Source organism: Microchirus variegatus (genome assembly GCF_963457635.1).
Source record: "Microchirus variegatus genome assembly, chromosome: 19".
Lineage (NCBI taxonomy): Eukaryota > Metazoa > Chordata > Actinopteri > Pleuronectiformes > Soleidae > Microchirus > Microchirus variegatus.
In genome coordinates this window covers 18,220,576-18,362,496 of record NC_139820.1, presented here as the reverse complement: position 1 = coordinate 18,362,496, position 141,921 = coordinate 18,220,576, and the positions used below count along the sequence as shown (strand labels likewise).

Sequence of the window (141,921 nt, the reverse complement as noted above, 5' to 3'; positions counted from 1 at the left end):
TTCAAATTTCTATGTGTTTTCTCCCAACTCCACGACTCTCGAGCCATATCAAGCTTGTTTTCCTAACAAGGGAACATTAAACTCATATACGTAGCATATGTATCTCCACATCATCTCATTTTCTCTTCTCCGCTTCACAGCTCTTTCCTTTGCGCTCACGTCCACTCATCTGCAGTTCATTTTCTCATTTAGTTTAATAAAACCACAAGTTATTCTGTTGATGAGCAGCTCTGGGCCATTTCTAGTAAACGCTGTGAGGCTGAACGCCACTGAAAGTCGACTCCAAGCACTCCAAAAAACAACAACAACATAAACGACAACAAGGCTGGGTAAACGACAAGTTAAAAGGAAATGGGAAAAATAGGTGACAGGTGATCCTGGAAGAAAATAAAAGCAAAATAAGATACCATGGCTGGGATCAAAAGCTGAAAAGAGTGTAACCAGTAGGTAAGACAAAAAAAATAAAATAATAATAATAATAATAAACATATAAAGTATGGTATAAACAATAATAAAGTGTGATTTCAGTTATATAAGGGTGTAGCAGTCAACTATTTAATAATCTGGGTTTCAAGAAAAATAATTAAAATGTATTTAATATGTATTTACCTAACTAACTACTAATCTAATTTCATACATTTATACTTTTTTATGCAAGACAATCGGTTCATTCGTGTCACCCTCTGTTATAGATGGATTGATAACTTTATTCAACCCATTGTAGGATGGATTTATGTCTTTATTTTATGATCTATTAAAATTGATTCATTAATTATGTCAACATAAACAACAGCGTCAGCGACCACACAACAGGACACTGACAAAAATGTACTATTTTAAAAGGTTTTTAATCACTTTCATGAAGCCCTTCTACTGTAAAAGAAGGTTTGTCATTTAGTAAATAAATAATACTTCCATTCAAAGATTAACCAGCGGAGAAATGAAAGCAGGGACATTACCTGTGAATTTATGGGTGCCATCAAGTGTCTCCACCCACATAGAAATACATCTATTTTAAAATATTCAGGTATTTTACAGGATATGCTCTTCCTGTTTACCAGGCATTCCACATGGAGCAGTGCTGCACCTGCACCTGCACATGTTTTTGTTCAAAAACACAGACCCAGGATGTTTCTTACAATGTGGTTATTTATTAAAATGAGACTCATGTTTGAGAGTCTAAGTCTGACTTCCTCTGGTTACTGTGAGTGTCCCTCCTCCTGCTCACTCTCTGTTTGGCTTTTCCTGAGAAAGAAGAGAAGAGAAGATGGTATTAATGACTAAAATTGCCTATATTTTAACTCATTTATCTTATAATGTAGTCTCTCTTTATCCAAAGGGAGGATGAATATGAATCATTACCTTTAGAAAGCAGCGTTTCTGTCCCCTGTGACGTCTCAGGATCGTCTGGTTGAGCGTCATCTGACTTCTTGTAAAAATACTGTTGATCAGGAGGTCCAAACCGCTGTACACAACACAAACAAACACACTGTCACCACACACACACCCCTTTTCCTGCTACTATTAGGATATTTTGTGCATATCAGCATTGTCTTTCGTTCATTTGGACAAAATAACTAAGTCCTTGTCCTTAATCGTAACCAGTTAACGCCAACAAAACACACAGACACACACATATAAGGCAACTGCACCTTGTCAGGCCACATGAAACTGATAAAGAGAATGATGGGAAGTCCAACAGTGAAGACATAGATACCCCACAGCCAGGGACGCTGGATGGTGGCTATCAGGAGGCTTTCTATAATACCTGGCTGTAGTAGACACATAGAAAAAGTTATGACATTATACTATGTATGTTAAAGTACTGTATGTATACTTTAACATACCTAAACAGCAACAATATACATATACAGGGTTTCATTTGATATTCTATTCTGTGTTTGAATGATTATTATGGACTAACCCTTTGTGTGGTTTACAAATGCAGGGCCGGCCCAAGCCTCCATAGGGTCCTAGGCAAAATTTGATTTGGGGCCCTCTGTTATTGCCAATAAATAAAAATGATTATTGATCAGTCACACACTAATATACTAAAGGTATTCTACTAATTCTACTCTGTCACCAATACCAATAGATTTGTAAAACTAAATGTGAAAACTTTTTGTTTGACACCAGATTTGCAAACTTACAGAAAAATCTTTCAATTAATATTTGGCAAAATCAGCAACTCCCCCTACTGGTGACACAGGGAATCAATACATAAAATCAAACGGTTTATAAATAAAATCAGAGCCGTTTTTTGCTATATGCGGACTATGCAGCTGCATAGGGCCCCACAGCCACCAGGGGGCCCCCAAACTACAAGTTCAGACTCATATTTTATTATATTTTTGAGAATTAAAAGTACCTGTCTTTATTTGCATGTATTGGATGCATTCATTACGCATATATTTGCAAAGCATGTAAGTGTTTGTGGGGTAATCAGAAAAAGTTAGGAATCTCTACCTCGAGTTTGAAAAAATAAGGGCCCCCAAATAGTATCTCGCATAGGGCCCCCAAACAGCTAGAAACGGCACTGAATAAAATATCACGATATTAAGGTCTGAAAATCTAAACATGTGCACAATCCTGTAATACAAAGATTTTACTCTAATATGTAAAAAACACGGAATTAAATAAAATAGACAAATAAATATCAAACAAATACTTAAATAATAATGTAAATCAACAGAGGCTCCTGGAACAAGGTAATAAAGCTTTGGTAAAAATGGGGAGAAAAATTCTAAATAAACTACAGCAATCCAAACTTTTATTTTTTTTAGTTAATTGCTCTTGGGGGCACTCTATTGGTCACGGGGCCCTAAGCAGCGGCTTAGTTCGCTTATGCCTTGGGCCGGCCCTGTACAAATGTATACATTACATGTTAAATGTGTTGGTCGTCATTAAAGATTTTACAATGTTTCCATCAAACCTCTGACCTGTGCTGCAGCAGACACCGGTGTTATACTTCCTGTCAGAGTCACACACAGCAGGACAAAGCTGGTCGTCATCTCTGAAACAGACACTAACACATGCACATGCAGACGTTACACAACTGTGCACGCTCACAGCCGAACACTAAACCTGTCCACACACTCAGAAGACATCAGTGGTAATAATAGAGTGAGACATGTAACCAGATAGGGACAAAGACATGAAAGACAAAAGGACAAAGAGAGAGAGGAGAGGAAATAAGTGACAGTGTTTCAAGAGGGAAAAGAAACATATACAGAACACAGAGAAGAAGAAAAGAAGAAGAGTGGAACACAAGCCTCAGAGAAACTTTGTGTTTGTACCTTTTTATGCACTCTCTCCACGAGATCCTTCGAATTCACTTCCTGAAGTCAAAAGCATGCACTGCTGGACTTTGCTCTCAAGCCTCTTGCTGACAAGCTGCAGAAACTGCAGCGAGCACAGCACATTATAGCTGAGTAGCTGCATCACTGCCAGTTATGAAGCTGAAGTCTTTAAAACACTCGTCTTAGAATGGTCGTAGTATTTAATAGTGTTTTAGGAGAAGGAACTGTTCATAAACAACACAGTTATGTAAGAGAGACACAGCTGGACAGAAAACCTGGTTGTAATCATGCGTCCTCTTGCTCACACCAGAAATAAACAAATATCCTTTTCTACATTCTCCTCATTCTTTTATACAGGTTTATGCATTACAGACTGAACCTTTTAGGAATTAATCTTTTCTGAGAAGCCTGATTATTATTTGAATTTTTTTTTTTTTTTTTTTTTGCAGTTTTTAAGACATCCTTCACAAACATCACAGTGCAGATATGAGGAACATAATAAAGAATACGATAATTAAAACAAAATTAAAGGAATACATTCAACAAGTGAGATGATACCGAAAACCTAAAATACATAATAAATAATATACAACAAAAGAATTGTACCAACATGTCTCATATGCAAATGTAAACAACTTCAAAAGAGATCCATGTTGGATTCAGAATACATAATAAACAATAATAAAGAGGTCAGAGAAAGTCAACAGAAAAGCAAAAACACTCACTGGCCACTTTATTAGGTACACCTGTAAAGTGATAGTCACAAATATCTAATCAGCCAATCACATGGCAGCAAGTAGCCAGTAGCACAAAGGGGTCACAACTGCAACTTTAATAGACGTCATGTGTGCCTAATAAAGTGGCTGGTAAGTGTATAAAAACACACAAAGCAATTATAAAACACAAAAAACACTACTGATCGCTGCATACATCAGTACTTTAGTCATGAAAGCTGCAATATAAGAGGCAGACTTCAGTGTGTCAGCTTTGAAATATTATACATTACATAGGACAGGACACTATGAGGCGCTGATTGTAAAGTTGCGCATGCTAAAATAAACAGCAACTTTTTGTTTATTTACAATAAAATTAAGTAAACACGTTTTTTGTTTATTTACTTCTCTTGTGAAAATATAATTTCAATGTATAATCTGAATAAAAAATTTAAATGATAAATATTAAATATAAATGTTAAATTTTAAATATAAATATAAATATAAATATAAATATAAATATAAATATAAATATAAATGTTAAATATAAATGCTAAATATAAATTTAATATAAATGCTAAATCTAAATATAAATGTTAAATCTAAATCTAAATGTTAAATATAAATGCTAAATCTAAATCTAAATGTTAAATCTAAATCTAAATGTTAAATATAAATGCTAAATCTAAATCTAAATGTTTCGTTTGAAACTAAATGTTTAGCTAATATGCAAATTCACACTGCCAGTAACCGGATGTACCAAAATAAAAGCTCGAGGCGGTCAGGCTGTGCTTATAAAATCAAATAACAAATTAAAACCACCTTAGCTGGGGACATAAACTTGAACATACTATCGTGATAATAATTACCTAAAATAACAAAGCTCCTTGAGCTTTTATTTTGGTACATCCGGTTACCGGCAGTGTGAATTTGCATATTAGCTAAATATTTAGTTTCAAATGAAACATATAGATTTAGATTTAGATTTAGCATTTATATTTAACATTTATACTAAAATTTATATTTAGCATTTATATTTATATTTAACATTATATTTAATATTTAACATTTAGATTTCTTTATTCAGATTAAACATTGAAATTAAATTTTCAGAAGAGAAGTAAATATCACAAAATTCACAAATATTTCTGTAAATCTGGTCAAAACTAACATAAAAAAATTTCACATGTTTTTTATACATGTTTTTTTTGGTAAATGTTTTTTATTTTAGCATGCGCAGATTTACAATCGGCGCCTCATAGGACACACGTTTGTGGTGTTTTGTTTTGTTTTCCAAATTCTATGGATGATTAACAATAGCTCTGACAGGATTTGATGTTTCCATATATACTATACTATGTATATTCATGGCTGGAGTTGCTTCCCTCAGAGGCGGATGTTGATTTCACTGCGCACACCTTCACCACCAGAGGTGCTATCGTTGCCATCTGACAGGAAGCCGCTGCCTGTGGCGACTGCGCTGATGTTGTGTTCGAGGGCAGTCACGCGCTGTTTCATTCGCAGCTGGGAAGAGTTGAACTCACTCTGAAGACGGGCCAGACATGTCTGAAAAGAAGATGATGATGATGATGATGATGATGACATCATCAATATAGCAACAACTGTGTGCAGCATGGTAACAGCAGCAACAGACAGAGCTGTTTCTAGGTTATCTGGGGGCAAAGAGGGACAATGGGGGCCTTCTTTGAACATCACGAGCCCACACAGTTTAGAGTGTAACCCCTGACAAACATAAGCTGTGTTTCCACCAAGTGGAATGGTTTGGTACAGCATGCTATGTATTTGTTTGTATTGCCATAAGAAATAGTACCAAACATTTAGATTCTTTAGCACCCGTCCCATGGGGTACCACCCATAGACATAAATACGTAGACAGATGGTTATGAAATTTTTTTACATAAAATGATTTCTATTGATTTAAATACTAATAATGCCCCCCCTCACACACACTACACGACACGCCTACTCAACACTGATTGGGTCGCAGAAGAATCTATTGTGGAAATGTCTCTGCTGCTGGTGAAGATTTACATTTATGGCTGAGCATCTCTCCCTTCGCATTCCTCCAATAGACAAAGACTCTACCTTCAGACAGTGCTTTCACACCTCTTTGTCTACTGTAGACATCGGGGAGCTGGCTCCCTGCTGGTGTTGCAGGAAGGTGCAGGCTAGACACAATACACAATTATATTCTGTACTGGGTGGGTATCGGTGTTGGGCAAATGTAGCTCTGAGACAGAGAAATTGAATGTTACATTACAAATCCTTTCTCCTCCTCCCACCAAATCTGCCAACAACATTTGCCTCCCTCTTGACCATTTCACCCACAACATCAGAGTCATCAGAAACAGCCAATTTAATTCTGAAAATTACATCAATAACATCTTTTATCAGCTCTGGACCTTAGGCAGTTGCCTAAAGAAGTATGGGCAGTGAACTGCTTGGACTGACCTGTAAACGATCCAAACTGGTTTCCATTCTATCCACTTTCTCCTCCAGGTCCTCCCCAGCAGACACACTCACTTCCTCCAGAAGCCCCTCCTTCTTCAGGACGTCCCGTCCCCTCTGTTCCAGCTGGGCCCTGGCATGTGGGAACTCTTGCAGCGCCTCCATGAGATCTTGTTTAGAAAGGCAGAACAAGTCGGAGTATCCCAGACTCCGAATATTAGCTGTTCGCCTGTTGCCCATCTTGCTGCCGCTGATGTTCAGGATGCTGATTTCACCGAAGCAGCTCCCTGAAGTGAGGACGGCAAACTGTGTGACTCCATCCTCCCCCACCACGGCTAGGCGGCCATCTTTAATAATATACATCTCCTTACCCACATCTCCCTTAAGAAAAAAAGAGAGAATATTAAATATAAAAATATGGCTGCTACTTTTTATCACCGTTAAAATCCTTTGATGCATCATTGTATATTATACAATGATACACTCCGATCTAGTGGCGGTGCCGTCACTTTAAGGGTAATGCAATCGTCATGCATTGTGGGAAATGTAGTTTATGGTCAATGCACGCCTAAAAGCAGCATAGACCTATTTAACACAGATTTTTACACTCGCGGCCCACATAAAATGACGTGGCGGGCCACATCTGGCCCCCGGACCTTGAGTTTGACACATGTGGTCTAGGGGATGCTTACCATATACTACCTTTCTGTCTACTACACAACTAGTCATATATAAAGTCACAAAAAAATAAAATAAGAGGTAATTGTAGCACTGCTGGTTCTGGCAGTTTTCTTGTAAAAGACTGAGAAAAAGCATAAACCACATTCTATAATATTTGAAACCTTTTTTTCAGTGATATGTGCTGTCTAATTACTTTGAAGTAAAAGTACCACAGTGGCTGCATGTCCCAAGACAAATGTATGTATCACAAGTAATACTGACCTTTCTACAAATGTAGTCGCCAGGACTGAAAACCTGAGGTCGCAGTTTTAACACCAACTCTACCAGGAGGCTGGCCTCACAGTCCTGGAAAATACGCACCTGTACACACAAATACACACAAATACACACAAGCACAACGAACCACACATAAGAAATGTGATTATGAGGAAACTCTCTGGTCATTTCTGGTGCTGAAGCTTGGATGGATGGATGGATGGATCCCACTGACCAAGTGTCGTTACCTTCTTCAGTGTGTCCAGGTGAACATTAATGGCGATCTCTGCCCGCAGTTTATTTGGCAGACTCCTCAGCACTTCCTGTTCATCTATTGTCTTCTGATTGGTCCACAGGTAGTCAAACCAGTGAATGACGCGTTGCTCGAGCACTTTGCTGACGTGCCTGAAGTGCATGTAGTGTTTCAGTGCATCGACGCGGCCCTGAAAGGCTGTTCTCGTGGCGTTCATGTTGGAGATCATGGATCCGACGTTACCCACAATGGAGGCAAAAATCAGGACACCAACCTGGAACAGGAATGAGTGGAAACTGTATAATGCAGCCTGAAAACAACCAGATGAACATTCTAGACAGGAAACTACCAACACAATTGCTATGGACGTACCAAAAAATCAAATATCAAGAACATATATTCCTCATCTCGAACTGGAGGTGGAGTCTCTCCAATAGTGGTCAGTGTGAGGGTGGACCAGTACAGACAGTATACGTAACTCCTGGTCAGGGAGCCAAACTCTGGGTCAGAGGCATTAGGGTAAACCCAAGAATCAGAGCCCAGACCCAGGACTTTAGAGAAGCTGTAGTATCCACAGGCATTCCAGTGGATTATCACCAGAATGTACAGCACCAGTTTACAGATACGGAAAGCATTGGGGTAGCCTGTCCGCGTTTCTGTGCGCTCAAAGCACTCAAAGAGACGCGGCAGACGCAGCAGGCGGTTGAAGCGAAGAAGAGGAGTGTAGCTGACCCCGACGGTCAGGTACAGCAGGTCGGTGGGGAGGATGGAGCAGAGGTCGAATTTACACTGTGTGGTTCGAACGTAGGTTTCTCTCAGGCGTCGCACGTCTTTCACCATCAAGCCCTGGTCCAAGAAACCTTCACATACAACGAAATATAGGAATCTGTCACAAACAGGAGGTCATTCCGGGTTCCTTCTCACATGTTAATGAATTTAAAATGCAGTCTTAGTATTTTTCTGTACCTGTGTGGAGACGAACAGCTATATCCAGGATATAGACTCCATCACAGACGTAGTCCAGCACCAGCCACACTAACACGCTCTTCATCTGAAGCTCATCAAAACAGGCCCTACAAACACAGATGAAGAATTTATCTCTATCACCAAAGGCCTTTAAAGGACCAACATGAGGAAAAATGATATCGTTATTGTTAAGTAAATAACTGGCAGATGTGTGTGCTCCATCCAGCAGAGACAGTATGTTCAATTGATGTGATTCTGTCTTGTTTTTTTTTCCATTTCTTTTCCTTTTTTTGCATGGGTTCCCTCAGATTCCATCTTCCTCCCTCTGTACAAAGACTGAACTCATGATCATGAGTGACTCATGTCATGGCTTCTAAAAGTTCCTCCAATAAATGGCTTACTTCGATGTGCATATATTGTACTTCTGCCTTCGGCAATTAGCAAATACGACAAATGGTAAATCCACATCTTTGAACACGGCACGGCACGGCACGACTCGGCATAGCACAGTTAAGTTGCGTTTCCACTAGCATAGAACCTGGTACTTTTTTTTAGTACCTGATCTGGTGAGGTTGCAAGCGAGCTGTGACGATACTATGCGTACTACTCATACTTTCCACATTTGCAAGTACGTAGAGGTCCTAAAATGCCAGTTCTGTTCTGGATAAAAAGCCAAAACTTTGACTTTTTCTCCTAAATACAGGGCCTTAGAACAGAACCACAGCCATGAACGGAAATGTCTTTGGAACACAGAAAGCATGGATGGGCTTCTTAAGGTTACTGACCTGACAACTAACAAGGTCCAGTTATAAAACACTGCAGCACCAATCACCATCAGCCAGTAGTAGTATGCATCATCAGACGGGGATAAGACCACAGTACTGCACTTGTTTCTCCTGACGGACAGGGACAGGAAGACAGAAGGACAGTTAGAGCAGTGTTTCCCAACCCCGGTCCTCAGGGAACTCTAACCCTGCCATGTTTTACATGTGACCCTGCTCCAAAAACACCTGATTTAAATAACCCTCATCATCAAGCTCTGCACAGGCCTAATAACCAACGTTTGTCAATTTTTCAAATCATTTAATGTTTCAACTTTTGTTAAAAAAAAAAAAATAATAATAATAATAATAATGTTTCATGTGAATCAGGTGTGTTGGAGCAGGGTAACATGTAAAACATGGCAGGACAGTGTTCCCTGAGGACCGGGTTGGGAAACCCTGAGTTAGAAGACATTTCAAAGACTTTTTGCGTTTTTGTTTCCTTACGGGCGTGCGGCACGTCTGACTTCGTTATCTGTGTCAGAGCCGGGGCGGCTGTGGCTAAATCTGCTGGGTGGAGCCTGTAACTCCATGTGGGCAGGGCCTCTGAAACGCTCCAAGAAAGAATCAGGTCGCTCCGTCTCTTCAGCTAAACTCTTCTGCGCCCATTCTCTCAGTGTCATCACCATGCTAACTATCCTATAAAGTACGTAGATGGACAAAAACGTTTAAACATATTACACTCATATTATACTTCTGGATATAATTAAAAAGGTTTTGATACTTCAGAATAAATGGGCAGCGGTCATACCTGGAGAGAGCACCTCGCCCACGAAAAGAATTCTGGGAATTGATGTCTCTCCTGTCGATGGCGGCCATTCTCTGTAGTTCTGAGGAAGTGTCATCGCACATCGACTGTACTCTACAGACAAATACAGAAAATAATTCACTGATTATCATGTAAGGAAAACTATAATCATTTACAGATTCTTTATCAGGTTAAGTTCGCTTTGTTATCAGTTTGATGCTAACTTTGTGTATCTGGTGTTGTATCATTAGTATACGTTGATTTATTTATGTACTTTCACTGCTAGATTACAACAACAACAGTACAGGCAAAATATTTGCATTAAAAAAAAATATTTTGCAGACTGCAAATCATGTTTATGTTTTGAAATCATGTTTTGGCATGTGGCGCCACCTACTGCCATCTACCAATCACTGCAGTCAGTAGAGTCTCAGCTGCCGAGCAACCAGGGGTTGCCAGAATAGCAGAAAACGAAACCTAAAAGACCTCGGTATTTTTTAATTTGAATGTTGTAACCGTTTTTGGCCACATTCTTACATATGGCACCTTTAAAACCAGAAAAGCACTTGGAGAGTGCAGACCTCCTCCAAGGCAGCTCATACATCTTTGTCCTTGATGATAACAGGCTGTTTGAGCCACAGTGGTGTAGTGGTTAGTGGACCTGTCCAGGGTGTGTGTGTGTGTGTGTGTGTGTGTGTGTGTGTGTGTGTGTGTGTGTGTGTGTGTGTGTGTGTGTGTGTGTGTGTGTGTGTGTGTGTGTGTGTGTGTGTGTGTGTGTGTACCTGCTGAGTGTGCTGTCAGCTCGGTCACTCTCCTCCTCGGTCCATGTTTTCACAGAGAGCCTGTGTGAGTCTTGCACTGGTCCTGTCATACTACACACACACACACACACATAAAACACACTATCACCACAAAGACAAAACACACAAACCCAAGCTTCCAATTCAACACACACAGTATCTAATACACACTTGTTCATACGCACAATAAAAAGCCTCAACCACCTTGCACTAAGTCACTGACCAGACACACATGTGATGACAGAGCCACAGTGACAGGAGGAAGCTCATCCTGTATCAAGCATCACCACGGAAACCAGATGTCATGGCAACGTTAATGAGAACAGATCATATGAGGGAGACACAGAATGATAGACATGACAGACAACAGACCTGATGCGGCACTTCAGGTCATTAATCCACCAGCTCACCTCATACTGTATCTTTGGTTCACTTGCATCCCATCCATTTTCTCTCCGTTTCTACCTGGCGTCCATCACGATATTCAAATCCACAAGATATTAATCGTGGAGGGGAAACGGACGCTCACATGAAGGCGACTGAGCGTGAACAAATGTGAGAGATGAAAGCAATGATCACATGGTTCTGGACAAAACATGGTTTAAATTGCAAATGATGTGTGCGTGTGTTCCTTTTCATCAACAAGCTCATCTGAATTCAAGAGCCTCGTTTGAAGTGCTCGCTGAACTCCAAGTGTGTCTTAGTGGGCGAAAAGTGTTGTCACATGCACACCTGCACATTTATGCATTCATCTTGGGCAAGCGAGAGTTCGGTAGCAAGGGTACACATACAATCTAAATCCCATTTTCACAACACAAACACACACACTGAGCCTAAAAGGTCAAGAATATTGACATTAGGCCAACATTAAACCATGGAAATGCATGTGTTCTGGCCTCTCTGCCTCTCGGGGAGCCACAGCGGATAATCCACATATTTGCAACCCTCCCATTAAGCAGCATAACGAGACCCTGCTGCCCTTCAGACCCCAGCCCTTGACCATGCGGGGACTTGAACTGGCAACCCTTTGCTCACAAGGTCTCTTATTCCGCTTGGTAAGATGATGTCCAAGCTCTCCCTTATCTGCACATATTTTGCTCAGTTTTTGTCCCCAGGTCACATTTACTTGCTGACCCCTTCCATAGAGGAGAAAGAACAAAGAAAAAAATGTATGGAAAAAATGCTTTTATTAAACATCGATAGTCTTTAGATTGTACACACTGTACGTTGTATTGCTTGCATGTAAAGGAATTGTATGCGTTTTGCCATCAGCAGTAAAAAGGTATATTTAACAAATTCATATGCATGTATTCAACTGCAACATTTAAACAAACAGTAACATTTTGTAATTACCTCATGTTTAAATCATGAATGTTGCATTACCAACAGCTGTATGATATGATTTCCCTGAGATTCATCTCTTATTTTGACGAAAGAGATGAAGGGATCGAGGTCTTGTGCAAACTAAATTTTCTAAGAATTCTTACTCAGACTTAAGAAATATACTAGAAAAAAAATGGTATTATTCAGTGGAGACCAAAGACCAATCAATGCTCACACTATGAAAGAGCTGGCATTTTATAAGATACACATGACACATGAGATTTGATGTAAACATGCATAATGTGAGAACATGAATAAAGTAAACATGAATGTAAGAGGTAAAACTAAAGGAAATCACTTGATTTTATTTAATCCTTTGCTTTAAACAAAGCGCAGAGGTGTTACGTGTTCATAGTCTTTAAATGTGCTTTATTATCCAGTTTGATTCTTTTATATTCATATCTAATATTGTTTGTGTTTGTTTTGGTATAATATCCATGTTATGGCAGTTGAAGGCAGGATAGATTAATACAGTAGATCTTTTATTTTGGCTTTACAGTTCCCTTCACCCATGTGTCATCCAGTCAAACGTATGGGTCCGTCTGCCCTTTAAACCTTCTCCATGCCTCTTCCCATCAGGCAGGCGAAGATAGTCATCACCATTTTAGGGTTGACCTCCACCAAGTCGTCAGGCAGGGCGAAGACCTTCGCTCCAATCTTCCTCGCGTTGGAAATGGCATACCTGTGGCATGAAAGGCTCCGTTAGCATGACTGTGGTAACAAGGCTGTGATTGTCTGATGACGGACACGATGTTTCTACTGTGGATGGTAGATGTAAATGTTTAAGCCCACATCAAATCTACTGCTGTTTTCACTCTAACTTGTAAATATTTCATTACTGAATGGAGCAGCAGTCTCAAGCTTGGCCGCCCAAAACAGCTTCAAGTCATAGTTAAAGGAATATTTATTGCAAATACTAATTTGCATTTAACTTTGTATTACTAGAATAGGAGAAGTATTTTTGAAAAATTGTTACGTGCCCACCAGTGACACTTGGTCACTTAGTCCGAGGCTTGAAACTAGCTGTGTGGAATTAATTCCGCACTTCATAGACCCACCTGTAGGGGGAACGGGACCATATTCCCAGAAATTATATCATCTTTGCTAACAGGACCAAGTGTCACTGCTGGGCACGTAACAAAAAAAAAAAATTCTCAATTCAGGGGATAGTGAGGTTGGGAAGCACTACCATTCTAGTAATACAAAGCTAAATGCAACAACCAGCACTATCATAACCTCAGAGGTAGGTCATTACTTGGCATTGTCTAGTTTGTCTTCGTCTGTCAGGTTTCCTGTTTTGACCAGTTCATAGTTCACACTGCCTGGCTGGATGGCATCAATCAGGTCCAGAACTGGCAGACTGGTACCAATTGCTGAGTCCTAAACAGAGGGATACACACACAACTTCAGTGATTTTGTCTTAGCCCTGTGGTAGTACAAACATTTTTTAAAAAGCAGAACTGAAACTGACCTTAAAACTTTTAATAGTTGATGTCTTGTCACCCTCCTTCAATTTCTGGTTGACCCAGCAAACTATCAATTCATCTCCTGCCACTTCTCCATCTCCAAGGTCTTCAAGGACATTTAAAGTGTACCTGCAAATAAATATACACAGTATAATACTGTATTATAGTCACTTTAATGTTCAGCTGTTTGTTTACAGGGATACCTTTTCAGCAAATGACATGGCAACAACACAATGCATTCAAGCGTGGAGACATGGTTATTATGGCATCGTAATCCAGAACTACCACATTACTCTCATACACTAACAACAAAAACACAGTGGTAAGTGAGAGATGGGGACCACAGCACCTTTGACACAAAATTCCAGCTGAATTATGCCATCACACAAACAATGCCACACTGCTGACATACATTATCAGAATATTATCGTAAAGAGAGGAGGTGCAGGCACTATTCACACACACAACTACACTACATAAAGTGTCTACAGAGGAAATTGTGTTCATCAAATGAAAACTGTGAACATTTCATTGGGGACCAATTTGAATGTATTATTAACTTGTGCTCCATGACATTTCTGACACAGAAAAACTAATAAAAGCTGATAATCCTCCCCTGCACAGCAGCACCCTCTGGTGGGGCTGTGGAAATGCACTCAGCCTTCATTTTCACTTGTTTATTTTCTCCATGGCTTCACATGTTAGAAGTGATGTGACGTTCTAAGGGCCATTAGAAGATAAAACGAACTCTGTGCACACAAGCACATTACTTTCTTTGAAGCCGTGTGCCAGACTTGGATGAGGGAGATGCAGCCCAGACACGCATCCATTGCAACACGGCTGTGTCACAACAAGATGGTACATCTCTCTTTTAGCATTTTATCTATAAAAATTTACATTTATCTTTCTTAAAATGTATTTATTTATTTTTAAATCATCTTGCTTTGTCTTTTATTATCTTGTTACGGTTGGTATGGTCTATTTTTGTCATACTTTTCTTTTCTTTCAAACACTGTGATAAATTGTTTGCACGAAAAGTGCTTCACAAATAAATGAGTCAAGTTAAGTTAATTGATAGTTTATGTTAACTATTCATCCATTGTCCATCGTTTATCCTCCACAAGAGGGTTGTGAAGCAGCTGCAGCCAATCCCAACTGACACAGGGCAAAAGGACGAGTACATCCTGAACAGGTCACCAGTCTATCACAGGTGACCGGTCCACTGTACAGCGACAAACCATTCACTCACACTGACGGTCAATTTAGAGTGTTCTATTAACCTCTGATGTTTTTTGGATTGTGGGAGGAAACCAGAGAACCCAACACAAACGTGGAAGAACATGCAAACTCCACACAGAAAGGCCCTCATTCGGACCAAGGCGTGAACCTCAGTCTTTTTGCCAGAGGGCAACCGTGTTGGCCAAGACCCCACTGTGTGGCCCATGTTAAATATCCTTGAAACAAATCCAAGTTTGACAACCGAGTCCATTACCTCCTCATCAGCTGCCAGACCAGAGCCAGAACCAGAGTGGAAACTCCATTGTAGAGGTCGACTCCTCCAATTCCCACCAGGGAAAAACCTGCCTTCTTCCCCAGATCCACGGCATAGTTACAGTTTTCTATCTGTTGAACATACACACAAATCTTTGAGAGTAGAACATTTTAAGTACACCGACTTTCTCATTTGTTGGAAACCTGTTGTTGAAAGGAGTTTGGAAGGTTGTTTTTACCTTCTTAATACTCCCTCCACCAATTCTGTACGGGGGGCGGTTGACTCTGTCCCAGTTCACTGGCACCATAATCTTCTCATATAGCTGGATGATCACGAGAGCATCCTGCAGATCACTGTATGAACATGCAAATCAACAGAGGTGTCAACATACTTATGCCTTGTCGCCACGACATGGTCCCAGCTCACCTCGACTCTACACGGTTTGGTTGTTCGGTTGTGTCCATTACTATAGTACCTCCTCAAACTGGTGACTTGTAAAGCAGTCGTTTTCAGTGTAACTAAATCAATACAATCAGTTAATTAAAATGCGTGTTCAGTAATTCCTCCAGGATCGGAGCACAGACTCCGTCTGACACAGTCACTGAATACAGCGGCAGGGTTTGTGATGCAGCTCGCTGGTCGCTAAATACACCAGACTGAGATTTTAGACATTTCCATGGTAATTGTTGGAGATTATCCCACGTTGTCAGGATTGTCAAGTCTTTTTAACTGACCTACAGTTTGGCATTTTTCGGCTTGATTCTCGTGTCGGACGTCTTGCTCATGCCTCTTCCTGTGACCGATTGGTCAGTAATCAGTCAGTCAGTGAAATCTATGTTTTAATGCAATAGACGGTAAAATGAAAAGTCACTATGGATATAAAGATACTGACCTGTAGAACCAGTTAATATGTGGACTGACTCCAAGAGAGTTCATCCAGTTCTTAAATGTTTTCTCCTCTCTGGTCTCACCTTTAGGGAGACAAAATGAAACGCATACAGGACAAGGAGGTTTTGACAGAGCTACAGTAAGTTCTCTGGACATGGTAAAGGTCTGTATGACAAAGATTATTCATCCTTACTTACTCGTCAAAAACAGTTCTTGGTCGTCTGGTTTGGTGAGAGCTGGGTGTTTGCTGAAGAGTGTGGCTACAAAGGCCAGGTTGAGCTTTGGATTACCGCACACAACATCTTTAGCCGTCACAAACTGTCGGCACCCGAGTTTGTCGGCCTGTTTGAGCATACACTCTGCTCTCACCCCGAGATCCCGCTCCTGCAAACACACACAGGCAGAGGAGCACATGTTTGTATTTTGTCATGGTAAACAGGAATCATAATCACAGAATGTGTATGCGTCAATTGCGCCTCAAACAAATGTGTGGAACTAACAGGAATTTGCTTTAGCGTGTTATTTTTAAGGTTAATTTGGCCAGGCCAACTACTAATATCACTGCTTTGCTTACTTTAATGTGCATGTACAGTACATGTCAGTCTTAACACTAAGGAGAGTATTATCATGGCTGTAGTCCACACACATGTTATACAAGTATTAATGAGGCCATGTTTTGCCACCACATCCTTGAGCCATTTCGTATGGTCACCCAAAACTAAGAAGTTCAATTTATAGTCCACAGAGTACAGCTCATGAACTATTATGTAAAATACTTGTGGGAGAAAGAGGAATATGAGAAAACCTTGTCCAACAGGAAGAATAGGAAGCAGGAAGAGGGTCAACAGGAAGTCAGCTTATTCAATCAGCCACTGATAGCCATATGCATTGTACTGCATGGACGTGTGCTTTTTCGGGTTTAGAATTTTGGGATTAGTAAATATTGTTTAATTCACTGACTAAACCACAACATAAAACAGGAAACTAACTAAGAGTTTCCTGTCCTTTACGTCATGGGTTATTTCATCCAATCTAGATTTACTTCCCGTCGTTTCTGGTTTCCCTCCTCATGATCGTCTGCCCTGCCACGTCAGACTGCAGGCAGCACTTGTTGCCAGACTTTTAAAACTGTCCAGACTCTTAAAACCAATCTGGGTAGATAAACATTATCATATTTGTTTTCTTGCAGTCTGTATAAGGCCTTAAATTCCATACTTGCAGTGTTTGTTGTCAGATTGTGTACTTTCTTTCCATGGTCTTCATCAAGGTATTTCTTGTGTAGTCTTTTCATTAAAAGACCTCTATTATTGGCCATTGGCGCTGCATTTGGGTCCTTTTTCAGTTTATACATGCCACTTGCCCAAAATCAGTACTGTACCTATTACGCATATGTAAGCGTCTTTTTTATATTTATATATATATATATATATATATATATATAATTGCTTCTTGAACTTACATATAGACCGGACATATCGACATCAACCCGAGGAACATCCTCTTCAGAACCGTCTGGGGCGATCTGCTGCAGCAGGTGGAAATATGCAGTCGAGTCCTTCACAGAAAGACACACAAACAAACACCAGGGAATTTAAAGAGAGGCAGCAAACTCAATGGTAAGTCGCTTTGGATAAAAGCATCTGCTGAATGACACATAGTGTAAAAGCAAACTGCTCTTAAAACAAAAATGTTCTCTCCTGTGGATGGAGTGTACAAGCATTGTGTGGTTTATTTTTAATATTAATAATACAACAGTGCACAGAGCAGTATATGGTTTGAATGTTACCGGGACGTGGTTTCTTACTTTAATATCTCCAGAGAAGTTTGATATGCTCATGTTAACTTTGGCTAGATGGAAATTGGCCCAGCGCAGCAACAGCTCCTCAGGACTGAGCTTCATCAGGTCCTCCAGAGTCTCCCCTTCCTTTAGCAATGCTGCAATAGCTGTACACACAAAGACAAGCATGACTTACTGGCAAAAATAAATAAATAGCCTGGAAGATATATATATATATATATATATGCAGTTACAATTTTATGTGCTCGGTTTCCTTTAAGTTGTCATGCTTCCTGCTTTATCCTAGCACTACTCTCTTCTCTCTCTCTCAGTCTGTCTGTACACTTTATTACAGTGGAATCAGCTGTGAAGGTGTCGGGTGCAAAGCTGCCAGCCTTCTCCAATCAACTCTGATATTTAAATCAGCCCACAACTCCACCAAGCGGCATATTGTAGGTTCAGCTACCCACTTAAGGTGCATTCACACCAGGCCTTCTTAACCAAACTTGCTTGGAAAGTCTTTTTTTTGGTGAGGTGTAAATGCGTTACCAAACTCTGATGTGCACCAAAGAAGCAAACTAACCTAAAATCATAGGTCTCCATTCGTTTCAAGTGAACCAAATGCAGGAAGCGGACTACAACGCAAGGCACTGTAGTTACAATGCAGGGCATTGTGGGTAAACGCAACCAAAACATGCATGCATGTAGAATGATAGCTGGAAGAAATGGCTGAGCCCATTGATGCAGCATATGTATATATATGCAGCTCTACAAAAGTTGCCCTGCATTAACCAATAGATGATGTTTTCTTCTTCTTCCTTGTTTGTCTTCTCCTTCAGTAATGTTACCCAAAAGGTTCAGTTCATTTCACTAAAGCGATGTGTGAAAGCAAACTCGAACCGACTGAATGTTGAAACTGCCAATTGAAGCGAGACTCACCTTGGCGTCCCCCTGGTAAATCCTCTGGCTCACGGTTCTGTCCTTGCACTTTCCCCTTGCAAATGTGTGTATAATTTAATACATTTATTTGTATGGATAATTCCCTGCCTCAGTGTTCTGTGTTTGCATTTGGGTTCAAATTCTGTTTTGTGTAATATAAGTGGAACAGTTCAGCTTGGCATAGTATAGTCAGTATTCAGTCAACTGGATATCCGTATGTATTTGTACCTTCATTTCGGCTCAGCTCTATATCAGCAAACAATCCGATCCTGATAATCTGCCACAGCAGCCCAAGCACCAGGTGGGGTTTTCCCTCCTTGAGATCTTGAGCTCCGATGTTGACAACCTGGCAGCCGATGGCCGATGCTGAATTCAAAGCCAAGTTCAGATTCTCCTGTAAAGGAGAAACATTTCAGGAGGAATCAGAGCAGTTACACTTACTATATTTCATGATATATCTTTTGAGTTCCTGATATTTATTGTTTAACCCATTGAAGCCGGGAAAGCATTGCCGCACTTCTACCATTGACGCCGGGAGAGCGGCTGCGCATTTTATTCTACCAGACGCCGGTAAAGCGGATATGTCAATCTTCGGGGGTATAAGGGTTCCTCGCGATAATTGTTTTGAAATGACTTCTCACAAACATGGAGGACTTTGACAGCGGAGAGATTTCTTAAGGCAGTGATTTTGAGGAGTTTCGTCTTCGATGACGTCATCGCTGATAACTTCGAACGCGCTGAACAAATTGACCGGGATTTATGGTTAAGACATAATTATGTTTGAAGACGACGAGGTCGGCGATAACGACGATAAATAACCCCGTAATCGACAGAGTGTTTATTACCGTGCACCAGGGGTGACAGTGGATTTACCTGCAGATGCCACAGCGCTGTAAGCATCATCACCGTCACATGTGAAGCAGACTGTTACAGTCATTACATGCTGTTTCTTGTTCTTCACACTCCATCAGGACTAAATCAAGTTGATATTACTTTATTTTCTTACTGTTTTTTAATTGAAAATAGTTATTCACTTTAATTTTACATTTTTGTATCTAAATAAACTAAATTTCACAGGAAAGCCACAGGTGTGAGCTCTCAAATACTTTTTGAATTGTGTTCCTATATCTGCTACAGAGGCTGAGAAATCAGTCATTTAGTCGGCATTGAAGCTCAGGTTTTAGAGACATTTTTTCCAGGCGCTTCAGGCCTTAATGGGTTAAGCAAACAGTTAAACAGCTAACCAACCTGTGTGGTGAATTGGTTTAATCTCCTTTTAGCGATGGTTCGCTCATCAATGGTGTCAGGAACAGAGAGGTTGATGAGTTTACTGCAACAACAGGTGGGAAAAATGAGATCAGAGAACATTTAAGATGTAAAGTGTGTAATAATTAGTGGTGAGACAACGGATTTGAACAAACTGCAGACTCCTACTCTCATATCTCCCTTTCAATAGAGTGTTGAATGATTGATGGTGGCTTTCACACATCAGAAAGGAGCTAAAAACTCTCCACTCTCTCACGCACTCGGCTGTTTCCTCTTTGTTTGCACAGTGAGCCTTTGTTTCAATATGTAAAATGCACATGCATTCAAGCTGCTGTAGGGACATGCAAAAGGTCAGCCTCCATAAATTAAGCACCTTTAATATAAAAGGCTTATAAAAATACACAAAAGGCTTATTGTGAGGCTAAAACTAAAACATTTCAATTTTAAAGTAATTACACTTTCATTTTCTGCCAATAAACCCTCCTAAACGCTACACACCGGACCTTTAAGTTATGGACACTAGTTCATAATAATTACATGGTTAGTGAGCAGTATGTTAAAAAACAGAGAGTCAAGTGGTTTATTGTGAGAAGTTTTGTGTTAAATGTTCAGGGTTTACCAGAGCAAGATGCCGTCTGCCATTGCCTTGAACAGAGCTGTAGTGTTTGGGTCAATGGGCAAAACCTGTGCACAGTCTGGGTCCTTCTCCAAAGAAGAGTTGATATAGTTGGCAAAGGCAAAGCGTTCCTCCTCTGAAATACAGTCAAGTGTCACTTTGCTTGCACTGAAAACATTGAACCCTGATACAGCACTATGGCTCACTGATGAGACAAATTATTCAGCTCGACTGACCAGAGATCGAGTGCTGAGTTCCTTCACTAGAGATTGTGCTGGTGCCTCCAATGGCTACAATTCCCTGTTTCTTGTTGAGAAGGTTCTTGAAAGTGTGGGCCAAACGATCCTCTGACATTTTGGTAAAAATCTGTATGTGTGCACACAAAACACACACAAACACAAACTGAGTTGATCTAAGACTTTCCTGTCCTTTTCATTCACTCATTCATTTCACCTTACAAAAGCAAGAACTATCAGTGACATTAGTAATTGTAATTAGTAAAACACTTGATGTTTTCCTACCTCTAAAAACTCTGAAAATGTGATGTCACCACTTTGGTCCAGGTCCAAGGTCTTAATCATGTCTCTGATCTTGAAGCCAGGCACTGAACATCCCAGCGCGGTGAAGACGGCACTGATTTCAGAGCTGGTGATGTGTCCATTTCCATCCGCATCTACACAGGTGAGACAGGAAGAAGGAGGAAGAAGAGCACAGTTACTGCATTTGGTGATACTTTACAACGGCATGAAGATTTTGTTAGTTTGTCGATTTTATTATTTTTTTTTTTTAAGTCTGCTTCTCATATTTACATTTATCACTGTCTGCTTACTCACTCATCATCAGGAGCACTATTAAGAGTATGAAATGTGATGAAGTGTGACACAAATGTGAAATTATCACACATAGGTGAAGGATACTTCTGTCTGTGATATTGTCTGTAAATGGCTTTTTTTAGATTTTCAAATGGTACTTAAAATAGATGGTTGTGTACTTCATGAGGCACAGAGTTACAGAGAATCAATTCTGCTTCACTGTACATCAACAATTACTGTGTGTCCTCTTCCAGGTGGGTGGAAACCACACCGCAGAAGACCTCACCTGGTCCATCAACACGGCAGCAGTGGTTGAAAAAGCCTAGCAGTGACTACACATTCTAAGAGTGCTGCACAGGCATGATCGGAGGAAGCTGCTCGTAGCTTTTTGCAGGTCCATCACTGAGATTGTGCTGGCATACTGCATCATGGTGTGGTATGCTGGCTGCAAAATCATCATCAAATTTCATCATAACAGCCCAGATCATCATGGGCTGCACCCTGCCCTTCCTGGATGACGTTGGTAGTTGCTGGTGTCTTAGCAGAGCCCATAAAATCATTTCAGACCCCTCACACACTGGACAGTGCCTGTTAAACCTCATAACCCTCCATGTGCACCATGTGCAACGCCCAGTATGGGTCTTTTTTAATACTTGTTTTCATGCGTATTTTTACTTGCATATCTTATGTATTCATTTACTTTTACAATGCACTGATGTGGGGAAGCTCCTCAAATCTTCTTATACACTGGCTGCACCGTGACAATAAAGGCTTTTTCTGTTCCATTTTGTATCATACTTTTCTTTTTTTTTTTTTTTTTTTAATGATGTTTTTTTCTTTACCACTTTATCTTCCACATAAGGCTTGTGGGGAGCTGGAGCCAATCCCAGCTGACATAGGGTGATAGGTGGGAAACGCCCTAGAACGGTGACCAGTCCATCACAAGGCAAAAACACAGGTCTCATTCGGACCACATCGCGAACCAGGGTCTTTTTAGTGCAAGGTAACAGTAACACATCTCTTAGCCATCCACATATTGTTTTTATGATTTTCAAATTTGACTGATTTTCCTCCGAGTGTAAATTTCAAATGACAAACGTGTACGCTTTTCAAACGACAAAGGCATTATCCTATGACTTTGAAAAAGTATAACATATGGCTGATATAGTACAAAATCATGTATGTTTTCATATGATTATGCGTTTCATGTGTGAGATGAGGAGTCAGTCAGTGAGATATGAAACTACACTGGGGGAGATGGTTAGCTCAGCTTAGCACAGTGGTCAGCAAGCTGTACCTAGCCTGCCAGCATTAATATCCACCTCAGTAAATGAATTCACACTCAGATTTTTGAAATTTTCTTCACAAAAATGACAAAATCATGCAGAATTCAGAGCTTTTGTTCGGTTAGTAGAAGAAACTGCCTGTTGAAGATGATGATTTAGCCCAGCATTTACTGGCTTAGAAAAATATTGGCCGTACGCCAAATTTACTTGCCCACCCCTGGCTTAGCGCAATCTTCAATTTCTTTATTGTGTTTTTTCTCCCTGCATATTCTGTTTTCTTGAATTCCTGTTTTGTGTGTGTGTGCACGTCTTGTTTCATTTCATTGCATTCAACCAGTTGTTTTTCGTTTGTTTAATACCAACACTTGTGTTCAGAAAGCTTCATTTCTACTTTTGCCACAGTAATTACCTGTCACTCCTTAATTAGTTTCACTGGTGCTCAGTATCCCCTCAACTCACAGTAATTAGTTGCCAATCAGCCTTCACTCCCTACCAGATCCTGTTGTCACTAACCTGCAAACCTTACCACCATTTCCTTCATGTTTTAGATATGTTTACTTTTGTGTATGTGATCAATAATGCAAGACACATTGTAACTCACCATAGGTATTGAACATTTCTCTGACCTCCGCCAGCTCCTCATCGCTGAGTGTTTTTGACATGATGACACCTGTTAGAGTAGCACATCAGCAGAGAGAAGAATGCTGCATTAGCAACTGAAATCATTCACATACAGTACAAACGACAGGAGCAGGGCACATGCTTTGCTTCTGAGTGAAAGCTAAAGAAACCAGGTATTGTGGCATTAAAACGTTGTCGACAGTGAATCATTAACTGATCAACAAAGACACATTTCATACATCTGAGCTGAGGCATTCATAGAATTGCTAAACCTAAACCTTTTTAATATTGACTTAGATATTACAATACTTATATTGTTATTGATTTATTGACCAGCCCTAAACAGCAGATGGTGTGATTAGCTGCTGTAATTAAATTTAATTAAGACAAAATATCGTTGACATTACTGTTAGTCAGTGTTACTCATATAAAAAAAGCATATCACACATTTGTTAAAACAAAGTGTATTTGTGTAGATTCACCCTGGTCATCAGGACAAAGTCATAGGAAAGAAGTCTTAAAGAGGACTTTTGTTTAAACAGTAGGGCTGATTTGACTGCTCTAATGATTAAACATAGCACACAGATTCTATTAGCTTGGTCCTGTGAGTTATGATTGTTTGAGGGATTCAGTTTGCCTTAGTCTGTCTACTGCAGCGCTCAAACAGTGAACTCATCCAACAAATGAGACAGCAGCTTGATCTATTGTACAAGGAGCCACTTAACATTACAGCGGCATCGACCCGGATGCCTTTGCTTTAATATGAGTGTGCAGTGGAGAACTGTATATTTCCCTTTTACACAGAATGCATGTGCATGTAAAACAGACGCATGGTCTACTTAAGCTTGTTTAAACATGTAATTGTGCACCTGCAGGTTAATATCTGCAGTAACTAAAACATGTACATCATTTATCAAATCTTTTATCCATTATCAATATATGTAACTAACTACATTGGCATGTTTACAGTTAAGAGACAGTTAGAAGCTTCTCTTATTGTATTCAGCTGCATCTGTCTACCTGCTTGTCCCATAGACTGTACAAAGAGGACATGGTCTTCTTTTCTGCAAAGTGAGGCCAACCTGGAACTAATAATATCCTGAATAGCCACCAGGGGGCAACTCTGCCAATTGCAACAACAACTCAAGTTTGAATATAAGTCAATGGTAAAATTAGTCTAGTCTAGTAACCTGTTAAATGTCCCAATCCCACTTAGAGAAAAACAGATGATAAATGAGTTGACCTCAGTGTGATTGACCGCTGGTATCATCCAATAGGAGCCTGCAGGTGACACGAGTGAATGTCCAGGTGCTACATGTCAACATACAGGTAATACTGGTCAAATCACAGATCTAGGAGGCACATTTTTATGAGTGACATGGCTAACTGTTGCCAATTAGTTTGTCTGATAGTTTTTCCAAATTCATCCATCGTCAACCACTTTATCCTCCACATGAAGGTCACAGGGATGCTAATATCAGCTGACATGGGGTGAAAGGTGGGACACAGCTTGGACAGGTCACCAGTCCATCACAGGGCCAACACGCAGAAAAAGAGTCAATCACACATTCACAACATGTCGAGGAAACCTGCGAAAACCCTCCTACACACACACACACTACTGTGGCCCATTTACAATTTCATTTTCCAATTTCAAGAAGCTGAAAAGTCCAAAATATCCAGATTACCGGAGACATTCTGTATGAGAAAATGATTTAATAATGTACAATAGATCAAACAAACTGAGCCTTTACCATGGTCAAACTGTCTAGTCGAATAACAAGTGTGAATATACCAGCTTTAGCACACAGAAGTCTTCGATAATAATACATCTGATTCGATCTTAGGCTGTGACAGCACTTTCAGCAGCAAGACACAGTGCAACACTTCCTCTGTCAAGGTATTATAGAAAACATTAGTCCAGACATACCGGCCCACTAATGATGATAGTGAGATCAGCCAGTTCTGGATATGAGTCATCCAGAGACACAAAGCTTTCTGCTGCAGCTCGTACTAGACCATATGACATCTTAATGAACTACAATCACAGACAATCAGGGCAGGTCTCAGAAGCAAATCCTATTCAAATAAACAAAGTGTTTTTAAGCTGCAGATGTCAGTGGCAACGAATACTGTATGGCAAAATAAATCATGTCCTTTCCCAGATACCAGAACAGAAAGAACTACACATTTTTGTATTTAAACATGAATTTAAGAAATGGTTTGATAACATCCATCTTCTATTTTTCAGTTCAAAAAATTATAATTTTCAGAATTGTTTATTATTTTTTTGTAACTGCTGCTCTTTTTTTCCCCAAAGATCACAGTTCATTCCAATTTAGTCAGTCTGCCATCGCTTTGTGATCTCAATCATTCAAGTGTGCTGCGATCATGTTACAGTGCTGCCAAATAAACAAATAAGCTTTCAGCCCAAACATGCACACGAAAGTAGCTGCTGAGTCAGACTGACAGCTGACAAACAAACAAACAAACAACACTCTGGGTCAACAACGTCTCCACATGGTTTGTTTCAGGACCTGCGACGAAAACAACACCAGCAGTCGTATTGTATGCTGTAGTAGTGTATGCTGTTGTTTATGTGTTTGTAAAAAGTCTTATTGTTTCTGATAATTTGTGTTCCCAGAAAAAAATCTACTAATAAAATATCAATCAAAGGAAAACACTGATTTACTGGAACAGTATCACTGACTAGGAGGCAGTGTGTGTGTGTCTATGTACATGTATGTGTGAGGTCCAAAAAACACCTATCTTTATGAGGACATTTGACCTTGTGGCCCCATAACTTAAAGGGTTTTTCAGGGTTAAGGTCTGGTTTTAGGGTTACAATTTGGTACTCAGTTGTGATGGTTAATGTTAAGGTAAGGGACTGGAGAATGCATTACATCTATGATGTGTCCTCAATAAGATATAAGAAACAAGCCTGAGTGTGATGAACATGAAAGATTCATTTATCTTGGCATTCCCGGCATTATGAAGCTCACATGAGGAGTGTGTTAATAACCTTCAAGTATCTACAGGAGTTCCTCCCTCACCCACTCAGAGAGCAAGAAAGAATGACAATGCAGTTTACATCATACCATTCTTCCTGACACAAAGCTGAGAAGCACCTTGCCTACAGATAGCGATCCCAACTTACTTTTAATGACTATAGTTTCACTCAATGTATGAATGTCTGTGAAAATAATAATTACACATGTTGTTGAAGTATACATGTCTGTAAACATAATAGTTTAGCAAAGTCCATGAGTCTGTTGGTAAATAGATCTTATAAACTAGGATGTGCTGAAAATCCACCTTCATCATATCAACAGATAGAATTATTTTTGTTTTGTTTATTAAGTTATTTTCTCCCAATATAGCAGCCTAGCACACAATTTTAAACATGAATTCCAACAATTCAGTTGGGAGATATTTTTGTTAAGAGTAGCAGAATTTATTAATAACTTCTTTTTGTTTTCTCCAGTAAAACCGTTTTGTTGGAATATAAATGCATTTCTTTTGCATTCTAAGTCCGCACAAGCTGCTCTGCATTACCTTAATTGTTTAATTATCACCAGTCTATCGTCAACAATGTTGGCATATCGCACGTTTTTAAATGTCCTTTTAGGACACACTCGCTAGCATACACAACATTTTTTAAATGCCATCATGCTACATTTACAATGTTGAACTTAACATTTGACTAATTCTAACAATTAAGGAAGAAAACTCGGCTCCGGGCCTCAAATATCTCACCTACTGCTCCGCAGGAACACAAAAAGCTTCCTGAAGACAAGCGAGGGAAAAGGAAAACGCCCTGGAATCCCACACAGCTCCCTCCTCTTACCTGAAGACCGAGCGCCGGTAAAGTTCTCAACAGCCTCCCGGAGAGAAGTGCCCTCACTCCGCCTCTCTCTGCTCCTCTGTCCCGTTTTCATCACATGACACCGCCCGCCAGAGAAGACCTGCTCCGCCCCTCCGCGCCACCTCTCTTCCGTGACAAGCCTCCCTCTACTTTCCTCCTTCTGCAGTCAGGTCTGTCCACTCCTCATAAATGAAGAAATAAAGAAGTAAAATAAAAATTAATCAATGTTTTTTGACGTTTGGCATTGAACAAACATGTATTATTATTATTATTAGCATTATTTTTTATTTATTTTTAAATTAAAGACACTTCAAAAATGTTATGCTAACTACTCTCGCTAATTACAAAAATATTCCCAGCAGCCATTTTGATTTTTTTTGAGTCATTCATCATTTATGTCATTATTTTTGAAACAAATACTTTTGTCCTGCTGTCTAAAGATACAACATGACTTTTTATTGTTTGAAATGTGCACTTCTAGAACACACAGGGCAATTTTACATGTGACGAAGCACTGGGGAAAAGTGTATGTGTTGAGTAAAATAGGAGTTGAAACCAGATTACTGATTAGTTTGTTTTGTTTTGCAACCAAGAACAACATGTACAGTGATGTAGATTTTCATGTGTGTAATCAACTCTGTGAACAAGAATATCAGTATCAGACTCATCACTCACACCTTCCTTCATTGAGGAAGTTCCTTTTGGCTGTGTTATGTGTCATTTACACACTTCAGCTGCAGTGACTCTACCAGTTTATTAATGACTTATCTAATGTTTACAAATACAAACATTTGCACTCACATTCAGATCAACCTGTATCTGCTTTTCTTTGGACTGTGAGAGACAGTTCTACCACTTTAGATGTAACATGACAATTCATTCGGCAAACACCAACCAGTCTGTACATGCAAGAATTCCTCCTCTCCTCCGTGTTCCTCCTCTACTTCCTCATCATCTCATACCTTTCTCTACCACCCCCTCCTTAAGCTATCTCTCTTTCTCAAACCTGATGTAGAGGTTGTGACACTCGTCATTAGATTGCACAGCATAAACCACATTGCTGTTTCTGTCTAGGTGATGCAGGGTATACTTTATTTGGTATAGCACTTTTTATAACAGATATTCCAAGGCGTCTTGTCTGCTAACGTTGTTCATCTGTTGCTGTAGTGTGGAACACAACAGTTATTGGTTAAAGGTGCATTATGTAATAAATCATAAAATCCTCCTTATATGTCACAGAGACTCAGGAATAATGTTCATATAACAAACTGAACTCACCAACAACAACAGTACAGACAAAATATTTGCATTAAAAAATATGTTTTGCAGACTGCAAATCATGTTTATGTTTTGAAATCATGTTTTGGCGTCATGTGGCGCCACCTACCGCCGTCTACCAATCATTGCAGTCAGTAGAGTCTCAGCTGCCGAGCGACCACGGGTTGCCAGTTACGTCAAAAACGAAACCTAAAATACCTCTGTATTTTGAATTTGAATGTAGTAACCGTTTTTGGCCACATTCTTACATATTGCACCTTTAATATAATTTTTGTTAACTTCCTCCTATGAGAACTTGACCATCGTCATCTGCTTCTTTTATTTTTTCACAAGGAAACTCCTAAAACAGAGGGGTCAAAGTCCACAAAACGAAAAGCAAATTATCAATTTGGTATACACATTTTATAATAAAATGTTGGTAACCCAAAAGGCTGAAGTCACAACAAACTCTCCAGCATCACAAGTTACACACTGTGAAACAGGCAATTGACAGCAAATTTGTCAAATGTGGAAATACAATCACCCTGACATAGGGCACATGATAACCCAAACCTGAAGTCATGATCGGAAGACCTGCTTACATGAACACTGACTGGAATGATGATCAGCATAAACCGCCTTTCTTTATCGGAATGACATTTCTTTCTGAATGGGCCGTATCGGCCTAGAATATAGCATTTTTATTCGGATCTGGCTTTTATCTGAATAATATTCACATAGCCCACATTTAGAAAGGGTTTTGACTCACGAAGCTTCACTAACGTTAAACATGGCGACATGTCCTGGAATGTTGCAGTGCATGTTGGAAAACATTTTCCAGAAGCCAAATCAGTGGGTGTCACTCCCACAAGTTAGCAAACAAAACAATGAATGCTAGGTAATACACTTGGTGATATATCTGCTCCTGGTCTCTCTCTTCTGTCTCTTCTTCACCTCACTCTTGTCCTTCCTCTCCCCCTTGCTGTCCCTCCACCTCTGCTCTATCCTCAATGTTTTCCTTTCACCCCAACCTGCCGTGGCAGATGCTGCACATCTTTGAGTCTGATTCTGTCAGAGATGTGATGCCTTGCGCTTGTTCATTGAGTCAACTGTTGGGTTTCTCTTCTCTATATAATAATGTAAAGTTTTTTGTGTGTATGTATGTTTGAATTGAATTGAATCATTTGTGTCCAGGTAAATCTAGGTAACGAAGAGCATAGGGTTCACTACACACAGATGTGCTTATTATACTATAGAACAATGTGACCTTACTGGTCCTGCATCTTCACATCAGTCATGAAACAGGAGACCTCAAAAGGTTGAAACCTGGAGTAGTGAGTTCCTGTGCCACAGCTTTAACAAACAGGAAATGAAAATTAATTAAAATGAACTAACATGACATGACATCAGTGCATTTACCCTGCAGGTAAAAACAACCTTTAACTACATGAAAAAACCACATCAGTGTTTGCATGCCTGGTGTATTAATATAATTATGATTATATTTAATTTTCGGGAAAATATAATTATAAAGTTATAAGATCATTAAATGACTAGTGGAATGTGAGAAATGTGAGAAACTCAGAGCAGCTGATAACGACAGTGACACAAAGACCTTGGATTTTCCCCGCTGTCCAAATGGAGCTGCAGGCTGACAACTGGCTTACATGTTAACACTGATAGTATCAATGTATACAAGCCAAACTATTTAAGTTGGTCAATTCACTATTGTTGTTTGCTGGTCTGCGTCACAGTAAAGTTTTTGTGAGAGAGACATTGATAGGAAGAGGTGGAGAGAGACACAAAGATAAAAAACAGAGGACAGAGTATTGTGCTGCTCTGGCAGGATGCAGGCAATGTTTTCAACACACAAACACAACAGCATCTGTGTGTGTTGCATCACTTTGAATGTTATAGAAGAGTGTGTTTCCGCATGTTTGTTGGTGGTGTGTGTGTTTTTCCAAGTTAATGTTAGATAACCACCAGCACAAGACTGCTTTGGATTACAGAGGTAACACGTCATGAACAAGATAGCGTCCATCCATTGTCGACTGCTTTACCACATGAAGGTCGCGGGCTGCTGGTGCTAATCCCAGCTGACATAGGGTGCAAGGCTGGACAGGTCGCCAGTCCATCGCAGCGCCAACATATAGAAACAAACAACAATTCACACCGCTGGTAAGTTTAGACTGTCTCATTAATTAACCTGTGGGAGGAAACTTGGAGAAACCCCCCCACACACACTGTCCAGGTGGTACGTTCTTGTTATGGTCAAAGAGATAATAAAGAAGATGTTAAATAAGGATGAGTACACTCTAAACTGCCTGCAGGTGTGACTGTGCACGTGATTGGTTGATTGTCTCTATGTGATCCTGTGATGGACTGCTGACCTGTCCAGGATGTGCCTTGGCCTTTTCCATGTGTCAGCTGGGATTGGCACCAGCAGCCCCGCGACCCTCATGCGTAGGATAAAGTGGGAGACAATGGATGGACAAATGAGGGCAATTCTCTGTAAGAAATTCACGGCACTGAAATGGAATCCAACACAAAGTTAGCTTCCACCTTACAGCATGTAAGGGCTGCTGTAGAAACAGGGATTTCTCCATAAAGCAACCTTAAAACACACATAAAGGCTTAATTCTACATTTATGAAAACAAAAGAATTTTCATTTTAAAGAGCTTAAGCACTTCTCTTAACATATTGAGGGTTCTAGGTGGGAAAATGCAGGTCCCATGTGGTTTTCAGTCCCGACATGGAAAGCCCATGTGGGCAAACACGGGGGGCGGCACCATTGAAACAATGGACAAACCCATATTGTCAGCCTGAATATAAACCTCATGGGAGCCAAATGGACATGCTGGCTGGGTTTCATAATGAAGTAATGTTCTTGAAACTCAGGGGAAGGATGAGTTAGGGATCATTAACTGATTCGAGGAGTCAGGAGTCATTTAAAAAAAAAAAAGATCCAGTGACTGATCCAAATTCCACTAAAGTACTTGTGTTGTTTAAAATCGGATTGCATTTGTGAAATTTGGAAATACGTCACAGTTCAATGTTTGCTCGGCTTGTTTTTATAAACAAAAAGAAAAAAAATGTGTGACTTCTGCACAATTATTGCAACTTTATATCACTACTAAAAAAATGAATGAATCCTAACTTTGACTCAAAATAAAAGCCCAAATTTGTGCCTCACGCGGCACAGATCTGTCTAGAATATAAACAGAATATAATACAAATCATAATTTCTAGCAATGTTTTTATAATGGTAATAATAAGACATTATTAAATGTATCACATGCAACATTAAATTACATATATAAGCTTGTCTGGTGTTTTAATTACAGTTGCCCATTTTATTATTTACTCAATTTTATTTTTATTGATTTATTTTGCATCATACATGTGTTTTTATTGTGAAGTTTACATCATCCCTTATCAAAAACAAGCACTGATAATATGTGAAATATCATGATGAATATCTTAATTGCGGTATCATGATGGAATATTGTGTTGTCATTTTTAGATCATATTTCCCACCCGTTATTTAAAGTTGCATTATGTAATAAATCTAAAGCAACTGGCCATAAAATCCTCCTAATATGTCACAGAGACTCAGGAATAATGTTCATATAACAAACTGAACTCACCAACAACAGTACAGACAAAATATTTGCATTAAAAAATCTTTTGCAGACTGCAAATCATGTTTATGTTTTGAAATCATGTTTTGGCGTCATGTGGCGCCACCTACCGCCGTCTACCAATCATTGTAGATTCTCAGCTGCCGAGCAACCACAGGTTGCCAGTTACCTCAGAAAACGAAACCTAAAAGACCTCGGTATTTTGAATTTGAGTGTAGTAACCGTTTTTGGCCACATTCTTACATATGGCACCTTTAACCACTAGACTGGCCCCTTCATGACCAGACTAGATGCTCATTGGCCCTCAGGTCATTTGAGTTTTACACCCCTGCTCTGTTCCACATGACTTCACCCTATATTTCTCATTTGTGTAACATTAGATGTGTTTTACTGCCTCAGCCACAGAGTGATATTCAAGAAGCTGATGGGTGAATTCCTGCACCAAACCTCAACCCAGGTTTACTGACTGAGCAAAGTGACTAAACTGCTTCTAAACTCCTTCATAAGCAGCATGATGAGTTGGTGGTTAGTGAGGCCAAAGATGTTTCTGCTTCATCAGAGTTGTACGTGTCAGCTCTGTGTATCACAACAGAAAATGTGCAGAGACTGTGGATTTTAAGCGTAATTACAGACTGAAAGTTTCAGTTTGGAATGAAATAATTGTGTATTTCCAGACCCGGGGCCAGTATGAGTGGAGGTCTTTGTTCTAACAGCAGTTCTGGATATGATTGTGTGTAATATAACAGGATTCATCTTGAGCTGTTACCTCTTGTGTCCTCTCTAGTTTCATTAAAGCCTCTCTGCTCCTTCCTTCCTCATAATTATCTTCTTCCTTCACCCTCCACATCTTTCTCTCCTTACAGGAAGTGAGGGAAAAAAAGACTTTGTTTTTGAGTATAAAACCACGGCAAAATCCAGTTCATTTCAAACGTGCAACTGTTTTACATGTTCCATGACATTGTGTGTTCGTGTTAATCCGTGGCCTCCTCTCCTCGACAGTGGATGTTGCAGAAAGGAGTGAAAGACAGGAATGCTGGTGACCAGCCACATCCTCCGCTGTTTTCACTGCTATCTTGCTGAACCCAAACTATTTTGTGATTTTTGTGTGTTGGCGTTTCATGCACACGCAGAAGAAACTCCCCCACTGTGGTCTGTAACTTTACACTCGTGGCCTAATCCCACGGTCACTTGGGCTGACTGTGATTGTTGCTACTACAAAACATACGTTTGAGTATTAGAACCAAATAAAGATGAATGGATGCATGTGTGTGTGTGTGTGTTGTGGTCTGGAGCAGGTTTGAAAGGTGACACTGGTGTGTGTTATTCAGTGTGTAAAAGAGAGTTGGGTGACACTGATGTGTTTGAGTGGACATAGAATACAGCTGTGTATGAAAAGTGAGTCAACTGAAGAACAACACACTCTCTTCCTCAAACCACACCCATCTCAGACTCTCCCTCCGCCCCTCCTCACTCACTTTGGCACATTTGTCCTTATTTGGTTGTGCTGCCAGCTCACAAGATGATTGGTTGAGAAGGGGGGGGTAAATTTAGCAGTAGATAGGTACACACCTGTGCAGGCTTGCACACACACTCACACCCACAATTGTTCTGGGCATCTCCGATGTCTGCACAGAGGCGCACGGACAGGCATACCAGGCAAATGCTTGGGCCCCTGAAGAAAAGCCCCCCCATCGAGGATTGATCACTGACCAACATGTGCATCCTATACTGACCTGCAAGTGGCAGTAATGATCTCCTCACGAGCAGCACTTTGAGTTCCATCTCTGTCCTGTGGAGTGCCGCAGAGCTCAATTCTCGGGGCCTCTACTGTTTCTTTTTAATCATTTTAATCCTATTCCTATGAGTAGGCAAAGTGTGAAATAAGACGACTCATTCGTGTTTTTGTGATTCGCCTCAGTCTAAGCACAGGAGATAAAACACGCGATGTTGACTTACGCGCTCATTGTGACGTCACAATGATACATTCCTGGAATTGTTGTCTCGCGGAGCTCCGATTTTGTTTAAAAAATGTGAGAGTGCACACGAGTGCAATAGCATCAGGAAGAGTCCGCAAAGTGTTCTATTCTTGGCTCCACAGTGCAGCACAGAGTTCTACACAAACCTCCAGCTGGAGCCTCAGTGACACTGACGCAGTTTCCTGTGTCTCATTTGCATTTAAAGAGACAGGCATTTAAAACAGAGCGTTCTGAACAGGGCTGTTTGGGCAGGGTGTCACAGACATGTTCAATAGGATACCAGGGAACTAGTTTAACTTGTAGAAATAGGGTATACTTTAACAAAAGCCTTAAAATGGACAAACAGATCAGCTGTGTTGTAAAGAAGAGGGGTTTTTTTTTACAAGTGAGGCAGTTAGCGAAAATAAAACCCATTTCTGTGTGGCAGAATTTTGAGAGAGTGATTCATGTATTCATCACAACTCACCTTGGTTAACTGCAAGGCTCTGTATCAGGGGTTCTCAAAGTTGTGATACCTGAGGGCCAATTTAGAAACCCTACATTGGACTGAGGGCCGCCAAAGGAAAAAAAAGGAAAAAAACCAGAAAGAAATCCCATTTGTAATCATTTTAGTGACCAGATTTACAGTTTACACTTATTGGTCTGTATCCAGTAATGTCCAATAAACATTTAACAAGCTTAGTACCTCCTGGATTAAAACTATCAACTGTAATTTATTGCGGGCCGCCAGAAATGTTTCTGCGGGCCGCCATTGGCCCCCGGGCCGCACTTTGAGAACCAATGCTCTGTATGCTGGGGTTAGCCAGGTTTCAGTTGATCCTGAATGCTGCTGCTCGTGTTATTGTACAGCACTTTGGGCAACTGTTGACTCAATGAAACGATTCATGTTAAAAAAAAACTAATGTGCATGACATTTGATAAGCACTGGTTCCCTTTTATGAGGGCTTAGGGTGTACAGGTGGTGAGGGTGGAGATGGATGGTGAAGGGCCCCAATTAGCTTTGCCTGGGGCCCCCAAGAGTCTAGGATTACCTCTGTTGTCTGCACACACTCATAAAACATATACTGTACACAAATGATACCAGTAACTCATTATTATATATCTACTATGTGATGTATTATGTGAATACTGCCAAAACACTGGAATAAACCAAAAATAACTTTATTACAGTGATTCCCAAAGTGTGGGCCGTGGCCTCCCAGTGGGTGGGTCGTGCAAGGTCAAAAATAAAGGTTTTTTTCACATGAAAAAAATAATATATATAGGAATTATTGATCCTCGTCTCGTGCGTTGATCAGAGTCATGATTTAGGTTTTGGATTTTCATATTTCCAAGTGGGTTTGGGAATGGCTGGTTTAGTTTTTTTGGGGGGGGGGGGGACGCAATCAAGCAGACACCTGAGGCACCATCTTGTCTGAACATGCAGCCCATAAAACTGTGCAGAAACACACTCTCAGTGCATACCTGCATTTGCTCACACAACACTATCTTTATATCTAAAGATGGTGAAAGGTCCACAGCAGCATTCCAGACCCTTAACTCAGTCTCCCATGCATTTGGTCAGTTATCACAGAGAGAAATGTCACATTTCCCTCTTGGCCTCTCATAGTTCATGGTCATGGATTCACGGAGAATGCTAATCACTGTCACACTTCATATTTTCCTCCGGAGGATGCTGTAGTTACTGATCTTCTTTAATTTGCTGTGATAAACTCAGGTTTCTGTATCACATGATCTATAAAAGTCATCTGATGCATGTATTTCTTGAGAAGACTCAGAATGCATTCATACTGCATGGTGCAAGTGAACCAATTCTGATCTTTCCTCCCACGTGGCACAAATCACACATATAATCCATGACAGTTCAAGCAGGAAAAAAAACCTGGAGTCAAATATGTCAGATCAGATTCAGGCCTCATTCATATGTGGAAATAAATCAGACACGAGTCAAATATGTGCATTTGCATCTACAATCAAGTGGACACATCCGATATCCCACTATCAATGTCACTTGCACGTCCTTCACCCTTAGAACACAGAGCATTTTGGCTGCTTTTTTCCATACTATGTTTAAACATATAGGAATGTGCAATTTCCAGTGTCTTACATCCTTTTTCTCAGCAAAGCCTAGGCCATCTGATAACAAAAATAAAATATAACACCTACATAAACACATCTGAGTGAAAAGTACTCCAAAAGTTATAAATAGGATTGAATTTGTGAAATCTGGAAAGACATCACAGTTTAAAGTTCACTTTAAGAACAAAAATAAAAGAAAAAACTGTCTATTTTGGGACTTCTGCACAATTATTGCTACTTTATATCACTACTAAAAATGTGATATAAAATGAATCATTACTTTGACTCAAAAAACACATTTTGTAAAGCCTGAATGTGTTACCTATAAACTCACACCCCCAGGATGTCCATATAAGGAGTTGTGTATTATTCTCACAGCAATTTAGCATGGGTGCACCTGTGGCACAGAATTGTGCCGCGTGAGCACTAAGGGTTACAAATAAGACGGTGGTGAATGACATAAATACATGTGTCCACTATCTATGATCACATGACTCTCCCTCAACTGTTAGAATGGAGGATGAAGGCTCAAGCCTGTGGACATATTCAGGTCAGTTGCTATGTCCACTCTGTGGATTGTGTTGATTTGGAGGTTTGTTCACATCATGATTATTTTTCTGAAATATGGCTGAATTCTTTTTTGAAAATTGCTGTTCCTAGATCCCTATATCCTACAGTATAACTTATTATTATTGTGGCTACAGATGTTAAACTAGATGATAAAAGAAGATTTGTGGCTCTATTTCTGGGCCAGGCAACAATTATTACTTCAACACAGTATTTCTAGCATTAAGTTGTTGAAATGCATTTCGTATACAGATTTATTTTTAATTGCTCTGGTGTCTGATCAGTGCCTGTATTTGCATAGCACTGTAATTTCATTAGGTTTCATAATCAATATCAGGAAGTAAAAATGGTATCAGAACATCTCATTAGGAACAAAAGGAGAGGAGCAGTGACCCCGAGCTGACTCAAAGACATTATTTATAAATGTCACATTTTGTTTATTACACAGATACAGAGAGAAATGCAGTTTATGGATTCATCAGATTATCAGTGGATTTTAGGTTCATTTACAAGTGATATTGGTGTCAAAGTTGTCTCCTTCAGTCAAATGATTCTGTAGACTCCAGTTCAGATACAACAGCTCTGGACGAGGCAGAGAAACAAGACACATGTCACTAAAAACAGACACAAGTTACTCAGTCACAAGTTCGGACAAACGGGACACAACTCAGAGGAAGTAATAATACCTACCTTTAAACACACAAGCTTCCTGTTGCAATAATGAAAACAACATAACGTGCATCTCACCTTTGCTCCTTGGTCAGTTTGAAGTCTGCCAGTGTTTGTTTTGCCAGCTCTGCTGTTGCAGGCAGACAGAAGGCTGCAGACAGCTGAACCAGGTCCACAGCTGTCTGAGCGGAACCGCTGCTGTGACACACTGACAGGAAGTTCTTCATCAGCTCGTCACTGCGGAATGACACAGCAGGAAACACACGCTCAACTCAGAAACATGTTTGTGTTATGGCTGCAGTATGTAACTTTTGTTTTTGTGATTCTGATGTTTCTGAACAGCACCATCAGTACTATCAGACCTGCCTAAGGGAACGTTTGTTTGTATACAGCAGCAGCGCGGGACGAGTGAAGAAGCATTTACTGCATCGAAGCTTTTTGAGCAGTAGGATTTTGTGGCCGTTTCTTTATGTTTTAGTCCAACAACCTTTTTTTTTGTCATTCTGAAAAAGTTCAGGAAATGTCTTCATCCACACCAAACTCTAACCTGTGACTCTGAATGCTGTAGCACTATATGCCAGGCCTGTACATGAGACAGCCCCTGGCATTAAACAAATCACTTCCTGTGTGCAGTGCAGGAATGCTGTCAGGTGACAAAAAACAAAGTCAATACAATACCACTATTCTGGGAATCATTCGTGGGAAGTGATAGATTTAATCAGCAGAGTGTGAACTCATTTGATAATTATTTGAATGTGACACAGATATTTGGTCATATTTAAAAGATACGCACGGCAGCTTTATCTTAGTCCATTGTGCTGCTGCAGGTGTTATGGAAACATGGTTAGTCTCTTTCACATGCATTATTATCAACGTTTTCCTGTTTATATGTAAAATGATGTGATTCGTAAAAATAAACTATGTTTCCAAATAAACACAGTGTTCTCTATTTAGCCTGCCTTTGTGTTGAGCACTACGGTTTACAATGATGTCTAGAAAGTTGTTAAAGCTCACATAGAGTGGTCCTGTTGCACATAAATGTTAGTTATGGAGGTCTTCTTACATATATTAACTTTTTTTTATAGTCAAAAACCTCCTAGTTGCTGTAAACGAGTCGATTGAAATCCTCTTTTCTGACGCTGTTCGTCAGCCGCGATGTTTCAGAGTGAACTCTGACCCCCAGAAGACAGAGTCTTGTGATTGGCCAGTACTATTCAGCACACCAGCTCTCAGAAGCTCCCCCTTCTGGAACGGTGGATAGACTGCTACTAATTATCAAAACATTGTTTTAACAGTGTTTAAAAATAGCTTCGTCCCGACTCCCGGCCGCAGTCCCTTTTATGACTTTGACCCGGAGTCAGACCCAGAGTCAGAAGACACTGTCGCTCGTGAAACACCTCCACAACGGACGTTATTCTTCTTCTGCAGTTCAATGTACGCAACCGGATGTGCCCAGACTAGTGCCCGGATCAGGACGATCGGCTGTTCAGGAGAACCGCTGTTTACGTAACTATTACGGGATTTTCAGAGATCTCGCTGAGCCCCGAGATAAAAATAAACAGCGTTCTCAGCAGTGGCCGAAACATCAGGGCTTCATACACAAGGTAATGATACACACCAAAAAAAACAGCATTAATAGGAACTTCCGGTCGAGTTCCGCTTTAAGAAGGTAAGCTGTTACTCCAACAATAGTAATAAATTCTCCTTTAAAAAACTACACAAACTTCAGGGAAGACTCCATGTACGGGTGTACTTTAAGTGTTTCTGAGTGAGTAGAGGTTTTTAAATTCATGTATCTGCTCTGTTGTATAATTTCACACTCTACGTACACTCAATGTACATCTACTGGTACAGGGGTCAATGTCTGACATCACCAGTGTGACTCTGAAAGCAGTGAGTCAGAAACACAAATTGGTCACTGGACTCTACATTTAGTCATACAGATGACTAAATGTAGAGTTTCACTTGCTGAAATTTGCTTTGTGTGTGGTAGTTATTTGAGTGGAGACTCACGGTGGAACTCTGTTGTTGGATTTAAAGATCTGCAGCATCTCCCTGCAAAGAGAACGACAGAGGAAAGATGTTTGACTCTACAAATAATAGTTTTTATAGAGAAAAACAGTTATACTCTCTCTCTCTCACCAGGCCTGTTTGGTCTTGTTGGCTCTCAGCAGCAGGGAGGTGATGTGTGTGAGGGAGCTGGCGTTCCACTGCAGACTGGCCCTCCCTCTGTCATCGTCATACACACCCTTTATATCGAGAGCACACTCTGCAAAACTCTCCTGAACCTGCAGCCACAGAGGTTGAAAATAAAAACCACAGACGGTTGTCTGCTTCACAGCAGAGGACCATGATCACACAGAGTGCTCCTCTCACTGACCTCAGGGCTGTGCTCCTCTCTGGCCATGAGTGTGAGCACCTCCTCCACCACCTGTGGCCTCTTATCATGACCAAGAGATCTGATGTCTGCAAACAAATGGAATAATATCACGATGATCAGACTTGATGAGCTGTCACGATTCACACAGTTTAAACCACACATTCATATATGACATTACATTCCCAAAACTTCCACTCACCTTTCCATATTTGGGGCAGCAAATCTAGGCGATTGTCTGCGTCCAACGCCTGCAGCAGGCCTTTACAAGCTTGAAAGCTTGGGTAGTATACCTACAAGATGGTAATTAGAGGCAATAACATATAAAAACTGGCAGGCACCCTGGAATACAATCATACACCTGAAGATGAGACGCTGTGATTTACTGACCGAGGGAACAAGCCGTTTGTACCACTTCAAGATGACATCAATGTGCTCCATCAAACACAACAGACTGAAGAAGCGACCGCTGTGGAGGAGAGAGGAGGAAAGACCAGTTCAGTTAGTGAGGAGTGTGATTGTGATGTTGTGCGTTCATTCATAATGTACTTGTGATCAAGATCATGCCTTAAAACAGTGGTTCTCAAACTTCTTATACCACCTGAGAAAATAGTGAGCTCTCAAAGTAACTTTAACTTTATTACCAATGTTAAAATACAGACAATATTGATTTCAGGGCACCCCTAATTACAGGGACATATTATAGAGACAAACAACCATCCACTATGGTCACACCTATGGTCAAATTAGAGTCCATACAGTACATGTGAAAGCTCTTTGCTGCCACCAAGAGGTATGTAGACTTACTAATAAATACCCCGTAGGTAGGGATCTCCCAGCAACTTCCAGTTATCACCCACTTCTGCAAGACGCTGTACTTTATAACCCAGCTCCATGTCTTTAGTGTCCAGACACTGTGGTGACAAAGATGGGAAACAGAGAAAAACAGGACAAGTCAATGACTTAGAAGATTTACTTAAATACTGAATAAAAATAAAATACAATAAAACAAATGTGTGAGTGCTCTTCATTGTCAGAGCTTAACTCTGCAGAAACATACAGGACATAAATACAAGACCAAAATGATAACTATACTTACTATTTTCATTGCAAAACAGAAGAATTGAGCTAGAAAAAATAAAGAGATCAAATCAGTCATGAAAACCACCGTACTAATGGATACATTTTACTGATGTGTTCAGTTAGATTAGATAAGACTTTATTGATCCCACACTGGGGAAAAGCACATGCTGCAGTAGTTAAAGGACAGAGAATAAAACGGAACACAATAGAATACACTTGAAAAAAAATTGTAGTGCAGGGAAATTCGTTCCACAATGGGTGAATACCATATCTAATACCCTGCCCTGCTGGTATATACAGTATATACACTTAGAATCCCTCAAACAGAGGCAAAGTAAGAACATCCACAAGAACAAATAGATAGCTTGGATATGCAGCACTTCTATTCTCTGGATTTCTGGATGCTGCAGCAGAGCCACATAAATTCAGCAGAATTCAGCATGAGCGGGAGAGGAAGTAGGAGAAATTAAACTTTTCAGAATAAAACACCCCGTGTTGACACCACATATTTACTACGTCACAGAAAGAATCCTTGCAAGCCCAGCATGCTCCTGTTTATTCGGTCGGTAGAAATAATGTGCCGTTTGTTGTGTTTATAACATTTACAGTGTATTTCTGTGCGAGAAGAAACCCCCCCCAATAAAAAAAAAACCTGGCAGTAAGTGCAGCACGTTCATTCTGCAACCAGTATATTTACCTGACAACCATAAATACTATTCAAGACGGCTGTATGAATGAACTACGCAGAGCAGTCTGCCTTCACATCATCGATTCATACATTACTCATTTATGTGCGGTGGCTTTTATCACTTATCAGCGTGAAAAATGTCATGCATGGCGTGTGAACTCATTGAAATGCGCCTCACGCTGAATGTGTTTTCGATTGCCGTCACTCGATCATTACGCCCCCTGTGGTGCTCAGTCACCCCTCCTTCCCCTCCCAACTCACTGATAACTCCCTGTCCACTTTTTGTAGGTTTTCAAGATCAGGCATTGGGCAGAGTTGGCCTCAGACCAGGGGGTTTAGTTACTCTTTAAAAAAAAAAAAAAGGAATACAAAAATCCTTACCATCTTCAGGGTCCCGACATGTGAAACTTGTTCCATTAATTTCTGACAAGATATCCTGTAGGATGTCAGTGGGAGGCTGACCAGAGGAGCCTGGAAAGACAGAAAACATCAATTTCAACATGCAAACCACAGCACCAGAGACTGCAATTGTAATATTGTCATAATGTGATGTCACGTCGATCTCACCTGATCTGTTAAAGAGTACCAGGATGTGTTCAAAGGAGGCCAGGCTGGGAGCTGAAAACACATGTGCACACATGAAGGAAAAAAAACTACCCTTGACGTGAGCATTTTCTTTACAGACTTTGGTGAAAAGAGTGAGCAATTTACAATGCAAAAGAATCTTCAGTTTCTGGTTAGAGCAGGCTGTCTAATGACAAGATAAGCAGTAAACACATGCCCCCCCCAGAGCTTTCACTTTAATGATTACCTATTCCCAAAGCCATCATCTCATTTAGAGTATGCAGAGCTTTTGTTCTGCCCAAAGAGCCACACAGTCTCAGAGACTTCAGGACACAGTTGAAGGTCAACAGGTCGGGCTGAACTTTCTGTTCGTTCATCTGCTTCAGTAAATCCTGAACACACAAACACACACACACATTGTTTTTTTAAGTTCAGGATGTCAAATTAACTCATTGGTTATTCAAGAAAATAATCCACAGATGAATCAATTATGAAAATAATTGTTAGTTGCATAAATTACGAAATAAATCATAATGCAACATCTACAGAATATGTTGAAGGGTTTTACCTCGAACAGGTTCCATCGCTCGCTGAATTTTTCTCGGACACGAGGAGCTGCTAAAATCAGTGCGTTGAAGACGTGGACATCAGCTGGAGACAGAGTGTTGGGATTCATTTTCAGAAGCTTTCAATGAACACATTTTTAGCAACAACAATTCTGAAAATCCATTCAGAATTCTTCAACACGAAGCCCCACCCCTCTAAAGTTCCTGGTAATCTGAAAAGTCTGACTTTCCCTGGGTAATATTGGTGGAAATGTGCCAAGGTTTTTCAAAATCTCGGGTAAATGAGAAAAGGTCCTATGGTTGAAAAGGGCCTGTAGTCAATTTTCTACAGTTTTCCAGAAAAAAGAAACACATGAAGCTGACATTTACCTGTCTGAAACATTGTTTATATCATATCAGCTAATCACACATTTTTACATTTGCTGTTAAAGCTGCAGTGTGTAACTTAAGCAGGTGTTAATACGTCTATGTAATATTGTCTATTTGTTTTTGTTTTTTTCACACCGTGCTGAAAAAAGGCTCAGTCAAGCAATACAAAATCAGACCTGACTGAGGGAATGTTGGTGTGCACATAGCACAACATTTCTTCTCTTTTTAATTTACCTCTGAAACGTTTTGCTGTCTTGCTTTACAGGCACAATGTTGCACTTCCAAATATTGCCAGGTGACACGACATTTAAACACAGCTATATCGAGAAAGACAGAGCTACACACTTAAATGAAATGCTGATGAATTAAAACAAATCAATCTGTCTTTATTTGGTCATGATATGCCATTTTGACCACTTTTAAATGTTTAGATTCAGATGATCTGCATGTGAAGAGTGGTCACATATTTAAACTGTACATGTAGACGACAGGTGTGATTCACTACTTTCTTTAACTCACCAGTCAACCTTTGGTTAAGTAAGTCAGTGTACATGCTGAAGGCCTTGGCGTGGGCTCCATGCTGGAGAAACAGAGATACAAATGTGTAATTCATTCAAGTTATTACCATTTGCTGACTTATAACTAGAGTAATTGAAATGGAGTGTACAGAATGTGCCCATACCTTCACCATGCCTCTGATTAGAGCAGAGTAACAGCGAGTGTCTCTCTCTGGCAGCACATTAAAGATTCTCTCTGCACTGTTGTTGTCCTCCCAGGTGCACTTGGGAGAGTCTAAATACTCACGGAGGTTAACTTTCCTCTTGTTTCTGCCTTCTACTGCCTCCTGAAAAACACACAGGGATACAGGTAAACACAATTATTATGAACCAATATCAGTCTTCGATGGTGTGTGAGAGATTGTAGCTGTATGTATATCTTAGTGTATATCTTGGATGTATATCACTGCTGATTTTCACAATTAAAAAAGTAGGTGGTTTTAGGGTTAGATATGGGTTAAGGTTATTGTTCGGGTTAGGAATTTAGTTGTGGAGGTAAAGATGAGGCTAAGGGTCTAGGGAAAGTGTGACATCAATGTCCGCACTAAGAATGCTTTAAATAATTTCAGTGTGTATTTGTATTTGTTACCTCTTCACAGTGTATTAAAAATAATATTTAACTTGCTGCAGCAAAATCCCAAATTGAAGCTTATTGCATGTTGACACTCTGTTGACATTATCCTGAGATTTGGATCAGAAACTACTCACCGCATCATCTGCCTCTGCGTCCCCCTCCTGGACAGGGTTTTTGTCACAGTAAAGACAGATTAGATCTAACAGGTCATGCGTTGTTTTCATGGAAACTGTTGTGCCTGGAAGAAATAGAAGAAGTTATAGAAATAAAAAACTTAGTAGATCCACTAGTTTATAGTAACATTAAAGGGAGACCACATACAGTGTGTGTGTGTGTGTGTGTGTAAAGCCTGCCCCACACTCGAGTACAATTGGCCAGATTTCTGTCCTGCCCTGGCCCTTCTGACAATCCTTCTACATTCTAATTTAACAGATTATCTGGCCAAATTATCCTGTAGTGTGAGGGGATTTAATGTCATTGGATGCACCAGAGTCTTCCTGATTTCAATTGAGGCACGAGCAGAACGCTGCAATAACCAATGAAAGTGGAAAGTGGAAAGTCTATTCTTCTCAGCCATGACTTCATCCACCGTTTGTGTTTATCAGCACAAGACATCACACGTGCAACAGCTATTAACTGACAATGCTGACGGTCCACCATGTCTGTTCAGATTCTGTTCATATTTCTGTGAGATCCCAAATCACTGGAGGGTCTCACCCAGACACAGTATATAAAAGTGGACGAAGCGACATGCATGTAGCAATTAGCCACCAGGGGGCGAGAAAACTGGTCAGAAAAAGTCAGGGAGGAGATTCCAGGGATTGATTTAAAACGATTAAAAAGTCTGTGGTACTGCATCCTGTGCTTTCTCAGGATTAAAACATGGAAAATCGGTCACACTCGGTCATTGTGTCTGATGACGTTTTTAAAATCTTCTAAGATTTGAAAATCCTCTAGTGTGGGCTTAAGAGAAAGTGAGAGAGAGAGAGAGAGAGAGAGTGTTTGTGTGTGTTTGTGTGCTCTCACCAGCTTGCAGTAGCTGGTCATACATGTCAACAGCAGCTTTGACTCTCCTCAGGTTGATTCGTTCCTTCAGACCCTCCTCGCTCGCCTCCTCAATAAGCGGGGACACGGTCTCTGGCATCAGACACTACACACAAGCATGAGAGAAACAGTTAGTGATGTCATGATAAAAACATTTATTATGAAGCACTCTCATAAGCCATCACTGCACTCCAGGGGTGCTCCACGTGCTCATCAACGTGCTTGCATGATCGTTGCTACTTTGACACACGCACATTCGTCTCATAGTAAAACACATTAGATCAACAGCAGCGGCCACAATGAACACATGCATGCACGCACACGACACGCTCTCTTTCACAAACACAAAGTCTACACACTGGCGATGCATACGAGGATTTTACTGTCAATTATGCAACCCTAACGCAAAAAGGCTGCGATGAAGGAAAGAAAAAAAGGAAAAACAAAATCCACAACCCAACACCACAGCCTGGATGGAACAGCATACCGTAACGCCTAGAAGTTTATAGGTAAACAATAACGTAGCCTACCAACTCAACAGCAACTTCACTCATTAATGAGTCAAAACCTGATATTGATTATTCTGTCAATGATCACAACTGGCTTTAATGAGACAAATGTAGGTTAAATCAAAAGTGTTACTAACTACACACACCAGGAAAGAAATTATAATCACCACCAAAACTACAGCAAAAATGCTTGAATAAAAGCAAATCATGGACCAAATCTACAATTCAAAACCATCCCGACACATCCTTTAAAACATAATACCACAGTCGGCTATAACACATATTTAATTTCTTGTCTTTTAGGTAGTTTATCTGGCATCACAATGCAATGCGTTGATAGTTAGTGGTCATTAACAAATCAATAACAAGAGAAGGCTGGCACACGTGTGTGCTCCCACGGAATCTGCGCCTATGCTCGTCAGTTACATCACTTTTTGAAAGCTAGTCCTCTGTCCTCATTCACAACATACATGACCCTTCTCTGCAGTCTTCCTCTGATCCTTCAGTCTGGCAGCTCCATCTTCAACATCCTCTGTCCAATATAATCACTGTCCCTCCTCTGCACATGACCAAACTGGATCAACCTTGACTCTCTTACCTTATCTCCAAACCTGAGCTGTCCCTCAAATAAGCTAATTTTCTAATCCTGTCCACCCTGGTTAATCTTAATGAAAATATAAGCATCTTAAGATCTGCCACGTCCAGCTCCGCCTCCTGTCTTTTAGACAGCACTACTGTCCCCAGGCCATACATCATAACAGGTCTCACTACTGTCTTGTAGACCTTCTTTTTCACTATACTTCTGTCACACATCACCCCTGACACTTTTCTTCACTTCCCTTGTCCACTGTCCATTGCTTTGGATGGTTGACCACATCCAAAGCAAGTGCACCAACCCCTCCCCCTAGCAAATAGGCAGTGGCCATACTCAGTGGCAAAGAAAACTGGCAAAAACCACCTTATCATGGTTTAAATGTATGTATACAATGATGGTGTGGAAGTCAGGTGTTTTCTTCTATTTGGCCTCCAATATTTAATCTCATCACTTTAGACGCCTGCATTCACTAAAGGTAGAGCACAGGCTTTCTTACTGGTATATGTGGCTGAGCAAAGTCTTCAGTGAAGAACTTGGGGTTGCTGTTGATAAAGAATTTGGCTGCCGTACTGCCAGACTCCTGAGAGAGACTGAAAAGTTTCTGCAGAGAGAAGAGAGAGAGACGACGATATGTCAGTAAGAAAATAGTCACACTGATTGATAGTATGTCACTTTTATCACAGGAGCTATATGCCACAGAAAACAGAAAATAATTTATTTATGATGACAAACACAAACTTAACTGAACAGATTTACTGTCATCTTTGGTCAGCTGTGCTTTATGTTATCACCACTGATAAAAATGTAGCATTCTTTTATTACCAGATGCTCTTATTTGGAATATAATAATAATAATGATAATAATGATAATAATTATAATAATTAATAGTAGTAGTAGAAAAAAAGATAATACATTTTGGGTGTTTTACATTTTATGTTTCACATTACCACCAGATTTTCCAAAACTAACTAAAAGCAAATGATCAAACCCATTGTTAACTAATGAAGTCAATATATGACAAATGACAACAGAGTGTAAAGTCAGTGTAAAGTATAGTGTGTGCTGACATACAAACTCATTCATGGTCCCAGGAGAGAGGTAAGGATCATCCTGGAACTTATAGTTGTATGCTGTAGGATCCTGGGGATGAAAAGCAACGACAGTGAGCAAACAGAAAAACTGACATGCAGCTTCATAGTCACAGTGATCTGTAGGAGGCCTGAGTGCCCTCACCCTGCCCACAGTTGAAGCCAGAGCCTCCAGCACAGCCACTTTGCTCCTGTTTATCAAAAACATTAATTCACTGAAATTTAAATGATACATAACTTGGTTTGAACTCATTGCTACCTGGCTATTATGTGACACCTAAAACTTAAAAAAAAGAAAAATAGTGATATAGCACATACCATGTTTTCTTTCTGGGGATAACAATATTCTCTGTAGATTCTGGGGGAAAAAAACAGAGGAAGAGGTATGACTTTGATGTAAATTATATTTTAATTGTTATTAACAACACTCTGTCTGTCCACGTCCACAGTCATATATGGATCACCACACCAATTATTTCTTCCTCTACTTTTTGATTTTCACATAAAAAAACAGACCAGCATGGCCAACAGCATAACCTCCTTGGTATTGGTACAGTGCTCATAGTCATTGTATTGACAAAACAAGTCACCATGGGTGAGGCAAAGTTGCTCAGTGTTGTGTTTCTGGAGAACAGATTTATTTCATAACTGTAACACTTTTGGCTATTTACGATGACTTATATGCGAGGAGGAAAGTCGTCCATGTGCTTTGAACATAAAACGTTTTAATCATGATCACAACCCTATCTTTAATGTACCTTTGTGAGCCTCCACGGCTGTTTGTTGCAGAGATGGAGTCCAAGCAAAACTCCTGGAAGAAAAAAGAAACATGAATGAGCTGAAGACAGGGTCTCTGCAGGTTTCAACAAGTCAAATTTAAGACTTTTTAAGACTTTTTTAAGACCATAATGAATACAATTCAAGACCCATTTCAAATCCATACTGGCAAAAAAGTACAAAAGACATTGGAGCCACAAATCGTTCAAAATCGGCTTAGCTGTGGGCTTTCATTAAAGGGGCCATATGTAAGAATGTGGTCAGTTACTACATTCAAATTCAAAATACCGAGGTCTTTTAGGTTTTGTTTTCTGACGTAACTGGCAACCCGTGGTCGCTCGGCAGCTGAGACTCTACTGACTGCAATGATTGGTAGACGGCGGTAGGTGGCGCCACATGCCAAAACATGATTTCAAAACATAAACATGATTTGCAGTCTGCAAAATATATTTTTTAATGCAAATATTTTGTCTGTACTGTTGTTGTTGGTGAGTTCAGTTTGTTATATGAACATTATTCCTGAGTCTCTGTGACATATTAGGAGGATTTTATGGCCAGTTGCTTTAGATTTATTACATAATGCACCTTTAAGTTTTCTCCGCTGCTATGCTAAGCTCTAACACACAGTGGCACGCGCACAGCACGCTAGCTAGTGGTGCTCGATAAATTCTCACCGGGCAGCACAGGTGGCCTAGTTCCGTGTTGTAGTTATGTTATCGCATCCTCAAAAATAGAAACATTTCAACGCGAGACTGAAGTTTATGCATGTTTTAAATAACGGTAACGTTAATAGATTTTAAGCCCTTTCAAAATTGTATTTAAGATCTTTTGTGAAAACTTAGGAGAATTTAAGACAATTTAAGACATTTTAAGGCTTTAAATTCAAATGATTGGATTTAAAACTTTTTAAGACCCCGCGGACACCCTGTGAAGAGGACTCATGGAAGGCCGGATGATAGGCTGTAAACACAACATTTTGCTCCTCAGTATACTACAACCACAGTTAAGCAGTAAACACTTGTTAAACAGCGAAACACACCCAAGGTAAACGTTCATATCAATTGTGTTCTGTCAAAAAGCATATTTGCACGGTCTATAACATTATATCAATATGTAGATCCTTTATTTAACAAGGTAAGAAAAGTCTCATTGAGATAAAAATTTATTTTTTGTATTTATTTTTCAGTGTGACAGCCTTCTGTTGTACAAAGACAGGTATTTACCTTTGGCATACAGAACACAGCCAGTGATGAATATGATTCCTATAGCTTGTGATAAAACAGAGGATACTGTGATGTACAGTATCCAGAGTTTTGAGGTATAGATCAGTTGTGTTTATGAAAGTTAAATCACCATAGTCCATTCGTTGGTAGAAAATGTATTTAAGAGAAACATAGTGTCTGACAGCTTTTTTACTAGATAGACATTTACTAATAGACATTAAATATACGAGGTGAACAACAAAAGCATGAGCAGCGTTTAACCGAGACTGAATTGAAAACCGTGTGAAACATCTGACACTTTTGACATCCTGAGACATGACCTCCTGCCTGATGATGCTAGCTGTAGCTGTCAGTCAGACTAACGAATAAACTGACGTAAAGCGGGCCGAGTAACACTATGGTTCAGAACATCGCTGCCGATGTTTTCTCACCTGTGACTCCACAACTGCTCAAAGTTATTTGTCAAAAACCGTCCATTTCTCTGCATATAGTGCCCTACGTGCCTCCCGGACGCCGCCATGTTGAAACAAACAGAGGGATTATGGGAAGGGAGAAACCATGCGGTGAAAAGGCGGTGGTGGTAAAAAAAAAAAGAAAAAAAGACATGTTATCGTGTGAAGAAAAACTGCTAGGGGGGTTTGGACAACATTTTAGATTCCAACATTTATTCTCGTTATCTATGCAATTCAAAAACTGAATATACAATAGGTTTGGTGGTAAGCTTGGTCAGCTGTGTTTTACGCCCCCCCACGTAACTCCATGTTTGGTCTGACCTCAGACTGCCCCACGTGTGGAAGTGGAGCAGCTCGGCTTCGCATGTCCCTCAATTACACGCAATGAATTTACACCAGTAAACTACAGAAGTCACATTAATTGTCCAACATGTTGTTTGGAAAAGATGTGCCATGGCGGCGGCTGGAGGGCATGTCGTTCGGCATGTACTCCGCCGAAGAGATAAGGTGAGTGTTAACACTTTAGCTTTTGGCTCAATGCTAAACACGAGTTCAAAACATTCATGGTAGCATGTTATCGTGTTATGTGTCAATGCTCTTCTCGTTGTCCTAATACCTATTTAACGTTTCGTATTGTGTTGTTTGGACGTAGTGAATGTTATTTAGGTTATATGTCACATTCATATCAGCTCACTGACACTGGGGTTCACTTGTCTTCAGACATTGACTGTTTAACGTCACATCAGGAATGTTCACTATAAAAACACGATATTGAATCACACTGAGCAAAAAAGCAGCAGTTTTTATGCAGTCATATACAGACGAGGGTCCTGCAGAGAATTCAGTATCATCAGCGGAAGTAGCTTCATGTTTTTGTCGCATCTGCTCTCCAGAAAGCTGAGTGTGAAGACGATCACCAACTTCAGGTTCCTCGATGGAGTTGGGAATGTGGCCCCAAACAGTCTGTACGACCTGGCTTTGGGACCATCAGACAATAAAGAGGTCTGTCTTCTTCTTTACTGAAATCATAACATAGATTCTGTATGTTACAAACGCTGACCTGTGGTTGTACCTTTGTAGTTAACATTCCAGAGTTTGTTTATATTGTTTGAGGTTTCTTTGTTATAGTGGAGCAATGTAAACCTGAAAGTATTCACATTTAAGAAGCTGAGAAATTAAAGACCACATTTTTAAAGTTGTTTAATTATTTAACTAATTAAATAAAGAGTTGGCCATTAATTGAGTAATTGATCAGTTATAGATTAATAATCGATTCGTTGTTGCAACTGGAGCAGAATGTTTTGAGTCAGCAAGTTTCAGCATTTTACCTAAATGAATTTTTTTTGTGTTACTGTCATGTATTTGTTTTCTCCAGGTGTGTTCAACCTGCTGTCAGGGTTTCAACGCATGCCCAGGTCATCTGGGGCACGTGGAGCTACCTTTGCCTGTGTACAACCCACTGTTCTTTGATGTAAGCATGTCCACAAAGACACTATACACATGTTTACGCTTGTCTATTACTTGACCAAACTCTGGGGTCAATACAGATTTTTTTTACAGCACCATAACAATGATCAGTTAATCGTAGTAATGTGGATCATTAGTGAGATCATGATTAATTATTGGTAACTGGGACAAAAAATGTGTTTGTTTACTTCATATTGTGCTACATCCTAGCTAATTTTTTTCTGCTCAATTTTTGAGATTTTGTGTTCTGATGACCATTTCCCATTTTCTGAAAACTCCCTTATCAGAAACTCTACCTGTTGGTTCGGGGTTCCTGTCTGTCGTGTCACGCGTTAACATGCCCCAGAGCTTCCATCCACCTGCTGCTGAACCAGTTGAAGTTAGTGGATCATGGAGCCATGCAGGATGTCTACCAGATAGAACAAGTTCTCAACCAGGTGTGTTTCTCTTCACTGTGCAAACTCAATTTAGCAGCACTTTATAGAATAAAGCACATTCAGTCTAAAAACAAAACAAAAAAAGTAACTCCTGTAGGGCTGCAACTAGCGATTATATTGGTTGTCGACTAATCGGTCATTTTTTCGATTAATCGGCATTATCTCCGTTAGCACCTATTTTGGACTTCTGTTAAACCTACATTGAGTGGACTCACATGTGCTTTAATAACACAACATTTATCACAGTTAAATACCTGAAATAAATTATTATTATACAGGTTTCTTACAGCTTCAATATCGAATTAATGTGCTTCAAATCACATAGTTGATAAGTGAAAGATGTTTACAATTCATTATAAACGCTAGTATTGACAGTGGCTGAAATGAAGTATGTCAAAGCAGCGTCGCCTGTAATTCACTGATTACTGCCGTAAAGTACGCATTAACGTACGTGAACTAGCTTTCGCTAAGCTAGCTTCTTCCATGATTTTCCCGACTGATGGAGGAACGACACAAACATATTATGTACTTGCATCATAGGCTGATGGTTAATGAATAAACGAGCATGTGATTTAAAAATATCTACGATAGTAGTACTACCATGGAATGCGAGTTGCGCTTCACAGAGATGGCATTTAACGTGTTTCGCTGCTTAATTTTCAGGGAAATGTTCCCAAACTGGAAACTTTTGGTTGGAGTTTTCGAGCGTCTGTTTCTGCCAAAATGTGTGCGTTCTTCTCTGCTTCCTTGTGGGATGTAAACAGAGAGCAATACTGCCCCTAACACTTCCTGTCGCTAGTTCTGGATAGCGAGAGTGTGTGTTTGGTCGTGTTTGTTTGCACTGCAGTTACAGATGAGCATAAAGAGGCCAGTGTGTGATTTACAACAACAAACGCTTACATTTTATTAATCGATTACAGCCTAATCGACTAATCGTGGCAGCCCTAAAGTCACATTTATTAGTGATGAATATGCAAGTAATTGTCATTTGTCTGATGGGTGTAAACAATGCTATTCTGCTGACTAATGCTATTCAATTTGATTGATGCATTTGTGTGAATTGTGGGTTTCAGTACCTGGAGTTGAATCCCAAAGCCTCTGGACATGAGATTGAGCAGGTTCTAAAGACGTTTACAGACTCAGTACTTGGAGTGAACGCTGAAAGTTCAAAGGTCACACATCCAGTGAGTAAACACTCACTCTCTAACACTCTCTGTGAGAAACAAGGAAGAAATATTTTTTGCCGGCACTGTATATACATCTAAAACATGTCCAATTAAAATGTAAATTTGTGTTTGTGTGTTTCAGATCAAACACCTTGTTGAAAAGAAGAGCAGTCTGATAAATGACTTTTGGAGGATCCATATGACATCGAGGAAATGTCCACTATGCAGGTACATTTACATTCCATTGTAACTGCAGAAATCACTCAGAAGGCACCAAAGCTGCTCACTTTCCAACCTGATTCTGGATCTGTGTCTGAATCACCTTAAAAATATCTTCCTTTGACCATTGCCGATGTGCCCAAATAAATGTATAAGTTATATGAGGCAGGAGTAGAAATGATAAAGCAATTAAGCGAATCCTCATTGAATTGAATGTCATGGTTTTGGTGTAAACCTGTTTGTGCTTTAATCAAATGATCCCAGTGAATCAGTGACTATCCATCTTCACCTTAAAGTCACACTTTAGGACATCAGTAATGTATTAATGTGTACTTTGTTTCTGCTTCCAGCTGTAAGTGTGTTTTTTCTCTGTGTGCAGGAGTGGCAAAATGACAGTGCGTCGTGAGCACAACAGTAAGCTGATAGTCACAATGCCGTCAGGCGCAAAGACCAGTGAGATCACTGAGGGTGAGTAATAGCTTCTGTATTATTTACTTCATTGGTTCATTGTCCATCATATGACTAACTGCTGAGTGATGGACACATTTGTGGGAATGGGCCTGTGTGTGGTGCCCACTTTACATCTGGTGCACCATCTGCCCATAGCTGCATAAAGTACACGCCTGTTCATTTACAAGTTTCACAGAACTACACACCATTAATTAACAAAAGAAAGTAGCTGGAAGAAGACAGATTTTATACCTGCTTCTTTCTCAATAATAACATAAATGCATACATTTAAATCATCCAAACATTTGTCACATCAAAGTCAACACTTCATATTTAACTCAATAAATCAACAACCATCTAACTTTTTTTGTTATTTTATTATTGTTTATCCAGGACGTTCATATTATTTTTTCTGTTCACTGTTTTTATGTAGAAAGTAATATTTGAGCAGCAACTGAATCAGGGCTGCAACTAACGACTATTTTCATAATCCGTTAATTAGTCAATTATTTTCTTGATTATTATTATTAATAATAATTGATTAATAATCAAACAATAGTTGCAGATTAAACTGATCATCAAAATAGTTGATGATTAATTTAGAAATGGTTTAATAATTAATTAATGAAATACACGTTTGCTTTTAAATGGTACATGCAAATGGACATTTGAAATGAAAGTTTCTCCTGTGAGCTTCTTCGTTTGACCTATTGTCTGCAGACTTTCAGGTAAAAGTTATTTTGGCTTTAAACGTGATTTTATTTTTGGCCTAAACTCGATCACGGCTCATGTCTTTCTACATCAGATCTGCTGGCTGGAAAGAGAGTGTACCTGACTGCTAGTACTGCTCGAGAACACATCAACAAACTGTGGGAAACAGAAGGTAGGTCATCAGAATGACTGTCCTCTATATGTCCCACTACTTCTTTAATGGCTGTCTTTGTCAGTGCCGAATTACATCATATCAGCAGAGCGTCGTCTTCATCTATTGAGAAGCAACTCTCTTCCTCCTCTTTTATTTCCAGGTTTCTTCTTGAAGTGTCTGTTCTCAGGGATGGCGGAGGCCACGGCATCAGAGGAGGGAGAGAAGTGTTTCTACCCTGACCTCTTCTTCCTGGAGTTGCTTGTGGTCCCACCATGCAGGTACAGTGTTAGATTTTAGATCAAATTCAGATCATATCAAGTCCGATCTAAAATGTGTGTGACTGCCAAGAGGGATGCATAAATACACAAAAAAAACTGTTGGTCTAAATAGTAGCTTGTAAACATAATTTGCATTATTTTAACTGTTGGCAGCTTTATTTTGTGTGACACTGTAGCTGATTATGGTGTTATTACACTGCCTTTTTTTATACTCATCCTCTACCTGTCAGATATCGTCCAATCAATCGAATTGGTGACCAGATGTTTACCAACGGTCAGACTGTCAACATGCAGGAGGTCATGAAGGACTCTGGGGTTATCAGGAAACTTCTGGCTCTCATAGCCGGGGAGAAAAATCCTCCAGAAGAAGTAAGTAAGACAAACTGCTAATTTCATCTTACTCTTTACTCACAGACGCCATGTTGAATCTCTGGTAAAAACATGTTCCGTCTGCTTGCGTGATGATGAGTTATGTTCATTTCATAGGGATGGATTTTAATCACTACCTCTTGTAACACCGTTGCATTGGTAAAGGGTGTAAGGTTGGAGGAAGGTTTAGGGCTAAAATGAGATTGGACCGAAGTGTTCATATGATGACCTGTAATTTACATTAGGGTTTTATAAAGGTCCTTGTTAAATCTTGTTTTTTGTCTATGGTGCAGTGCAGGAGATGATGATCTTGTGTCCTCATGGTTTTCAGACTCCTGAACAGACGGATCAGTCATTTCTGTTGGCGATCCCAGGACAGACGCTGACAGATAAACTCTACAACATCTGGATCCGATTACAGACCCACGTCAACATCGTTTTCGACAGTGACATGGACAAAATGATGACTGAGAAATACCCTGGAGTCAGACAGGTATCACACCAGACACAGAAGTTAGACTTTGGTGCTGTACACATTTAACTGCTACGGTACAGTGACTTAAAGGGGAAATATTACGCAAAATCAACTTTTAATTATTTAAATCCTTATATTGGGGACTCTGGAGGTCCTTTCAGTTGGCAAAGTGTGAAAAAGGATGACTCACTCATGTTTTTGTGGTCCTCCTCAGTCTAAGTACTAGGTTAACTTGTAGAAATAGGGTATAATATGCAGGGTTTCCCCCAGAAAACCTGCTAAGCCTGAGAGGTCCTACCACCGGCGGCCCACGGCGTTATTGTGAGACATTTATTAACAATACTTAAACGCCAACTATAGAGTCTTACAAAAAGACACACTTGAAATAAAATAAATAATATACATTTTTTCACTTAAATACTAATTAAGTAATCGGCCAGTGAATCTTAAACCAAGCCAAGCAATGGTTACATTTAAAAGTAAAATAAATCAGCAAGGTGACCTTGAGTGTCATGAATTATAATGTATTATTATTATTATTATTATAAATAAAAAAGTGGTAGTGCCCCCTCATCAGGTGCAGACAAACGGCCCTTTTATTTTTGTGCACCGCCTCTGCGATGTTCTATTCTCCCTCTCCTGCACCGTTCGTCGCTCCTGCGTTTCTGCGTCTCCAAGCGCTCATTTCATATCTAAAGCAGACTGGATAATTTCTCTACGTGTTTTATCCCCACATAAAAATAATGATCTTTATGACAAGGATGGAATACAGTGATCCGAGTAGATCTGAATAAAACGTGGTGAAAAACTCTGAAGAGCATAGCGCACTTTTCATTGTTTTTACTCCGTGGTCTCAGAATTTATGTAGAAGACGCTTTAGCGATGTAATTAAGGGAATAACTGATGCATCAGATGAGCTGATCTCTTTAGTTAACTGCTCAAAGAGAGAGAATGTTCTCTGCTGTGAAGTCAATATCGCGGGGAGTTCATAATCTGCGCCGTATGCAGCCAAGTTTCGCTTTTGCACAGAGACTTTCCAGCGTTTAATAGTTGCTGTGTACTCGCTGTGTTTCGACCGCCGAATTATCGGTGCATCCCTAAATATAATATATTTATTGACAAGAACAATATAACTAATAATGACGCAATTGATGGTGTGACTTGGGTTTCAATCGGCACCTGGACAAGCGTGCGCTGATTACATGGGCCCGCCAGGCTTATAATACACTGACACCCTGAATATGACCTCTTTAACTCTATCCTCTGGTAGTAGCACAATGTTGTTTTGTTCATCATACAATAGCAGATAATTGTGTTGTTCCAACTGCCTCAAATCTGCTGGTTCAACAAATCCACACAGTGATCTGTGAATTAACAATTAACTTATTAGTTAGAATAATAATCTACTTCACATATAGCCTTCATTGTGGATTAACAAATACATAGCATGGGTTTTGTTTTTTCCAGCATTTAATCTAAATAAAGTAAAGTCCAGTGTGTAAAATTTAGGTGAAATTATTTATTTGGCAGAAATTAAAATAAATGAATATTACTTCATTATTAAAAGTCTATATCTGATTGTATGAATTCTTGTTTTTCATTACCCCAGAATGAGCCTTTTGTATTTATAAGGCTGCCATGTTTTTACAGTAGCCTAAACATCTTTTGAGTTTTGATACTAACATAAGGCCACATAGGTTCTCCAACACTCTAGGACGGGGACAGTGAGGTGAGGGATATTTACATCTTGCATACTGTTGTCCAAAGTGTCTACACAGTCCTAAATATGATGATTGGGCCAAAACCTCAACACTTCTAGAAACTTTCATCTAAGTCTGTCTTTTACTTTGAATTGCTGCTCCCAGACACGACCAAAAACACAACCTCCATGACAGAGGAAATAAAAGCTCTTTTATGATTGTTGATTGATGAACAAATCAAAGCTGCATCATTGTTTTTGCTCTTTCTCAGATCTTGGAGAAGAAGGAGGGCTTGTTTCGGAAACACATGATGGGCAAACGAGTGGACTACGCTGCAAGATCTGTCATCTGTCCGGACATGTACATAGGAACCAACGAGATCGGAATACCCATGGTACATCTGACTCCCATCTATAAGTGGTCTTGTTGAGGGGGAAACTAGGAATGTGTTCATTTTTATGGTTTTATGGTTTTATGGTTTTATGGTTATGGCTGTGTGTTGGCAGCAGGTTAGTTCTTTAGCAAAAAGATGAAAAGACTGAGCGGTATTCAGTCGTGCCTAGGGGAAACCTAGATGAAGCACTTTTGTTCTGGAGTCAAACAAACTGAACGTGTTTATGTTTTTGTGCAGGTGTTTGCCACCAAGCTAACTTACCCTCAGCCCGTCACTCCATGGAACGTGAAGGAGCTTCGTCAGGCTGTCCTCAACGGACCCAACGTTCATCCCGGTGCTTCCATGGTGATCAATGAGGACGGCAAGAAAACCATCTTATCGCCCTCTAATCTTGCTCAGAGAGAAGCGGTTGCCAAGCAACTGTTGACGCCTTGTCCTGGTCCACACAAGATGCCAGTTAAGATAGTGAGTTTACTCACAAACATACAAACCCTGGTGCGCTTTGTAGCATGTGACTACACTCTTCTTTTTTGTGTGTGTGTTTCCAGGTGAATCGTCACATAAAGAATGGAGATGTTCTGTTACTAAACCGACAACCAACTCTGCACAGACCTTCCATACAAGCCCACAGTGCCCGTATCCTGCCAGGAGAGAAGGTAACATCCAATCTGTCCGTGCTCATTTGTTTTTACTGCGATTTAAGGCAGAGAGGAATACAATTGTTTAATGGACTTCATCAGCTTTTTCTTTGATATAAAGAATCTCTAACAAATTTGATCTCGTCTCCACTTGATGTTGCAGGTTTTAAGGCTTCACTATGCCAACTGCAAGGCGTACAATGCTGACTTTGATGGAGACGAGATGAACGCTCACTTCCCTCAGAATGAGCTGGGCAGAGCAGAAGCTTACACTCTCGTCAGCACTGATCAGCAGTACCTCGTCCCCAAGGTGGGTGTTTACACTATGCAGACGACTCCTGCCATTCTACTCAAATACAGCTGCAATTATCTGATGATTCATTTCTCTCAAGTGTTTCATCACTTAGAGAAATTTGCATATGCTCAGTCTGTCTTTGATTTTAGTCCTCTGGCACAAAATATATGTAATTTTAAATAACGGTGTCCTGGCCTCTCAGAGAACCAGTCACAGACGACTCGTTTCACTGAGCTGCAGAACTGACCAGCTGTGAAGATCTTGAAAAGGCCATTACAAATAAAATGTATTATTGTTATTATTATTGTTATCATCTTTTCTTCCTTCTGCCGTTATTCTTCACAATAAATGGTAAATGGTCTGTATTTATGTAGCATATTTCTAGTCTTGATGACCACTCAAAGCTGCTTTACACTACACTTTTGCCATTCACCCATTCATACCCATTCACTCACACATTCATACATGGCATCTATAGGCAGCACGTTTTCTATCACGCATCTGTCATACCCGTTTCCCTTGCCCAACCGAACCCACAACCTTCAAGTTGAAAGACGACTGTATCACGTCACTGTGATATTATCAGGACTGGGTGGACAGGAATATGATCGTAAATTTTGATTTTCAAATAACTTCAGTATAAAAGTAGATTATATCATAATCTACTTTACACATTTTGCATTTTCCGTAGTAACATTAGTGACGATAACGGCATTTATTATGCTGCATTGCTGTGTCGCATATCCGTGGGCAGCCACACTTTTTTGCCTAATAGTGTGTGTGCCACACTACGGCCCGATATGGTGCTGTGGACCAAGGCCAAGAGGTCTGCGCTACTGGTGGAGCTGACTGTGCCATGGGAGGAGGAGGGCGAAGTGCTCCGACCTAGTAGCAGAATGCAGGGAGAATAGTTGGAGCACACAACACTTCCCAGATGGAAGTTGGCACCAGGGATTTGTGGGAAGCCTACTTAAAGAGCTAGGGCTGTGGGGCAAGGAGTGACACAAAGCCACCAAGGAGCTGGCTGAGGAGGCAGAGAAGGCAAGTTTCTGGCTTTGGCTAAGGAGGCGGGACAAGGCGTGGGGAGTGAGCAACTCCTGAGAAAGGCTAGCTGTGGGGGATGACTGGGAGACGTTGCGGGTTAAGGGGCGAAACATTTGTGAATTGTGGTCTCCGGCTGGTGACTCGGCAACTAGCAGAATGGGCACCGGTCGGTTCAAACTGATTGCAATTACACTGCTGTGTGCTCGTGCTATCATGAATAAAATGAATACCTTCCAAGGACATTGTTTAGAGTGAACTGCTGTCACCCAGGTGGAATAAAAATAAAATTCTGGTTAAACATCGGTTTGTACTGTTTGACATTGTTTTTCTTTCACATACAGTACACTGATGAGAAAGCTCTCTATCTCTCTAGGATGGTAAACCTTTAGCAGGTCTGATCCAGGACCACATGGTGTCAGGAACAAGAATGACAATACGAGGCTGTTTCTTCACTCGGGACCAATACACTGAGTTGATATACAGAGGACTGACTGACAAACCAGGCAGAGTGAAACTGCTGCCACCGGCCATACTCAGACCTCAGCAGCTGTGGACGGGAAAGCAGGTGAACAAAGACACGACTCTTTGAGATTTGTTTCATAACTGTGGAACCTTAAAACAGTGGTTTCCAAGGATTTCCTGCATAGTTATTCAATGTCTTTGTATCAACCCAGTTGCACTGTTGTGTTATTTGTTTGGCGTTTCTTTTTAGGTGGTGTCTACTCTCCTGCTGAATGTCATCCCAGAGAAAGCTGTTCCTCTCAACCTGGTCGGTAAATCGAAAATCCCCAGCAAGGCATGGATCCAAGTCCAGACACGCTCCGCTCCAGGATACAGACCTGACTCTATGTGTGACTCACAGGTACATAAAGATTTCACCTTCCAAACTTGCTTGCAAACTCACAAACAATGTACATTTACTTACATGTTTGTGTGGAATACTGAAACGTCAAGAATTAAAGTAAACTCTGTCAATCAGTGTAACTGATGCCTAGTGCTTGCTCATTGGGTGAACTGTTGGAAGTTGTAAGATAACAAGATGTGTAAGTAGTCAGGATTCTCTTCTCTTCCAGGTGGTGATTCGTCAAGGGGAGCTGCTGGTTGGGGTTCTGGATAAAGCTCACTATGGCTCCTCAGCCTATGGTCTGGTTCACTGCTGCTACGAGCTCTACGGAGGAGAGACCAGCGGCAAACTGCTCAGCTGCCTGGCTCGACTCTTCACTGCATACCTGCAGCTGTACAGAGGTTTTACTCTGGGTAAGATGAATAAAAACACAGCGCCCTTGTTGCTTTCCTCACAAGCCACTTTCATAGCTGCACAGGTCCAACATAACAAAATTACGAACACAAAATAAATTGGCACTAAAATCTCTAAAAGTTCTGAAACTAATACTTTGTTTTCTGAGTTTTTCCTTGTGAACATTGCATCAAGTAGGCTATAGATGAGAGAGAACAAACAACGTACTGGTGAAAATGGCCATGGAAACATCAGTAGAGATAAAATGGTTTGATGGAGATGTAGTTGTCCCCTGACTTCTTGCTCGCAAAAGTGCCATCCGTCATGTTGTGTATTGAGCAACGCAAGCCATTGATGATGTGGGGCAGTGATGTGCTATGTGCAGTTTATTGAGGATAAAGCATTAGAATCATGTTGACGATTTTTTGTCTTTGTCTCCAGGGGTGGAGGACATTCTGGTGAAACCAGGAGCTAATAAGCAGAGGAAAAAGATCATTAAAGGGTCACTTAACATTGGCACCAAAGTGAGTTTTATCACCAGCTTGTTGAGTCTCATATTGTTTCTTTTATAGAGAGTAAATCTAATACATTCATCATCACATTGTGTTAGACTCCTGCACAGGAAAATTAGCTTTTAAAGATGGCAGCCTTGTCAAATTCAGTGCTTCCTCCGCAGTGGACGCCACTGGCCAAAATGGCTGCCACAGTGAAGGTGTAGTTCATGGGCCCCACAGTACTTCAACATGGCTGCTGGGGATAAATATGTACTACACACAAACATTATATGACACAGCATTATACTAGAATGGATTGTAGGTGTCTTAACTTATAAGCTAGTGACTGACTTGTGAAAATGAATAGCTTTGATGTTTCAACAGAGCTGATCAGTGTGGTTGCATAAAAACAGATATTAAACCGATATTATCTGCGGCTTATTTTGGACATGACATGAATATTATAGCCTACAGGGCAATGTCACATGGTTAAATGTGCTGTGCCTAAATATGCCATTTAAAATCATAACATCTGTCCATTGCAACTGTGATTTATTTTAGTTGAAAATGGTGAATTATCTTTGTCTGTTTTTCAGGCCCTCCAGGCAGCTTTCAACCTGCCCTCCAGTGTGGATCAAACTGAGGCTCAGAGTCGCTGGCAGGACGCTCACCTCAACCCAGACCAGAGAGATTTCATCATGGCCGACCACAAATTCAAAGAAGTGGCCAACCAAGTGAACAACGACATCAACAAGGTAACTGAGCAACAGAAGGAGCAAAGCTTCCTTCCTGGTTAAAAGGTGTGTGGTAGAGAATCATGGTGTTTCTGACCACATACTCTACCAGGGGATTTATGTCACGAGTGATTTCCTCTCACTTCCAGTCAACAAGTACTGTGTGTGTTTTTTAGGTGTGCATGCCGATTGGACTCCACACCTCTTTCCCAGACAACAACCTTCAGCTGATGGTCCAATCAGGAGCCAAAGGATCTACCGTTAACACCATGCAGGTACAAAACCCCACCTTCTCCACCACCACCATGTTTACTGTTTACCACATCTGTATTTCTGTATTTTTCATAACTTCAGGCTCTTCATTTGTTGTTCGTGTGTGTTTCAGATATCGTGTCTACTTGGTCAGATTGAGTTGGAAGGCCGCAGGCCTCCATTGATGCCATCTGGCAAATTCTTGCCATGTTTCCAACCGTATGACCCTGCTCCGGGTGCTGGAGGCTTTGTCTCTGGAAGATTCCTCACAGGCATCAAACCACAGGTAAATGCAGAGAGTTTTGAGTGTGTTTGTGCTGAGTACAGGACCCAAATTACAAAGCTCTTCCTACACTTTGTAATTTGGGTTCATTTATGTGTCATTGGTGACTTTATGATACATTTCTTTACTTCTCTGTGTGTGTCTTGCTTGTGTTCAGGAGTTTTTCTTCCACTGCATGGCTGGCAGAGAAGGACTGGTGGACACGGCCGTGAAAACCTCCAGATCCGGATACCTGCAGAGGTAATGTAAACTACACTGCTTCATTGACTATAGGCTGCAAACTAGAACATGGTCACGTGAGTGTCCCCCTTTTCCTTTGATCCCCCGTTAACTTCTTCTCCTCTGCAGATGTGTTATAAAGCATCTGGAGGGTTTGGTAGTGCAATACGATCTGACAGTGAGGGACAGTGATGGGTCTGTGGTCCAGTTTCTTTACGGTGAAGACGGTCTTGAAATCCCAAAGACTCCGTTCCTGCAGCACCAACAGTTCCCCTTCATAGAAGACAACTACGAGGTAAAACACAATCACAGTGTTGTTGTGAAGATGATATAAATCATGAAGTTTAAATTAGTCATGCTTATGTGATATTGACCTTTAAGATAATGTCTTAAAAATCTTACAGTGTATTGGTGTATAATGTCACATACAGACATACACTGCCTGGCCAAAAAAAAGTTGCCACCAAATAGGTAAGGGGTTGCTGGAGTTGATGAGGTCTAGGTTGAGAAACATGTACCCAAAGAATGAGGTAAGCTGACTTCCTGAATATACTGAATAACCAGATTATTCCATCAATGGGTTTTTTTCTTCCCTGATGGCACGGGCATATTCCAAGATGAGGGCACAATTTAAAACCACCCAACTGATCTCAAACCAGGCCAATCGGTTTTCTTAAAGCAGTGCTTCTCAATTATTTTCTGTTACGCCCCCCTTAGGATGAAGAAAACATTTTGCACCCCACCTCACCTGTGGCTATAAATAGTATAATTTGTCTATAAAATTGTTAAGTACACCTATGCGTAACATTGTATGCTTATTCACATTAAAGAAAACAAAATATAGAAGAAGAGGAGGAGAAACACTTACAATTGGTCTCCTTAAATACCCTTTCTCATGATTGGATTCACCTGTGTAAGGAGGTCAAGGGTCACTGACGTTACCAAACTAATTTTGAGTTCCAATAATTAGTGCTAAAGGTTTTGAAATCAATAAAATACAAGGGTGCCTAAATTTGTGTTCACATTTTTTTTGTTTACATAATCACGCTGACGCTCCGGTGCCGCTTTTCAATGTGTGCGCTGTAACGTTTTTTTTCCGCTCCTGCTGGTTTGATCCATCTGCGTTTTAACTGTGTTTGGTGAACATGAGAATGGTTTATATGAGCTTTTAGCTGAGTTTCTGACCTTTCTGTGGGTATGCAGCATGTCTCTGTTTATTAAACTTCACTGGTGTGTCATATGTGTGCTGCTGGCCAGGAAGACGTTTTGGCACAGGGAAAACTTATCAGAAAATGTAATGAAACATATTGTAGAAAGTATAGATAATTGCTGTATGTATGCACTATTTATTCTACCGAAGTAAAGTACAGATACATGAAAAACGTAGTACTTGGTTACATTCCACCACTGTTAAAGTGACGTGTCGTTAGGATACTGTCTCTTTCATTTGAACTTGTCAGTTTGTGAGATGATCTGTAATCAGGGCAGGTGTGAAACCGTGTCTTTCTAATTCCAGATACACTGGTTTGACTCAGTGCTCATCATTTGCATGTTACCATGTTTTAAAGATAGCAGCCTTGTCAAATTCAGTGCTTCCTCTTCAGTGGATGCCACTGGCCAAAATGGCTGCCACAGTGAAGTTGTAGTTCATGGGCCCCGCAGTGCTTCAACATAGATGCTGGGGATAAATATGTACTACACACAAACAAAGCCCTGTAATGTTTTATTATTGATATCAAATAATAATTGTATTTACTCTCTTTGAATTCAAAATCTGTAAAAGACTCACAAGCGGGTGATAATGTGAAATCATTGATTTCCTTTTTTGTCAGGTCATCCAGAGGTCCCAGGGCCTTGACAATGTTTTGTCACGTTTGGATCCACTGGCTGCGAGTCAACACTTTGCAGCCATCCAGCGCTGGAAAGCAAAGAGAGAGGTGGCCTGTCCACGCAGAGGTACGTCAAAAATAGTCATTAGATTGTCAGTAATGCGGAACTTAAATGTGCCAAATTATGCGAAATCAACTTTTTAATCATTTTAATACTTATATTTCGGACTCTGGAGGCCCTACCAGTCGTCAGTGTGAGAAAAGACTCGTGTTTTTGTGGTCCTCCTCAGTCTATGTTCCGGAGATAAAACACAATGTTGACTTATGCACTCCTTGGGATGCCACAAGACGCTAAATTCCTGGAATTGTTGTCTCGGGGGACAAATAAGTGCTGGCGAGGGCAACGGCATCTGAAAACCAGAAGACCGTAAAGTCTGCAAAAAGTTGTATTCTTGGCTCCACAGTGCAGCACAGAGTCCTACACAAACTTCCAGCATCAGAGGATTTGTCTGTCCAGTGGATACATGTTATATATGAAGCCAATGTGCCTGCTAGAGCCTGCAAATGATCACTTTTCCAAATGCTAACTGCTGTTAGCTCCCAGTAGCCTCTGTGGCTGATTTCATTTCCTGTCCCTTAAGGTTTTGTTTTACTTTTTCTTTTAAGGAGATACTACTAAACAGAGCATTCTGAACAGGGCTGTTTTGGAAGGGGGATTGAACTGCTGTGGTCCTTCATGCTTATGGTATTTTGACCAAAGCATGTCACAGACATGTTCATTAGGACACCAGGGAACTAGTTTAACTTGGAGAAATAGGGTATAATATGGGACCTTTAAGACCACACAGTTGGTCATTTATTGGCCCAGGTTAAGTCTCAGGTCTTTCAGCACGCTGTAAACCAACAGCAGCAAAGCAGGAAAATGGAACCTTGTCACTATTGCTCACCAAAATGAAATAATATCCACTACAGGCTAGTTTTGAGAAACAGAAATGCCTCAAACAATATTGGTGTCATCAAAATCTAGAATCCTTGCATCCCTGCAAAATAATTCCAATTGCAGTACAACCAAGTGCAATGAACAAATTGAAAGAGGCTATAATTATTTGATAAAGATCAAACATATGTACAGCATGTAGTGCTATAAGACTGGCCCCAAGTTTCTGCCATGTAATGTTTATATTTATGTGTTTTTCTCTTTGGCAGGAGCGTTCCTGTTGTATTCTCAGAAGAAGTTGGCCAAACTAAAAGAGGGCGAACAAACGGCAGGTGTCTGCGGCAGGGCTGCTGCTGTCCTACAGGTATTTATACACAACAAAGGGAAACAGATTTGAAGGTACAGCATGACCTGGACTCTGTACTCTGCTCTCTCCACAGCTGGCTCAGCAGTGGCGCTCCCTGGATGATGCTAGCCGATCAAAATACAGCAGAAAGTCCTTGCGCTGTCCTGAGCCCTCGCTGGGCTTGCTCAGACCAGACGTCTGCTTTGGATCAGTGTCTGAGAACTTCCACAAAATCACAGAGAATTATCTGCAGAGCAGAAGCACGACGAGTCAAGATAAAGTCGACATCCACAGGTACTGAATGTGAGAGTTGTCATTCATTGTCTACCGCTTTATCCTCCACATGAGGGTCACTGGGGCTGCTGGAGCCAATCCCAGCTGACACAAGGTGAAAGACGGGGTACGTCCTGCACGAGACACCAGTCAATTTCAGGAATGAATGAGATGAACAGCCATTCATTCTCACGTTCACACCCAGTCCAATTAACCTTTCCATGTTTTTGGACTGTGGGAGGAAACTGAAGAACCTGGGTTTTTTCTGAAATTCTCCAACTGTTGGACAATCTTATTCTGTACTCATCTTATCCAGATAATGTCCAGACACGATCTGGACTTCATGTCTGAATATAATATGTCACACTACAGTCGATGTGTGACTTTGTCTCATCCTGTTTTCTCACCTCTCTTGTATCGTCCACCTGCCCCCCTCTTTGTGTCGTCAGCCTGCGCCAGCTGTTGCACTATAAATGGCAGCGTTCACTGTGTGACCCAGGGGAAGCCGTGGGTCTGCTGGCTGCTCAGTCCATAGGTGAGCCCTCCACCCAGATGACCCTCAACACCTTCCACTTTGCCGGCAGAGGAGAGATGAACGTGACTTTGGGAATACCCCGGTAAAATTGCCTCCTCTCCTGCTCTTTATTGAGTGACTGTTTTATGTATAAATTCTGCTTGTACAATTATGGACGAAATTGTCGGTGTTTGGTATTGGTATAGGTTTTTGGATGATGATTCATCCATTCATCTGTCCATTACTTTGTTTGAAACTCATTCATTGTTGCTTTCAGATTTATATCAATGGACACATTATTTAAGGAAAACTCTTACTTAAACTTAAAATTTAAAAACGTATAGATGAACTACAGTGTTGTTAACCATGCGCAGCTAATCTGTTTGACGGGGGATTCTTGCAAGAGGTCATGTGATCACATAGGCCCACTACTGATCATGTGACACTGGATCCTGCTCACTTCTGCTGCACACATTCAGTGAATGTGTGGAGGTTTTGTGTGTGTTTCATCTGTTTTTGCGAAGTCATTTTAATACAGTCAATTTGCACATCTTTAAAACAACAATCACAATATTATCAGAGACAATATATTTTCCCCACCCCTACTTCCTGGTTTGTGTCATGTCTATACATGCATATATCATCTTCCAGTGTGCAGAAATTCAGATCAAATGGGTTTATTTTTGTTTCCTGACACAGTTCAGTGATCTGAAATCTGATCAAAGACACATTTGGTTTGACATGCAAATCTCCTTCATCACCATTGTACCTTTCCTCACTCTGTGTTTACGCTGCAGGCTGAGAGAGATCCTGATGGTGGCCAGTTCCAACATCAAAACTCCCATGATGAGCGTTCCAGTCCTGAACAACAAGAAAGCCTTAAAGAGAGCAAAGACTCTGCGTAAGAAGCTCACCAGAGTGTTTCTGGCTGAGGTAAAAAAAAAAAAAAAAAGCTTCTCATCTCCTGTGTCACTCAGTATCTTGTAAACATGAAGTGTGTTTGGAGATTTAGTAACTTCCACTGTCTGATTTTGAAGATGTCCGCTGTGTTTTTGGAGGTGTGAAAGATGTCAACTATCTATGTGTGAGCAGGTCCTGCAGAAAGTGGATGTGCTGGAGTCACTGCGGGTAGAAAAACACCAAAAGCAGCGGTCATTCAAGGTCACGTTCCACTTCCTGCCCCCCGATCGCTACTGTGAAGATAAATTGCTTTCACCCCATCAGATCCTGCACTACATGGAAATAAGGTGTGTTTTTGTTGCTTCTTTACCTCTTCTGGTATAAACCATGACCATATTAGTAGTGTTAGTCCTAAATCATTTCTGAGGCTATGTTTAAGATTAAAAGTGGTTGGTTATGGTTATATGGTTTTGTTAAGATTAGGTTTAGGCATGAACTGGTCCATGCAGAGTCCTTGGAATAGAACTGGGCCCAGGGTCACACGGGGGGGGGAAAACATGGCTGCACAAACCTGTGTGTGTGTGTTGTTCCTCTCCCACCCTGATGATAACCTCTCATCTTCTCTTCTCGACTCCAGGTTTTTCCGTCTCCTTCTTGAGGCCATCAAGAAGCGCAGTGCAAAGCTTGCCTCCATCGCCGTGGAGACAAGAAAGGCAACGCCTAGAGACAACGATAATGATGGAATGGCAAACACAGCAGAGGTCTGTTTTTAATTGGCCTGTGTTTATTTTTATTCACTACTCACTAATCCTATTTGTAGGATTCATGTTGTCACTTTTATAACTCCTGAGTTTTTACGTTACTCCTCAAAACCAAACGAATCTCACGTAGCTTCCATGTTGTCGTCCATCAGTTAGATGAAGTGGAAGGAGAAGAGGAGAGGGAGATTGTTGATGACCAGGGGGACGAAGGAGATGCTGACGCTTCAGACGCCAAGAGAAAAGGCAAACAGGAAGAGGAGGTATGAAGAGACGGATACATGTGGTGGAATGTCTTTGGCTGTTCCTGCAACATATTCATTGAGTTTTATTTTTATCATTAAAGTATGACTTATTCTGTTTGATCTGTATCATTTTTTGTAAATGAAAATAATGATTTATATTTGCTATTTGGCTAAGAAAAAAAGAAAGAAACATTGAACACGACAGTGAATGAATTTGCTTCATTGAGGGATATGGAACTGGTTTTCCAAGACGATGTCCAAGAAAATGTTCCAAGATAATGTCAGTGGTACATTGAGTATCTGTAGTTTCCACCATTATATTAGAATGACTGTCTTTGTTTTTTCTCCACAGGTGGACTATGACAGTGAGGAAGAGGACGATGGAGAAGAAGAGGACACTGAAGATAAAAACAATCCGGTGGAGGAGGAGGATAAAAGTGAGGAGGAAACTCGGGACAGGTCGGTGCTGCCAGAGCCTGAGAAAAAGAAGAAGAAGAAAGAGACAAAGAAAGGAGGAGGAGAAGAGGCCATGAGTCAGATGAGAGTCAACACTGTTCTGCAGACACACCCAGCCATAGAACGATACTGCTACGATCACGAGAATGAACTCTGGTGTGAGGTGCGTTCATGTTTGTTACCTCGGTTTTTACACGACTTGACTAAAATGAACAATGATTTATCTTATAAATAAATATTGTCAGTGTAGTAGCCATTTTAAAATGAATTTGGATATTAATAGCCACATGTCGGCCAATAATAAGACAAACTACTTGTACAAAGCAGTGGTGTTGGTCTTTGAAACAGGGGAAGCTCATTTCAGGTGCTAGTTATTTATACCCCCTCAATTTAGAGGAAGCAGAGCTTCCCTTGCAGTCTTAGAGCAATCACTTCTGGCACAAAGGCAGTATAGACGGCTAAATAAAGTCCTCTCTTGTTATTGGCTTTAAGCTGCTTGTTGTTTGGAAAGCACATTTAAATCTGCTGTCAATGATTCCCCTCCTTCCTCCCTATGTTACCTCATGAACACGTTTGGTGAGAGGGCACAAAATGTATTCATGTTAAACAGCCTAGCATCATGGACTCTTATTTGTGGCCCTGTGGGCTCCTGATTGGATATAGTGTTTATGTTTTTGGAAGTTTCCTCGATGTACAGCGGATGAGTCGGACCCATGGATGTATTATATGGACTGGATAGAGCTCCGCCCCTTTCTTCTGTTCATTCCTATTAAGCTGCTCACCCAGCGCATATGCCAAAAAAGTTTTTTACTTCCGCATTTATTTCTGGGTTATGGGGCCCATAGAGCATGCGCAGTAGTGTCACTACCATATAAAGATCTATAAAAGCCCGTGTCCATGTCTCGAGGTATCCTGTGGACACTTTTACAGGCGTCTCTTTTACTATTGCGGTCAAAGGGAAAATTGCTTTTGTGCTCCATGGGGTTTTCTGTTGCTGTACCCACAGTGGCCACCATGTAAAAATTGTCTTCAAGGCAGAGGGGGCGGTGCTCTATCCAGTTTATATTATACATCCATGGTCGGACCACGGCACAGTGTTAGGCTGACGCTTCCAGTCATGCTCACTGAAGAGCAGGACGGTTGCCTTCTGGTTTGCAGATGTTTAACATGCTGCAGATAGAATCAGCTATTATCTGGAGAACCTGATCATCCCAGCTCTCAGTGAGACCTCTATGGGTTCGATAGGTGAGAGGAAAAAAAGTCACATACTGTCTGGACGAGAAACTTGTTGCGATATAGATCCATCTATATCCATCAAATCTGGTTTATTGCTGCTTCTTTTGGTTTTGTGTCACTTCAAGTAAATCGGATTGAATTCCACAGACTTCACAAAAACAATTTATTTATGGAGGCAGCAGTGGACCTGTGTGTTGTGATGTTAATTGAATGGCAGTGAACATATTCTTAAGATTCTGTGACTTGAACAGGTGAAGATTTTATTCAGTGAGCCTTTTATTCAGTTACAAAATCTGGTTTTCTTGTCGTACTCATGAGTCACTGTAGTGTTGGTGTCAACCACACTTCAGAAACCATACTTCTGACTGTGAAGGTTTTCTATTGGATCGCCAACAACACCACTACAATGTAATGACTTTATGTGGATCTATGGACACTGGACAATATACTCTGTGGGTATTTTACACAATTTTGCCGAAAAAGACACAAAAGGCCTTTGTTCACTCATTCCCCCATTCCTTCATCTTCCTCTTTGTTTGCAGGTGGACCTGGTCTTACCGGTCAGCAAGGTGCACTTTGACCTGACCTCAGTCCTTACAACAGTGGCCCAGAACGCTGTCATCATGGAGACCAAGGGCCTGACTCGCTGTCTGCTGAATGAGGCCACGACAAAGACGGGAGATAAAGAGACGGTTCTCAACACAGAGGGCATCAACATGCACGAGATGTTCAAGTACAGTGACGTAAGTAAGCAGTGTGAGAAAGAAATAGGAAGTGGCATATAACAGACAACACACTCTGATTACATTTCGATTTGTCAAAATGTTAATTTTAATGCTGCCAGTTAAACACGTTAATTAACGTAATTTTTTTTATCGCACGATTAACGCTCTTTTTGGCCGAGCAAACTTTGTAGTTTTTTTTCACGTGCTGTTGCCTCAACTAGTAACGTTAGAACAACTACAACATCACACTATCTAGCTAGACCGGGAACAAAACAACAGACACGCTGCGCAAGCCGGTCAAAGAGTAGTTAGCTCGCGTAAGAGTAAACGATTCGTTTTGAGCAGATGGAGAGCGATGTGCGCTTCTCCGCTAGCTCCTTCAGCTCGGATTAGCTCGTTACGGCAACAACACATTAAAGTGATAGTTCGGAATTTTGGACATAAGACCTATTTTCCAACTCAGCCTGTGTGATGGAGACGTCTGGAGACGTTTTCAAGAAATTTCATTCAGTTCTTCTATTTGCTGGTGCTGGTGCTATGGCTAGCGCAAGTCAATGGTACAAGTAAGCATGGCATTAGAAACACTCATACCGACTCCACAGTGCACCCGAGTCAAATCGATTGTAACGGCAGACTATCGATGTACATATCTGTGTTGATAGAATGTTTGAAATAAAACCAACCTTGCAATTTGAAGGATTTATGTCTAAGCAGCAGCAGCAGCAGCAGCGCGTCATACTTCTACTACATACTACTTAGAAGTATAGTGCTAAGAAAGAAGTCCCTCAAAAATTCATGCGATGCGAGGTTAGTTTTGTTTCAAATATTATTCTATCAACCCATCTACCAGGTAACATTGACTTGTGCTAGCCATAGCACCAGCGAACTCGGCAACTAGAAGAACTGGATGAAATTCCTTGAAAACGTCTCCAGACGTCTCCATCACACCAACTGAGTTGGAAAATGGGTCTTATGTCCAAAATTCCAAACTATCCCTTTAAACCTCGGGACTTCGTCTGCGTTAAAGAACGGCTCTTTATTCACAGAACTGCGGGCTGATACACAGCCTGTTATTATTGTGCGGCTCTCAAAATAAAAGGAAGAACTCAAATTATGACATGTGACAGAGATATTCACCTGCAGCTCGCTAATGTAAACACACGGAACACTTCCTGCTTCACCTACGCACCTCTCTGTCTCGTACTTCCAACAGCACACACACACATACATGTTACACACACCAGGTTTAGCCTGTAACAGATTAGTTTGTCTGCCAGGGTGGTTCAGTCTGTAGAATAAGATTAATAATAATACGAGTGATATAAAAATTCATCTATAATTAGATTTTAGTAAGCTGTATTGCAATTTAGTTAAATTTTGATTCATTGTTCAGCCCTACAGTATATGCCAAAATATGCAAATAACATTTACACAAAGCAAGCCAATCCACTTTTCTATGTTCATAAGAGTATTAAAATGAGGAAAAATAATGGTACAAAAAGAAATCATAAAATAGACAAAAATGTGCGATTAATTGCGATTAAACGTGAGTTAACTATGACATTAATGCGATTAATGGCGATTAAATATTGTAATCGTTTGACATGCATTGTACAAGTATATGATTGCACATCAATATTTTGTGATCATTTCTTTCTACAGATTTTGGACATTAACAGGCTGTACTCTAATGAGGTCCATGCCATGGCTAACACCTATGGCATTGAGGTTGGTCTGAAGGTCATAGAGAAGGAGATCAAAGATGTTTTTGCTGTCTATGGTATGTCAACACTATATGTTTATATCTGTATTAACATGGATTTGATAGCCTCTTCTTATTTGATTGATATCTTTGTGCGTCTAATCCTTAGGTATCGAGGTGGATCCCAGACATCTCTCTCTGGTGGCGGACTACATGTGTTTTGAAGGCGTATATAAACCGTTAAACCGACACGCCATCAGGTCCAACTCCTCCCCTCTCCAGCAGATGACCTTTGAGACCAGTTACAAGTTCCTCAAACAGGCTACCATGCTGGGTGAGATAACCATGACAATTTTATGAAATAGAATAGAATCAGAGATTGACAGATAAGTAACTGAGTAGGATGAGGATCTTAAACTCTGAGAGCAAGTGAGCACACAGTAAATATTATACCATGGCGGACCAGTCTAGATAATTGATGTGGATAATTAATGGGAAGCACTATGAGATGACACTACAATCATAGTCTCAGGTGCTGTTGTGAAACCAGCTCTCAGTGTATTTTGGTTTGTTTGTTTGAGATTTTGGAAAGAGAGGGCAAACTTCAGTACGGTGCATTTTGATTTTGTATTCAATGAAAGTTGACAACAGTGCTTCAGGAAGTTTGCAAGCCAGACTATGTGCGTACATGTATTGTCTTTGAGGACATTTTGAACTTGTGGGGACATTTTATCTGGTCCCCAAAACTTTAAAGGACTATTTCAGTGTTAAGACCTGGTTTTAGGGTTAGGATTACAATTAGGTTTATGTTAGGTCAAGGGGCTCGGGAATGCTTTATGTTTATGATATGTCCTCACTTAGATATAAAAAGAAGTTTGTTTGTGTACATGCGCGAGCAGAGAGAGAGCAAAGAAACAAGAGGAGATGTCATCAGTGTTCTACTCAAGCTGCGGCACCATGAAATAAGCTTTAATCATTCAGATTAGAGTTCTTTTTTGTGGCAGTGGCTAAATGTGACATATGGGCACTGACTCATATGTCAGCTGAAGAGGTGTTCATTAATCATAGGAATGTGGCCACATGCTGCCTCCACCTCCGAATGAGGAAATCCTCCTCCTAACAGACTTGCCTGCAATTTTGCTGTCAGGGCTCCAGTCTCATGCCCGACATTAGGGAGGTGCGGTCACAGTCAGGGGAGGCTTGTCATGGAAAATCCAAATCTAATAACGATAACATAACATTTTCTGAATGATTCCCAAAAAACACTGGAGAAACGTTATGTCCCTCACACACTGGGTTGATGTAGGCGAGCCTGTTTTGCGGTCATGATCCTTAAAGCTCCCATAGAGTGGTCCTATCGCACATATATGTAAGTTATGGAGGTCTACTTACATACGTTAACTTGTTTTTATGGATAACTTCACACAGGTTAAGTTGAGGTGAGGTCATAGGATTGACATGGGGCCCCTTTAGGGAGGTTTCCTACTGAGATGTCATTGCAAATCGCCCATTGTTGTTTAAGGGGGACTGGGATGCACCGAGTCACTGCACATTTTTGATACATTTCAGTAAAAACCGCCCTCAGGCTCTGAGTGTCGGGGGGCCCCTATTGGCTCGGGACTCCAAGCAGTTGCCTGCCTTGCCTGTTCACAAGCTGCGCGTCTACATGCAGTTATAAAACAAATAAAAGGTTATTAGACTAAAACATTGAAATATGCCAATTCTGATATGTTCATTTAATCAAAACGGAGCAACCTTAGCTTACCGTTTTTAAATGATATGCCTTGTTTGTAGTAGAGGTGTGAAAAGCAAACTGTTGCTTGCAAAATTTGCATTCCACTTTTTTCATCAACTCGTCGTCTACTTTTGAGAAATGCTGCCACACTGCTGATGTCTTTGACATGGAAGGGTTAGGCAGGAGGACTGACTGTAGCCTAAAATGAAAAGCTCAAAATCCACGTCTAATTAATGGAAACGCCAATCTGTCTGTCTCTCATTAGCCACAGAGCAACAAAAACACACTGGGTTGGACTAAACCAAAATAGTGGAAAACAAGGGGGGACCCGCTGTGAAACACGGGTGCTCTAAAACACGGGTGCTCTAAAACACCCCATTAGCACTTGGTACTTTTCTCCTAATGAAATTCATCATAACAATATAATAATAGTAATAATAATAAAAATTTAGTCGACCAATCACAATTTTGGTCGAACCAGAATGTGTCAACCAGTCGACTTGGACTTTACAGCCCTACTGATCACACATAAAACCGCAGTGAAAAGGCACAAAGCAAAATGCGCTCTCTCCACTGTCTTTCGCCGCTGCAAATGTAACATACTCTACTATCCAAATATGTACCGTGTGTGTGTGTGTGTGTGAAGAATGCTGATAACATAACCAGTAGTCGATGTGCATGCTGCCAATTGAATAGTGTATAAGCTACTCTTTGGGTTCATACATTTGTAAATCTGACTCAGAATGAGTCGATGCCTCACCAGCCATGAACCTCACCACACTTCACTGTTCCACGTATCACATTGGCTAAAATAAGCTGTTTGTTCATAACTGTAACTTAGATGTAGATCTGAGCATATTTAAAGACAAAAGGTGTGCTTTAAAGTTCTTCATCAGTGTGTGATACACTTTGACAGTATATATTTAATATGTTACGCTCTTTTTGAAAGCATCTTTGCTTCTAGTTGAGAGTTTTAGTTAGATAATCAAAGAATGTGTCTCAGAAATGTGGCCACATGCTGCCCCCATCTCCGAATGTGTAAATATTGCATCATCCCCTCCTTAAACAGGCTTGACTGCAATTTTGTGCTGTCTGGCTCCAGGTTTTCAGGGACGTGTAGAAATTTCAATGAAAATAAACAATGCCAAAGTAACAATCAACACACCATTAATATAATGGAAAATCTATAATTAATTCATGGTTTCTACTAATATGGTGATTGATTAAAAAACATTACCCAGTGCTTAAAAGGGATTAATAAAAAAATTTCTTTAAGACCATTCTGCAGATACTCTGTTTTTGTAAGACGTGCTTTTTATTTCCCTCTCAGGGTCTCATGATCAGCTGGTGTCACCGTCGGCTTGCCTGGTGGTGGGGAAGGTCGTCCGAGGAGGAACTGGACTATTTGAGCTGAAACAACCGCTGCAGTAGGAGAACAGGGCACTGTTTACGTCAACTCTCTGACACAGAAATCAAAGTTCCTATTGACCATTGTGAATTACAGATTTGTCATCATGCCGTTTGCTCTGTAATGTTTCTGGGGTGATGGAGATTTATGAATTAGTTGTTTTGAAGATTAATGGAAGCCACCCACAGTCAAACCAGCGTACAGTGGTGTCATTCCTTCAATTTATTTTTATTTTTTTCTCACTATTTAATAATAAAATTTTACATGTGTATACAATTATATTTTAATGTTTGGTACTCTGTTCCTCCCTTTCCCTGTGAGGTACGTCAACTGTTTACAGTTTGAAAAATGTTAACAGAGCAGTTATTTATATTTTGACTGACTGACAAGATCCAAGCATCTATCACAATAACAAAACATGCAGAACAAGGAAATCAGAGATGGCAAACTTCACCCCATTCACACAACATGCCTCAGGTCGCCCCTGTTGGTCATATTGATCATATATTCACTCCCACACTTGACAAGACAACATTTAAAGGTGCATTATGTAATAAATCTAAAGCAACTCGCCATAAAATCCTCCTAATTATGTCACAGGAATAATGTTTATATAACGAACTGAACTCACCAACAACAGTACAGACAAAATATTTGCATTAAAGAAATATTTTGCAGACTGGAAATCATGTTTATGTTTTGAAATCATGTTTTGTCGTGTGGCGCCACCTACCGCCGCCAATCATTGCAGTCGGTAGAGTCTCAGCTGCAGAGCGACCACGGGTTGCCAGTTACGTCAGAAAACGAAACCAAAAAGACCTCGGTATTTTGAATTTGAATGTAGTAACTGTTTTTGGCCACATTCTTACATATGGCACCTTTAAAGATTAAAAAAGAGATAAAAACGAATAAAGAGTGTGTAGATTATACGTTTCTTGGTTGAAAATGAGACTCCGTGTCTCAATGATTGTATAACCTATAAATACGCTGTGTCTTGCTTGCTGTTACAATCGCTATCGTTACAGCATGCAAAATTAATTGATTTAATGTATACAAATAATGACAATCCATATTGTTCATTATCAAAATGTGTTCTTTATCAAGAATTGGTCACTCTAAATTGACCGTAGGAGTGAGTGTGTGAGTGAATGGTTGTTTGTCTCTATATGTGGCCCTGTGATGGACTGGCGAACTGTCCAGGGTGTACCCCGCCTATCGCCCAATGTCTGCTGAGATAGGCACAGCACCCCCCGCGACCCTCTGGTGGAGGATGAAGCGGTAGATGATGGATGGATGGATGGTTCTTTATCAATTCTGACGTTTCCTTCGTCATTGTAAGATTAACACGTTGTTTTGTGTTTTTAAACTCTCCGTTCATCTCTCGTCGTCCTTCTTCTTCGCCGACGTAAACGTCATCACGTTTCAGACGCAGTCTCTTCTGTGGCCCAATCAGTGAATTGAGTGGGCGTGTCTTGTACTGGTCTGCGGATAGTCTTCTCATCTCCAACTGAGGCTGAGGTGTCCGCTGTACCTCATCAGTTCGTTGGTAAAAAGGTCCTGAAATGTCGCGACGCACACATCCACGGACAGGTGAGGAGAAAAGTCAATAAATACGCTCGAAGGAAGGGTAATTTTAAGAGCAGAATTTTGCCTAGAACCCAGTAAAACTACTGTGGTGAACGGTGCTATTGCAGACGTGGAGCTAACGGTCACTCTTCAGTTAACATCATTGTGAACGGTGGAACTCAGCGGTGCGTTGTTGTGCTTCTTCATCGACACTGTCGTAGTTCAGCTGGGCCTCGCCATTTGAGTAAACGGTCAATAATGGGGCTTTTACCACTTATTGACCGTTACCACTGTCTTTATTTTCTCAAAATGCCCTCTCTAGCTATGGTTTTAGGTGTTTGTGGTCCCTACAAATATATTCATATAAGAACACACACACAGGGTTCACACTGGAGCTCGGGTGTCGTTTTGATGAGATGCAGGTGGTGTGTGTTGTGAATGTGGTGTAGTGTTGCAGTGTTGCATTGGGGGATACCCGTGAGATTAACATTAGTAAAATGTAGTGACAACACCACAGTGAAACCTTCTCTACTCTCCTCATAGTAGAGAGGTTAAGTGACTTTTGACTTCAAGTCATGATTAAGATTAAGATTCCCTTATTAGTCCCGCAGTGGGGAAATTTTCAATTCCTGCATTTATACCTATCCGTGAGTTAGTGAACACACACAGCACACAGTGAGGTGAAGTACATGCTAACCCAGAGCAGTGAGCTGCCTGCATTCAGCGGCGCTCGGGGAGCAGTGAGGGGGTCAGGTGCCTTGCTCAAGGCTGCCCCAATGCAAATGTCCCCTTTGGCATGGAAGTACCTTAGGGCCATAGCCTAAGACACAAGTGAGATCGCGTTTTATATCTAAAATGTTCAAAATGGTCGCGACCATACTTTAGAGGCCCATATCTTTGCTTCTGTTATAGTTACAATAACACATTTGGTGTGAAAGTGTACATTTTTGGGGTCAAGGAATCCAATAAAATAGGTTCCAAGACTAAAAAACAATGAAGTTGGAGGTAAAATATAGCATTTTTATTTAAAAAACGCATGCCAAAAACACATTTACAACACCAAGATTTTTATTTATTTATTTGTATTTCAGGACAATGCACATTAATGAACATACAAAAGTACATGTAAATGCACCAGATTATGGCCCATCAACAGCAACACACGTTGAGACATGAGCTGGTGCAGGTGAAGAGGGATCTAATGTTTTTTCCATCTGTACGGTATCCCTTACCCAAGCTAACTAGTTAGCTAGTTATTAGTTATATAACGTTAAACACATTTTTCTATTCAATGGGTAAATCATGTGTCCCTAAAAGTGTTAACCTTTCACCTCAGACCTTGAACAGCTGTCACAGCTGTCACATCCCCTGGTGCAGATGGGATGTGTTGTTGTTGCAGGAACTGATGCATAAGCTACTCCTGACTGGTCAAACTCTCATGCTACTTAGGACAAATGTAATGTTCAGAAGTAGCTGCACTGCTTGAAGGAAAAGATAAAGTCACTTTGATGACACAGTTCGATGACACAATGTGAAATGTGCGTTTTTACCCCCACTTGTCATAATAAGAGGAAAACTGTTGGTTTCTTAAGCTTGAAACCTATTTTATTAGATTCCTTGACCCCCAAAATGCACACTTTGACACCAAATTTGTCATTATAGCTTTAACAGAAGCAAAGATATGGGCTCAAGAGTATTTTCAGCGCATTGGCGGCCATTTTTGAAAAAAACATGTTTATTTCCGATACAAAGTGTGATCTCACTTGTGTCTTAGGATAAATTTATTTGTATGACCCTAATGTACCATACCAAAGGGGACCTTTGCATCATGACTTGAAGTCAAAGGCCTATTTTTTGGCCTTAACCTTTGGCCTGAAACAATTAATCGCTGAATCGATTATTAATCAATTACTAAATTAATCGCCAACTATTTTGATCGATAATCGGTTTGAAGCTTTTTTCATTATTAAAACAAGATTTCTGATTGTTTTAGCTTCTTAAATGTGAATATTTTCTTGGTTTCTTTGCTCCACATAACAAAGAAATCATTCAAACTGAATCATTTTGGTTTGTGAACAATATAAGACACTCGAGAACATCATAATTTCCAGCTTTGACAAACACTGATCAACGTTTTTTAACATTTTCTGACATTTTCTGGACCAAACGATTCATCGATTAATAGAGAAAATAATCGACAGATTAATCGATTAAAAAAATTAAGTTATTAATCGAATTAAAAGTGCTTCCACTGTTTTCGTGTCCCATAACTGTGTCCACATCCAGAACCCTGAGAGGCAGAGGGCTTTGTGCTTCAGCGGAGAAACCACGATAGTTCCCTGGATCCAGCGTGAATGAGAACAACATGAGGAGGCTTCTTTTACGCTTGGCAAAACACAGGTGAAGTTCACAAAGCACAAAGGCCCCTACTGTTCTCTGTGAACTGTAGTGGTTAGATAAATGCATGCAGGTACCTTTTGGGCTGTCACTTTAGTAACCCAGGATTTGTTCGAATAAATTAAACCCCCAATACTTTACAAATGTCACAGTTTTCATTATTTTGTTATCAATTATAATCTCTTGTTTTTATCTCTGGTGCCAATGTTACAGTTTTCATAACATACAGCAGCACTCCATACACACTAAGAAAGTACTAGACTGTACCCTTTGCTGTCGCTCCAGTTGTACCCTTCTCAGTGTGTACAGGTACATTTTTGTCACTAGGGGTGCAGAAATGTTTCTTTCGAGGTACACATTTTAAAGGTACAGTGCTTGTACACTGATAGGGTACAACTGGAGGGACAAAGCATTTTTACCTTTTTTGGTACAGTCTCGTACTTTGATTTCTTAGTGTGTATAGGAGAATGGCATAAACTCCCTGAATGTGAAATCACAAACAGGAGGAAGCTTCAGAAAGATTTGTTTCTTCTTATGATATGAAAATTTACTGTGAATGTAAATTGAGGCTTATATGCAAAGTAGTCTTTTGCATAGCAGGTGAACATTTCAATTTTCAATCAAATCATAGGACTCTTATCTGCTGTGAATCCAAGAAAATATGACCTCATCGCATCTAAACTCACAAGAAGGAAAATAAATATTATTGCAGGTAGGGCTGGGCGATTAATCGTTTTTAAATAGAAATCGGATTTGTTTCCCGAGACACAAGTGCGTGAGTGTGTGTGTAAAACATCATTCATTTGCACATAGTACCCCATATGAATAATTTTTTTTTTTTAAAGATATCAATTAAAATCGGCTCTGGTATAAACAAAATTTGGGGATTTTATTTTTAGGCCATATCGCCCAGCTCTAATTGGACGTTATGCAACACGAAGCTTGCATTGTACGAGTCACAAATTGTTTAAACTAGTGCAGTGCCCGTGCAAAAACTGTTTTTGCACTGCGTCATCTGCCTCAGCTTGATGGTGCCTTTCCTGAAGTGAAGTGTTACTTGCCAGTCGAGCACTGCATTTGTTGATGTCTCAACCCTAACCCATAACAGTTGGTTGGTTGTCACTGGGATGCAAAGCTAGAGTCGTGTAGGGTGACCGCTGCAGGAAAGAAGCTTCTTCTGAACCTGCTGGTTCGGGTGCGGAGAGACCTGTAACGTCTTACTTTATTGGTTCTTTTTCATCAGTAAATTTTGGAGTACTTAAACAGCACTATTTCACAACATTTATTTTGAAATATAATGTTACTTCTCTTTTCACTGCGGCTGGAGTTCAACAGATTCTTACGGCTCTGACAGCGATTTGCATTACGTGCATCTGCGCAATATCATAGCCCGTGATATCCGGAAATAATGTTCTACGTATGTCAACTAGTAATATCAGCACAATAACTGTTGAGGAATATTTAGATTATTTGGGTTGTGTCCTCGCGCAGAGCGAGACTGAACATAGGAGCTCAGCTGAGACACAAATAGACTATTAACTTTTACTCTTAAACACAAAAGGCAAATCCACTTTAAGAAAAGAACAATATTTATTTAACAAACCAGATCGAGATGACGTGCTTGACAAATTGGCACTTGTTTGAGCGCAGCGTTAATTCAGAGCTGTAAAGTATGCCCAGCCCAACTGACGCCCTGCATCTCTAACCATTCATTTGACTCCGTTAGTGTTTCCACACAGAGTGCCATATATTAGCCACGTTGTAACATACAATAGACACTCTCTTTTCTTCTGGAATTTCAAAGGCATACGTAACTTAAGATGGACGAGCAGCGATCTTCCTATGTGCGCCTCTTCTATCCGTCTGTCTCTAGTGGGTTGGGTTAATCCAAAATAGTGAAAACAAGGGGGTGTTCTCTGAAGACATGCCGTTACCTGTGAAACAGGGGTGCTCTGAAAAATCCTCATGATGAAATTAGCATGCCAAAAAATCGAGCAATCAGAATTTTGGTGTTCAAAATATCGTATATCGCCATTCAAGCAAAACATATCCAGATATGAGTTTTGGTCCATACCGGCCAGCCCTGGTACTTATAAGCCAACCAGTGAAACCAGAAACCACTGTTTGTGATCAGACTGGTTATTCAACTCTTTGGATGTCATTGCCATATTTGTTTGTCTGTTCTTAAGGCTGCATTTACACTGCATGGTGCAAGTGATCCAATTTGGATCAATCAGATATGTGTAGATAAAAATAAAGCACATGGATTCAGATATTGTCAGATTAGCTTCAGGCCTCATTCTTATGTGGAAATAAATCTGAAATGTGCATTTGCGTGTACAATCTAAGCTGACAGATCAGATATTCCCCTGACAATGCGACTTCCTTATGTTTATGAATGATATAAATACATGTGTACACTACCTATTGCTGGTATTGCTGTGTTTCCATCATGTATAGGTTTACTACCTATTTCTTTGCAATTCCATTAGGAATAGTACCAAAATAAACAGTCTGTACCATTCCATTTTTGGCACCATTCCCTTGGGGTACCAGGGTAAAATGGTACAGTAAGGTCGGAGACAAAAAAGCATTCACTCTCACGTTCTTTGGTAGGAAACCGGAGAACAAGCAAACTCCCTGACCAGGTTGGTGAACCTGCGTCTTTTTGCTGCAATACAACAACACTAAGCACTTCTCCGTCATGTGGCCTGTTCCCATGTTTAAACTAGTGCAAATGTAGGTTTGAAATATGGGTCATATTGAAAAAAATGTAAGCAGATCAAGACAATGTGATTACTAGGCAACATATCAGAATTGGACATCAAGTGGGGGTCAGCTGTAAAGCCATGGTGGATATGTGGGAGGCATCTCCACTTTTCACCAGAATACAGTACAAATATTTAACATTCAGACTCTTGTCTGCACATGTTTGCGCGTGTGCAAAGTATCTATATGACTGATTGCGCTCGGTTTAGAGAGCATTGTAATAGTACGGTGTATGAACCAATTTCATAAACAGTGCTATTGCAATGCCCTTCTTTGCAATGCATGTCTGGTCTGATTCCGTGTGTTTATTGGTTGAGTAAAGTGACCTCCTTCAGGGGTGTGTTTAGTGTAAAATCATTTTGCTGTGGTTTTTAATGCTGCACTAGCTGGTTGGCTGACGATGTTCTTCCTAAACATGCAGTAAGATTGCTCCAGGCTGTTCAGTTCAAGATTCTGTGCACAGAGGACACGTACCAAGGAACTTCAGCTATGTGCAGAGTCACCGACATACACTTACCTCTGCTTTCGTTTTGCCAGAATAGACGTATTAACTATTGGATCTTGAGTGCACGGTAGGAAACAACAAGACCGGTTTCCTCTTTAAAACATGAATTGTCGAGATTGAGCTGTCTAATTTACTGCAGTGGCACAGTGAGTAACTGAAGGAATATATACTGTAATTGCAGTTTTTATGAGATACTGTGGATTTCTTTTTGGCAAGCTTTAGTTTAATATTCCCTTTCTAATAGATTTAAAATAGAATGGAAAATTACTACATTAAATACCATTAAGATAATAACTATATGCAAAGATGTAAGTACCAAATTACATACTTTGGATCAGATACACTGCATAACAGGTATCCCAATTTCAGCCTTTGCAATTTGCCTGTTTCAATTTTGATTTGAAAGCAAATAATTCATCCAACTGAATGTACTATAATCATTACCCTGAGAAAACAAACAATAAAAACTGTATAAACTATAGTATACAGTATAAACTATTTTCCCACAGGGCTGGATTGAGAGATGCGGAGGAAGTATTTTACCTTGCCTTTAATAACTGCTTTAATTTGTAGTTGTCTTTTAATGGTGGGACAAATAACTTAAATATACTTCTTTTTTTTTTACCAAACTCTTCAGTTCAGTTCTACCAGTTGTGAAGCCAAAGTTGCCTCCAACAAGTTCATAGAGTTCATCATTAAACTTCCACACAGCTGAAACGAGCTTGGCTTCAGTTATTCTGTAAACAAATGACGAGCAGTTAAGTGCTATTAATCCCTTTGTCCTCAGTATGTGATGTACTGTGTGACATGTCATGCTCACCATTTTACTTGGGCTCACAGGTTTTGCACTCTTCTTGGTATGTAAGCCTGGAAAACAAAAGCAGTCATGTGTGGCTGCATGCAGGGTGTGATTTGTCAAAAAACCTGGGGGGATGTTTTTTTCTTTTCTTTTCTTTTATTCAAGGACATTAATATTTTACTGTAACTTGCCCAACTAGGCCCACCATGTTACTTAGGCATTACATGTAGCAACGTAGCAACGTTTTACTTGTTTGTTGCAATCCGTCTACAACAATATTTTTATTGATTGCAGCCGGATTTTTTTTTCTTTTAATATTGTTTTCAGATTAACAAAATCAACAGTTGTGCAAATTAAAATTCCGAGTTTCCAGTTGTCCTTGAACCCATCACACATCTTACGTTATGTTACGGACTTCGGCAGGTGCTTCTTGGCAGCGCAGCGGCAGCAGCTGCACAAGTTTTCTTATACTATGCCTCACGTCATCACCCCCCAGAGGAGCTTCTTTATCTATGCAGGTGTAACACAAAAGCTGGTTTGTGGCTCCTACACTGCAGGGTCACATTGCAGCCTGCAATCGCATGTCCTCTGTCTTCTTTAGGTATTCATGCACAGGTCTGTTAACATTTTGTTTTGATAACGTGGCTTTACGACTTCCTGAATTCTGTCTATAGCATGCAACACTGACATTGTATTGTAGCTTTGTATGGTTTTTATAGTATATGTTATATATTTTCACCCTAGTGGTGGTGGTGTGTTATGGCAGTTGGCATATTTAATGTTGCATCACTGCTTTTGTCTGGATCTAATCATACATACCTTCTTGCCAGCTTGTCTCTTCTTGTACTAATATGTAATATGATTTGTTGCTGTTATTTTAACCCAGTTTGTCTCCTTGTCCGTGTGTGTGTGTGTGTGTGTGTGTGTGTGTGTGTGTGTGTGTGTGTGTGTGTGTGTGTGTGTGTGTGTCCAGATGTGTGTTTGTTGTGTGTGTAGTTTTAGGTTTGATGGGTTTGGTGATTGTCTCTCTACCAGTAAAACCACAGAAAAACAAACCTCTGGAGTGGCACATCAGCCCTGAGCATAAAAAGGTGAGAGTAACATATCTTTGAATCTGTCATCATTTTTCAGGGTGATAGTCAAGTTGACAGTGTTACAGAGTATACAGTCCCAATAAATATTGGGACATCGATGCAATTCTCTTCCTTTTGGCTCTATACACCACTACAATTTAATTTGAAGGTATAATTTACATCCCACTTTTTAGGGAACTAAAAGTAATGGGACAAACTCAACAATCATAAAACAAACTTTCATTGTTTAATACTTGGTTGCAAATCCTTTGCAGTCAATTACAGCCTGAAGTCTGGAAGACATAGACATCCCCATACGGGTTGCATCCCTGGTGTTGCTCTGCCAGGCCTCTACTGCAACATACTTTGGTCTACAGTACTAATGCGTCATACACATTTATGTCCTTTTGACCTGCTGATGAAGTGATTCGCACACATTTGGAGACCAGAGCCCGATTCTATGAGTTTAGAGGTTTATAACGAGCTGTCAATCACCCACATTGACCGATCTAAGCCAGAGCTATGGTGCTGGGTAACTGAAGACGCTGCAGAGTCACAGTTGTTATTATGATCCGCACAGGGAGAATCGATTTACAGACAGTTTTCGTATTTTTTTATTTATTTTTTATTCAAAACAAGTTGTTTTAGACCAATAGTGACATGTACATACAATTAAATGGGTTTTAATAATTTGGTACCTACGAAATCTAAAACTGTAACAAACGAGAGAATGCCTAGACATCTCTTTACTAGAAACCTCTTGTCATTTGACTCTGCTTCACTTCAGCACCATCAGACTTTGCACAGCTCATGTCCATATGTTGATACATGACCTCCATGTGTTTTTAAGCTCCTGCTGCATATTTAAAGGTGATATTTGCTTTAAAATGCAACATTTTTTTAGGCGAGAGGAAAAAAATCCTTAATTTATGCTGTGTTCCATGTACATTTACTCTGACACAGTGGCATCTACAGTGACTTACCTAGCCTCTGGTGGAATATCACAAGTGTTATCTTTATTTTGATACCGAGATATAATCCACATAGAACTTGTAACTGCAGAGTTTTATTCTATTTAGTTTGGGCTTGTCATTTTCGAGCAGGGACTCCAAAAAAAGGGTCCGGTCAAGAAGAGGTTGGATATGGTTTCTATGATGTTTTTGCCACTTTTTTTTATTATAAAAGTGTTGTTCATAAATGTTTATCTTAAAGAAGTAAATTTGCTCATCAGTTTTATTGTGGCGTGTAAAAAAAGGATGGCAAAAAAAATACTGGCATCATATTACAGTTCTCAGCTGCCTTGGTTTCTAGAAACCATCAAGTATACAATAACTTCAGCTGACCTCTAATTGTACATATATAGTTCAGGTTAGCAGTGGTGACTTATGGTGTGGTGTGTGGGGCAGCTGTAGAGTGAATCAGGTTTTTTTTAATTTTTTGGGTTTTTTTCCATCCTGAGGGCAGGACGGTCTGACACTTTGCTCAAATATCTCAGTGCTCCTGCTTGTTGTCGTCTTTGTCTTTACTGATGCACGTTCTCTTGCTGATGTTGAAGCAGAGTGTGAGCCAGTTTGCAGATATTGTAGCCCGTCATCACATGCCTTGAAATGTCTGTTGTTGACCCTTTGTTCCAAGTTACTGATATGCTTTGTCCACACAGGAAATTCTCCGGAAGTAGAAGCAGAAAAAGAAGCTTCTCTTCTGCTTTCATAGTAAACAAACCATGCATGTGTCTCCTCACCGTCCACTATCCTTCTCATTTTTCTTCTCTTTTGCGTCTGTGACTTTTGTGTCTGTTCATTATTATTTTTGGAATGGAAATACAGCCGTAACAAAATGGAAATATGTATGGATCAAACCTGTGATAGCACCGAACAGTAACTCTTGATTGGATTGGCTGTTTATATGAACACCAATCTGAACGACGACCGGATTCGGCATATAGCCGCCCTCTTGCTCAGAACAGGCTGTATCAGATTGGACTTTTTGGATTGGCAGGTTTACATTACCTATTTTTGTTCTTGATTACTTGTTTTCAGGTAAACATAGCTAGGGATGAGCATTGGAACAGTCAGATTGGTTTAAAATGTTTGGGGCAGTACAGAAGAAAAATTGGTCTGACTCTGAACTGGAAGTGGCATCATTTCTTATTAATTAGCTGGATCATCACTTGAAGGCTTCAACTGCATCCAAAATGGTTGTGACCCAAAATACAATGAGGCATTTGCTCAAGTTCCTTGACCCCTGTGTTTTTTACAATAAACTTCACATTATAATATGAAACATATCACCTTTATACAATAAACATTTCATGTTAAAATGTGATACTAATCCATTTTTATTTTTGCTGGAGTGAATAATAATGGAGTGAGTAATGCGCTGCTGTAGATATTTATTATACTTAACTATACTATACTACTATATTATATATAACACATGGATTTAGACCACTATCAGTTCTTGTCAGCAGATGTGACTCTATCTATGGTGTTTCAGGGCTTTTGTCAAAAATGTCTCAAACTGCATCTTGGGCAACCATTGCTAGACCGGTGAAATGTTTCATTCATCAGTGATCATCATCATAACAACAGCTTCAATGCTGCATAAAATCTGAAGTGCTCTCTTTACTCAGTGAAAAGGTCACTCAACTATACATTTTATATATCCAGCTTGAACTGGTACAACTCTGAAAATCAATTTTTAAAATAATCTTTGATTTTTCTTGCAGCTGGTGCATGAGCATGCGCTCAGGGTCTTGGAGGGACAGTGTAATCTTGGCAGCACCAGGCAGAGACTTTTAACACGACTTCCTGCCCCCAACCATCTGACCCAGCCCTTCTTGGGGAAGGATGTGCCACTCCCTGATCACCTTTTCCTGTATCCACCACCATTCGGGTTCAAAGGTGTCCAGGCCAAAATAGAGCACCTGCTAAAGCTGGTAAATACATCTTTGACTCTGCTATTGCATTTCTTCTGTCTGATGTGTTATTATATGGAGGAGATATAATAATTTAATGTTACATCAAATTTTCTTGTGAATGTCGCAATGACAATGATGTAGCACACCAAACCCTTTAAGCTCTTCCACAACCTCACCTTGGTAGCTTGCAGTCTGGCTGTTCCTCACACGGTTTTAAGCCTCCTACACAGTTGTTTCTGTTTCAGTTAATCATACTATAATCCTCCAAAATCCCTGACATTGTGCAAGAATATCGAGAAGAATTGATGCCGGTTTGAAGACACTCGCTCTGAATTTTGTAAACAGACAAAAAACTTTTTTTTTTCTTTTAAATAAAATGTGCCCCCAACATTTCATACTTTGTGCAACCCACTAGTATTAATATACACATTTGTTTTGTTGCAAAATTAAAACATCATCATTATGCTCCTGTCTCTAGAGCACATTTCAATGCCTCATCATTTTATCTGTTTTTTTTCTGAAAAGCTGAAAGACCCCAGACCTCTAACAGAAAAGACAGCATATAAATGTCGGCGCTGTGTGGTCATGGGAAATGGAGGCATTCTCAGAGGACTGGGCTTAGGCCACCTGATAGACCAATTTGACACCATTATCAGGTGAGAAACAAATGGGAGAATGGGTATGAATGTATGCACCTGATCGTTGTTGAGGGGGCACAAGGACCAGAGGAGTGTAGATATTGTAACATGTGTTCACAAAAACCTAGTTGTCTGAGAAGTACATGCTGTGAATAGCTTTTGCTTGAATGCCTTTTGTTCTGGTCATCTTTGTTAATGTTAATGTGTCATTGTGTAGAAGTGACAAACCCATGAGTTAATGTGTTACGTTAATCAATGACTATGATGTGTATCCCACATAGGTTAAACAGTGGTCCTGTTGAAGAGTTCAGTGTTGATGTTGGAAATCGAACCAGCATCAGAATTAGTTACCCAGAAGGCACACCGCTCCACTGGGTGGACACAGACCCACATACTCTTTTTGTCGCTGTGGTGTATAAAAGTGTGGACATCAGCTGGTTAGCTGCTATGATCAAAAAGCTTACTGTGGTGAGTAGTGATGATGTATGGCCTTATTCAGGCCTGGTATTAACTTCCATCCTGAGTGATCCATCACATGTGGACAAAGATAATAAGAGGTGGTTTGTGGACAAAGGTGGCCACCTTTCTTTTGTATTTTTAAAGTGTAATTAAACCACTTCTGCAGCTAACTCTGCCCAATGCTTAATTTATGAAAGTGCCAAGAAGTAGGTCAGAGAGCTGAGGGGGGGAGAGTGCAGCACACTGAGATGGTGTGGTCTGGTTGTTAAATCTGACCTAGCTAGTCTCTCACACACACACACACACATGCTAGTCACACACACTAGTCTCTCTCGCAGACACACTAGCCACACACGTTAGTCTCTCTCACACGCACACACGCTAGTCACACATGTTTGTCTCAGTTGTTTTCAGCTCCAGTGACTAACATCTAACATTAAAGCTAACATTAATGTGACACTTTAACCACAGCCTCATGATTTTGCATGAGCTTTCTAAAATAGAAAGTAACGTTAATGCCTTAACATATTTGTGGCTGCATTTCTCCCCATCTTTTTCCTCCACACATTCCGTTTTGCTTTCCACTTGTTTGAAAGTATGTCCATATATCATTCCTTCATTTTCTGCCTGCCTGCCCTATTAGGTGATACTGAGGAGGTACAGCCTCAGGCAAGTTGTCAACTGGATAAACCATTAGCAGATCAAACAAACTTTATACATATCTCTTCTAAGTGTAAATCCATCCATCCATTATCTACCGCTTTATCCTCCACCAGAGGGTCGGGGGGGTGCTGTGCCTATCTCAGCTGACAGGCGATAGGCGGGGTACACCCTGGACAGTTCGCCAGTCTTAGTGTAAATATACACAATAAAATGTTGAACTGACAAATAAAGGCATAGATGGATACCTTTCAAAGAGAAGCTGCAGGTGGATGTGGTTGAGTCAGTGATGCAGGATTTGCTTAGATGAACAATGGTTGCACTGTCTCAGAGACACTTTGTGCTTTGCATTGCAGTCTCTGTGGGACAGGTTCTTCTTCTGGCAGAAGGTTCCGCAGCTAATCCCTCTGGAGCCCCAAAGGTTCAGACTTCTTAACCCTCATGTCATCAGAGAGACTGCATTAGACCTACTGAAGTACCCTCCACCCAAGCAACGCCTGTGGGGCTGGGACAAGGTAACATTTCCAAAACCAGGGATTAAAACATATCCATCTGTTTTGAAAGCATAAATGATATGAAACATGCATACATAGTTGTCCCTTCATGGAGTCTCGGTTTGATTTTTAGTTATTAGGTTATTTATGTTAACCATTGCATGTACTGGAGCTGTGTCGACTGTTTGTTGTTAAGAGGAGACTCCCACTGTGTTTGGTTTTGGATGTTGAAATAAGGGGCGGAGCTACGGGGGGCAGCTGCCCCCCTAACTTTTGTGTTTTAAAAAACTTTACTTGTAAAAACATACACCACTATGTCCACAAGCTTTTCAAAGTAGTGAAACAAACAATAAATTGACCAAAAGTCAATAATTGTCAATATAATCTTAGGCCCCTGACTCACTTAGCTACGGCCCTGCATCAAACGTGCAGTGCGCTGTTCACAGTCTGGCTCACACACAGCGAGTCTGCTGCGGTGGCTCTGCATCAGGCACAGAGAGGAGTGACTGAACTGCCCCCTGAACATCTGAAGGTGAAGTCAGTTTCCCCAGGTGAAGTTTAAACACACCAATTTAACTTAAAGTTACATTTATAATGAATGTAATCTAAGGTTATTCAGCGTCAGCGATAACTGCGCGGCCATTAATTAAGTCTGGAATCGCTCACTAGTGATTTGTTAGAGCAATTTGCTCTTCGATTAGTTTTGATTTTGGTAAAGACAATGACAGCTTCATACAGTATTATTGTATGAAGCTGTTGTTGTCTTTAATATATTATATAATATATTATAATATATATATATATATATATATATATATATATATATATATATATATATATATATATATATATATATATATATATATATATATATATGTATATATATATATTATAATATATTATATTAAAACCTGTCATGTTTTAATCCATAACGTTTACACAGGGTCGCTGTTTTGCAGGTGATAGATCATATTGATTTGATTAGCTAAGCAGTAGACCTGCTATAAAACCACTTACTGTCACCTATTGCAGCAATGAGTTAAACCAGGTGACATCCTTTACTTCTCTAACTGGGAAAATAACAAATACAATAGCATTAAGTAGTCTAAACATAACTGTTCTGTGTAATAACTATTTTCAGATTTTATATTTGTTATATGTATTAGCTACATGGCTCTACAGTGTAGTGATACAAGGATAACCAGAGCTTCTCACAATGAAAAGGAGAGAAAAAAGTGGGGATATTGAAAGGGTTTTTAGTAAGAAAAGTGCACAGCAGAAGAGAAGGAGGGAAATGAAGGTGAAGTTAGTGAACAGGAGAGACCAGGAGGCTCAAAGCAGCAGAAGAAGACGATGAAGAAACTAGTGAAGGAGAAGAGGATGTGAGGGATGAAGAGGAGGAGGCTGCTGCAGATTCAGAGTGAGTCAGGGAGGAAGAGGGTCCTCAGCCTTTTAAGTTTGCTATTATTTTTGATTATGCACTTTTTATTTTAGATTTTGATTTTGCTATTAATACTTTTATTTTATAAGAGACGCACTGGGCTTGTTCTTGTTGTTTATGATAAAACAGTAATTAGTTTTAAAGTATTGTTATGTTTGTTATGTTAAATCCATTTACATTTGGGGATTATTGCGTACCGTCCTCCCATGCCACCCTGCCAAGACCTCTCGCACCTCCTGTGCAGCAACATTATCGTCATTGTGAATGATGGAATACGTAAACTGTTTACTTGGAAGCAGGGGGAATGTAATAAATGATGAAAAACATAATGCAGTAAATAAATAGCTAATTGGATTTTCCAACCAGGTACAGTGACACTGATAAAGGCTTCTTGAATGAAAAAAGGCTACTAAAACCTATGGCAGTCATTTTTTTCCTCTTAATAACAGTTATGGTTGCTTTCATCTGCAGAATGTGCCCACCCTGGGTGTCTCTGCACTGAATTTAGCCAGTCTGCTGTGTGATGAAGTCAGCCTGGCAGGCTTTGGCTACAACCTTTCCCAGCAGGGGGCGCCACTGCATTACTATGACCAACTACCCATGAGTGCCATGCTGCAGCAGAACATGCACGATGTGACGAGAGAGACTGAACTCTTGCAAAGCCTTGTGAGAGAGGGAGCCATCACTGACCTGACAGGAGGGATTAACTGCTCCTTCTGCTCCAGCTGACCTTCAGAAGCTTTTCTACGAAACTCTTCCTGTTTGACAGCAACGTCAAGACCAAATAATACAGTGTTTGTGTGTAATAATATAATACACACACAAAGAATGAAGTCAAGGAGATGGAGAAGAGGAACACATTGCATTGGTACTGAAATCTGCTCTGATATTTACAGTATTTGTCACAAAGAGCTAATTGAATAATGAAGGACAGAAAATGACTGACATTATCTGGAAATGTGATTTATGAAGTGGGAGGAAACGTTCTGGAAAATCTGTAACAGAGGATAACTGAGGATATTTGCACACAAAGCCCCTCTGGACATTCATGTGACTGACGCTTTAAGTCTGTCATCCACATCCATCCTGACCTAAGTAGAAATACAATAATGTCATGTAATTGTTTACTTTTTTGGTTTAATTTTGGGTCTGATTTTTTTTTCTTGCCACTTGTTTTACTGTCAGTCTTCCAAAATAGCTGGTCTGTGAAAGATTAATGTTACAGTTTATTTTTAAACAAAAGTATTTTTTGTCATTGTCGGCTGTACTAAAGCCTTTGTCATTACCTTAAATGGTTCAGTGTTTTAATATATCATTTTCTGAGATGGATCTTTACATTTCATCCATTTCAGGTTTTTTTTTTGTTAATTTGAAAAGTAAATCTGGTGCAAAAACTGAATTTTGTCTATAACTGTTGAAATGAAATGTAGACTTGGATATAATGGACACCGGATTGTCTGTTTGTGGACATATGAACTAAAAGAAAGAGTTACATCATGCACTGTTTGTTCTATATTTGAAGATTGTTTTCAGTTTTAATTTATTGTTCCTTTGTTATGATAACATGTTCTATGAAATACAGTGAATACACAATGGCTCACTCTGGTTTGGTTGTCTCATGCCTTCATTACTCCTTTTGTATTTTGTAGCAATGTAGTTTTGCTTAATATACACCTTGCATTCTGATAGAAAGCTCTCACAATAATTATCTTGGTGAATTTCCATTATTGGGATCCTTGCGAATGGGGAAAGTTGTTAATATCCCACCTGTGACCATGAATATGCTGTACAGTGATTTATTTTGAAGTGTCACAAGGGAGCTTGCATCTTTCCCATCTAGTCAGTCCAGGACCTCACAATTTATAATGGGTTCCCAACCCCTGTACAGGGGAATGGTATGGGTCCTTGCAAAAACCCTACTGTGTTAAGAGTGTCAAACTTTTCATTATATCACGAGAGGATTTATAAAACCAAAACAAGCCTGCCTGATCAGAATCAACTTTATTGGCCAAGTTTGTGCACACAAACATGGACTTTTCTCGCTCTAATACAAATGAACTAATATATAAACGGAAGATTTTTTGGGAGAAGGAGATATAAATATAAACATATACATATGAGAAGTATAAGTTATTGAAAATATGTACTTCATCAAAACATCTTATATGAAGGAGCCATGATTTATCACTGCATGAAAACTCTTCAATATCACAGTTATAATTGTTTTACATTCAAAACTTAATGTAAATATAAAATTGATTTTTTTAACGCGCTTATCTTGAAACGACTGTTGAATAGTGTGTGTCAAAGGTGTGTAAATATTGTTGCTTTTATTTTGAAACTTTTAATCCGGAAGTTGTAATTCATTTCAAACGCTGCGCGTGGTCAGCAACGAGAAGCCGGGGACAACAACAGCGCGCGCCGAACAGGTGGGTGAGTTACACGTTAATAACGTGTGTTTTAAAGATATTTATACAAAAATATCAACGTATACATGTAGAACAACGCGGAATGATGGTGGTCTAGTCTGGAAGTTTATCTTTGTCTTCTTAATTCAAAAACAGGCGCACGCGGGACAAAACATATCTTAATCATGCGTACTTTTAAAATAAAGATAAACAAAAACACAGTCAATGAATTGTAATTGAAGTAAAATGGCGTGTTCATGATGTATTTGCCCTCTTGTCTTTGGTCCCACCGCACACTGAACACGCTTCACTGATATGAGTTAGTTCAGTGTTACCCGGGGTCGTGTTGTTGTTGTTGATGATTGGAAAATGGCCCCCGGCTCGTTTCTCGTCTCCTAGTGTGTTTTTTGTCCTAGAGGAGTTTGTCATTGACGCTTGATCAGTCTGTTGGTGTTTTAATGGTTTTACTGAAGATCTGTGGCTGCAGTGACTTATGTCCATAAACAGGCAAGATCATTTCGTGTGTGTGTGTGTGTGTGTTCTTGTACTTGTACACTGAGGACCAGTGAGGGTTTTTAACCAACAAAGTGAGGTCATTTTTATGGAGTGAGGACATTTTGGCCGGTCCTCACTTTGTTTTAGTTGAAATCACTTCCTTAGGTTGCTATAACATGCTATACTCAATTTGTCAAAAAAAAAAATATAATAATTTTGGACGACAGTATAGTATGACGTTTTTGTCAAGTTTTGGACCAAAAATTTGTGGTCAAATTTTTTTTTTCAACTTTTGGATGACAGTATAGTATACATTTTCTGTCAACTTTTGGACAAATTTTTTTGTTTTTTATTTTTTATATATATTTTTTTTATCAAAATTAATGTAGCGTCCGATGAGACGTTAGAATGACGATGAGCGGTTGGGCTGAAAAAGTACACTGGATACACCAGCTTTTCACCACCTGACTGCACTTTACAGACTGCTTTCCCAGCATGCGCACTTAACCCTACCCTACCCCCCTTATGTTTAGGACGGGGGTGAGGGGCACAACACAAGCACTACACAAATGAAGACGGCATCTCACCCAGTCAAGATCCTTCACTTTGGTGGACACCTAACGAGCGCAGGTTCAAAAACCTGAGCCGTCTGAAGACACATCTGTGCCAGCGGAGAGTTTTTCCTTTTTTTTGCCCCTCATTTTTATTAGCGCTGCTTTGATGATTTTTAGTTTAAAATGAATTAGTACAGTGTAGAATAGTTTCCACCCACGCAAAAAAAATAAAAAAAATGTTTTTGACACGTGGACCTCGACAATCAACTCTCAAAATGCAGTGTAATTCCCATCCCTAGTTATCATTTTATTTCATTAAAAAGAAAAATAGAGTTTGCGTTATTTGTTTACATTTTAACCGGCTCAACTATCAGCAATACAATTGGATGTAGCGACAATTGTCGGTCTATTACTCACGTGAAAAGTTACCCTCTCGATGCTGCTGTATGTTTTTCAAAAAATCCAAAAGTGTTTCTAAATAAATACTAATAGATGAAGTGTGATCATAAGTGCTTGTCTGATTTGTAAATGCGACGTAGCCAACGGTGTATTGATCGGGCGTTGTTTCAGCACCGCGGACAGTGCTTTAGTCATCATACCCATTGTGCGTTCACACCGGTGTGTGTGTGTGGTGGGGCGTGGGGGTCATGGACAGCCGTGCATGTTAAATTGGGGGTCGCGACTCATAAAGGTAGAACCACTGTAGTGTAGTATGACGTTTTTGTCAAATTTTGGACCAAAGATTGTTTGTCAAAGATGTTTTCAAATTTTGGACGACAGTATAGTATGATGGTTTTGTCAAATTATGGACCAAAAATTTTTGGTAATTTTTTTTTCAACTTTTGGATGACATAGTATAGTATAACTTTTCTGTCAAATTGTGGACAACATAGTATAGTATGACGTTTTTGTCAAATTTTGGACCAAAGATTTTTTGTCAAAGATTTTTTCACATTTTGGACGACAGTATAGTATGACAGTATAATTTAAAAAATAAATAAAGTTTTCCAGACCTTTTTGCTCTGGGGCTCCACCTGCAGACATTTTATGGTACTGCACCCAGTAGTTCTTTATAGATGTCATTCATGAAGTAGATATTTGTAATTGTGTTGATTTATATTTGTGTGGAAATGCTGGTCCTCACTTTGTCAGCACTTTGGGTCCTCAGTATGCAGCAAGTACAAGAATGTGTGTGTGTGTGTGTGTGTGTGTGTGTGTGTTGAAGATAAAACATTAACTCAGCAGTCTTCAGTCAGGTTAACACACACTTGTGACAACTTGTTAAAGATTCTTTAATGTTTGTCGACATGCAGGTTTTTTAGGTGAAAGGTTACTTGTCTCTGAATGAATGGCTAACGCCCATTAAACCATCCTTCTGTGATGAAAGGATCCCCCTCTCTCCTTTTTATCTCTTTCTGTTGTTTCATGCTCAGGCCTCAGCCTTGATAAGCACTAGGTGGAGATGGAGAAGCCCTCAGCAGTTTGAGCACCTCACTACTTCATGAAAAACATAATTAAACATACACACAGACAACACCTTCAGTATCATATACTTTTGCAATAATCCTAATAAGGGCTACACATCTTTATAATATTGATAAGATTTGTCATGGAAATGACCTTAACGCTGCAAAAACGATACCAGTTATGAATCATATTGCAATCAAAATATCAGTCAAAATATTGTTGTTTTTTTAGACCATATCAACCAAATCTAATCCTAATACAACGGTTCAGTGCTCCTGGAATAGCTACAAATAAGCTAAATGCTAACTCGACTTTATATGACCTTTGCAGCAGGTCAGACGGTACAATGATTGAATGAATAGTTTTATTTTGGTTACAATATAAAATACTTAAATTATGTGCAATTAATCTGCAAATATTACCGCAGACTTACAGTCAACATTTGCTCACAACAATGAGTTCACATACACAGAAGCATTATTTAGTTATTCACTGAAGCAGTGTTGAACATATTATTTACGATTCTCAGTGGTTGACAGTTCATTATCGATTCATTGTTGTCATCAGTCATAGTTACTACTGTAGTTACTACTGTACCGACCTGTAGTCATTTATCTACTGAGTGATCTTGTAACTGGGTTGAGAGTGGCAATGGTTGCAAAACAAAGTCAGTTTGAATGGAAGTCTATGAGAAACTGTGCTGACTTATGATGAGATGATTAAGATGATTTAGAACATCATGTCAACGTCACTGCAAAAAGGCCGTCTGCTCAGCCGCTGATTTTCTCTGACCTACTGAAGTTTCTCAGTGAATTTCAAATATGTGTACACCAGTCAGTGCAGTGATTCATTTGTAACCTGCAGCTGAATAATAAAGCTCACGAGTGTCACTGCTGTCTGCAGAACACTGCAAGAGTCACTTCCCTCCCAGACTTGCATGTACTCCTCACCACAGGTCACACTGTGGAGCTTGCAACACACTTTTTTTTGCCAAGTGGTTAAACTCTTATTTCTAGTTATAGCAGCGTGTGTAGAGCTATGATTAACTCTTTTTTTCTTATAGTACACTTTGATACACAGACACATCTGTATAGTGTGACATGATCATTTATTCATTTTCAGAGAATGAGCTCAAACTGAAACATAGCGATGTGTGATTATGCTACGGGCATTTTGTGTTCTGGAAACATTTTATTAGTGAAGAAAGAAAATAATCCACTCGTTGTGTAAACTAGGGATTTTCTCTGTGACTCGATTAGTCATCATGTTGAATGTTGAAATGAAATGTCGAGCGTTTCCCAAACCATGGAATGATGATTGTCTCAAATGACAAAGCAAAGACACCAGAAAATATTCACATTTAAGAAGGTGAAAAATCAACTAGATAAAACAGGACATGGTCCAGTCCAGTGACGCCACAGGACAGTGTCCTGCGATCTTTGCAGTTTCCCACTGATCAGCCTCTATGGCACTCTGTCTAATCACCTCAGCTGACCACATACAAGGGTTAGGACTCAGGGGGGTCACAGGTCAGTGGGTGAAAGGTGAGGGGGCAGAGACAAATAATCTAACCTGCTGAGTGGTTTGGTTCTTGTTCTCTCTAACAATACTAATGTGTGATTATGCAAACAGGGTGTGTTAACATACAGTGGTTGTACAGTTTTAAAGGTATCAAAAGTTACATAACATGTCATTGATCTTGTCTATGGATAAGTTCATTGATTGCTTGCACCAGGACTTTGAGGCAGTCAGACTGCCTGTCCTGCCACAACACGCCAATCAGAGTCCTCTGCAGATCTGGTGTGACCTTCGATTGGTAGATTAGCTGAGCTCACCTTGTAGCAGAGTCAGTGGGAGTGTTGTGTTGCCAGTAGTATATCAGTGCGTCCCCCTTAAGAGTGTGTGTGGCAGTTGCCGTAGCTGCAGTAAACAAAGTATTCCCTGGGTCGTCTTATTGGATGATTAGCTGCTAAAGGAGAGCCACTGTCCTCTGTCACAGGTGAGTGGTGAAGACATTCAGCAGTGCTTATAAAAAGTGGAACAGGCCGTAGTTTCCCTCTCATCCCTCTGTGTAGCTTGCTGAAAAGCGTGTTTATTTTTTGTACTACTGCTCGTGATTTTATTTATTTAAAGTATCTCAGTGACTGTTGTTAGATGGTAGAAAGTGGTTACATAGAATACACACCTGACTGTGTATGTATACCAGATGTTAACCTCAAATTTCTTAATAATGTTACAGAAGTGCTTAACAGTCAAAATCAAGTGAGGTAATTACAAAGCACTTAACATGCAGTAGTAAAACAAAACAAAACCTAATGAACGTATGTTGGCTACACCCAAAATGAATTAAGACCAATTCAAATACATAGAGTAAGACCATATAAAAGTGACATATGAAGGGAATTTCCCAAGTATGGGATCAACAAAATCAGATATTCCTAAATGATTTGATTCAAAAAAAAGTTTTGACGTGATTTAAACAAAGGTGGCGATATGTCTGATATCAAAAGAGAGAGACTGGGTGTTGGGTTCTCTCATGGCAAAGGCTTGATCTCCTCAAATTGAGATTTTGGGAATAGCAGCTTCAAAGTTCAAAACCGTGAACTGCCAGTTTACAGCCTCCAGTCGACCACTGGTCACCAAATTAACATTACATAGCCGTGGAATCATGCAATCTAATCAACCCCCACCAAAGCTAACTGAGTGCCCCCTCCCCTCAGTCATAAGATGTTTTCTTTTGTTTTTGTTTGATTAGTGTTATCTTGACCTGTGATCCCTGTTTCCAAACTCTCACCAGTTTCCTTGTTCCCTTCCACTTGAAAACTCACTCACATACGGAACCTTTTTTGGGAACCTTTCACACAAACCTGCTAAACCTGTGAAGAGAGCGTATGTTTAAATATATGATATAGAGTGTGACATAATTGTACTGCAACATGAGCCACAGGTGGACAAGGCCCCCTGTTATTACTGTGTAGTAGCAGTGAGACAAAAAAGTGCCTGAGGTCTTGTGGTTGAAAGTTCTCATGTCACCGAGTAATGAAAGGAAGTTTGAATGTATGAACATGCCTGTCTTTATGTTTGATATAACTGTTCTATGATAACAAATAATACAAGAAAATTTACTTCAGTAACCAGTTATTGAACAATACTACTGGTCACTTTATTTCTGTTCTGTACAATATGTTCAATACAAATATTGTATCATCTAATTATTATTATTATTATTATATTATTAAAAAATGTAGAATTTCTGCCCCATTAATTGGTCTACCTCTAGTCTCAACCAGATTTTGTTGGCAGCTGTGGCTCAGTATTTAGAGCAGGTCATCCACTAATCGGAAATCGAATTGTTCGATCCGATCGAGTCTCCTTGGCCGATATACTCAGCCTCAAATTGGTACAGACACAGAAAAAGCACAGTATGAATGTGTCTGTGAATGGCAAAACTGTTGAGTAAAAAGTAATAGGCTTCATGCAGACCATTTACCATCATTACAATGAGAAATGCAGTTGAATAAAAACGCTATAGTATTTGGGGCATTTCTTTTCTCACCAACGTCATGCCTGTAGCATGTGGACAGTGACCTTACTGGTCCACTTTGGTCCAGACTCAAATATCTGAATGAGGCGTCAGGAGGCTGACATTTGCAGCTAAGGGTTAGAGATCTCTGCTCAGTATCTATGTATCTGGTTACACAGATCAACCACAAACATGAACGCCAGTAACTGTTATTCGTGTTGTGGCTCATCAGTGAAGCTCTGTGTTGAATGTGTTGAATGTGAATTATTGTGTTTGAGGTTTAGTTATACAGTATGAACTCATCTGATACAACATTAAAACCAGTTATAGGTTTGCTTTACAATGATTTATGGTCAATACTGGGTCAGTTGTTTAATCACCTGATTTTCATTTATTGCCACCAGCTAAGCAAACATTCCAGGTAGTACTTGGCTTGGTTAATATTGCACTAATAATTTTCACATTTTATAATGCAGCTAACAATAGGCTAAATGCCTGTTAAATATCACCTGTAAACATCAGCCTGTTGGCTTTTGCTAGAGGCATGTAGCCTTATAGGTCACTGTTAGAGCCATTTGTTGAACTAATGCTTGACTTGTCTTCTCTTCCTCACTCCAGACCCTCAGACCCTGCATACACTCCTTCACCTGAGGGCATCCACTGTAGCTCCACCTCACCTCAGGGCTCTACTCATTTGTATAAAACACACCCTGCAGCCCCCTCTTCACCTTACACACTCACAACGTCACCACTCCACCCAAGCACACTTTGAAAATACACTCTGGATTTCTGCCTCTGGATTAGCACCATGATGAGTCAGGAGTTCTTTCACAGACTGAGGTTGCCAGAGCTGGAGGATGTCGGTCAGTACTTGAGGAGCGTATCTATACCTGTTGTCGTTAGCGTGGGGGCAGCTGCCGCAGCCACAGCCTATTGCCTGGCAACACGACCCAAGGCCCTCCCTTCAGTCTTTGACCTTCACATGCAGTCAGTTGAACTTCCGGTGAGTTAAAGGTGCCTCTGCCTTTTTAAGTTGTCAGGTGATTGAAATTAATGTAAAATATGTGGAAACTGATTGGGCTGTAACCAGTATTTTTACACGGTGGTAATATTGATACTTTATGTACTTTAAATTACTAGTAAGTAAGGGCACACATAGTACCCTCTGGTAAGTGTTAGTTGCAAATAAGGCACAGTTTGTAGAATTTAGGTCTTAGTTATGTCCCAGCAAATGTTAAGAAAGAGTGTGATGTAGGATTAATGCTTTCATGACCTGCATTTGTTCAGGGTGGAGAGTTTGTACACAGATCACTTCTTCAGAACGGAGACCGTCACTTGACACATGTATACGAGGACGGCAGGACAGTGTACGAGTCCTTTCTCCGGGGGGCCCGAGTCTCCAGTGAGTCACAAATAACATGTTATTAATCGATGCATACCATTTTATATGCTAACTTAGCTAACCCTTCATCTGCTTGCCAATACTATATCACATAACATGGAAGATGATTGTTTTTTTGCTGAAAGCTGATAACTGCATAATATTTTCTGCTAATTGTTCAAACCTGATCAGTGTGCTCTTCAGTCAGCAGTCATCACTGCATACATAGCAGCATCGTACCTATATGATACAGATTGTACTTCTGCCATATATGTCTATTTCTTTGTCTGCCGTGACAGACTGTGGTCTGTGAAAGTTCTTTGTAATTTAAAAGCTGCTATATAATTAAAGTAATTATTGTTTTTATGTAATTTGCCATATATGTATTTCCAACACATGGAAGGGAGGTATAAAGTGTATACGATGTATATGATAAGATGGTGTGTTAAAAACATTCTGTATAATTGCCGTCTGTGTTTCCTTTTATACTCCAGATAATGGTCCTTGTCTGGGCTCCAGGAAACCAAAACAGCCGTATGAATGGATCTCGTATGGAGAGGTAAGACTCACCTCCAGCTGGAGAACAGTAGAGCTACAGCTGTGACTGATAAATCACCTCTGTTAGCTGCATTTATATTCGACAAGGTTGATTTCCTCTTGTTCGGAAAAATGATTAAAGCGGTATTGCATCAGATTTACACATCCACTGCCGTTATGTTGTCATGAGCACTGCTACTCAGCTTGTTTTCCTCATCAGAGGATCAGTTTACACAAGTGAAAACTACAAATGTACACCAGGCTGAACTTTAATAACTTTACACACACATTTTTACAAGACAGAGTCTAAAGAAAAATGGAATGGTCCATCTTACAGTTTTTCACAATTGTTTACACACAAATACTGGTACTAGAGACACAATGACCACATCAGGTAACTCATGCACCAACCCCCTGAACCAACTCTGCTAAACTACAAGCACAATTCCTGCTTTACACTCATCTTCTGTTCTAAAACACACTTTTTTCAAAACACTACACACAATTCTCTGCATTTGGCACAATTTTCATGAAGAAAATCTCTTGTTTTCACAAGAAACACACTGTCATTCAAAATTCTAAAGTTAATTTCCCTACTATGCAAACTGACTCATCACATGGGAAAACACCTGTCACACAGGTTTACAATTTGCAATCAGTGCATTAGCATAAAAGGGTTCTGTTTTGTATGTAGATCACTGTTTGTGCAACTTTGTGTTGGTTGGGATGTACACTGTGTACATTGTTTTTGTGGGAAATACATAGGAATAAAATATATGTGTTACTGTGTATTTGTGTGTTTTGAGTATAAAAACAATTATATTTCATTATATTCCAAGAACATAAGTTCTCCGTTGTAGTGATTAAAAAGAGGCTTTATTGTAACAAAATGAAGGCCACGCTTTGAAAAGTGTTGAGTCAACAAAGGTGGTGATAAATGCTATTATCATGTGTTGACTTAGAGTAAAACATTAATTCAGCTTGGTGAAATATTAATTGTGTGTGTGTGTGTGCGTGCGTGCGTGCGTGCGTGCGTGCGTGCGTGCGTGCGTGCGTGCGTGCGTGCGTGTGTGTGTGTGTTAGGTAACGGAGCGAACAGAGAATCTGGGTTCAGCATTTCTTCACAAAGGACACTCCAAGACCACGGACCCCCATGTTGGAATCTTCTCTCGGAACAGACCTGAGGTACACACACACACACACACACACACTTAAATTTATAGATAAACAAACAAAATTATGTTTAAGTCATTTAAGTGAACCAGTAGCTATAATCTGAAAGGATATTCCACGACTGAAATGTATATTTTCTCATCATATCACTATTTTTATAATCGTTTTTATCCTGTGATTGTTATTTGTTTGTGTGCATGTGTTGTAATAGTGGACCATCGCTGAGTTGGCATGTTACACCTACTCTCTGGTGTCAGTCCCTCTATACGACACACTGGGAACAGAAGCCATCTCCTACATTATAGACAAAGGTAAACCTAAACATACATTTGCCTCATTTTACTTTGACTTACTTTACTTTTTTACACAATAAAATGAAAGGACCAACATGACCTTGAGCTGAAATACACATTTCAAGAAGGCTGTAAATCTAGAGGAAACACTATAGAGAGCTGATGATCTGATTGGTCTGCATGGGTTTGTCTGTTCCTGCAGCTGCCATCTCCACTATCATATGCGACGTGGTAGATAAAGTCAACCTGGTGCTGGAATGTACAGAGGACTGGAAACACACTGTGAAAACTATCGTTCTGATGGATACACCGAGTTCTGACCTGAGCCAAACCTTCCAAACCCTGGTCAACAGGGGGCGCCAGGCTGGAATCCACATCCTCAGTCTGCAGGAGATGGAGGTCAGCAGGCAATTTATGTCCCCAACCTGTGTCTTTTTTTATTCCTCATTTAAATCTCTCTCTTTTCATTGTGTTCTGATTCCTGTCTGATGTTGCTGATGTTATTTATTCAACAATTTCCTTCCTCTTCTTGATTTTATTCTTGATTTTTTTTTATTTCCATATTTTTGCATTTGTGTTTCCTTTGCATTATTTTGTGATTTATTTCAAGTTTTTTTATATAAAAAAAAGAAAAAATTGTTTTGCTATATATTTGTTTTTTGTTTGTCTTTGCCATTTATTCCATCTAAACGTCTCTTGTTATACAGGCCATTGGGAAGGCCAACCGTCACCAGCCAGTGGTAAGTTCTGTAAACAGTGGCCTCTTACTGCTCTCTGACCAGTCCATCTTTTTGATATTACACTGTTTGACCACTGACATCACCATCTCTGCAGCCTCCACAACCTGAGGACATGGCAGTCATCTGCTTCACCAGTGGAACAACAGGTGATACTCACAGAATTGCACCCAGAACCATTGCTATTTAATATATACTGCATGAAATGTATATTATGTTTTTCGCTCTAAAGGTTTATATGTGTTTTTGCACTTTCAGGGAATCCAAAGGGAGCCATGTTGACACATGGGAATATTGTGTCCAACACCTCAGCATTTATCAAAATGACAGAGGTGAGAGAGACTTCGAAACACCAATAAAGATGGAGTGTAACACTTCCACTTCTCCTGTTGCTGTTCTGGCTTTTTTTCCTTACCTGCCATATGTAATAAACTATTTCCTCTTCTCTTCTGTCTACCCGTGTATCTATGTTTATATGTGCATGTGCTGTGTTTGAATGTGTTTTAGACTCACTATCCATTTAGCACCAGTGATGTCCATATGTCCTTCCTGCCCTTGGCTCATATGTTTGAGAGAGTCGCACAGGTATGTGTTTTATGAAAGATTCATCCATATTGCTGTGATTTCTCTGTGATCATAAGCTCTGAACTCTTACCTCTCTGTTTCTCTGCGTTGTTGATGACAGGGAGTGATGCTCGTTCATGGTGCCAAGATTGGCTTTTTCCAGGGAGATATTCGTCGTCTGACGGATGACCTGAACACACTGAAACCCACTGTGATTCCTGTGGTGCCCCGAATCCTGAACAGAATGTATGATAAGGTAGGTGGGCTCTGAGCACAACCACAGTATGGGAGCCAGCATTGGGGCAGAGTTTATATTCATATTTACATTTTAATCCAGACATGCTGGGGTCATCTGACATCCTCTGTCCAGGAACAAAGCGATGTGATGATGGTGCTGATACTGTTTGTTTTTGTAGATCCATGGGCAGGCCAACACCCCTCTGAAGCGCTGGCTGCTGGGCTTTGCCTACAGGAGGAAAGAGGCACAGCTGAAGCAAGGCATCGTAAGGAGGGACAGTATCTGGGATCAACTCATCTTCAGGAAGGTCCAGGTAAACAGAACCAGCTCAGATACAACTCCTGCCATGCTTCTGCTCAGTGTTACATGTCTATGAATGTATTTATTTTTGTTATTCAGGGAATGAAAATACATTGAATTTACGAAGTTCATATGCATTTTTTGTACAATGAATGTTTAAAATATTGTAAACAATAATAATACAAGTTGTTGTGGTGAGCACAGAAAACACTTTGAGTCAAATATAGCTGGTTATCTAACTTAGCTATGTCCCTGCTTTAATGTTACATCTACAAAAGGAATGGACTGAAAAATTACCTACTATCTACTGTCTCTGGCTACATTCTCTTACATTTCTATGAAGTAATCTGTGGTTTTGGAGTCCTGTTCACCTCAATGTTATAATTATGTAAAATTGGTTCACTGTTTTTGTGTTAGTATTAATGCAGTGTGCTGCCCTCTACAGGCCAGCCTTGGAGGTCGGATTCGCGTCATGATCACTGGAGCTGCTCCCATCTCTCCAACTGTTCTCACTTTCCTGAGAGCAGCAATAGGTTGTCAGGTAATGCACACACACACACACACACACACACACATATATCACATATATTTGGGACTCTGGAGGTCAGTCGGCAAGTGTGAAAAAAGATGACTCACTCATGTTTTTGTGGTCCTCCTCAGTCTAAGTACTGGAGATGAAACATGCGACTTCCATGTTGACTTCCGCACTCATTGGGACGTCACAATGCGCTAAATTCCTGGAATTGTTGTCTCGCAGAGCTCCGCTTTGTCCTTAAAACACGCGAGAGTGCTGGCGAGGACAACGGTATCCGAAAACCGGAAGTCCGCAAAAAGTTCTATTCTTGGCTCCACAGTGCAGCACAGAGTTCTACACAAACCTCCAGCCTCAGAGGATTTATCTGTCCAGTGGATACATGTTATATATGAAGCCGTATATGTATCTGCTAGAGCCTGCAAATGATCACTTTTCCAAACGCTAACTGCTGTTAGCGCCCAGTAGCCTCTGTGGCTGATGTCATTTCCTGTCCCTTAAGTTTCGTTTTTTTTTAAGGTGGACCTAAAGAGATGTTACAAAATTGAGCTTTCTGAACGGGGCTGTTTTAGCAGGGTGATTGAACTGCTATGGTGCTTCATCCTTATGGTATTTTGACCAATGCATATCACAGACATGTTCATTAGGACACCAGGGAACTAGTTTAACTAGGTGAAATATGATATAATATGACCTCTTTAAAGGAAAACATTATTGTCAATATACAACCAAAATTGCAAACTGAAATTATGAGGTCAGATGGAGGTTTGATCAGAACCACTCTAACTGAGCGCCTCGCCACACATCGGACCAACCTGACCATGTATCTAACATTCATACATGTTTTGATGGTGGGAAGAAACCAGAGATCCCAGAATAAACCCACACAGACACGGGGAGAACAAGCAAACTCCACACAGAAGGGTCTCAGACTGGGAATCAAATCCAGCACCTTCTTGCCATGAGGCAACAGTGCCCACCACTAATCCATCGTGCAGAACTCAAATCAAGTTCTGCTCTAGTTTGGAGTTCTGTCGTTGATCACATCACACTCACTTTAGCTAATATGTAGAAAGTCTGCCATCAGATCTTTAATCTTGTGTAATTTTATCATCCTCATAAAGTTCACCATACATAAACATCTGTTGGATTTTTGTTTTTTACTATAATTTTTTTTTTGCAGCAGCAGTTATAATATTATTGATCCTAGATTTTTCTCTCTCTCAGTTTTATGAAGGTTATGGACAAACAGAGTGTACTTCTGGGTGCACAATGACCACGCCTGGGGACTGGAGTGCAGGTTTGTTTTTTTAAAACCATGACTTGTGATGTAACCTTTTAAAATTGAGGATTTGCACCGTACAAGAAGTAACCTTGACGTCATGTGACCAGGTCACGTTGGAGCTCCTCTGCCTTGTAACTCAATTAAACTAGTGGATGTGCCTGAGATGAAATATTTGGCCATGAACGGAGAGGGAGAGGTGAAACACAATGACTAAAACACCATCACAGAGCCACTGTCTTTATACATATATGTGTTCTGTAACTCTGTCTATGTGCTGATGTTTTTAGGTGTGTGTGAAGGGTACTAACGTATTCCAGGGTTACCTGAAGGACCCAGAGAAGACAGCAGAGACCATTGATGCGGATGGATGGCTTCACACTGGAGACATTGGAAAATGGCTTCCTGTAGGTTCATGTAGTTTAGCTTCATTCTTGCATGTATATGTCACTTTGTTAAACTTTTTCAAGTCGAGCAGAGTGCTGTACATTTGGCTAGATTCATAAAATAATTGTATTTCAGTCAGTTGTTGTTTTTTATGTGGAGGCATTAATTATATGGACATGAATGTTTTACCAGAACGGGACACTGAAGATTGTGGACAGGAAGAAACACATCTTTAAGCTGGCACAGGGGGAGTACATTGCTCCAGAGAAGATCGAGACCATCTATGTGAGGAGTGATGCAGTGGCACAGGTCTTTGTACATGGAGACAGCCTGCAGGTGGGTCAAGGATACTGTGTGCATGTTAGACCCAAACCCAACATGCATTCTGTAGTTTTTGTCGGAACCACACAGATGAAGCTACTTTGACTGTCACTGGCAAGTGTTTGTAGCCTTTATTCATGGTGAAGGAAAGTAGGAAGAGACAGAGGGAAAGCATGTGTTTTGTTCTGTCACAATAGCAAATAAAATTACAAAAGTTATTGTTACATCCAGGAGGAAGCAGCTACTAGCCCAATTCACACATTATGCATTTGCACCCTTGTTAAGCTGTAATTAATTAAGTATTTTCATAATCTAACCATTGTAGTTTATTTTGAGTCATTCTGGAGGTCATATTATATTACATATAATAGGTCATTATTCCATCCATCTTCTACCGCTGTATCCTCTACATGCGGGTTATTACTTCACCTTATTTTCACTCATTATGCACTTATTTATTAAATGTAAAGAAATGTATAATGAAAAACACCATTTGAATTTACCCTATTGTATTTTATATTTCGCTTAAATAACTTAAAATGACCATGTCAAAGTGACCAAGCTTAGCCTGTGCTCTTGTGAATGTTTCTGTTCCCTTTGGTGTAACTTCAGGATCTGTTGGTGTGAAAAACCTCCTCTGTATTTAGCTTGAATGTTTCTGTGTTTATGTCCAGTCATGTCTGGTAGCTGTGGTGATCCCTGACCCTGACTTCCTCTCTGACTGGACCAAGAAGATTCTTGGATTGGAGGGCAGCTACCAGGAGCTATGTGGCAGACTGGTAATACATTCATTCTATTCTACATCAGTGTAAACCAGTCCCAATTTATTCACATACAACAGAGATTCCCAACAAGGGTCCTAAATAGCGGTTTCATGTCTAAAAAAAAGATTACCTTGGTTCAGATTTTGCTGCAGTAAAAAAATCACTATTGACCAATTTAGCTAATGCATGCCAGAGCCATACGTACACTTTGCACCTGAACTCCCCCCATCTCATATTTAACTGTCTTTACACATTAAATAAAACACCCCAGGAAGGGTAGCAGTGCTTTAGGGCACAACTAATGAGGATCCAAACAAATAAACAAATCCTAGGTTGACTATCATGAAAGAAGGGTATTAATAATCCACTTTTATTTATCTAATAATGTTGATAATCAGTCAAAAATTAATTCAGAACAACAGCACGTGATGCCGAAAACAACAAATACTCTAAAAAGTTCACAAAGACAGAAAGTTAACCTACTGGTCCAGTAGAAACAGAGCCACCATGTTATCACTTTGCAGCCCTTTCTGGGCTTTCAGTTGTCGTCACTGTTCAAACACAGCACTGATGTTCACTCTGGTCTTGGATCACTCTGCATCCGACTTTTTTCTTGGCAGTAGCTTTCCCACAAAACGTTCATGTCTTTCATTTGCGACCAACACTTGTTGTTGGCACCTTTTCTGCCGTAACATTGCTGTAACTCTCTTAGCAAGCATTAGCATTAGCTCTGGCACTGTCTTCTGCGAATGCGTGATTAGTGCACGAAGAGGGGTACGCTGTCGTAGTAACAAACTTATATGAGTTTACAAAATGACTACATACAGACAACCTGTACTACTCTGTCAGTTCTATTGCTAATGAATTAATGAAATATGTGATGTAAGCATAGAATCTACTAAATATTGTGAGTAGTGTTGATTGAAAGAGGTATCTCTTGTTTTTTTCCCCCTGTGTGCACAGGATGTTAAATCAGCCATCTTGGAGAGCATGCTGCAGTTTGGAAAGGAAGGAGGTCTCATGTCCTTTGAGCAGGTACAAAATGATATAGGTTTGTAGACTTTGTCGCCTTTTTTTACATGAACGATGATTATTCTCTAACACTACCTTTTGTGTGATGTGTGATTCAGGTGAAAGCCATCTACATCCACACTGAGATGTTCTCAATTGAGAACGGCCTTCTCACACCGACTTTGAAGGCCAAGAGGAATGAACTGCGACAACACTTCAGATCCCAGATAGAGGAGCTGTATGCTGGGATCAACATGTAGAAGGACAGCGGTGAGCAGGACATGAGGACAGGAGCTCCACCTCATCTGTTTTTAGATGAAAACAAGAGGACAAGCTCAAGCACACAGTAAATGAAATGGAGAGGTCCTCTCAGACATCATCCACCTGGTAGGATCTCTCACTGAGGAACATGTAGTTCTTAAATGAACTCCAGAGCATTTAGAACAAAATCAAACACAAGAAGGAATACAAAACCTCTGAGGATTTTATGCTATAAAATAAATGAAGCTATTTTACTGAATGTTTACAGAGCAAATTCTGTCATTATTATCTGCTATCAGGGCATTTTACATTTATAGTACATTAAAGATAGGGTTGGAGATCCTGGAAAAAAACGCTTGAGCAGGCTACATTTAGAATTCAAAAGTCCAAGCCCCTTTCTGCAGCTATGCCTCCAGAGGACAGACAGGAATTCACAACAAATACGGATTCACGATCACCACACAGCATCGCTAAGTTTTGTTATTTTTTGGTGACGCTAACTTTTACAGTAAAAATGCTCCAGAAAATGATCTTCCACCCTACCTTTAAGTCATTTGGCAGACACCTTTACTTAAAGTGACTTAAAAATGATTGACATGTTAAATTTACAATCTAATAGGAATTATTTTAAAGGGAAACAGTTCTTCTTTGAAGCATCACATATTTCAGGAATTCATTCTGTGTAAAGAACCACATTTAGAACCTCATTCACACGTGCACACACTTTTACAGGATGAAAAGGGAACACTTGACCCACATACTGTAACTGGTTCACTGTGAGTCTAGGTGATGACTGAACAACTCATTGTCATTGTTTTGTTGTATTTGTTGAGTGGATTTTTTTGTTTCCGTTGGGTCATTAAATCTTTTTATTAATAAGCTTTGGTCCTTTTGACCCTGGGAACCAGCACAATGACCCATATCCAGGGCTGGTCAAACGAATGTATTCAGGTGCTACAGATCACGCAAGGAAACAAGAGTAATGTGCTATTAACTTATCAGTTCTCTAATTATTTATGAAGGTTGAAGGAACACAAGACAGGGGATCGCTATTAGCACAAGAAATCTTTGAAAGAAGTAAGAAAATAAATGTACAAAATAAAATAAATACACAATGGCTGATCATATAAACAGTGAACATTGTAATTTATTTTTACATTATTTTATTTATTTCTGTATATATTTTGAAAAATGTACATTTAACATTATCAGTTGGTTCTGTTGCCTCACAGCAAGAAGGTTTTTGTGTCTCCCTGCACACATGTGCATTGCTCATATTTAATTTCTTATTTCACAGATTTGTTTTTATGTCTTATTTTTGTGGCACTACTCTGACTGAAGTTATTTTGTTCATTGGTTGAGTTTTCTAAAATGATTACACACATGTTATGTAATGTGTGTGGGTTTCCTTCTGGTTCTCCTGTTTCCTCCCACAGTCCAAAAACATGCAATATGGGGATTAGATCAATTGAACACTCCACATTGACCATAGGTGTGAGATTAAATGGTTGTTTGTCTCTATGTGACCCTGTGATGGACTGGTGAAATGTCCAAGGTGTAACCCGGCCATCACCCTATGTCAGCTGGCACAGCACCCCTGAAAATGGATAGATGGATGTTATGTAAGAGTGAAAAAATACATGTCTTAATTTTGTTTACAACCTCAATTAAATGATCTTGAATGTTTATGGTTTTGATACCATGAAAAAGAGTCATCTTTGTTTTGGAAATGTTTTACTAAAAATATTTACAAAAACCTGTGGTCTTGTGATATTACTTTATTTGGACTGTGCAAATAATTTAAATGTGAAATAGTTTAGTTTATTCAGTACTATTCTGGGGACTTTTAAATGTATCATTTCCGATTTTCGCAGCAACTCCTTTTGTTCAAAATTGTTGGGAAGTTTGAACCTTTCCGCGTTCCGTAGGACAGATTGCATGTACATCTGATTGTGAACGAACGTTTTTTTCCCTCAGTGTAAATGTCCATTAAGTAAATATCATCCACAGCATTTCACAATAGTAGCGCAATGTTTTACCCAAACTCAAATTTTAGGCTCAAGGTTTAGGTATTCTTTTGTTATTTCAATGTATGCCAGCCAGCTCACCCCCTCGATGTGTAACGTGGTACAGCCCGGAAGTTAAAACATTTTGCGGGAAGCTGCAAAAATCTAAGCTTCGAGTGTTTACTAAACAAAGTTCACAGAAGCTGCTGTTGGTCAAAATGAGGTGAGAACTATGAATTATGTATGTGTAATATAACCGGCAGCCGCCAATGTCTTGTTTGAAGGAAGAACAATACATTTTATTTATTTATTTATTTTTAAATCTAGCTTTAACGTCTCTTGGTCTGTGTCAACTATAATCACGCGATACACAAACGTGCCGTTTTGTCGTCATATGGCACAATACAAATACTTTAAATACTGCATGTTGTTTTAAAAATAATAACACTCGGACACGTCTGTAAAGCTATTAGCAAGTTCTACGGAGTGAAATGTATGGCTCAAACTCAAACCCAGAGCCGCCGCCGTTGTTGTTGTTGTTGTTGATGATGACGCTGATGCTGGTTCCCATTTTCTTCCTCACTGCAGGAACAAAAAGGGCAGAGGAGCTAAGGTGCCGACAAAGCCACCAGCTGAGCCTCATGTGAGTCAGTCAGTGGTAGAAAAGACTGCATGATTCTACTCTTTCTTGTCTGATACCACAACCTTGAGTAGTTAGTCTTATATCTGTCAACAACACATGCACATGTGCTGATGCATTGACACCAAGGGACAGCCATTCATTTCAAATAATACTTTGTATAATACATACTTAATATTCTGCTCCCATCACTTTCATGACAACACATTTGTGCTGAGTCGTTTCAATAAACAGCCCAAACATGACTCCGCTAAAATGCCTTTGCTGATTTTTGTTTACCTTTTTACAGTTTGCGCATAGTGAAGCCTCTAACATATATGATTTTTGTGTTGGATTTAAAAATTTTATCTGCCTGATATCCAATCCAGTGATTTTGATCAATATGGGGCCGATGCCTATACTGACCGATGCAAATACCTTGCACAAATGAGCGCCACAAGCTGCACATTAAGTTATTACAAAATATGACAATGAATCATCTAAAATTATTTGATATATTGTGCAGGCTGGATAGGTCTGTTGTTTTTAATTTCCATAGCTGTGCATTGTTAAGCAGGAAAACATGTTACTTTTTTTTTTTTAGTAAATGGGCCTGTGACATCTCACATATGGCTTTGATTTAGCTCATAATATATAATATAATATTATATATATATATAATATGAGAAAACATGAGACTATATTGGCCAGTCCTAGCGTGATGGTATTAATGATTATGGCAGAGCTACCAGTCTACAAATACAGACTCTTGTTGTGGAAAGGGTTGGCTGTAGGTTTGCGTGAGTGTGAAGGTGGGGTTTAGAGGGCAGTATTATGTTCTTTTGACTCCCAGTATTTCTAGAGGCTTAGAAGAAAACAAAAATAATGGAAATTGTGCTTTTTACTAAGTTGTCATTTTGTTCTTGTGTGTTCAAATACAGAAAGCTTTGCCTTTTGATCACGACTCTCCCAACCTGTCTGATATAAGCAGACTGAGCTTCCTGGAAGGACTGCAGGGAAATCATGGTGAGTCTCTACACTGCGCGACTCCCCTGTCTCGCTCTAATAGCCAGAGTATTTTCACACTATAGGCCAGTATTCTATCAAACCTTGTTCCATTTCTATTGTGAAGTTTCAGTCTTGTTCAAATAGAATTTCTCTTAAGAGCAGCAAACAGTTTTCATTCATTGTTAACATGTTTCCTTATTTATTGTATTGTACACATTTACACATTTGTTTTTAGAAACTCAGAAAAGTTGTTCTGTTGCCTAGGTTACGCCCTGCACAGCACAGCGATGGAGGAAGAGTTAAATGCCTTAGAGGAGGGACAGACGGACAAAGAAAAAGCAGGAAGGGTGGATGATCCTCAGGTGAAGGCAAAACAGCGTGGAGCTGCAACAAAGAGAAAGAACACAAAAACTGATGTGGAGGAGGAAAAGAAGAAGAGAGGTAGAAGACCTGACACATTACCGGTAAAAGATCAGAAGAAGGGAGAAGCTGAAGCAGAAGGAAACGAGACAGATGCCAACGCTGTCCCTCAAACAAGCAAACAACAAAAAGATGACCCTGGAAAGACCAAAGCAGTGAGGTGAGGTAATCTCCTACATTAAAAACACCCGTGTGTTTGTCTGTCCTGTTTTATGATTCACTTGTCTGTCTCACTGCCACCACAAGGCCACTGAAGAATCAGCAGATGAAGGACACAAAGAGGAAGAGTGGATCAGACAATGAGAAATCCAGTGACCCAGAATCACAGGTAAGTACACAATACTGTACGTCCAAATGGTCTCATGACAAATATGAATATGAATATTGCCTCTTTTTTCTTCCCCCTAGGATTCAGACAATGATGTTGATCTGCAGAGACGTAAGAGAGTCCTGTCCTCTGATGAGGAGGTGACTGATGATAACAGCTGGGTATGGACCGACTTTAGTAACCAGGAACAAAGGAATTTGCAGTTTTTATTTTATTTTAATTTTTTTATCTCATTCTTTCAGAAACCAAGTCCAAAGATGGCCAAAGTGAAAGGTTTTGGCAGAAGCAGACGGTCTTCATCTGATGGCTCCAAATCCAGGAAGTCTTCATCAGGTAAAGGAAAAAAAAGACAAAAACGGTGTGTCATTTGTGAACGATAACTTCATTAATTATATAAGAAGTTTAATATTAGGAGACAATAATATAAAAACTGGAGGAAACGGTTCCGTGTGGCAGCAAAACCTCCTCTGAAGCTCAGTATTTAACACTTTGTCATGTTTGGTCCATTTGTATTTAATGTGTAGTCCAAAAGTTAAGAAGCACTGTGAATTTTGAAAAGGTTTAAAAATATATGTACTATATATATTTTCAGTATTTAAAGGAGCTATACATAAGGTATGTTTTATAGTAAGTCATAAAATGACCATGATGTGTCATCTGAGATTAATGAAACTTCAAAGTTGAAGGTTTAAATTCTGGCTTCATGATGAGGACATAAGGAAGTTTTATTGTCACTGATGTGTTTTCATCTGTTGTGCCAACCACACAATAATACACAGCATAGCACTTTGGCACTGGTGTTGCCAGAAGAGTTACAGTAACAGTGGTATGCAAAACTGAACTGGAATATGAACTGAGAGGCGAGTCTATATCCTGGTTTGATTGGTGATCAGAGGCAGCTGAGTGCAACAGGTGGGGAGAGTTGGACTAATGAGCAAGTGCTAAAGTTAAATGCTCAAGTTCATATATATCCTATTGAGCTGAACCCAGTCACATAAACTTATCCCTGTGAAGGCAGTGCATCTGCAGAAGCAGAGAGACCCGAGAAACATGGTCGTCAGCCAGGAACAGAGTTGGAGGTGGTGCTGGACTCATTCCTTGATTTCTGTCAACAATACAAGTAAATTTCCACTTTTCACTGACATTTTAAATCATATTTGCTTTGTTAATGCAGCAGTTGAGGATGTTTCTGTTTGTTTTAAATCTCCATGTGTTTGTTGTTTACAGGGAGTCAGTGGAGTCTAAGGCAGTCAAGGAGTCCATTAATTTGTTTTCATATAATGTGAAAGAGCAACTCCTGGAAAAGGTCAGACATTCCACTTTCTGTTTACTTTGTTAGACTGAGGAGTCAAAGGACAAGAGTAGCTGTACTTAACAGTTTTCAAGTTGTTTTATTTTGACATGCAGACGTTTGTTTTTTAATCAGAAACACAGAAACACTTTATAATAAGTACACACGATTAGCATTAGTTAAGCATGAATAAATATTGAATTCATCAATTAGAACGCATGAATACTTATTAGTATGTAGTATAAACACAGTTATAAATGTTTTACTCATGTGCTGAAGTGTTAGCATGTACTGAGTGACACACACAGAGAAAGGTGAGCGAGCAGTCCCTTGTAAGTTGATCAAAGAGCTGGTTTGTTGGAGGTGGATGCTGATTGGCTTCTTGAGTACAGCAGCTATTTGTACACTGTTCAGCTGGTGGGATGAGGAAAACATTTATAACTGTGTTTATTAATGCTTGGTTTGTTGTAATCTCGGGCTCAGCGAGATCACAATAAAACACAGCCTGTTTGTTTTGAAACCTCAGGGCTTCATAAACCAAATAATGGTGAAAGGTAGTTGTGCATATCATTTTTTCATTTTGTTTTTTCAAATTTCATATTACTGCAATTTCCATCCACCTTTTCATTCATACTGCATGCCAAAACATATAGAAAATAAATAAAAGTTAATGTTTTTTCTCAAACTAAGGTCATATTATGTCAATTCGGATTGGGAACTTCCCCGTTGTGGGACAATGAAGGTATATCATATCCTATCGTATAGATTGTCATATACAGTATATATTGTGTTCTATCAACCAAAACTAGAAATTAGTTTAATTGTATGTTCTCTGCTTTTTCAGATCTCTTTGTATAAGGAGCTCAGGGTTCTAAAGAGGGAAAACGCAAAGGTAACTTTCTGTAAAAAAAACAAAAAAACATTTAATGCAGATATTTGTGTTTTCAGAACTTAATTGCTTCAGTTACTTACCCTAACTTTTCTTTAAGTGCTGTATCATGTATTTTCCTCAAAATGGGAACATAACTTACAAAACAGGCATCATGATCGATTGGAGAGGATGGATTGGATGTTCAGTTATACTCTCTCCTCCATGCTGGTCTTATTCAACAAACGGGGAGACAATGTCCAGTTTTTATATACTGTCTATGGTTCCCCTCAGAATGAACTGTCATTTGCTCATGTCTTTGTGTGTGTGTGACAGGTGGGTTCTTTGACTCGCACAAAGACACGCCAGCTGTTTGATGCCAAACATGAGCTGATGAGGTGAGAGACTCGCAAGCAATTTACCATTTTCAAAGACACGGTATATTTTTTATCAATGTTGTCTATAAGCTGAAAAATGTGACATTTAGGTAAATGGTCTGTGTGTGTATATATATATATATATATATATATATATATATATATATATATATATATATATATATATATATATATATATTATTATTTTCTAGTCTTGATGACCACTCAAAGCTGCTTTACACTGCCGCTTTGCCATTCACTCCCTCGCGCATCTATGTGCAGCGTGTTTTTCTATCACTAATCTTTCACACTCATTCACGTGCTGCCGTCAGGAGCTACGTGGGCTTAAGTGTCTCGCCCAAGGGCTTTAATATGCTATCCACCAGAATTTGCCATATACATATATATATATATATATGTGCACTTTAAGCAAGGGCCTTGCTTTATGGAGGACGCCATCACTTCTCTGCCATGAAAGGAAGTGCAGTTCATGCACTTTCATGCTTACTATACATGGGATAAATGGCTCCACCCACATAAGCCTGGTGCATAAACCAGTGAAGGAGGAAATGTCAGAGAGAGTGAAAAAGTGGAGAGATAGAAATATAGTTATAGAACAAGTGTTGACGTCCTGTCTGCCATGCAGAGGCCACCAGTCTCACCATTAGCTGTCACAAAGTCTCACACACTGGACCTTTCACTGTTAAGAAACTGACATTTACGCCACAGAGCGGAGAGACAATTGCTGCTCGTCCAGAAGGAAAGATCTGAGCTGAAACGGAGGTTAACTGATCTGAGACGGAGCAATGCCTTCCTCCACGACCTCAGAGAGCTCAACCAGCGGTACCTAGACTACCGACACCAACACCCAAAAGAAAAGGAGAAGGTACAAACGTTACATCATTGAAATAATCAATTCATGACATGTTTTACTGGAAAGATCTGTAATAACATAACCTCTGCTCTTCTGTCCTTCTGCTGCTGTGCAGTACGGGGCGTCCAGTTTACCTGCTCTGCTGCTGGAGGCCAAACACATTCAGAGGACAGAGCATCAGCTGAGAAGTATCAACGACCGAATGGAAAAGACATTGTTCAAGAATAATGGGACTTGTAAATAATGTGTTGTGTGCACATATAACACGGTGCATATATACATATCGTATTATATATTGACACATTAACACATGTTCTCCTCTCACTGAAAACATGGCTGTAAGCAGGAAAAACAGATTTAGCTACTTAACTCACCTCATAGAGCCATTGATAGTTTCAAGTGTATACTGTTTTTACCGGTTTATTTCACAGCAGTTTATAAAGATAACAAAACTTCAGTATCCAGGTGTAGATTTTATTACGTAGGCTTTTAGGTATCACTGTCCAGATCTATAAGAAGCTTGACATTTTAAATTTTTACGTGGAAGTGTGTATCCCCACTGACTTAAAATGTTGAAGGTTTAAATTAACATGAGGGAGCACAATGCTCTGTTTTGTAGTAACATAAGATCTTTGGAGTGAAAAGTTAGTCTGACTTATAACCAAAGACGACGTACCCATAGTTTTCTGTGCATGTGCATTGACCATTGATAGTTACTTCACTTGCCCATGGGTGTATTATAATACATCCATGCACTTGCATTACATTGCAACAGTAATTGAAAAACAAATCAAAAGAAATAATAAAATAAAAAGAAATGAAAACATGCCAGGTGTCACAGGCAAAGAAAAATTAAATATAGTTAAAGATATATCAGTGGGAGCACAGTCTCACAGTTTTGATGGCGTTCTTGTTCTTAGCAGTAGATATTGACTTGCAATACAATGCCAGTTCTTTCATAAAAACACAAGAAAGGTTTAATTTTGGTAAATGTACATTTGTGTATGTAAAACTGCAAGAATTATAATAAGATTAATTAAATAAAATTATTTTCCAATGAAATGTCACTCCTTAAGAAAAAAAAAAAAAAGCACATTCTGCAAGAGGAGTTTGAAGTGACCGAAAATATAATCTAAGATAAATGTAGAAATCATCCATGCACTTGCCCTGACATGCTAAAGGAGCTTTGTTGTCAATCCACCGGCAGCTTTTTTTAACCAATCAGCTGTCGCCTGTGACGTTTGTCCCGCCCACGCGTGAATCAGCGCTCGTGATTGGATGGAAGTTTGACGGCAGCACTTTGAACGCTCGGTTTCCTTGTAGTTTTGGTCAGGGAGGTTCCCTCAAGGACGCTTTTTCCTCGGCGTTTCCACGATTAGAGGTAAGTGTTTTGTGGTTAAAGTTACGATAGTATGTGCTTTTAGTAGCCATTGTTCTCATGTATACGTTTAACGACACAAATAGTGTTTTTATTTGCTTATAAGCACCTGACATACGTATGTTGTGTCACAGCTGGCTCGAGGCCATGACAAACAAATGGAGACGCACCGTTAAAGGAATAACAAAACATATTTATTTAGATCAATAATAAAGATAAATCAGGAAATACAATAACGTGAGGTGTGAAAGTCAGTCAGATCAGTCATGTAAGGTGTGCATGCATGGTAAATATGGTGTGTGTGGATGTTGTATGATGCATAAAAGAAATCAAAAGAACTAAGGATTAAGGCTGCCGCGTCACCCGGGGAGACAGGCGTCTGTCTGCAAAGGGAAAAAGAGAGAGAGACACAATGAATGAGAACCTGCTTATATGGCAAACCCGAATACGGCCCAGGTGTCCCCAGTTATCAAATTGCCAAACTGGCCCAGCCCCCTGCCATCCAACAACTTACTCCCAACTACTGTCAGACACCAGCAGGAGTCGCCACAGTTGTCAGGTGTAAATAGGTTGTAGGCGGTTAATGTTTCTAGTTCTGCGTTTAAAAGTGGTTACAGTTACACAACACGACTTACGTAATGTTATTAAAGATAATAGTATGTGTTTACTGTTGTATTATCACTCTACTGCAGTTGGTTCCAGGAGTAAAGTTGGCTTACCCTTATGACTCATTCTGAGTGAGGAGCTACACGTCATTTTCTCTTTGTTATATGGACTTTCCCAGTGATTTACTTTACCATTTATTTTGTGACATGTTCATTATGACCTCTATATATAAAGTAGCATCATTATAAACTGCAGTAAACCAGAACAATGAAAGAAAGGGTCATGTTTCCAAGAATCAGTCTGGTTTATCTGGTTAACTTAAACCACAGTACCACACATAAGTGTTTTCTTTTTTCTAGGTTGTTTAATTATTTATCTCAATTATACAGATTTACTAAACCAGACCTGCAGCAGGCTGTGATTTCTAAACCACTCCCATATAAACCTGACGCACTCTTTCAGAGAGTGCAAAATCAGCAGATTATCTTGTCTCAGGCAGGGATGGAGTTTGTATTATATAGAAATATAGACACATGAACTAAGTAATGACATTGTGTAATGACCATACAGTACAATTATTTCTCAATCACTTTATTCAAACACATGGGTAACATGTATGCACCTTTAAAATAACATGTTTTCTGTCGGGAAAACAGCTTTTACAGGTTCTACAAGTAGTTGTTGAGACTTACATTTATAAATAGTATGACTCTGGCTCTCTGGAGTGGACTCTTATTAATGTTATTGGTGAAACCTGTGTTTGTCCTACTATTTCATGTCAACAAATATCTGCTGTGGGAAAAAAGTCTAATACACCAGCTTTATCTACACGTTGTATGATTTTATATATACAGTTGTGCTCATAAGTTTACATCCCCTGACAGAATGTACGATTTCTTGGCCATTTTTCAGAGAATATGAATGATAACACAAAAACGTTTCTTTCACTCATAGTCAGTGGTTGGCTGAAGCCATTTATTGTCAAAAAACTGTGTTTACAGTGTGTATTTCCCCCTTTAACATCAATGACAGCTTGAAGTCTTTTGTGGTAGTTGTGGATGAGGCTCTTTATCTTCTCAGATGGTAAAACTGACCATTCTTCCTGGCAAAAAGCCTCCAGTTGCTGTAAATTGTCTTACTGTCTTGCATGAACTGCATGTTTGAGAAGTTATTTGTGGGTTTTTCTTTGCATCCCGAACAATTTTCCTGGCAGTTGTGGCTGGAATTTTAGTTGGTCGACCTGACCATGGCTTGGTTTATTCCTTGGATATTTTCTTATATCCCTTTCCTGTTTTATAGAGTTCAACTACCTTTTCCTGCAGATCCTTTGACAATCCCTTTGCTTTCCCCATGACTTAGAATCCAAAAAACATCAGTGCAGCAAGAGCTGCAAGGGTCAGGTTAAGGTTAAATGAGGAGTCCAGAAACTCATTGACCTTTTATACACACCCACTTATTTATTATTGATAATAATAATAATAATAATAATAGCCATAACTAATAATAGCAGTATTAGACAATTGAGTCAAAATCTGACATTATTCTGACACATACACCTTCACTTCTATCTGAATGTATGTTCATATTTTTCCAAAGGCGCATTAAACTCTGTCTCTGTTCTAGTTACAAGTGTAGGAGGAACATGGCTGACCTACGTGATGATGGTGACCAGAAAAACGGTGGTGACACTGTGGATGCCGTGATACTCTCTGAGAAGGGGTAATTACACCAACACAGTCTTAACTAACTATATGCTATAAAACTAAAACTTTACACTCAAAATGGTAAACCATTTATAAATCATAAAAATACCTTTACGTGTAAATGGAAAATTCAGCTGTTTAGGAAATTATGAGTTTAGTAATGGATCTGTGTCCATAGTACTCAAAGGAACAAATCCTGATGGCTTGATGTGATTATTTATTCAATCAGAAAAAGAAAATATTTTGTTCTACATTTGTGCTCACATATATATTATAGTATTAGCCAGTTTGCCACAGTGCAGTCTATTTGTAATGGCGCTTTGTGTGTGCGTGTACGTGTGTAATCTTTCAGGACAGCTGCAGCAGCCACAGGCGGTGATAAGACAGCTGAGCAAGTGGACAGTGAAAGCATGAAAGAAGCCATCTGTGACCCTTACCGATACAAGATGGACTACCCCAGCATTGGAACCTGTGTGATTATCAACAATAAGAACTTTGACAAAAGCACAGGTAAATGCAGGTCTGACACAGGGATTTACCATTCCAAACACAGCATAACAGTTGCCACAGGTTCAGATGTTAACTCAGGACGTAATCAAACACATCTGGAGATGGGTTGGGGACACACATGGTCACTGTCCTCAGCTGACACTTAATAATGAAGTATTTATACAATTTTCAGTGGTCAGAGTTTGATTGATCGATGTGTGGACAATGCCAGAGTACTGCACCAAGAGAAGTAGCAGCCTGATGAGTATTGTTTGTGTTGTGGTAGCGTTTCTGAAGTGTCACAAACAGGATGTGTTAATCTGCTCACATTCTTGTGAACTTGACTGCAGATGCTTCTTTGCATGTGTTTTTGTGTCTATAGGGATGAAGGGTCGTAATGGGACAGACGTTGATGCGGCCATTGCTATGAAGACCTTCTCTGGTCTGGGATACAGCATCAGAGTGGCCAATGACCAGACAGTGAGGCAGATGAAACAGCTGCTGTACAGTGGTAAATCACTCCAAAGCTTTTTATATGGACACCCACTATTTGAAGATTACAATTTGTACATATTATAACATTTCTAATATTATCCTGTCTTGTCTTCAGTTTCCCAGGAGGACCACAGTAACAGTGCGTCCTTTGCCTGTGTGTTGCTCAGTCATGGAGATGAGGGCTTGATTTATGGCACAGACGGCTGTGAAAAGCTCGACATCCTGACAAATTACTTTAAAGGGAATCGCTGTAAGAGTCTGGTGGGGAAACCAAAGCTTTTCTTCATACAGGTCAGTCAAACATGCGCCGAGTCATGACCACACAAATGAGCAATGTTTTGTGTGTTTTCAGTTTTTTTCACCATTTTCTTTTCCAAAATGAATCAATAAACATACAAGTAAAAGTGTCTGTCTAACATTTAATCACAGCTAATGACGTGTATGTGGATGTGTCCTTTAGGCATGTCGTGGTTCAGCCCTGGATGAAGGAGCCTTAGTTGAGACCGACAGTGTTGATGACCAAACAGAGAGGATTCCTGTGGAGGCAGATTTCCTTTATGCTTATTCCACTGCTCCAGGTAAATGGTTGCATCATTAGCTATGTTTACATGTGTGACATTTACAATTCCATGGTTTACAGCAGGGGTTCTCAAAGTTTTGATACCTGAGGGCCAATTTAGGAACCTAACATTGGACTGAGGGCCACCAAAGGAAAAAAACAGAAAGAAATCCCATTTGTAATAATGTTAATGACCAGATTGCAGTTCTACAGTTTAGCGTTAAGTAATATAAGCATTAATATAATAACGCTTTATTATTTACTGGGTAATTACCCAGTATTTTGGCCATTGTTCTTACCTTCTAATTACAGGTTAATACCAAGTTACACATTTCTGTTACCATACATTTCCTGGGTAAATAGCTAGTAATTGGGGGCTGTAGCTACCTGCTTATTACCAGCTTATAACCCAATAATACACTAAAATTCACCATATAGAAACCAGGTAAATACCCAGTATTTTTGTTTACACTTATTGGTCTGTATCCAGTAATGTCCAATAAACATTTAACAAGCTTAGTAGCTCCTGGATTAAAACTATCAACTGTAATTCATTGAGGGCCGGCATAAATGTTTCTGCGGGCCGCCATTGGCCCCCGGGCCGCACTTTGAGAACCAATGGTTTACAGGAACGCAAAACTAAATGAAACAATGATTGTGGTGTCCTTCCGTCTCATTTTCCTGTAAATTGTCATTATCATCACATTTATTATGTTGAATACATTTGTGCAATACACAAAATATTATAACTTAAATATTATAGATATTGATTGATTAGAAAATAGATGGGATCGACAGTATTATGTTTCAAAAGGCACTTAATAACACTAATTTTAAGGATTTGTCTTATGGCAGAATTTGACCATATTTTACTCAATGTCATTGTTTTTAACACATGTACCATATAAGTCCTTAATATCTGAGGTTATAAATATAAACAGTATGTTTTATTTTATCTTAGAGTGTATTTACAGTGTATTGTCACTCTCCTTTGAGAAGCACAAACGTCGGTAAAAAGAATACAGAGAAACAACCTGGGTGCAGCTTTATACCCCCATATATCTTTTTGCACTTCTGTGTCATTTATTTATGTTTTGAAGACTGATTTCTGTAATAATCTTATACCTTGTTGAAGGTCAGTTAAAGATCAGCATTATAACTCTGTACACAGGCTACTACTCATGGAGAAACACAAGCAACGGCTCCTGGTTCATACAGTCCCTGTGCGACATGATGCAGCAACACTGTGGGAAGCTGGAACTGATGCAGATCATGACCCGAGTCAACCGCAAGGTGGCGCTACACTTCGAGTCTTCTTCCAACCTACCTGGATTTAGTGGCAAGAAGCAGATCCCCTGCATCGTCTCAATGTTGACCAAAGACGTATACTTTCCCTCATAGATGTTTTTAGGATTTTATAACCACACATTAACGTAAATATGATTTATTTACGTTAATGTTTTATTATTATTTATATTTGACTTTGTCCTATCATGTGGCTACAGTCAGAAAACAAATGCACCACCAACACAAGGGTAAAAGGGAACATGTCAGTGAGTAAAACAGTTTTTTTGTGTGTATTGGAGTCATTTTACAGATTTTATTTTCATTAGATTTGAAGGTATATATACTGTATGTGCTTTACTGTGTATTTATCATATTGGTAAATACCTAGTTTAACTCATACAGCTTCACTTTGAACGCATCAAATGCAAAAACCATAATATAAATACTGTAAGCTGCTTCTCCACAGCTCTGTATTTCTCCTGTTTGAAAAGCTTTAAAAGCTTCTACTTATGCTCATATTAATGAGTTGTAGTGTGCTGCTATTACTACGGTGGCCCTGCGAGGTCAGGGCACAGCAAATATCACAAGACGACACACCAGTTGATGGCAGCTGAGCAAAGAAGCTTTGGGCTGCTGTCCTGTCATAAAAATGATCATTTATTCTTTCTTCTGAAACAATCTAAATTAAAAGATATGAATGAATGAAGGCTCTATTATGGATCATACACAAAAGACAAAATTGTGAAAAACTAACTCAAAAAATAATATCTCTATTTGTGGATATTGCCAGTGAGTAGGTTGTTTGTCACTTTGAACATAATATGTGCTACTTGAAAATGAACCAGATCAGTGAAATTAAAATGTGATATCTCACTGTATTATTCATGTTTTAATAATATTTGTGTGGGTTTTTTTTTTCTTGAAATACTATGTAGTACACATTTATAGCCAAAACTGTCATCATGAATGATAATAATTTGGAGTTTGAGTGTAAATCTTAGTTTAAGCTCTGGACTAGAGAGCAGCAGAGAGTAGTTGATAAAGATAATGAGCCTGTTATTGTACCTGTGAGCCGCTGGGTGTAACCACCAGGAGGAGCTAGAGAAACACTGTGGACCACCGATGAACCAGCTGTCCCACAGAGATAACAGTGTTCCAGGAACTGAAATGATGGCCCGTTTGGAGCCTCGGATCAGACCAGTTTATTCTGAGTTCAAATACACATGATTATAAAACATGACTGAGTTTTGTTGTTGGCCTATTATATTATGATTATTATTATTATTATTAGTATTATTATATCAATAATAATACAAAACATAAACGTTCACCTCTCCCCAGTCTCACAACTGCAGTGTGTGTGTGTGTGTTGTATTTGTTCCCTCTTTATGGCCTGTTCTGTCATAAACACTGACCTTGTCAGGACCACTAGTCCTCATGGAGACAAAAACCTACTGTTAACTGGTTATGGTTATGGTTAGTGATGAGGCTTTGTTTTGGCTGTCGGTGAAGTCAGTGTGTGTGTGTGTGTGTGTCATCACTTTCCTTTCTATCATATTTCAAAAGCAGTTTCCTCTTTGAATGTAAACAGAAAGGCTCTTGACAGGAATGACAGGAATTTCATGATCATAACATCACAGAGTGTGAAAACATGCAGCTACTTCCATCAGTGTCCCTTCTGTATAAATATACTGTTCACTTTATATTGGATATATATAATGTACAAATTAGTCAAGGTATAAATCGCCTTTATTTATACAATTTTGAAAGACTTTAATTATGTCTAATATAATTTTGTTTTGACAACAGCAGAAAATGATAAATAACATTTGAAGTGAAATTGAATGAACTTGACAGTGTATCATCCAGAGCATTATAGTGCAGTGATGCTGCTCACTGAGTGTGCAGCACATTTTAAATTGTTGTTAAATTATATATAAGCATAGCATATATTATTTATATATATAAAAAAACACATCACACATATAGAAATTGTATTGCTGGTCATTTGTTACAACAATTAGAATTTAAGTGTAAAGTTTCTGGTTTCGTTTCCAGCGTCAGCTGCGTAGAAAGGGTGAGGGGGGTGAGGGAGGGGGTGAGGGAGGGGTGAGGAAGTGAAAATGAAATCCCGCTCAAAGATCGTCTATGTTTTTTGGTATAACAACAACAACACTCCTCACATGGCTGCTGTAATATGCTGGATATTTTCCACTGTCTTCACTTCTGTTTCTCAGTCAAATCTCACAGACTGTCATTCACAAAACAAACACCTCATTCAAACATTTATAAATATGAAAACAACACCAAAACAAAGTAAAATCCTCTACAGAGGACTAAAATCAAACCATAAAAGGTGATTTAGTTTTAATGTCTTGTTCCACTCAGAGTAGTACAAATTGTATTAATTATAGTTATTTTGTTATTTACACCAAAGCAGTGTAACAGATCTTCAGCTACAAAATAAAACCAAATAACTTCAACTCAAAACTATTTAGATAAAATATGTTAGTTTTCTTAAATCTCTGTGTGTAAACTCTGTCATTAGATAAATATGTTCATACTGTCACTTAAATGTTTATGTTCAACTTAAAACAATAAAAACACATCACAATCATCACAATCAACAATAAATAATTATAAAAACGCATTAGCATTATTATAATCACCATTATTATTACTAGTAGTAGTGGTGATACTTTATTTTAAATTGCTGTGATTGCTTACCTTTTACTAATGACTTTTTAATCCATAAGCACAGACTCCACCGACAGGATCAAGTCAATGTTCTCGGTACCAGGAAACAGGAGCGGAGTGAGACCTCTTCGTGTTTCTATTCATCTGTGGAGCGCGCACGCTGCCACGGACACTTCCGCCGCTCGCGCTCACTCGAGAGCGGCCCGAAGCGAGTGAGCGCGAGAGCAGGAGGGGGATTTCCAGCGCGAGCCTCTCTACTTCCCCTCCTTCCAGCCGTTGTTTTGCTTTCGGTCTTGACACAGAAACAGAAAAACGCCACGGACTCACTTTTGGTTTTCCACATTTTTAAAAAACCACACACACACACAAGAAAGAAGTTGTCAAGTGTTCGTCGTTCCATTGAGCGGGACGCAGCGGAGCTACAGGCCGTTTGTGAGCAGGTAAATGCTTCATTTCCGCATATTAACGCCGTTTAGTGACTCCGAGCACGCAGGCTCCCGCAGGGCGACATGACGGCTCACTCCTTACTGTGTAAGTGAAAGTGGGACTGCAGTGTGTCTCTGCTCGGGACAACATTTGTTTTCACTTTTGACTCGGTTGTGTTTGGCTGGAACAGCACAGAGACTGACAGAGACTGACGGACAGAGAGTAAACAAACAGACCGCCATTAACTTGTGACTTCACAACTCAAACCCCGTACAAAGCTGTTAGCAAACGGCTAGAACCTGGCTTTTATGACTGTGCTGGTTACTAAAAAGTCAATGTCACTTTAATAAGAGTGTGTGCTTGTATTTGTTGTGAAGATAATGGTATTTGATAGTAGAAATATAGAATATTAGAGGTTGTTCTGCAGCTCTTGACAAACTATCGCCGCTCAACTCACAGTATCACATTTATGACTTTAATATTATTATGAACAGGCAAACGTGATATTTCCAAGAGAGACATGTTCGATAAATTAATCACAGTTTTCATGTTTTTGTGCGTGTATAAGTGTATAGTAATGATTATCTAAAAGCTGGAAAAGACATGTAGTAAAATGTGTAGCTGAGGAATAGTCAGGAACATGTGAACATTTCCTGTCATTGTTATACTCACGATAATGTTGCTCACATTGGAAATGTGAGGATTTGTGAATATTTTCTGAAAAGCTTACGAATACAGAGGTGAAATGTATGGCTAACGTAAGTAGCGTTAGCAATATAGTTTATAAAAATATGATGGGTATTATTTAGTGAACATTTTGAAGTGAAAAACTGAGAGTAAGTTTTTTTTATGTTGGGTGCAACAAATAATTAAAATATGAATTAATTAATTATTATTTTCAATTAAATTGATTAGTATCTATCTGCTAAATTAATCACAACAAGTTTAATAATCAAATCGATTAAATATTAATTGTTGTGTCTGAATGTGAATATGTTTATTTTCTCCTCATAGTTTCATAATAAGTATAACTTTCTCCTTTTCTAACACACCATGTAAAGAAGCTCCTTTCAAACTTCTGTTGGTCATAATGATGGAGCTTTTTAATAACATGATAATATTTGTCCTTTCTTGCTTGCCGTCATGTTTCCTTGTTTGACCTGTTAGGGAGCTCACTGCTCATGTCAGGACTGGAGGCTATGTTGTTGGCACACTTCAGCTACTGAACTCTACCCCACCCACAGTGCAGCGGGTAGAGTTTGATCTCGCTTTAAAAAAAAAAAAGAAGAAGAAAGACTTGCGTTGGTATCATTTTATTGTTTTATTTTCTTCACAGAACTTCCTCTTGTCATTTTATATTGTATTTGAAGTATACTTTTATCAAACAATGGAGATGTAAATAGGAGTTTATTTGAGGACAATATTTTATGAGACAGAGACTTTCCAACAGATATTTAAGTGGACCGTGGTATTATTTCTAACTTTACAACCTGTGATACTTTCCCTTGTCGTGCCCATAAAGCTTGGTTGTAATGTAACCTGCAGTGGATCACAGTTTGTACTGGACGCTGTGTTGTTGTATACAGTGTATGCATTTGTGGATATCTTTCATAATCATGTTGCTTTGTGTTTACAGGTCACAATGCCAGTAGAGAGGATGAGGATGCGACCATGGCTGGAGGATCAAATAAATTCATGTGAGATACCAGGACTAAAATGGGTTAATAAAGTAAGTACATACACATGCTCACATATACACACACACATCAATACTATAATGCAATGACTGACAAAATGTGAATATTTGTAGGAAAAGAAAATCTTCCAGATACCATGGATGCATGCGGCACGTCATGGCTGGGACCTGGAGAAAGATGCTCCGCTCTTCATGAGATGGGCCATACACACTGGTAATATACAGACTTAACTTGTTTACCGCTTACCACAACTTACTACTCACTGCTTCTCTTTTTCAGTGGCTTTTAGTTTTCATGTGTACTCAACACCACACCAGTTCTGTTTAAAATCAAAGAAACTGTGTGCCCCATTTATTTGGTTTTCTGCCCTTACACGCACATGCTCACACATACTTGTAGGGAGACACTGGGTGAATGCCCATAACAACAGTAACAAATGGAACAAGGAGAAAATGGTGAAAATGTTGCTTCTCTAGGGTTAGGGTTAGCCCTAACTATTGGCGCTTTTCCGCCACCCAATTCCAGCACAGCTCGACTCTGCATCTTTTTTTTGCTTTTCCAGAGCAACAACACATCATCAGTACAAAATGTGATGTTGACAGACTGCCGGCCACTGATTGTTCAATGTCATCACTGGAAGAGTCATGAGCGCAACTGAACGATTCTGTGAACAAATCTTTTTGATTAACTAATTCTAATGATTCAGTACATCGAAAAGAACTGCTTTACAAGTCACTATTCACTAGTTTTTGTGTGTCTCGTATAAAATGATGTCACAGCAGTTTCATGCAACCGTGCTATGATGACTCTGCCCACGTTGAGGAGGTACTATAGTAATGGAAACCTAACCAAACCGTGTATAGTAGAGCCGTGCTGTGCCATGCCATGTCGTGCCGGGACTGTATAATGGAAAAGCACCAAAACACAGTGCTGCTTTAGCTACTGACAACACCCCTGCCCCCCCTCTCCACAGCCACACACTGTCTATGTGAGACCAGCTTCTCAGATGCATCTCAGCACAAGTGAGCCACTTAGATCTTTTTGGAAATAAATAAACCCTTTTTTATTTTTACTGCAGGCTGCATGCATTTTAAAGAGAAAAATATGCTATATTCACCATCTATGTTTATCACGAACACAACATGTTTCTGTTCCTTTAATCCATTCATTTTTTTTCAACAAGGCAAATTTTCAATTGTGTCATTGGAGTATGTAAAAGTGTTGTTTATTTTTATCAAAGGTAAAACACAGCAGAAGTTCCATAGCAGCTCTGCAACAGACATGCTCCCTGCTGTCTACACAGTGGATATGTGTAATGCACACATATCCAGTTTCAGCAGAGATGACAGAAATATCTGTTCTAAACTTCAGTCAGAAATATAATTTATATTGATGTCAGTGACGGTTTTTTATTTTTTAAGAAACTTCCTTGTCTGGGAAAATAAAAGTATGTGATGAGGACTTGGTATCAGCAGATACTCGGCAGTCAAAAAAATGAGATTGAGATGAGAGGCCTAAAAATCAGACTGGGACATCCCTAGTACTGTGTCTCTATCAAAAAGCACACAATGATTTTGTGAGAATAACTATTTCTTTTTAAATTAATATATAGCTATAGTAGTAATCCATGATGAATACAGTGTATTATATTGTGGTAATATGAAGAATTATCTAAGGGTCACAAAATTGATGATGTCCTCTTCTTAATAATCGTCCTAATCAATCTATAGATTTTCTCTGGATCAGTTGTGTGTTATTGTGTTTTTGCAGGTAAATTCCAGCCAGGTGTTGACCGTCCAGACCCAAAGACATGGAAGGCTAATTTCCGCTGTGCTATGAACAGCCTGCCAGACATTGAGGAAGTGAAGGACAAAAGCATCAAAAAGGGAACCAATGCCTTCAGAGTTTATAAGATGCTCTCCAGTACAGAGAGAAGTATGAGGAAAGGTGAGCGTCCCTGCTGCTGTTCCCCACCATGGTTAAACATTCCAAATTCAAGACGTATAGTTTTTAAGTCAATGAGTTGATATTAAAGTAATTTCTCTCTTTTGTGTTTGTCCATTTAGGAAAGAAGAAGATGGACAAAGAGGGGAGGCCAAAGGAAAATAAAGAGGTAGATAAACCTATACAAACCATTTTCACATGACTTAAATGTCTGTTTGAGTCCACATCAAACATTTGACTTGTGCTTATCAAAAGCAGCAGCATTGCTGAGGAACAGCAGCATGTTTGGATCTGAGAAGAGGAGTGAGTTGTTGTGCCATGTTACACCCTGGCTGCATATTTTGACTTAAACTTGCAGCCGAGTAATTGCTTAGCTTCCTGGCTGATCCAGTGTCATTAGACGGCTTAGAAATATTTACTCTACCAAGAAATGTTACTTTTGTTTAAATAATATCTACCAGCTCCATTTGTAAATGAATAATGAAATGATTGGATTCTAATTTCAGTAGAAAGTACACTAGTTGTATGTAGTGTAGTGGATTGGGCTAAGTTAACTGATGTTAATATATCTGAAATGCCCCAGATATCAGTTTGTATCCTGGTTCTTAATGGAAAAAGATATGAATACCTGAGCTAAAACTGCACATCACCCAATTGTCTTAGTGGAATTTCTCACTATTACAGATGGTATGTAATGAAGGGTTGATATAGTTATGACTATGTGATGAACACACAAAGTCGCTCATTACACACACACACAAACAGTATTGCATGTTCGGGTGGCTGAGGCTCGCTCACATTCTCGTCATCAGTAAGCTTCTTCGTTTCCAGATAGGATTTTTCTCCAAGCTAATGCAGGACCTATTGACTATTCTAAACAGGAGGTGGTCAAGCAGGAAGGCGTGGAGCTAACAGTGATGGACAGTGCCACAGGTACTACGCTTTCTCTTTACTTCAACAGATCTTTTCTCTGTTTATTTTTGCTTGGAACTGCACGCATATGAAAATTAGGCGAAACTAAAAAAAATGGATGCATTCATGCAGAATGGGCACAGAAATGAAGAATATGATGCAACACAGTAGTGGCACACGTGTGTAAACCAGGTGTAACACTGTAACTTGATAGCACCCAACAGTCGGTGTAATTACTGATTATTGTGAACACCTGTGAAAACAGTCAAAAGTCCCAGTGCTGAGCTCATGGAATGCCCCGCTTTCAATCAATTTACTTAACTGGTCAGAACTAACTGCTGTATTAATGTTTGATGTGCTCAATGTGCTTTAGTTATTTAATTTTCTGTCCGAAATTAAGCCATGATAGGCCAAAGGCCACTTTCTCTGCCAGTATTGAAGATTTAAACAATTTAAAAGTCTTGGAACAGCTGACAGGGGGAAAAAAAGTATCTCTAACTCTTATTCTGGCAACAGGGAATAGATCCTGTTTGCTTTTGTCATTTAAATCAGTAAATCATTCACAGAGTCAGATCAGAGTGCATGGTTTTGGCTCATCATGTCGTGTCTCTCCATTAACAGCCATTCACAGTCCAGTCTACGACAACGTGATCACAAGTGAGCAGCTGCCATTTGTCTGTCAGACGATTGAAGTAACCACTGAGAATGAAGAGCATACTGTTAGCTCCTCCCACTCGTACCCGCTCCAAATCTCCCCTGTGTCTTCATGCTACGGTGAGACGTCTCTCTCTCTCTCTCTCACACACACACACACACACACACACATTTTGTTTGACAGAGTTGGTATCAGTTACCTGGAACCAAAGTACATGCAGAAACCACTACGATTCTTTAGAACCACAGATTTAGCCACAGCAGCATAAGTGCACATTTCCTTTGTTAATGTCTGGCCCAAGTCATTTTACCAGTATAAAATGAAAGATGCGGTTCCTGATTAACTGATGTTATCACTCATTACACATTGTGTAATTACACAATCTAGCTAAAATCTGTTACCAAATCTGATCTTATGCAATGAAAATCCCAAGTGAGTGAAAAACACATTTAGTGTAGTTGTAGTTGGAACAGCAGGATGACTGTTGCTCTTTGAATCCAAGAAATCTAAAGGTACCAAGTGAAATATTTGAATTGTTCGTTGAAACAAAGATGTAAAGATCTAATGTTTAACACTAAACAGGGTTGTAGCCATTTTTCCACCATATTTCTACAACAGCCCAAAGGCATGTTGTATTTTGAAGCAGGTGCTTACTATGCAAAGAAAGAATAACGGCTCCACTCACATACAGTAAATCTGACGCATAAACCAACAGAGAAGGAAAGACAGAGAGTGGAAGTGTAGATTGAGTTGTGAAAGAGTGTTTACATCCTCTTTGCTATGCAAAGGCTACTTCCCTGAGAGGCGCTGGAGAGGGAGGAGAAAGTGTTTGTTGTTCTGCAGACTCGGTTAGATGTCACTAATTCTTGCACACTGAACCCTAAACGCAATCTTATTTTCTGATTTAGTTTAAGTCTGTATGATGTTTGTGTTTCCTTTCTGAACCCTGTCTATATTTCAACAGGCAGTGACACAGACAGTGACAATGAGGACAGTAAAGAGGTGAGTCTCATTTAAAACACTCAGGAGAGTGTCATATAAACATGATTAACCAGTCTGATCTTCAGAAGAACAGGTTTTCACCTGCTTCAACCTCACTGCTGAAAATCTGTGTGTGTGTGTGTGTGTATGCGTGTGTGCGTGTGCGTTCCTTCCTGTAATGTTGCATGACTGTGAAAAGGGAGGGCTTTGTCAGGAAATGTCAAACATTAACAGTTTTCACTGAGTATCACATCGTACCTTCAGTGAACACAAACACACACATGCTGCCGTTTATTGGTAACGATAGTGCAAAAGAGTTTGACTACAACAGTCTTAGTCTGTGGATTATATCTGTGGTTCATTGATTAGTTGTTGTGTTAATAAAATGTGGAGATTATGTAAAATGATAATCAGTGTATTCCAAACCTCAAAATGAGGTCAAACATATACGATATGCAGTTTACTGTCACAGAGCAAAACAAAAAACAGATCATTCACACTTGAGAAGTCACAGAAAACCATATAACTTGTTTGTGATTAACCGATTATTATGATAGTTTTCTAATCAATGAAGTGCTGTAGCCCTAATCCTTCATGTTACAGAGGTGCTGCTTTTACCTTAGAATCCTTTGTTCACCAGTGTCTGTTTTTTTTATTTACAATTGGGCATAATTAACATTAGCCTTGTTCTTGTATTGTGTATTTTCCTTTCCTCTGTCGTGGTTTTGGCTGGGCAGCGTGTTGGTGCAGGCTGGAGGGGGAACTACAGCACATCAGTCCTCAAAGTGCCCACGTGTTCTCTGCCAGGCATGGACACCTTCGTCAGCTCAAACAAGACTAACTTCAGGGTCACCAGCACACGAGACCCAGACCCTCTCATCAGCTACCACACCGACGGCTGGACGCCGACCTACAACCAGGACTCTATCTCATCTCCAGTGAGCAGCCATGAGATGCGTGCCAGCGTCATCATGAAAACCTCAGATGTTGCGTCCTCCTGACCCCAGATGAGGAAGCATCATAGCCGCCCACAGGTCGTAGGAATGACAGAGGATGTTGGTCACATGGTGCCTAAAAGACACCAGACCATCAAATCTGTGATTATTTTTTTATTCTCACATCTGTTTGTCCCCTCACTTTTCCTCTTTATTTGGAAAGTAGCAGACTGGTGTTGATGGAGTTCTCCAGGGCTCTACTTGTCCCTTAATCGATGAACACTGACGCCGTTAATACTTTGCTTGTTTGTTTGGCTGTGAAGGACTGCGTGATGTAATGTCTGTGAGGGTTTGCAGCTGATGTGGAACATACACACTGACCAGCATGCATGAATACTGCATGTGTTATTGTCCGTGTTCACTTTGTTTTGAAATGTAATTAGTCCTGAAGACACTGAAATCATCCATGTGTCCCTATTAGATTGTTTCCCCCAGAATATTCTATGATGAATAATGACATTCTGCACTTTAATCATGTGATGAGATAGATTTTATTCTTTTTTTTAATTGCACAGCCAGTCTGTAGTCGGGCTTTAAAGAAAGTAGATCCAGTGGATCAAGACTTTAAATATGTAAATTTGTATTAGTGCTGCATCTTTTACAGATGAGTGTCAAAGTGCTTTTCAGACATGAAAAGTTAAAAAGTGATTTGCAGAAGCTCATGCAAAATGTAGAAAGAAAACATGCAGAACAACAGAGACAGTAGAGTTCATACAGGAAGACAGGAACTTTAACATAACAATAACAAAAGTAGATGTTGTGAAGTGATAATTAAGTGGTCACTGATGTCTTAACCTTATTTTACTTTGCACCAGTCACAGGAGAACACATTGGTCATGGTCGCACACTGGTCTAACTCAGCTGTTAACAGGAAACCTTGTGCTAAATTGTGTTCTGTACAATAACAATAAAAGCTTCTTCTTCCTCTTAAGTGCTTTACTGGGACACATGGATGAACAGAGATTATAAAATCCGAAAAGCGACGCATGTTCATCATCACACAACAACCCAGACTAATTGTAACGCGGAAGTTCCTTTTTTCGGTTGGCAAACCAGCTTGACGAGCAGCAACTTACAGGAACATTCAGAGTCACGTTGTTATCTGGATAAAGAGTGACAATCATTATCAGGCCCCTGTGTGTGTGTGTGTGTGTGTGTGTGTGTGAATGTGAATGAGAGAGTGAAGACTACCTGTGTGTCTGGAAACCTCAGGTAAAAAGTGCCCACACAGACACATGAACTGACAGTGAACAACAGACTGTGAACAGTAGTGGACACATGCCCCCCCCCCTTTCTCCTGCCTCCTGATGTTAATAATGTACATAGCTCATACTGATGTAATGTATGCCTTCAAGCCGCTTCTGCACCTTATGGATAGCACTGGTGTTTGTTTGTGTGTGTGAGGGGGGGAGGGGGGGGGTTATTAACACATGTGCCTTTTGATTGTGTGTGTGGAGACAGACTGATCATAGAGGAATTGCCTTATGTTAAAAATGCTTCACAGGAAGGAGCAGAGTGGCTGTGATCACTAGGAATACGGAACGATCCGTTGATCACAGCAAAGGCCGACACTTCAAATCTTCTCATTTCCCAGTTGATTTTTGTGCATTTCTCTCCATTCCTCTTGGAAACACTCAGCTTCGTAATAACCACTGATTTTCACGATCCTGTAAATCTCTACACGCACAGAGAGAATCTCTCTTTTTATCCAAAAAGTTGCATTTGATTTCCACACTTTTACAGTTGAGTTTACAGAAGCCAGTGTTGTTTAATCATTGATGTAAAATAGAAATGATTTAAATTTGGAGCGTGAATGAGTGAGCGACTCATGTGTTAGCAGCTAGCAGGCTAAAGCTTTGAGCAGGCTCTAAACGTTAATGTGTGCAAACAGAAATCTCCACTATATTTGATTTTGACACTGGACGCAGATTCATATCATGGTGAAATTATTTAACATAGTCATTGAATCAAAGGGCTTTGGGCTTATTTGGCTGCAGAATTTGCTTCAGCAAATGTTCCTGTGCTTTTTCTCACTCACTGATGAACAGACAAATGTCCTCCTCTGTGTTCATACTTCACAATACTGGGAGAGTGGAAGCCATGACCGACAGCTGCCTTCTTCACACACGTCTTCACTGAGCCTCTCTTAACGCTGTATTGAAAACCATATTGTTGTTGTGACTCAATCAGAAGTTTCATTTGCCAAATTTCTTTATGTGCCAACATCGATAGAATATCTGGTGTTATTGGCACTGGAGCTTTGAATGACTTAAATGCTCTGATGATCAAATGTTGAGAACCTCCTGCCTCAACAAGCCTGACCGTGGAAATCTAAAGAAACGTCATGGAATAAACTCAAGTGCACTTATCTTTGTGTTGTCATTGTGGCTGTTAATCAGCAGGGAAAGTGTGTCGTCATTTTTATTTATCTCATGTTTTTATCTAATTGTCCTAATTTGTCCGATTGAAAGAGTGACAGTGGTGTTAAAACTAAGGTGTGTCTTAATCTTGGCTAAAAGACTTGATGACTCAACGGGAAGAAAAGGTAACAGATGATACGGCAAAGAAGCTGTGACCACATTCTGTCACCACTGTTTATTCAGCCTTCATTATGACAACTGTGTGAATCAACGTGTAAAAAAGAATAAAGACCTTTGTATTTATTCACAGGTGTGCAAGTGTAACATGTTTGATGACATGGTTTTTTTTATCTCGTGCATCATAAAGTTCAGAGTCCAGCGATTTCAGAGACTTGTGTTCAGATAAAAATGTCCACGAAACAAAGTCCACGTCCAGGACGTGTCTGTGCTTTACTGTAATGATGGAACTGTGTGTGTGTGTGTGTGTATTTGTATTAGAGTCTCAAATGTTTCCACATGTGCATCTCGTTCAGTTGAACCAGCTCTCACCAACTGTTGTTTCAGTTTCAGTTACTGTTCTCAGTTCCCACTCTACTTCCTGTTTGTCTTCAAGGCCTCAGTGAAACCTTGCCCCGTTGCCTTGACAACTGCTAACCACATGCCATTAGTCATGTCAAATCTGTCCTTAGTCTGCTTCATCCTCTTATTTTTCTCTCTTTCACAAGACACTTTGTTTCCCCCCTCCTGTTAGCCTGAATAGTCTGGACCACAAACAAAACAAAACAAACAAAACAACTGAACAAAACACTTATTCTCTCTAGAAGTTGAGAATATTAACATAAATGCCCTCTTGCTTTAGTTTACCTTGACAAAAAGCTCATCGCAGCTGAATTCAACGTGAGACAACATTTTCACGAGCACAGATAGTGAGATAAACTGTCACTTTATTCCACATGCATATTTGTAAATGATTCATAGCTGTAAATAAGTCACTGTTGCAGTCACTTCTGCAGTGGTTGCTCTCTCACACCATCTAGTGGTCAGAAGCTGCATTTTTCGTGAACCTACTTAAATGACCTGCAGGAATATTTTTTTTTAAAAGCACCTCTGAAAAATGTCTGGAGCAGAGGAGACACAGGACGAGTATCTGCAGTAGAGCTGTCTTCAAACTGCAGACACTGACGTGGTTAACACTGTCGTTCATTCATGGTTTAACAGTTTATCCTCCACGTTAGGGTCACAGGTCGCTGGAGTTAATCCCCAATGACACAGGGTAAAAGGCGGAGGACGCCCTGGACAGGTCAACAGTTCATCACAGGGCCAACACACAGAAACAAAGACGTCTCTGCGGATATTTGCAGCATGTTATCGTCACAGTTTACAAATACACACAGAGTTGAAATATGTCTGTGCATATTTTGATTATATTCCTGACACAACCCTTCATTTACCTAAGCTTTGGACTGGCACCAGAAATGCACTGTATGTGCCCATGTGGCTGAATTCAGACAAGACAAGTTCTCTTTCCACTTGGCCATGGGTTGTACCATTTTAAATGCTTAAGGCTGCAGTTGTACATGTGTAACATGATATAATGCATTATTATGATTATTATAATTATTATTATCACCTTTAAATACACAAATAAAGAGGATTTGATAATATATATATATATATATATATATATATATATATATATATATATGTATATATATATATATATATATATATATATATATATATATATATATATATATATATATGTATATATATATATATATTTATATATGTATATATATATATATATTTATATATATATATATATATATATATGTATATATATATATATATTTATATATGTATATATATATATATATTTATATATGTATATATATATATGCATCCTTCCTCTTCCTCCATAAAGATGTAGGTTAAAAACACACGTTTGTGCTGCATTCATAGTGAGGACACAGTGACCATGTGTTTATACTGTGTGTCAGAAGTGTGAGTTGCTGCCCTCTGGTGGAACAAGAAGGTACTGTAGGTGGACGTGCGGGTCCAATACCATTCAATCAAACTTTATTTGTAATAAAGTTGTGACTTGTAAAGCATTTTTTCTTTCAATGTTACAATGTTCACGTTCAGTGCTTTTATTGATTGTATGTTTTCATAATTATAGGCCTTTCATACATTTGCACTGGTTTGAAATTTTAAATTGTGTTTTGAAATGTGGCTCAGCTGAGTTTGTACTTGAAAAGCCCTGCTGTATATTCTGTCTCGATAAAAGGAAGAGTCAACATTCTCTATTGTACGTTCACGATATAAAAATGCATGTTTGTTATTTATTACCTTAAGCTTTAGTGTCTTTGCTGTTGAGTCGATGCACATTCCCTCATTGTGAGGCTAATAAAGACGATCTTATCTTATCTCATACACTTTAAACACTCACACACAAATCAACCATACACACCCACACACGCACACACAGAGAGAGAGAGAGAGACAGGACACATTTCTTATATTGATATTGATATTAATCTCTATAAAACATTGGTTTTCTCTAACACTTTTTTGAACGAAGGGACACGTGTTCTATTCATAATGTACACACACACAATACTATATTATAATAATGAAAATACTACATTTGTGACATGTTTCTGGGCTAAAACGTCATTTTGTCACACAAAAACAGCCAAAGAGCTCCTTTACAGTTTAATAATGAAAACATCTTTATTTTACGATGCTGAAGTTGGCACCGCATTCGCCTCCGGTTCTCTTTAAGTTTCCGTTCCACCTTAAAAAGTGCAAGTTTCAGCCACTGGGTGGCGAGCTATTCTGCAGAGCGGTGCTGATCACACAGCTGTTGATATGGGGGTGTTTTTTGTTTTTTTTTGGTTAAAAAAACTTGCCGGCACATACAGGTGCATATACATACAATAGATAAAAATATGCTGGTGCAGTGCATCATTTTTGAAATGGATTTTCTCCAAAATTCCACAGTAAATGTGGATATATGGAGCATCACTGGAAAGTTGAGAAGGTCTAGTATGTGAATCAGGTGAGACATTCAACGGGACACCTGATTTGTCCATTAGGTGGCACTGCAAAGTCAGCAATTGTTGCAATAAAAGTATCAAAATTATGATTTTTGAAGCGGATTTTCTCCAAAATTCCATAGTAAATGTGGACATATGGGGCATCACTGGAAAGGTGAGAAGGTGTAGTATGTGAATCAGGTGAAACATTCAACGGGAAACCTTATTTGGCCATTAGGTGACACTGCAAACTCAGCAAATGTTGCAATAAAAGAGTCAAAATTATGATTTTTGAAATGCATTTTCTCCAAAATTCCACAGTAAATGTAGATATATGGAGCATCACTGCAAAGTTGAGAAGCTGAAGTATGTGAATCAGGTGAGACATTCAACGGGACACCTTATTTGTCCATTAGGTGGCAGTGCAAAGTCAGAAATTGTTGCAATAAAAGTATCAAAATTATGATTTTTGAAATGCATTTTCTCCAAAATTCCACTGTAAATGTGGATATATGGGGCATCATCAGAAAGTTTAGAAGCTGTAGTATGTGAATCAGGTGAGACATTCAACGGGAAACCTTATTTGGCCATTAGGTGGCACTGCAAATTCAGCAATTGTTGCAATAAAAGAGTCAAAATTATGATTTTTTAAAATGGATTTTCTCCAAAATTCCACAGTAAATGTGGCTATATGGAGGATCACTGGAAAGTTGAGAAGCTGTAGTATGTGAATCAGGTGAAACATTCAACGGGAAACCTTATGTGGCCATTAGGTGGCACTGCAAAGTCAGCAACTGTTGCAATAAAAGTGTCAAAATGATGATTTTTGAAGTGGATTTTCTCAAAAATTCTCCAGTAAATATGGACATATTGGGCATCACTGGAAAGGTGAGAAGCTGTAGTATGTGAATCAGGTGAGACATTCAACGGGAAACCTTATTTGGCCATTAGGTGGCACTGCAAAGTCAGCAATTGTTGCAATAAAAGAGTCAAAATTATGATTTTTTTAAATGGATTTTCTCCAAAATTCCACAGTAAATGTGGCTATATGGAGCATCACTGGAAAGTTGAGAAGCTGTAGTATGTGAATCAGGTGAAACATTCAACGGGAAACCTTATTTGGCCATTAGGTGGCACTGCAAAGTCAGCAATTGTTGCAATAAAAGAGTCAAAATTATGATTTTTTTAAATGGATTTTCTCCAAAATTCCACAGTAAATATGAACATATGGAGCATCACTGGAAAGTTGAGAAGCTGTAGTATGTGAATCAGGTGAGACATTCAACAGGACACCTTATTTGTCCATTAGGTGTCAGTGCAAAGTCAGCAATTGTTGCAATAAAAGTATAAAAATGATGATATTTGAAGTGGATTTTCTCCAAAATTCTCTAGTAAATATGGACATATGGGGCATCACTGGAAAGGTGAGAAGCTGTAGTATGTGAATCGGGTGAGACATTCAACGGGAAACCTGTGATGCGGCCCAGCCTCACCCAGACTCTAACTCATGCAGCCCCCAGGCAAATTGAGTTTGAGACCCCTGATCTATATGTAATATCACGTGTGTCCACCGGGGGGCAGGTTTAACAGTTGAACAGCCGTGAATTAATTCATCTACACGTAATATCACGTTTGTCCACCGGAGGGCAGCTTTAACATCTGAGCAGCCGTGAATCAATTCATCTACACGTAATATCGCGTTTGTCCACCGGAGGGCAGCTTTAACATCTGAGCAGCCTTGAATCAATTCATCTACACGTAATATCACGTGTGTCCACCGGAGGGCAGTTTTAAGAGTTGAGCAAC

General features: G+C 39.6%; 9 protein-coding genes across 10 annotated transcripts; 6 read left to right on the top strand and 3 right to left on the bottom strand.

The window, feature by feature from the left end:
* Positions 1-5,398: 5,398 nt before the first annotated feature.
* LOC310941098 (cyclic nucleotide-gated cation channel-like) lies at positions 5,399-11,076 on the bottom strand (the record flags this gene model as incomplete). The annotated part of the gene is made up of 10 exons (XM_083906186.1): positions 5,399-5,578; positions 6,485-6,862; positions 7,424-7,522; positions 7,666-7,944; positions 8,043-8,530; positions 8,637-8,743; positions 9,422-9,532; positions 9,905-10,096; positions 10,209-10,319; positions 10,988-11,076. The coding sequence occupies 10 exons, from the start codon at positions 11,074-11,076 to the stop codon at positions 5,399-5,401; spliced, it is 2,034 nt and encodes a 677-aa protein (XP_083762312.1).
* Positions 11,077-12,225: 1,149 nt separating this feature from the next.
* On the bottom strand, positions 12,226-23,544 carry LOC310941099 (plastin-2-like). Its single transcript, XM_083906187.1, has 15 exons — positions 23,532-23,544; positions 21,354-21,505; positions 21,069-21,198; positions 20,836-20,968; positions 20,199-20,280; positions 19,179-19,344; positions 18,039-18,178; positions 17,694-17,789; positions 16,432-16,618; positions 16,239-16,368; positions 15,585-15,699; positions 15,347-15,477; positions 13,860-13,983; positions 13,644-13,768; positions 12,226-13,070 (listed from the first exon to the last, which is right to left on the bottom strand). Exons 2-15 carry the CDS (start codon positions 21,411-21,413, stop codon positions 12,938-12,940), a joined length of 1,752 nt encoding a protein of 583 aa, XP_083762313.1. The 5' UTR covers positions 21,414-21,505; positions 23,532-23,544; the 3' UTR covers positions 12,226-12,937.
* A 13,833-nt stretch (positions 23,545-37,377) lies between these two features.
* Positions 37,378-50,153, bottom strand: ptcd3 (pentatricopeptide repeat domain 3). The gene is made up of 23 exons (XM_083906188.1): positions 50,053-50,153; positions 48,380-48,432; positions 47,940-47,979; positions 47,767-47,812; positions 47,605-47,673; positions 47,029-47,133; positions 45,411-45,534; positions 44,519-44,622; positions 43,936-44,097; positions 43,773-43,833; positions 42,887-42,969; positions 42,566-42,710; positions 42,322-42,372; positions 42,136-42,225; positions 41,083-41,111; positions 40,791-40,897; positions 40,374-40,452; positions 40,186-40,276; positions 39,987-40,072; positions 39,749-39,894; positions 39,620-39,661; positions 37,685-37,843; positions 37,378-37,519 (listed from the first exon to the last, which is right to left on the bottom strand). Exons 1-23 carry the CDS (start codon positions 50,139-50,141, stop codon positions 37,477-37,479), a joined length of 2,004 nt encoding a protein of 667 aa, XP_083762314.1. The 5' UTR covers positions 50,142-50,153; the 3' UTR covers positions 37,378-37,476.
* Positions 50,154-50,475: 322 nt separating this feature from the next.
* Positions 50,476-76,361, top strand: polr1a (RNA polymerase I subunit A). Its single transcript, XM_083906182.1, has 37 exons — positions 50,476-50,580; positions 50,967-51,075; positions 51,449-51,544; positions 51,828-51,977; positions 53,051-53,161; positions 53,286-53,371; positions 53,742-53,830; positions 54,618-54,695; positions 54,838-54,955; positions 55,186-55,324; positions 55,656-55,817; positions 57,771-57,893; positions 58,131-58,358; positions 58,442-58,549; positions 58,695-58,841; positions 60,244-60,435; positions 60,583-60,732; positions 60,944-61,127; positions 61,549-61,631; positions 62,198-62,356; positions 62,512-62,610; positions 62,721-62,873; positions 63,028-63,110; positions 63,219-63,384; positions 64,922-65,045; positions 66,125-66,219; positions 66,296-66,495; positions 66,924-67,091; positions 67,786-67,921; positions 68,081-68,235; positions 68,526-68,649; positions 68,802-68,909; positions 69,244-69,510; positions 71,126-71,326; positions 72,971-73,088; positions 73,180-73,344; positions 76,076-76,361. The coding sequence occupies exons 1-37, from the start codon at positions 50,504-50,506 to the stop codon at positions 76,174-76,176; spliced, it is 5,052 nt and encodes a 1,683-aa protein (XP_083762308.1). The 5' UTR covers positions 50,476-50,503; the 3' UTR covers positions 76,177-76,361.
* A 3,650-nt stretch (positions 76,362-80,011) lies between these two features.
* Positions 80,012-93,095, top strand: st3gal5 (ST3 beta-galactoside alpha-2,3-sialyltransferase 5). The gene is made up of 7 exons (XM_083906194.1): positions 80,012-80,119; positions 85,163-85,280; positions 87,991-88,200; positions 88,708-88,838; positions 89,102-89,288; positions 90,296-90,454; positions 92,346-93,095. Exons 1-7 carry the CDS (start codon positions 80,085-80,087, stop codon positions 92,601-92,603), a joined length of 1,098 nt encoding a protein of 365 aa, XP_083762320.1. The 5' UTR covers positions 80,012-80,084; the 3' UTR covers positions 92,604-93,095.
* A 1,180-nt stretch (positions 93,096-94,275) lies between these two features.
* LOC310941097 (long-chain-fatty-acid--CoA ligase 1-like) lies at positions 94,276-111,756 on the top strand. 2 transcript variants are annotated; one of them, XM_083906184.1, is made up of 21 exons: positions 94,276-94,303; positions 100,940-101,324; positions 101,609-101,723; positions 102,197-102,261; positions 103,323-103,424; positions 103,624-103,723; positions 103,908-104,104; positions 104,413-104,445; positions 104,540-104,591; positions 104,701-104,774; positions 104,950-105,027; positions 105,128-105,262; positions 105,423-105,557; positions 105,990-106,085; positions 107,304-107,376; positions 107,469-107,557; positions 107,649-107,765; positions 107,938-108,081; positions 108,741-108,845; positions 109,794-109,865; positions 109,961-111,756. In XM_083906184.1, exons 2-21 carry the CDS (start codon positions 101,130-101,132, stop codon positions 110,099-110,101), a joined length of 2,118 nt encoding a protein of 705 aa, XP_083762310.1. In that variant the 5' UTR covers positions 94,276-94,303; positions 100,940-101,129; the 3' UTR covers positions 110,102-111,756. The 2 variants fall into 2 exon arrangements, with proteins under 2 accessions (XP_083762310.1, XP_083762311.1); XM_083906185.1 differs by lacking the exon at positions 94,276-94,303 and having other exon boundaries at positions 100,859-101,324.
* A 570-nt stretch (positions 111,757-112,326) lies between these two features.
* cenpu (centromere protein U) lies at positions 112,327-118,137 on the top strand (the record flags this gene model as incomplete). The annotated part of the gene is made up of 13 exons (XM_083906091.1): positions 112,327-112,331; positions 112,697-112,751; positions 113,669-113,753; positions 114,000-114,315; positions 114,402-114,483; positions 114,564-114,644; positions 114,726-114,816; positions 115,498-115,603; positions 115,711-115,789; positions 116,619-116,666; positions 116,979-117,040; positions 117,749-117,905; positions 118,009-118,137. The coding sequence occupies 13 exons, from the start codon at positions 112,327-112,329 to the stop codon at positions 118,135-118,137; spliced, it is 1,296 nt and encodes a 431-aa protein (XP_083762217.1).
* Positions 118,138-119,223: 1,086 nt separating this feature from the next.
* Positions 119,224-125,541, top strand: LOC310941105 (caspase-3-like). The gene is made up of 7 exons (XM_083906196.1): positions 119,224-119,274; positions 121,501-121,596; positions 121,933-122,090; positions 122,452-122,580; positions 122,680-122,855; positions 123,025-123,142; positions 124,295-125,541. The coding sequence occupies exons 2-7, from the start codon at positions 121,520-121,522 to the stop codon at positions 124,522-124,524; spliced, it is 888 nt and encodes a 295-aa protein (XP_083762322.1). The 5' UTR covers positions 119,224-119,274; positions 121,501-121,519; the 3' UTR covers positions 124,525-125,541.
* A 1,879-nt stretch (positions 125,542-127,420) lies between these two features.
* On the top strand, positions 127,421-137,248 carry LOC310941104 (interferon regulatory factor 2-like). Its single transcript, XM_083906195.1, has 9 exons — positions 127,421-127,547; positions 129,170-129,262; positions 129,344-129,443; positions 131,001-131,177; positions 131,297-131,343; positions 132,056-132,107; positions 132,708-132,860; positions 133,706-133,743; positions 134,460-137,248. The coding sequence occupies exons 2-9, from the start codon at positions 129,176-129,178 to the stop codon at positions 134,721-134,723; spliced, it is 918 nt and encodes a 305-aa protein (XP_083762321.1). The 5' UTR covers positions 127,421-127,547; positions 129,170-129,175; the 3' UTR covers positions 134,724-137,248.
* Positions 137,249-141,921: the final 4,673 nt, after the last annotated feature.

Excerpts from the sequence above, each read along its gene's own strand:
- LOC310941099 (XM_083906187.1), bottom strand. The coding sequence starts at position 21,413 with ATGATTAAGACCTTGGACCTGGACCAAAGTGGTGACATCACATTTTCA. Across the intron at positions 15,700-16,238 it reads CATATTAACTGGTTCTACAG|TGATCTGCAGGATGCTCTCG; the intron begins GTCAGTATCTTT and ends ATGTTCATACAG. Across the intron at positions 13,071-13,643 it reads GACAAACTAGACAATGCCAA|GTATGCCATTTCCAACGCGA; the intron begins GTAATGACCTAC and ends TTCATGCCACAG.
- ptcd3 (XM_083906188.1), bottom strand. The coding sequence starts at position 50,141 with ATGGCGGCGTCCGGGAGGCACGTAGGGCACTATATGCAGAGAAATGGA. Across the intron at positions 42,373-42,565 it reads GATGATGGCTTTGGGAATAG|CTCCCAGCCTGGCCTCCTTT; the intron begins GTAATCATTAAA and ends ATGTGTTTTCAG. Across the intron at positions 39,662-39,748 it reads AACAAGACCAAACAGGCCTG|GGAGATGCTGCAGATCTTTA; the intron begins GTGAGAGAGAGA and ends TTCTCTTTGCAG.
- polr1a (XM_083906182.1), top strand. The coding sequence starts at position 50,504 with ATGTTGTTTGGAAAAGATGTGCCATGGCGGCGGCTGGAGGGCATGTCG. Across the intron at positions 51,978-53,050 it reads TAGAACAAGTTCTCAACCAG|TACCTGGAGTTGAATCCCAA; the intron begins GTGTGTTTCTCT and ends TGTGGGTTTCAG. Across the intron at positions 73,089-73,179 it reads AGATGTTTTTGCTGTCTATG|GTATCGAGGTGGATCCCAGA; the intron begins GTATGTCAACAC and ends TCTAATCCTTAG.
- st3gal5 (XM_083906194.1), top strand. The coding sequence starts at position 80,085 with ATGAGGAGGCTTCTTTTACGCTTGGCAAAACACAG. Across the intron at positions 80,120-85,162 it reads TTACGCTTGGCAAAACACAG|ATGTGTGTTTGTTGTGTGTG; the intron begins GTGAAGTTCACA and ends GTGTGTGTCCAG. Across the intron at positions 89,289-90,295 it reads TGATCAAAAAGCTTACTGTG|TCTCTGTGGGACAGGTTCTT; the intron begins GTGAGTAGTGAT and ends TTTGCATTGCAG.
- LOC310941097 (XM_083906184.1), top strand. The coding sequence starts at position 101,130 with ATGATGAGTCAGGAGTTCTTTCACAGACTGAGGTTGCCAGAGCTGGAG. Across the intron at positions 104,446-104,539 it reads CCAACCGTCACCAGCCAGTG|CCTCCACAACCTGAGGACAT; the intron begins GTAAGTTCTGTA and ends CCATCTCTGCAG. Across the intron at positions 104,592-104,700 it reads CTTCACCAGTGGAACAACAG|GGAATCCAAAGGGAGCCATG; the intron begins GTGATACTCACA and ends TTGCACTTTCAG.
- LOC310941105 (XM_083906196.1), top strand. The coding sequence starts at position 121,520 with ATGGCTGACCTACGTGATGATGGTGACCAGAAAAACGGTGGTGACACT. Across the intron at positions 122,091-122,451 it reads GAACTTTGACAAAAGCACAG|GGATGAAGGGTCGTAATGGG; the intron begins GTAAATGCAGGT and ends TTGTGTCTATAG. Across the intron at positions 122,856-123,024 it reads CAAAGCTTTTCTTCATACAG|GCATGTCGTGGTTCAGCCCT; the intron begins GTCAGTCAAACA and ends TGTGTCCTTTAG.
- LOC310941104 (XM_083906195.1), top strand. The coding sequence starts at position 129,176 with ATGCCAGTAGAGAGGATGAGGATGCGACCATGGCTGGAGGATCAAATA. Across the intron at positions 129,263-129,343 it reads GACTAAAATGGGTTAATAAA|GAAAAGAAAATCTTCCAGAT; the intron begins GTAAGTACATAC and ends GAATATTTGTAG. Across the intron at positions 132,861-133,705 it reads CCCTGTGTCTTCATGCTACG|GCAGTGACACAGACAGTGAC; the intron begins GTGAGACGTCTC and ends ATATTTCAACAG.